General features: G+C 36.0%; 9 protein-coding genes across 11 annotated transcripts; 2 read left to right on the forward strand and 7 right to left on the reverse strand.

The window, feature by feature from the left end:
* Nucleotides 1–5,024: 5,024 nt before the first annotated feature.
* On the reverse strand, nucleotides 5,025–9,618 carry LOC101891694 (uncharacterized). Its single transcript, XM_005178343.4, has 5 exons — nucleotides 9,463–9,618; nucleotides 9,107–9,387; nucleotides 8,946–9,046; nucleotides 5,304–5,460; nucleotides 5,025–5,223 (listed from the first exon to the last, which is right to left on the reverse strand). Exons 2-5 carry the CDS (start codon nucleotides 9,228–9,230, stop codon nucleotides 5,141–5,143), a joined length of 465 nt encoding a protein of 154 aa, XP_005178400.1. The 5' UTR covers nucleotides 9,231–9,387; nucleotides 9,463–9,618; the 3' UTR covers nucleotides 5,025–5,140.
* A 9,189-nt stretch (nucleotides 9,619–18,807) lies between these two features.
* LOC101887836 (uncharacterized) lies at nucleotides 18,808–19,974 on the reverse strand. Its single transcript, XM_005178319.4, has 4 exons — nucleotides 19,713–19,974; nucleotides 19,270–19,406; nucleotides 19,044–19,203; nucleotides 18,808–18,977 (listed from the first exon to the last, which is right to left on the reverse strand). The coding sequence occupies exons 1-4, from the start codon at nucleotides 19,879–19,881 to the stop codon at nucleotides 18,859–18,861; spliced, it is 585 nt and encodes a 194-aa protein (XP_005178376.2). The 5' UTR covers nucleotides 19,882–19,974; the 3' UTR covers nucleotides 18,808–18,858.
* Nucleotides 19,975–32,014: 12,040 nt separating this feature from the next.
* LOC101887999 (uncharacterized) lies at nucleotides 32,015–51,945 on the forward strand. Its single transcript, XM_005178320.4, has 4 exons — nucleotides 32,015–32,954; nucleotides 38,059–38,138; nucleotides 38,221–38,389; nucleotides 51,440–51,945. The coding sequence occupies exons 1-4, from the start codon at nucleotides 32,696–32,698 to the stop codon at nucleotides 51,562–51,564; spliced, it is 633 nt and encodes a 210-aa protein (XP_005178377.1). The 5' UTR covers nucleotides 32,015–32,695; the 3' UTR covers nucleotides 51,565–51,945.
* Nucleotides 51,946–57,856: 5,911 nt separating this feature from the next.
* On the reverse strand, nucleotides 57,857–64,086 carry LOC131803390 (uncharacterized). Of its 2 annotated transcripts, XM_059124644.1 has the most exons (5): nucleotides 64,050–64,086; nucleotides 63,783–63,978; nucleotides 58,401–58,489; nucleotides 58,189–58,318; nucleotides 57,857–58,106 (listed from the first exon to the last, which is right to left on the reverse strand). In XM_059124644.1, exons 2-5 carry the CDS (start codon nucleotides 63,907–63,909, stop codon nucleotides 57,919–57,921), a joined length of 534 nt encoding a protein of 177 aa, XP_058980627.1. In that variant the 5' UTR covers nucleotides 63,910–63,978; nucleotides 64,050–64,086; the 3' UTR covers nucleotides 57,857–57,918. The 2 variants fall into 2 exon arrangements, with proteins under 2 accessions (XP_058980627.1, XP_058980622.1); XM_059124639.1 differs by lacking the exon at nucleotides 64,050–64,086 and having other exon boundaries at nucleotides 63,783–64,007.
* A 4,642-nt stretch (nucleotides 64,087–68,728) lies between these two features.
* LOC131803391 (uncharacterized) lies at nucleotides 68,729–69,730 on the forward strand. The gene is made up of 4 exons (XM_059124657.1): nucleotides 68,729–68,894; nucleotides 68,962–69,038; nucleotides 69,108–69,237; nucleotides 69,523–69,730. The coding sequence occupies exons 1-4, from the start codon at nucleotides 68,768–68,770 to the stop codon at nucleotides 69,687–69,689; spliced, it is 501 nt and encodes a 166-aa protein (XP_058980640.1). The 5' UTR covers nucleotides 68,729–68,767; the 3' UTR covers nucleotides 69,690–69,730.
* An 8,147-nt stretch (nucleotides 69,731–77,877) lies between these two features.
* Nucleotides 77,878–78,773, reverse strand: LOC101892036 (uncharacterized). Its single transcript, XM_005178345.4, has 4 exons — nucleotides 78,546–78,773; nucleotides 78,384–78,472; nucleotides 78,186–78,315; nucleotides 77,878–78,118 (listed from the first exon to the last, which is right to left on the reverse strand). Exons 1-4 carry the CDS (start codon nucleotides 78,670–78,672, stop codon nucleotides 77,931–77,933), a joined length of 534 nt encoding a protein of 177 aa, XP_005178402.1. The 5' UTR covers nucleotides 78,673–78,773; the 3' UTR covers nucleotides 77,878–77,930.
* Nucleotides 78,774–101,231: 22,458 nt separating this feature from the next.
* LOC105261493 (uncharacterized) lies at nucleotides 101,232–107,514 on the reverse strand. Its single transcript, XM_011292137.3, has 4 exons — nucleotides 107,247–107,514; nucleotides 107,080–107,174; nucleotides 101,768–101,888; nucleotides 101,232–101,697 (listed from the first exon to the last, which is right to left on the reverse strand). Exons 1-4 carry the CDS (start codon nucleotides 107,392–107,394, stop codon nucleotides 101,414–101,416), a joined length of 648 nt encoding a protein of 215 aa, XP_011290439.1. The 5' UTR covers nucleotides 107,395–107,514; the 3' UTR covers nucleotides 101,232–101,413.
* An 11,046-nt stretch (nucleotides 107,515–118,560) lies between these two features.
* On the reverse strand, nucleotides 118,561–122,913 carry LOC105261494 (uncharacterized). Of its 2 annotated transcripts, XM_011292139.3 has the most exons (4): nucleotides 122,604–122,910; nucleotides 122,419–122,525; nucleotides 119,270–119,390; nucleotides 118,561–119,211 (listed from the first exon to the last, which is right to left on the reverse strand). In XM_011292139.3, exons 1-4 carry the CDS (start codon nucleotides 122,638–122,640, stop codon nucleotides 118,964–118,966), a joined length of 513 nt encoding a protein of 170 aa, XP_011290441.1. In that variant the 5' UTR covers nucleotides 122,641–122,910; the 3' UTR covers nucleotides 118,561–118,963. The 2 variants fall into 2 exon arrangements, with proteins under 2 accessions (XP_011290441.1, XP_011290440.1); XM_011292138.3 differs by having other exon boundaries at nucleotides 122,419–122,913.
* A 6,837-nt stretch (nucleotides 122,914–129,750) lies between these two features.
* Nucleotides 129,751–135,861, reverse strand: LOC131803401 (uncharacterized). Its single transcript, XM_059124685.1, has 4 exons — nucleotides 135,568–135,861; nucleotides 135,331–135,413; nucleotides 130,139–130,259; nucleotides 129,751–130,082 (listed from the first exon to the last, which is right to left on the reverse strand). Exons 1-4 carry the CDS (start codon nucleotides 135,728–135,730, stop codon nucleotides 129,760–129,762), a joined length of 690 nt encoding a protein of 229 aa, XP_058980668.1. The 5' UTR covers nucleotides 135,731–135,861; the 3' UTR covers nucleotides 129,751–129,759.
* Nucleotides 135,862–144,179: the final 8,318 nt, after the last annotated feature.

Consider the following 144,179-nt stretch of genomic DNA (forward strand, 5'->3'; position numbering starts at 1 on the left):
ATATAAACACTGACTGGCTTCTAGAGATTTTACACCAAGGATTATAGCCAAACAGTCACACACACACACACAGAGACGCACTCACTCCCATACACATTTATGGTCGCATGGGAATTTTTGTGAGTTTTATTTTTTTGGCGACACACATACGCACACTCTCCCCCCACACACACACACACGGTTCACCCTGACGCGACGACAGTGATGCCATTAGCGAAGAGTGTTTTATTTTGTATTTGTTTTTCATCTCTGCGTGTATACTTCGCAACGGAATATTTATCCTTCTTAGGGAGTATGGCTTTCTGTCTTCAAGTTGTTTTTGTCACTTGTCTCGTCTCGGAGATGATTGAGAAGACGAAGACGAAGAGAAAAAGTGTGCCTGAATACCATGAATCACTAGACAATAAATATCCCTCGAATTTCAACTTGTCGACGATGACAAAGGACAACTGTTGCTTGAGCAAAATATCGACAGCATCATCAGTCCTGGATTTCTTTTTTCTTAATAAAGCTATTATGTACTCAGTGTTTGTTTATATGGTTTTGCCTACAATGACACTAAAATGGAACAATTTAAACAACAGTTTAGCCTTGGAATTAGTTTTTCATTCAAATCGTTTTGAGCTTTGGGCACCCACCGCAGACATAGCTGAAAAGGGGATGTAGGGAAAGAAAAGATAATAGCTTGCAAACGTGTGGATATAGGCGTCAACAAGTTTGCAAAAATTTATCATTCAATTACTAACAAGTCAAATTCTTGTTTCAGGCGACCCACTTGTAACTTAAACAAAGCAAATGTGAAAAAAAAAACAAGTAAAAAAGCAGCTATGTTCGGCCAGGTCGAACTTTTAATACCCTCCACCATTTGGAAGGAACTTGAAAATTTTCAAAAAAAACTTTTCAAACAAGAAACTACCACTTAAATGAAAACTGTTATATGGAGACTATATGAAAACGTGGACCTGCTTACGAAATTTTTTGTCATTCACAATCCCGGTGAATAATGTCGCTAAAATCATGAAAATACCATATACTCCTAATAATACGAAATTTGAAACGATTCCGGTATATAATGTTGCTGAAATCATCAAAATACCGAATATCGGGAGCTACCGCCATATGGGGGCTATACGAAGACGTGGACCTGCATACAAAAATGTTTGTCATAGGCTGTAGTACCCATGGGGGATATACGAAAACGTGGATCAACATGACCTATTTACGTATTTAATCTTCCTACTGGTAAACTATGCATGTAAGCAAAATTTTAGCCTTCTATCTCAATTCGTTCGAAAGATAGCGTGATTACAACAGACAGACGGACACCGTTAGATCGTCTTAGAATTTTACGCTGATCCAGAATATATATACTTTGTAGGGTCTATCATGAATATTTCGAGGAGTTACAAACGGAATGACAAAGTTCGACTTTTGTTTTTTATACCCTTCACCATTCTATGGAGGGTATATAGAATGGTGAAGGGTATAAAAAACAAAAGTAGAACGGGCCAAATATAAGACACCCTACATTTAGATTGGAAATTTATGTAATCACTCCAACCATGCAAACAATTGGAGCTATACGACACAAATAAACACTTAATAGGTAATGTAAAAACGCTCTACTACATTTTCAGCAGGGTCTTGCAGGGCTAGATAAACAGGCAATCGGGAAAGGAGCAGTACATCCACATCTGGGGTCGCCTGAGACGTTCTGATCCTTGTTCCGGACTGTTCGGTACTAGGAGAACTGGTACGATTCTCACATGTATCTACTTCTGCGTCCCTGGAACACTACTCGGGGTTATGGTACCTAGTCCGGATAATTATCGCAGCAACATAGGATTGTCTGGATATTTCGAAACCTGTCACAGTGGTTTTGGAAATGGGTGCTACAAGTGCACGAAAAGTACTAAAAAGTACTCTATTTGGTACAATTAGTCATTAGGTTAACAGATAGTGATTGAAATCTGAAATTTGGTATTGAGGTCCCTGTTAATGTGTAGCGTGGACATAGGGAGGTGGTTTCGGAAATCGTACTATATTTGTACGAAAAGTACTACATTGTACTCAATTTAGAATTGGGTAAAGAGACAGGAATGGAGTCCTCCAATTTAATATTGCGGTTTCTGTTGGTATCAGGAATTGAGATACAGGGGTAGTTTTGGAAATGTGTACTTTAATTGTACGAAATTGTACTAAATTTGGCATTGGCTACAGCAATAGAGCTGGAATCCCGAAACTTGATATTGAGTTCTCTTTTAGTATCTGATGTTGAGATATGGACATGGTTTTTGGAAATATGTACTATAATTGCACGATAAGTACTAAATGGTACTAAATCTGATATTGTGTGAAGGGATAGATGTGGAATCCTGAATGTCACTATGAATGTCACTGTTGGTGTCTGTGGTTGACAAAAGAAACTGGTTTTGGGATATGCGTACTATAATTGTACTAAATGGTACTAATATTGGTAATGGGGGAAATTAAAGAGCTGGAGTCCCGAAATTTGATATTGAGGTCTCTATTGGTATCTGGTGGTGGTTTTGCAAATTCATACCATAATTATTCGAAAAGTTCTGAATGGTACTAATTTCCCTGTTGGTGTCTAAGATGGAGAGATGTAGATTGTTTTTGATATGAGTATTAAATATTCCTAATTTGAGATTGGGTGAAGGGATAGAGCTGAAATTTTATATTGAGGTCACTGTTGGTTTCTTTGGATGAACATAAGGAGACATTGAAATTGTTTTGAACAGAAAAATTGGATGTGGGTCCATTGTGCAATGGTGTTACTTCTCCTCGGCAAACATAAAAAGAATAAGGAAAAACTTAAAAAATAAATAAAAATACGATGCTTGAAGGTTTGATTAATACATTTCATCAAACTGAACATATTATGCATTTTGGGTACAAAAAATCCGAACACGAACTGTTGGAACAAATCCAAAATTTTAAAGTGGACTTTTAGCGGACGAAGAAACGACCACTTGGTAGCTTTGAACTATTTTAATAACATTCCAAAATATAATATATAATTTTCCTTATCCGTTTGATAAGTAAAAAGTAGTTACTAAATCATTACTTCAAATTGAGAATTTTTGCTGAGTTGGTATATTTTTATACCCTACACCTTGAATAGGAGGTATATTAACTTTGACATCCCTAAATATTCAACGTATACCCCATAAAAATATATATATTCACGACACCATAAAATTCCATCCGTCTGTCTGTTGCAATCACGTAGAGCGTCAAAATTTGGCAGAACAATTTGTATTGTGTCTAGGATGGTTGGTATTGAAAATGAGGTATATATCGTTCCACGTTTTGGTATAGCCGCCATATAACGGTACCTCACGATATTCGGTATTTTTTATGATTTTCGCCACATTTTCCAAGGATTTGTCTAAAAATTGGTATATGTAGGTCATAATGGGTTCTAGTTCGGATGACGGAACATTGTATGTATAGGTCCATATTTTCGTATAGCCGCCATATAACGGTACCTTCCTATATTGGATATTTTCATGAATTTTGACACATTTTTCTACGGATTTGTCTGAAAATTGGTATTTGTAAGTCACAATGGATTCTAGCTCCGGTGGCGAAACATTGTGTGTATAGGACAACGTTTTTGTATAGCCCCCACATAATGGTACCTCCCGATATTCAGTATTTTGATGATTTTTGTCAAACTACCCCCAGTTACGGGGGACTCAATCACTTTATGTTTCTTTTTATACCCTTCACCATAGTATGGAGAGTATATTAAGTTTGTCATTCAGTTTGAAACTCCTCGAATTATACATTTTAGACCCCACAAGGTATATATATTCTTAATCAGCATAAAATTCTATGTCGATTTAGCGATGTCCGTCCGTCTGTCCATCTGTGAAAATCACTCTAGCTTCCGAACGATTAATAAAATTTTACTCAAATGTATATTATGTCTGCAGAACTTTTGGTATTGAAAATGGGCCATGTAGGTCCAAGTTTTGGTATAGTCCTCATATAACAGAACCTCCCGATATTCGGTATTTTGATGATTTTAGCGACATTATTCACTGGTATTGTTTCAAATTTAATATTTGAAGTTCGAAATGCATGCTACAGCCTATGACTGAAAATTGTCTGTGCAGGTCCACGTCTTCGTATAGCCCCCATATAACGGTACCTCCCGATATTCGGTACTTTGTTCATTTTTGCGACATTATTTACCGGAATGGTTTCAAATCTGGTATTTGATATTCGTAATGCATGCTACAGCCTATGACTGAAAATTGTCTGTGCAGGTCGACGTCTTCGTATAGCCCCCATATAACGGTACCTCCCGATATTCGGTATCTTGATGATTTTAGCTACATTATTCACCGATTTCTTTTAAGTTTCGCATTTGAGAATTGCCAAATTCGTTCGAAATGGTGGAGGGTATTCAAAGTTCGCCCGGCCGAACTTACAGATTTTTTACTTGTTATGTTTTTTTTTTTTTTTTTTTTGAAAAATTTAACTGAATTGACCAAACGTTCTAACTGGTATTTGTAGTTTAAAGTGGAACATGGTTGAATTTAGATACTTCTATATGTTTTTCGGCCCGGCCGAACTTAATGTTTTTTTTTTACTTGTTGTCTCAAACTTTGTATTTTTGGAGGGGGTACAAGGAGTATGTTTGGCTTTTGTATCCGTTTTCCAACAGAATACTTTTATCTTTGTTGTGAAATAAACGTTCGATCTTATATCTAAAAAATTATTTTTTTTCCTTAGAATAATAAAATGGCGCCCACCCTTTATTTGCAATAACCACATTCAAAATCTTCTTAGAGTATTATTCTGTAGCTTTTTAAAATGTTATTCCATTTCATAAAAGAAGTAAACAAAGTGTTGATTAAATGTTTTTAAACATCCAGTAAAAGAAGCTGATCAAAAGTTCAAAAGTTCAGCTGATCAAAAGTTCAAGTTCTGATATTTTTTTCAATTAGCGATGTCACTGCACAGCACATTTAATATAAACAATGAAAATATATCATTTCCAATCACTTTGTTATTGTTAAAATATTTATTGCTTAATACCAAATAAATAAAAAAATAATTATACAAATTAATAAGTCGATATGAACTGAAGTAAAGGTTGATGTTGTTATTTTAGTTCCGGATCATCCCAATTATATCGAATTTTCATATAGTACATAAAGACTGGATATGAAACAAAAACTATAGTGCCTGAAAGAAGTAAATTTTGTATATTTTTTTAATTTATTAAAATATTTTTTTTTTATAAAATTGCATTATTTTCAACTCACCTAATGTCAAACAGTTTCCGATGAACTTTAACAGCAATATAATGAAGGAATAACCCAATATCACATCTGCGATAATATCATAGACCAGTAAAAATGTCAATGCAAAGATGATGAAACCGGTTAAATAAACCCATGGAATCATTAGTTTGTGGCGTTTCTAAAAATTCAGAAGATATACTAAATATATTAAAATGGTACAATTGAATGTGTGAATTAAAAGTTGATCCAAAGTGCATGTGCATCGATGGACAGAAGAGGTCCCAGACCCGCCAAGCGATATACCGATCATCATATCTCGACAAGCTGAATTGAGGTATCTATGGACACACATAGATATATCGTCCGTCTGTTAAAAGTTAAGCAGGATGGTTGTGACAATACATCGATGTGGCAAAATATATTCGGGATTCTAACTATACCCTACAACACTATGTGTTGGGGGTATTATAAGTTTGATTGGGCCAAAAATTATGTAGCACTTTGAAATATTGGTTTCCCACATAGGAAAGTATATATGTATCTTCCTATCTAGCCGAGCTGAGTCGATCTAGCTATGTATATCCGTCCGTCCGCCTGTCTGTCGGTATGTCCATGTTAATTTGTAATCACGCTACAGGTCGCAATTAAGGCACGATCCTCACTAAAATTTACATGAAGGTGGGGTTATGGTCAGAATAGAAGTCAATTGCTTTTCGAGATGATCGCATAATATTTAGGTGTAGAAATGGACCAACAACTCTTCCTGATTTTGTAGTTGCTCTACAGTTCGCAACTATAGACCAACCGACGCGGAAGTTTGCATGGGGCTAGTGCTTACGGTTGGACAGAGTCCTTCTAATTGGGATGGTCATCGGGTTATCGGGTAATATTTAGTGGGTAAAATTTTCCATTAAACCGCGAATGTTTTTAATCCCGGCGAAATCACAAATAGGCGAAAACGTCAATTCTGACCGTTACGTAGATGCCGACAGTAAATATATCGGATATATATAGCGAAATATATACAATGTGTATACATGCAAAGCAAAGGGATGTTAGCTGAAATGCTTATATCTCAAGAATGGCTGGACCGATTTTGACAAATTTCAATACAATTTGCAGCAGTTATAAAGGTCGCAAATAGAAAGAAAAGGACACGAAATCCACATAAAGTTAGAGTTCGTAAATGGGCCATGTAGGTCCACGTTTTCATATAGCCCCCATATAACGGTACCTCCCGATATTCGGTATTTTGATGATTTTAGCGACATTATTCACGGGAATTGTTTCAAATTTGGTATTTGAAGTTCAAAATGGATACTACACCCTAAGACAGAAAATTGTCTGTGCAGGTCCACGTCTTTATATAGCCCCCATATAACGGTACCTCCCTATATTCGGTATTTTGATGATTTTAGCGACATTATTCCCCGGAATTGTTTTAAAATTGGTATTTGAAGTTCGTTATGGGAACTACAGTCTGTGACAGAAAATTGTCTGTGCGGGTTCAGGTCTTCGTATAGCCCCCATATAACGGTCCTCCCTATATTCGGTATTTTGATGATTTTAGCTACATTATTCACCGTTTATTTCAAGTTTCGAATTTGAATATGGTAATGGCTTATGACAAACAATGCCTATGTATGTCCACATCGTATAGACCCCAAAATAACGGCTATATTCGGTATTTTTAAAATTTTAACAGAATTTTTTAAGGATTTTATTTTTTGAAAATTTCCGAATTCGTTGCAAATGGTGGAGGGAATTAAAAGTTCGGCCCGGCCGAACTTACTGCTTTTTAACTTGTTTATGCTGATTTTATTTACGAATATTACCAAATATCGTAGACAAGCAAATCATATAGATGAGTCTAAATTTGAAGATACAGAGGGACCTCTTGCATTTGGAGATGATCGCAAAATATTTAGGGGTTCGAACAAACCAAAAACAGAAAAATGTTCCAGATCACACAATTGAAACCAATCGACACGGTATTTTGCCTGAGAAGAGAGTTAAGGACAGCAAAGAAGTCTAGCATTTTTGATGACCATTAGATTATACTCAGCTGTAGAATGGACCACAACAACTAACAACACGGCGGAGTGTGTAAATATTGGGCAAATAACCCTGGCCAAAAAGCTAAGGGTAATATCTGGAAAATGCTCTAGGACATAATTTCAGAAGCGAAATCTTGCAAAAAGGATTTGATCATACGGGGGCTTCAAACATACTATAGCTCTTGCCCCACGACTATAGCCGTTGCCCCACGACTATAGCCGTTGCTTTTTTATACCCTACACCACAAGGTGGTCAGGGTATTATGTCTTTGTTCTTTTGTTTGTAACAGGCAAAAGGAAACTAAATAGACCCATAGTTCCTTTTGATGATCTGCATAGAATCACATTCTGAGTCGATTTATGCATTTCCGTCCGTCCGTCTGTCAGTTTGTCCATGTATTTTTGTAAACAAAGTACGGGTAAAGAAAGTCTTAAAGTTGGGCGGGTCGACTTTATGATACCCCACACCACTTTGCTAATTTAGTAGAGCTCCACATAACCAAGTTTTTATGAACAATTAATTTGAAATCGGATAAAAAATATATGGGAGCTATATCCAAATCGGAACCGATCTCAACAAAATTTAGCAAATGTATTTCTGAGCTGTATTTGATATTTTTGTTACAAAAATAACAAATCGGATGAACAATAAATATGGGAGCTATAGCTATATCTGAACCGATTTTGATCAATTTATTTATTTTCTAATTTGGTTGTATATGCAAAATTCCATACTATTCGGACTGATATTACACGTTTGGTGCACAATAAATGGCAAATTGGACGAAGATATATATGGGAGCAATATTTAAATTTTGACCGATTATCTCCAATTTCAATAGGGTTCGTCCTTGGGCGAAACAAATGATTTGTGCAAAATTTCATCTGGACAGGACAATAAATGCAAACTGTACTTTGTTTACAAAAATACATGGACAGACGGACAGACAGACAGACGGACGGACATGCATAAATCGACTCAAAATGTGATTCTATGCACATCATCAAAAGGAACTATGGGTCTCGTTTCCTTTTGCTTGTTACAAACAAATGCACAAATGCACAAATACATAATACCCTGACCACCTTGTGGTGTAGGGTATAAATATTACGACAGGTAAAGTTGTACTCTACTATAGTTCCTTCGAGAGTTATGGTGTGCATCAGTCGGTCAGACAGACTGCCGAACATGGCTAGATCGACTCCAAATAACTATAACAGAATTTGAATCGAAAGATATGAGGTGTGAATCAGTTATTTCGATGAGGAACATTTTGGTCACATAAAATGATATAAACGAAATGAAACAATTAGGCAGAATAATTCATCCAGAATTATAAAATAATCCCCAAGTTAGGTTTGTGTTAAGAAAATATTGATACATGTATGTATTTTTGGCAATAGGATTTAAATGGCAATTCAAACCTTCAACAAATATATTATAATTAGCACCAATTAAATATTTACAGCCAATGGCTGTTTGTACATATTTGGTAAACCCGACCTATACTTCACCAACTGTCGAAAATTGTATCTTTTAAATTATTGTTATTCGCACTAACCAAATTATAACCAAGAAGAAAACATTGCCCATTTTACAACTTACCTCATAAATGCCTTTAGTCAGCAGTACCGACAATATGAACCACAATATCAAGTAGGTGAAAATTAATGCCAGCAACAATGCAGCATATCTTTGGGAGTCACCTTAAAAAAAAAACAACAAAATTCATCGGCTTATCACATAGTTATTCTCTTTATTCATACCCTTCGTTTCTGGTGTATCGTATATCAACCAAGACACCAATATTGCAATTGTTGACAAGACAGGCAGTATGACATTAAGCCATCCCACCAATAAACTCAGATTTCTGTGACTTGAGCAGGCCATATTTAATTTGCAATGGTTTATAGATTGCTTCTCTTCAATAATCTGCAAAATACTGGCACTTTGTATTTCAAAATAAATTTCCGATGCTTGGGGATTTTGTTATCAGAAAAGATTGTGAAATGCATCTGAGGCTCACAAAGGTTGACTTTAAGATTCCCTAGAAAAAAAGAATGAATATTATATTCATATGTGGAAAGTTTTCTCCCACAGGGTAATTATTTAGAGCACTCACACAAGCCAGTGTTTGTTTATGGCTTCTATTTGTTTTTAATATATTTTAGAAAAGCCTTTTATGTACTCGTATATAGTTCCATCAAGTCGCATAAACCAATTATGTTTTGACACAAAATAGACCGCTTCGTTATCAGGAAACTGCCATCCACAAATTATATTTATAAATGGGGCATGGCGACCGAATGTGCATTCTTAAATTTCGTATCAAAAATCAACAGTGAATTCATTGTTTTCGAAACGGACCGAATTGTTAGTGAAGGTATCAAATTCCAACTTGGAGCGTGAATACTAGACAAGCGTTTGCCAAACCCCCACAAGGGTTTGGCATTCTGAAGTCAAATGTTTTGACATTTTGCACTCATAGATAATCCCCGCCTAATCGTTCGCTATGTTTGAAAAAGACCTTTGAAATTTGAAAACAACTTTAATATTATTAATGGCGTTTTTGATATTGACAAGTTTTGGATTATCTAAAATTTCAAGACATTTCATACGATTTAGCTACATTATAATATAAAACAAGAAAAAGGGCTGTAAGTTCGGCCGGGACGAACTTTAAATACCATTCATCATTTGAACGAATTTGGCAATTTTCAAAATAATAAAATCTGTTAAAAATTATGTTCAAATCTTAACAAGTTAAAAAGCAGCAAGTTTGGCCGGGCCAAACTTTAAATACCCTCCACCATTTGGAATGAATTTGGAAATTTAAAATCCTTAAAAAATTCTGTTAAAATTTTAAAAATACCGAATATAGCATTATATCTATACGTCGTGGACATACATAGTCATTTTTTGTCATAAGCATTACCATATTCAAATTCGAAACTTAAAGTCAACGGGGAATAATGTAGCTAAAATCATCAAAATATCGTATATAAGGAGGTACTGTTATATCGGAGCTGTGCGAAGACCTGGACCAGCATAGACAATTTTCTGTCATAGGCTGTAGCATTCATTACGAACTTCAAATACGACATCTCAAACAATTTCGACATCTCGGTAAACTCGTTAAAATACCGAATATAGGGAGGTACTGATATATGGGGCTTATACGAAGACCTGGAGCTGCATAAACAATATTCTGTCATAGGCTGTAGTATCCATTACGAACTGTAAATACGTAATTTGAAACAATTCCGGTGAATAATGACGCCAAAACCATCAAAATACCGAATATTGGGAGGTACCGTTATATGAGAGTTATACGAAGACGTGGACCTACATGGCTCATTTTCTGTCTTAGGCTAAAGTATCCATTACGAACTTTAAATAGCAAATGTGAAACAATTCCGGTAAATAACGTCGCTAAAATAATCAAAATACCGAATATAGGGTGGTACCGTTAGATGAGGCTGTACGAAGTCGTGGACATACATGGCTCATTTTCTGTCTTAGGCTGAAGTATCCATTACGAACTTTAAATACCAAATGTGAAACAATTCCGGTAAATAATGTCGCTAAAATAATCAAAATACCGAATATACCGTTATATGGGGGCTATACGAAGTCGTGGACCTACATGGCTCATATTCCGTCTTAAACTGTAGTGTCTATTACGAACTTCAAATACCAAATTTGAAACAATTCTGGTGAAAAATGTCCATAAAATCATTAAAATGCCGAATTTCGGGAGATACCGTTATATGGGGGCAAATTTGAAACAATTCCGGTGAATAATGTCGCCAGGGGTACCGTAATATGTGGGCAATATGAATACATGGACCTACATGGCCCATTTACGAACTTAACCTGCCTACTGGAAAAATAACATGTAAAAAAGCAGTAACTTCGGCCGGGCCGAACTTTGAACACCCTCCACCATTTTTAAAGAATTAAAAAATTTTCAAAAAAATAAAATCCATTGAAAATTCTGTTAAAATCTTTAAAATACCTAATATCGGAAGGTGCCGATATATGGGTGAATATACGATATTGTGGACCTATATAATCAGATCTATGTCTGGGGGTAAAGTACTCACATGGAACTCCTTGTGTGGATTTTCAGATAATTCCATTATCTGAACCCCTTTCAGGGGTTAAAGTGCTCACAAAGAACTCCTTGTGTGGATTTTCAGACAATACCATTGGAAAATATAGCTAAAATCATCAAAATACCGAATATCGGGGGTACCGTTATATGGGGGCTATACGATATCGTTAACCTATATAGACAATTCTCTTTCAGGGGGTAAAATGCTCACAAGGGACTCCTTGTGTGGATTTTAAGACAATACCAGTGGAAAATATAGCTAAAATCATCAAAATACCGAATATCGGGGGTACCGTTATATGGGGGCTATACGATATCGTCGACCTATATAGATAATTCTCTTCCAAGGGATAAAGTACCCACAAGTGTACTTTATTTTCAGACAATTCCGTTGAAAAATGTGGGTAAAATCATCAACATACCGAATATTGGGGGGTACCGTTATATGGGGGCTATACAATATCGTGGACCGATATAACCCATCATCGACAAGATGGGCTATATCGGTCCACGATGGAAGCAGACAAAAGAGAGATCTGTGCAAAATTTTAGCTTCCTATCTTAATTCGTTTAGACTGTAGCGTGATTACAACAGACGGACAGACGGATGGACAGGGCTAAATCGTCTTAGAATTTTACGCTGATCAAGAATATATATGCTTTGTTGGTTCTAAAATGATTATTTCGATGAGTTACAAACGGAATGACAAAGTTTTTTGAATAATCATACGATTTTTAGAATGCGAATAATTTTTGCGATTTTCTCTGGTACATCAAATATTATGTCAACTTCAGATCTAGAGTGACGATGGCATATGCAGATACGAGTACTCTTATTCGGGCACAGGGGGAAGGTGAAATGAATTTCCGATTTTCTCTAAATATGTTCATATATAAAGACCGGATATGTTGGTCCCCTACTTCTGATAACTAACCTGCAAACGCCACTAATTTTATTTTATACAATACCCAGGATTCTTGAATCAATCAAACGCAATTTATATATTTTCAAAACATTATATGTAATGTTCGTATTTGGTCAAGGCTATATAGAGGCCATAAACAAGTTTGGTCTAAGCATCCGAAACTTTTTTGGGTCTTGATCAAATCCACTATCTAATCCACTTGGATGTTTCCACAAACCTAACCTATAAATAAAGTTTAAGAAAACATTCAAATTCGGAAAAAAGTTATAAATGTGTCAAAAATAAAAAGTTTTTGTAACCTCCACCATACATACATAGGATGCATAGGTATATTAAGTTCGTCATTGTGTTTGTAACTCATCGGAATAATAATTTGTCTTTTGTCTTTTGTCTGCAGGCAAGTCAAGTTCGAAGATGAGCTATATCGGTCAATGATATCGTATAGGCTCCATATAACGGAAACCCCTTCATATTCGGTATTTTGATAGTTTTAGCCACATTTTTCAATGGAATCGTCTGAAATTCTACACATGGAGTTATTTGTGAGTACTTCTTCTCCTAGAAGAGAATTGTATATATAGGTATACGATACTCGGTATTTTTATGATCACAGCCAAATTTGTCAATGGAATTGTCTTAAAATCAACACAAGGGGTTCCTTTGTGTACTTTACCCTTCAGAAGAGAAATGTCTAAATAGTCCATGTTTTAGTATAGAGCCCATATAACGGCACCCCCAGATATTCGGCATTTTCATGATTTTTGCGACATTATTCACCGGAATTGTTTCATATGAGTTAGGAACCGTTACTACAGCCTATGACACAAATTACTTATGCAGGAACATGTCTACTTATAGCCCCCATATAGCGAATTCATTTGAGCGCTTCACCTTCACTAAATGGTGGAGGGTGTATAAAGCTCGGCCCGGCCGAACTTATATGCTTTTTTACTTGTTTTTTTTTTTTAATTGGTGACATTTACTTATGATACATATATATTTCTTTTTTTCGGAGACTTACATTGAATTTTCATGTAGACTATATTTTTCTTGACAATTTCCCGAAAATTGTGAAGCATTAGCCCAATTTTTATTTAGATTGGAAATGTCTTAAATCAGTAAAATATATACACATAATTTTTATACCCTTAGCCATATGGCTAGAGAGGGTGTATATTAACTGATACGGCCAAAACGTGCCTCATCGAAATAACGGTTTTTGACCCTAGATCTTTTTTTGACCATGTCCGTTTCAGGACATTTGCAGTCGATCTAACGATGTCGTCCGTCTGGCGTACGATAACTCTCGTAGGGAGTATCCGATGTGATCCGAAATTGGTACATAGTAATAATATTATCAAACTTAGATCGAGTTCGAAGATGGGCAATATCGGTCCACTCTTCTGGTACCTCCCCCACAAAACAACATTTTAAATATTTATAAAGCCCATAAAACGCGAAATTAACATCCGATCCTACTCGGACTTGATACATCTCAATATTTCCATCAACACAAGATCTGTTATAAAGGTGGTAGAGATCGGGCCATTTCTATTTTTTCTTGCTTTATCTAAATATTTCTCTTAACCAGAAATGTAAATGTATGCATATGTAATATATCGGTATTTATGATTTCACATAAAAGTGCATATAAATTTTCGATTTTCTTCAAATTTGGCACATACCAATATTTTTATCTGCAGTAGATGAAGTAGATGAAATATGAAAATAGAATACTTCGGTCCGCTATATTTGGTGCCTCACGCATATTTCCACATGTTCCAAAATATTGGCTTATATCCCATATAAAGTATATGAAGTAGTCCAAATAAGCCAAAATCTGGCACGTTGTAATATTTATATAAGTCTTAGGTCAGATACGAATTGGCCAATTGCTTCGGAACCTCCCCAAAAAGGGTCAACAGTTTGAATAATCATAACTCAAATCTGTCGGAAAAACCGACTGATACTACTTTACATAGTATGGAGGGTATATTAAGTTCGTAATTTTGTTTGTAACTCATCGAAATAATCATTTTAAATCCAACAAAGTATATATATTCTTGATCAGCGTAAAATTCTAAGACGATTTAGTCCTGTCCGTCCGTCCGTCACACTACAGTCAAAACGAATTGAGATAGGAAGCTATAATTTTGCACAGATCTCTCTATTGTCTGCAGGCAGGTCAAGTTCGAAGATGAGCTATATCGGTCCACGATATCGTATAGCCCCCATATAACGGTAGCCCCCGATATTCGGTATTTTGATGATTTTAGTTACATTTTTCGACGGAATTGTCTGAAATTCCACACAAGGAGGTTCTTGCGAGTACTTTATCCCTTGGAAGATAATTATCCATATAGGTCCACGATATTGTATAGGCCCCATATAACGGTATTTTATTTTTTTCCACATTTTTTCACGGATTTGTCTAAAAATTGATATTTGTTGGTCATAATGAGTTCCAGCGATTTGGTATAACTGTAGTAGGTCCACGATTTGGTATAGCCCCCATATAATGGTACCTCCCGATATTCGGCATTTTAATGGTTTTTGCCACATTTCTTCTAATGTTTCCTTTACCCTAAGTTTTGCATAAACTTATAAGAAGTATGGCTTTAAACCTAAAATGTGTTTATAATGCGTATGAATTCTTGGTGTTTGGGTAATATTCAGGCTTTTGATGTATTCCAGGATTAGTAGAATTTTATCACAAATAATTTATTAGAATATTTTGACTTGCAATGATCCCGTTTAAGGGGAGTTTTTAACCATACTTTGGAGACAAACAAGATCAAGAAGGACTCTTAGGTGACTGGAATAATTTAAAGTAAAGTTTTTGATCAAAATATTACTTTAAAGTTTTGATCAAAATAATACTAACATGTTTATCTTTAATATTCCTGATACACCTAAAATGTTAGCCTTCCAAGAATCTGAATCCGAGAATTTAAAAAAAATAAAAACCAAACCCCACTTTGCGGTGTAAGCTTTAACTAGCAAAAAAAGCTGTAAGTTCGGCCGGGCCGAAATTTGAAAACCCTCCACCATTTGGAACGAATTTGGCAATATTCAAAAAAATAAAATCCGTTAAAAATTCTGTTAAAATCTAAAAAAAATACCAAAAGTAAACGTTATATTAGGGTCTATCCGACGACGTGGACCGGCATAGGTAACTTTTGTCATAAGCCATTACAATATTTAAATGCGAAACTTGAAAAAAATCGGTGAATAATGTAGCTAAAATCACCATTATATGGGGACTATACCAAAACGTATATGGGGGCTATACCAAAACGTGGACCTGCATAGACAATTTTCTGTCATAGGCTGTAGCATCGATTACGAACTTCAAATACCAAATTTGAAACAAATACCAAATATCGGGAGGTACCGTTATATGGGGGCTATACGAAGACATGGACCTGCACAGACAATTCTCGGTTATTAGCTGTAGTATCCACTACGAACATCCAATACCAATTTTGAAACTATTTCGGAGAATAATGTCGATAAAATCATTAAAATACCGAATATCGGGAGGTACCGTTATATGGGAGATATACAAAGACCTGGACCTGCACGGACTATTTTCTGTCTTAGGCTGTAGTATCCATTATGAACATCAAATACTAAATTTGAAACATTTTCAGTGAATAATGTCGCTTAAATCACCAAAATACCGAAAATAGGGAGGTACCATTATATGGGGGATATACCAAAACGTGATCCAATATGGCCCATTTTTCAAGACCAAAAGTCCTGCAGACATTATATATCTGAGTAAAATTTTATTAACCCACTTTATTTCGAGTGATTTCCACAGACGGACGGATATCGACATAGAAATATATGCTAATCAAGAATATTTGTTCTTTGTGGGGTCTAAAATATATATTTCCAGGTGTTACTAAGTCTTCTGATATTAGTTTTTGTGTTGCTCAGTGTTATTTAAGGTGATTTTGAGTTCGACCGTATTGAAGTTAACCAATTTCGTTACGAGATTCATTTATTTATTTATAATTTTTTTTTTATACCCTACACTATGTGTAACACCTCGAAATATTGGTTTCCCATATAGGAAAGTATATATGGATCTTCCTATCTCGCCGAGCTGAGTCGATCTAGCTATGTATGTCCGTCCGTCCGTCTGTCCGTCTGTCCGTCTGTCCATGTTAATTTGTAATCACTCTACAGGTCGCAATTATGGCCCGATCTTTACGAAATTTAGAATGTAGGTGTGGCTTGGACCAGAATAGAACCCTATTGCTTTTGGAGATGATCGCCAAATGTTTAGGGGTTGAAATGGACCAAATACTGAAAAAATGCCGGATTTTGCAGTAGCTATGCAGGTCGCAATTATTGACCAATCGACGCGGAATTTCGCATGTAGCTAGAGTTTAGGGCGTGGAAGAAGCCTACCAATTTGGGTGGTCATCGGATAATATTTAGCGGGTAAAATAAATAGACCATATATTTTGTGTTGAAAAAATTCAAATTTTTTCAATAAACCGCGAATATTTTAAATCCCGGCGAAATCACAAAGCCATGACAAGGATACTTCTGATCTTTACATTGATGTTAACATCCAACAAATCGGATATATAGCAAAATATGTGTGATATATATGTCTATCAAAGAAGATATGCTTGAAAGATCTCTTATATGTCGAGAACGACTGAACTGATTTCGACAGTTCTCATTAATTCAGAATGGCCTCTTGGCAGGAAAGAAAAAACGTCTAAAAAAATCGCATAAAAATATCTCTCTAAAGATGAAAATATTGATTTTGTAAAATTTTCTCATATTTTTTCAATTTTATCATATTTTTGGCATATTTTAATTTTGAATCAAACATTTGGTAATGTTTCTACAACTAACAAAACTAAGTAGTTAGGATATCAGGATATCATATACAGATCGCATTTATGGCCCGATCGTTACGAAATTTTGCATGGGGATAAGATGAGGGTCAGAATAGAAGCCTACTCTTTTTGGAGATGGTCGCCATATATTTAGGGGTTGAAATGGACCAAAAAACTGCAAAATTGTCGGCACTGCAAAATCGCCCGATCTTTACGCACATTTGAATGGGGGTTACCGCACATTGCAAAAGCCAAGCAGTTTCGGATGGCCATCCAAAAATATTTAATGTGTGGTATAGTTTGCCAACTTTTGTTGACAAAATACGAATATGTCCATTCCAGTGACTTTTTGGAGAATTCACAAATCCTCACGAACATTTTCAAAAGGGTGGGGTTGGGCTCAGAAGGGCTAGGGCATTGATTTCAAAGATGTAAGCAATATATTAGGGGTTGAAATGGACCAACAACTAAAAAGGACACGAAATCTCGCATAAAGTTAGAGTTTAGGACAGTGGGTAGAATGGACCACTAATTTTGTGTGAAAAAAATAGCAGCATTACTTACAGGCGATATCCGAAATACACAAAAGACGAACTTCCGGCTTTTTTATGCTGATTTCGTTGACGAATATAGCCAAATATCGTAGACAAGCAAATCATATAGATGAGTCTGAACTTGGAGATACAGACGGGCTTTTTGCTTTTGGAGATGATTGCAAAATACTTAGGGGTTCAAACTAACCAAAAACAGAAATGTTTTTCCGATCACACAATTGAAGCCAATCGACACCCCTGTGAAGAGAGTTAAGGACAGGGAAGAATTCCAGCATTTTGGATATCCATTGGATTATATTTAGCTATAAAATGGACCACAACAACTAACAGCCCGAAGGAGTGCATAAATATATTTGCCCAATATGTCCCTAGTCAAAATCCTAATTTCAAAAGCGAAATCTTCCAATATGGATTTGGACATAATGGGGCTTCTAACATATTGTAGTGTTGTAGGGTATCACATGGTCGGCCCCGCACGACTATAGCCTTTGCTTACTTGTTCTTTTTTGCTTTTGAAAAATTTTGCTTTTTAGGGTAACTTTTCTTTGAAAAAGTGTGTTTTACTGCTTATGTAACTTGTTTTTTTTAATAGGAGAAGGAAGTGCTTTCGAATACGTCTAAGGAAATATTTGAACTCTTAGATTTTCCGTAGAACCTGTAATAAAGTATCCGCCAAATACCTTGTTTTTGTGGTAAGCGTCGGCTTTGTTTCTATAGAAACCAAGTTTTGCCAATATCCTCTTTTTCATTTTCGCAGAGAAGTGGCCCAATTATGCCTCTGGACCAAATTTTCTTGGAAAACATTTTTGTTGTTGTTCGAACTTTGCACCAAACAGTGACTCGTTTTGGGTGCATCGGCTTTTCAATGTATGCATGCTGGTTTTTTGCAACAATTGTGCTTGTGTTCATACGATGCTTCTCTTCTTTCAAATAAGACAGGAGCTAAGATTTACCATTTACGACTTATATTTACGGCACTATTTGAAAAACGTTAGATTTTATTCCTTAAATTTAAAATCGTTGGATTTTATTTCCGACATCATTTTGCATTCATTCTTATATTTCAAAAGCATCATCAGCTGATCTCAGCAATGCATTATATCGCGTCACATCGAGACCTTTTCGTAGTTTTCTGAAGAACATATAGACTGGGTAATCGATGATCAGAAGGAAACCTATTTGGAAAATCAATCGGAAAATATTTCAATTCCAATCTTTTATTACAAATAGCGATTTCTTACCCAGAACGACCAGGGCATCGAGCATGTTTGTAATGGTGCCATCGTGGGTTACATTTCCCTCGAAAATATCTTCAGTACACGAGTAGACTGTCCAACATATCAAAGACAATAGAACAAATGTGTTCGATAGAAACCAGGGCACCATAAGACGAGCATTTTGCTTTTTTGAAGAAAAACAATCAAACACACACACAATTGAAATTGTTCTTTACTTCAGTTTTCTTACCACAGCAATTCCAATTAACATGAGCACTGATGCAACTAACATTACAACGCTAATTGTCAAAATGCCGATTGTTGTGGTCATATCCATTTCAGAGAGTAGACGTAGGAATTTCTCAATGTCTTTTTCAACAACATCACCTAAAAGTAAAAAATATTTAAAAAATATATTATTTGGATACAAACAGTCGAACACAGCTATAGCGAATTAAGGCGGTCATTACCAACATAACCTGAAAACTGATTCTCAATTCGATATGAAACAGAATGTTTAGAAAATTGAATTTTCATCAAGACAAAGTAGATATGAAATTTGCCAGAATTATGTCCCCGCGTACACTCCATTTTTACAAAAAATCATAAATGAAATGTATAAAATGATTTTATATTATCACATGTTCATATTAAACATTATTGGCTATAAACATGTCTTTTTTCAACACCAACCTATTATTCGGTACATTGACTTTCCTTCAACAACTTCATATTTTTGTACCTCTGGTCTGTCCTCGATTACCAATAGATGACGACTCAGCAAAATGCAGCTGACAACACTGACAATCAAATAAAGATATCCCACCAAAATGCTTAGTGTCCTCTGACTTAGACAGCCCATGTTGAATTCGATTTGTCGGCAAAAAGAAAAAAACTTTTATTTTTCTATTAAAAAAAATAAACCAAATAGAACAGAAAGCTTTCGATTACTTAAATAAACTAAAACCTCAACAAAGGAGAAGAAATTTTCCAAAATCCCACAGCAAATACTAATTATCAACAAACAAGCGATAAGCTTGCTCGGGCCGAATTAAATGTGCTCTCCACTACGTTTGTATAAATCTTTTCTATTTTTAATTATTAAATCTTATAAAAAAAAATGAAATTAATGTTTGTTGGTATTCTTACCACTCTAGAACGGCTGGACTGATTTTGACAGACCCTTGGCAGACCTTTAAGAAATCGCACTAAAAAGCGAAAAATATATATATTTGTTATATTTTGTGACATATTTTATACCCACCACCATACATAGTATGGAGAGCATATTAAGTTCTCCATTCCGTTTGTAACCCAGGGGTGCAGGGTGAGATGAAAAAACTGCAACAAAGTCAAAAGCCATCATTTTTACATTTTATTTTAATTTTATTGAATGAAAGCAAAAAATATCGGAAATAGCATCAAATTTTGGAATAAGATTAGATTTGTTCGAATTGGTCACATTTGGCACGAATTATGGCCTTCAAACGACCAATGAAACCGTCACACCCTGCCCGAATGTTGCTCTACGGTATTTTGGCCCATTCCCGGCGAAGCGCTTGCTTGAGGTGATCGACACTTTGGTATTTTTTAGTGCCAACTTTGCTTTCCAAAATACTCAAGACACAATAGTCCAACGGATTGGTATCCGGAGATATTGGTGGCCATTGTGCGCCTCATTTTGTAACCATTCTTAGGTGGCGAGTTCTAAGTGCGATCCTGTTAACCAGGGTCTGCGGCCAAAATGTTTGCGTCCCCAAGGCTTTAATACATACCCTCCAGAATATTCTCACGGTAATATTCGTCATTTATTCTGATGCCACGGTCGATTAATACGAGCGGAGAGCGACCATCGGCTGTTATGGCGGCCCTCACTATAACCATGGCCGGCGATTAAGTTCTGGTGGCCAACCGAAGGTGCACATTTTCAGCTGACTTTTTTGGCAAGTAAACACGATCATTTTGTTTGTTTACAAACTGCTGGACAACCAAATTCGGCAGTTCACCACTTTCGACCAAGCGAAGAAAATCTTTAGCTCTTTTGAGTCTATTTTCTTTCTGTTGTTTCGGTGTATGTTCTTGCACTTTTTGGAATTTCAATAGCTTTACCCCGAGCTTATTTTTCATTATTTGCCGAATGGAATATTGCGATCATGGTACAATGAAGAGAAGGTAGGCCAACTTTAAAAAAATTGGAAGAATAGAGGTCTACCTGTTTGGCTTGTAATGTCAGAATTAGTATCAAAACAATAAAAAATCTAACAACTTGTTGCATTTATTTTGAATAAATAATTGAAAACCGCGAAAACTGAATAAAAGGTCAACATTTCTTTTCAAAATCATGTTCTATATATCTCTAAAGGTTTATTTCGCTACAAAAACTGTAGATATTGTCGATGCATACGTCGAAATAAACATCTTGAAAACATCCGAATTTGAATATTTTCTGAACTATTTTTTTGATATTGAAAAGAAAACACATACATAAACAAATATAGTTGACATATTAAGCCAAGAAAATGAAAAAATTAAAATCATATGGGATCATAGCCCTACCTTGATATCATTGTACCATAATTGCGATATGTTCTGCTTACAAGCCATTTTTCGGCCACTGCGACGCGGTTTTCGATCAAGTCCCTTCTTTACTTTTCGAACCATTTCTGATGAAGTTGCTGTTTTTCCGTCCACTTCCTCGACGTCGGGCTACGCTACCAGTACCACGGTAACGAGCGATGGCACGAGAAACAAAAGATTTATTCAAATTTAAATGCTGCAGTGCTCTAACGATAGCCATTTGTGGTTCTCCAGCCAAATATAAAGAAATCACACTAACACGCTTGAATTCCATCACGAATAACTTTTTTTCTGGAAAATTTTCACGAAGATGCTTTTGTACGCTTGTAGATAATACAATGAGCTGTCACTGGAATAATTTTGTATATTCTTGATCAGCGTAAAATTCTAAGACCATTTAGTCCTGGCCGTTCGTCCGTCCGTCTGTTATAATCACGCTGGAGTCAAAGCGAATTAAGATAAGAAGCTACTGAGTACTTTACCCCTTGGAAGAGAATTGTCCACACATGTCCACGATATCGTATATCCCCTTAATAACCGTAATGGATACTACAGCCGATGACAAAAAATTACTTATGCAGAATCAAGTCTTCGTATAGGTCTCATATAACGAGTTTACTTTGAGCGGTTTTTTGGGACGAATTTTTTTGGAAATTTTGCTTCAAAATGATGGAGAGTATAACAAATGGTGGAGAGTATAACCTTACCACATAGTGGTAAGGGTATTATGTCTTTGTGCATTTGTTTGTAACATGGAAAAGGAAGCGAGATAGATCAATAGTTACTTTTGAGGATTTCCACAGAATCACTTTCTGAGTTGATTTATGCATGTCAGTCCGTCCATCTGTCCATGTATTCTTGTGAACAAAATGCAGGTCGCATTTATTATCCTATCCAGTTGAAATTTTGCACATATCATTTTATTGGCCCAAGGACGAACCCTATTGAAATTGGCGATAATCGGTAAAAATTTATATATAGCTCCCATATATATCTTCGTCCGATTTGCCTTTTATTGTGCACCAAACGTGTAATATCAGCCCGAATAGTATGGAATTTTGCACATACAACCAAATTAGGCCTGAGAATAAGTATGCCAAATTTGATCAAAATCGGTTCAGATATAGCTATAGCTCCCATATATATGTTTCATCCGATTTGTTATTTTTGTCCTCCGCAGCCATAATATGCACTCTGTAACAACAATATTTGGGAAAATATATCAAATATAGCTCAGAAATACCTTTGCTAAATTTTATCGATATAGGTTCAGATTTGGATGTAGCTCCCATATATAACTTCGTCCGATTTACCGTTTATTGTGCACCAAACGACTAATATTTGCCCAAATGGGATGAAATTTAGCACGTACGACCGAATTGAGTCCAGAAGCTAGTATGTCAAATTTGGTAAATATCGGTTAAGATATAGCTATAGCTCCCATACATATTGTTCATCCGATTTCTAGTATTTGTTACCCACAGAAGTAATATGCACTCCGTAACAACGATATTTCAGGAAATATATCATATACAGCTCAGAAATATATTTGCAAAATTTTTTCGAGATCGGTTCAGATTTGCATATAGCTTCCATATATATCTTTATCTGATTTTAAATTAATTTTGCACCAAATGGGCTACACAAGTCCGAATTTAAAAGATACAAATGCTTCTGCATATTTGGTTCTTTGAACTTTAAATTATAATTATAATCATAGCGTGTATGATTGAATTCTCCGATAAAAACGTTTAATTGTTACGTGGAGCTCTACTAAATTAGCAAAGTGGTGTAGGGTATCATAAAGTCGGCCCCGCCGACTTTAGGACTTTCTTTACTGGTTTTTACTTGTTAAACTTATTCTTTCTTGTAAGAAACAAAAAAAAAAACAAAATAAACCCAAGCTCCTATTGTTTATATGCATAGAATCTAATATTCTGAGTGGAATTCTGCATTCCACTCTGTCCGTACTTGAGACGAAATTTTACGCGGGACAAACTTGGTGCGTAGATATGTGATTAGGTTTGGTTTTTTAGAAATTCGTACAAAAAGGGTACAATTAGTACTAAAATGTACTAAAAATTTAATAATTTGTACGGAATGAGCTATTCTTCTGAAATTTGAAATGAGATTCACTGATGGAGTGCATGACAGATGTATCATAGGTGTTTTAGAAATTCGAATTTTAAGGTTAATAAAAGTTCCGAAATGGTACTTAATTTCCAAATATGGTATCATTTGGTATTATGTGAACGGTTAGAGCGAAAAGCTTAAAATTTTGGTGAGAATCAAGGTTGGAAAGTAAGTTTGAGGTATGAAGGTGGTTCTGGAAATATCCTCTAAGTGTGCCGACTATACTAAATCGTGCTTGATTTGGAACAATGTAGTTTAGGGTGATCGGATGAAGCTGGAATTTGGAATTTTGAAATTGAAATTTTGGCGTCCCTGTTGGTGGCTAGTTTTTGATAGAGAGGTGGTTTTGGAAATTTGTACTACAAGTGCACGAAAATCACTAAATAGAAATATACATTTTGGTATTGGTGATCATATAGTGCTTGAAATCTAAAATTTGGTATTTAGGTCCTTGTTCAGGTGTAGCTTGGAAATATGGAGGTGGTTTTGGAAATGTGAACTAACATTGTACAAAAAGTACTTGATAGAAGAGATAGAGATAATGTTTTCAAAATTTATATTTAGATTACTGATAACATCTGTGTTTAAGATTTGGTAGTGGTTTGGAAATACATCCCATATTAGTACGAGGTACTAGAATAGTGGTCAATCTGAACATATTGTACATTTTGGGTACTTTATATACAGGGTGAGATGAAAAACTGCAAGTAACTTCAGACTGCTGTCATTTCTAAGCTACTCGTCCGATAGCTGTTAAAATTATTCCAGTGACAGCTCATAATATTGTTTACAAGCGTACAAAAGCATTTTGAAGAGAATTTCCCGAAAAAAAGTTATTCGTGATGAAATTCAAGCGTGATAGTGTGATTTTCCCGTGTGATTTTCCCGCGTCGCAGTGGCTGAAAATGGCCCGTGAGCTGAACATATCGCAATACACAATTCTGCAAATATTGACAAATGAGCTCGGTGTAAAGCCATTGAAATTCCAAAAGGTGCAAGAACTTACACCGCAACAGAAAATAGACTCAAACAAGTAAGCAAAGGCTATAGTCGGGCGGAGCCGACCATGTGATACCCTACAACACTACAACATGTTAGAGGCCCTCTTATGTCCAAATCCATTTTGGAAGATTTCGCTTTTGAAATTATGTCACGGAGCACTGCCATTTTGACCAGTGACATTTGCCCTATATTTACGAACTCCGTTGTGCTCTTTGTTGTTGGGCCATTTTACAGCTAAATATAATCCAATGGTCATCCAAAATGCTAGACTTCTTCTCTACGATATTTGACTATATCAGCATAAAAAGCCAGAAGTTTGCCTTTTTGTGTATTTTGGATATCGCCTTTAAGTAATGTTGGTATTTTTCACACAAAAGTAGTGGTCCATTCTACCCACTGTCCTAAACTCTAACTAACTCTTTTTAAGAGCTGCAAAATCAGGAACATTATTAGTTGTTGGTCAATTTCAATCCCTAAATATATTGAGGACATCTTTGAAAACAATAGGTCTAGCCCTTCTGAGCCTAACCCTACCCTTGTGAACATTTTCGTGAGGATCGGACGATAATTGTAATCTGTATATAATAACACCAACCTGTGTTGTAAGGTAAAAAAATATTACAAAATATACACTTCAATTTATGAAGTGTATATGCGATAAAAAAATATGAAAAAAATAAAAAAATGTCACAAAATACTACAAAATCTATATTAACATCATTATTGGCATCTTTTTATGCGATTTTTTTACATTTTATCCTTTTATGCCAAGAGGGCATTCTGAATTGACAAAATTTTTCAAAATCGATCCAGCCATTCTTGAGATATAAGCATTCTAGCTGACATCCCCTTCTTTGTATATATGCATTCTATATATTTCGCTACATATATCCGATATATTTACTATCGGAATGTACGAAATGGTCAGAAATGTCCTGTTCGTCTATTTGTGATTTCGCCGGAATTAAAAATATTCGAGGTTTATGGAAAATTTTACTTTTATTTAACACAAATGTTATGGTCTATTTCACCCACTAAATATTACCCGATGGCCATCAAAATTGGAAAACTTCTGCCCAGACCTAAGCTCTAGCCCCATGCTAACTTCCGCTTCGATCGGACTATAATTGCGACCTGTAGAGCAACTGCAAAATCAGGATTTTTCAGTTTTTGGTCCATTTCAACCCCTAAATATTATGCGATCATCTCCAAAAGAAATAGGGTTCTAATCTGACCTTAACCCCACCGCCATTTTCAATTTCGTGAGGATCGGGCCATAATTGCGACCTGAAGAGTGATTACAAATTAACATGGACAGACGGACGGACGGACATACATAGCTAGATCGACTCAGCTCGGCGAGATAGGAAGATCCATATATACTTTCCTATGTGGGAAACCAATATTTCGAGGTGTTACATAATTTTTGGCCCAATCAAACTTATAATGCCCCCAACACATAGTGTTGTTGGGTATAAAAAGCTAAAGAGTTGCTTCGCGTGGCCGAAAGTGGTGAACTGTCGAATTTGGGTTTCTCTGATGAGAAAACATTCGTTGTCCAGCAGTTTGTAAACAAACAAAATGATCTTGTTTACTTGCCAAAGAGGTCAGCTGAAAATGTGCACCTTCGGTTAGCCACCAGAACGCAAGCGCCGGCCATGGTGATGGTGTGGGCCGCCATAACAGCCGATGGGCGCTCTCCGCTCGTATTAATAATAAATGCCGAATATTTTCGCCAAAATATTCTGGAGGGTATATTAAAGTCTTAAGCACGCAAGCATTTTGGCCGCAGACCTTGGACATTCCAACAGGACTCAACACCAACGCACTCAGAACGCGCCACCCAAGAATGGTTACAATATGAGGTTCCCCCCTTCATTTCCAGTGCACAATGGCCACCAAAATCTCCGGATACCAATCCGTTGGACTATTGTGTCTGGAGTCTTTTGGAAAGCATGGTTAGCACTAAAAAATAACAAAGTGTCGATCACCTCAAACAAGCGCTTCGCCGGGAATGGACCAAAATACCATAGATCAACATTCGGGCAGCGTGTGACGGTTTCCTTGACCGTTTGAAAATCATAATTCAAAAATTTTGTTGTTGCCAAATGGTCAGGCTTAATCCCTTTATTATTGTTTTTACAAAAAAAAAACTTTTGTTTATTAGTGGAGAACGATGGTAATGTTTACCAGGAATACCTAGGTTTCGGAAAGAGCCACCAATCCTCATCAGTTCTTTGATATAAAAAAATATTTTTTTCTTTTACTCTTAAATATTTTACAATTTTTAGGTAGCAAACATCGTCATTTAATGCTGCTTTCTATCGGATTTGTTTTCTACAAAATTAAAATTGATTTCTTGATATTGAAAATTTTACGCAAAACTCTGATTTTTCTCGAAGGACGGTAAAAAAACAAATTTTTTCCAATAAGATTGACTTGGCTTATTATACCTCCCGACTATATTGTAGGGTACACATTAATTCACCACTCTCTCTAACACCACCACACAAATATTTATTTCAATTTCATTTCATTAATCTTTCCAAAATTCTAGTTGAATTTCCAAAAAATCTTATCTGTAAACAAAAAAATCTTTGTTTCAAATTTTTAAATATTCTCATTTGAATGCTAGCACATCATATTATTTCATTCACATGTTCGTATCAATTCTCTTCGCAGTCGCTCATGAGTGGGTCTCGCACAAAAAAACAGACAGGCAAACAAAAGCAAATACACCTGAGCAGTTCAGTTTCGTAAAGTAAAGACATGAATATATTTATTTTATTGATATTTGCATTTGCTTAGCTGAGTGCACGAACGCAGCGATTTCGGCGAAAAATTTGTTCCGGATATTGAGAAGGTCATGGGTGCGAACAGTTTTTGTTTTTGATATTTAAAACTTGGTGAAAATGTAGATGAATCAAGACTGTAATCTAAGACCTCAACTATGTGAAAATAATAAGTCTTTGTGGAAAGCTTAGTTAATAGTTTTCTCTAGATGTCCAAACCAAGATTTTCCATTTGACGATCATAATAGAATTTTAGATGGGAGGGTAGACTTATAAGAAAACGAGCAAAGTTAAATAACAGCAAAACGAGTTAAAAGCTTCAAAATGTTTGAAATCGGGTACCTATAGATGAGGTCATAGCAAGATATGTACGGTCACTGACCTAACATTCGATAAGGTGACCTTTAACAAGACAGTATTTTAGACAGTATTTTTCAACGCAAATAAAATAGTAGTTTCCTAAAATTGGTAGAGTTTATTGATAGAATCCATAAATGTTCTACTGCCGATGATGTATTTGTGTTCGAAAGTATATGAATGGGTATTCGAAACTGTGATAAGTGGGTTAAATTGTTCTTTATATATTGTTCAGTCGCGAAATTGAATCGAAAACTACATAGCCCTATATAAAATGTACATACTTTTCCTGCTATTTGTATATTTTTATACCTTTTCTTGCTATTTTATACCTACCAAAAATTTTTGTCGGAAACCCCATAAAGTATATAAATTTGATATAAGCAACATACAACAATATCCGCCAGTTGAAATTGTGATAGAGGCCACAATCTAGAGTGGTGAAATAACTGACTGACTGATCTGGAATCAAAGTCCAGACGAAACGACAGAAGCGGCAATCTGAAAATTTTGCACGAGAACCTGTCTTGATACTTGGGCGTGCGAAAAGATTGATTTCCACAAATTCGCACTAAAAGGGTTCGAAAAGTACTGAAATGTACTAAAAATTTAATATTTTTTATTGGACAAACGGAAAGAGCTAGAATTCTGAAATGTTTGTGTAAGTATCACTGATGGAGTGCTGTTCAAAAGGTTTCGAATTTAGAGATTACGAAATGTTCTAACATAGTACTAAACTTGTGAACGAATAGAGCTAAAAACTTGAAATTTGATATAAGAGTCAAGGTTGGAATGCAAGTTTTATAAATGCTATTAAATTTGGTTTCGGGTGAACGAATGAAGCTGGAACTTTGAAATGATGCATTAGGGTGCCTGTTCATGGTAGGTTTGTAATAAAGAGATGGTTTTGGAAATGTGTATATATATGGTACAATTAGGTATTGGGTGAACAGATAGTGCTTCAAATCTGAAATTTGGTATTTTTTTGGGTGAGATGAAAAAACTGCAACCAACTTCAGACTGCTGTCATTTATAAGCTACACGTCCGACAGCTGTTAAAATTATTTCAGTGACAGCTCATTATATTGTTTATAAGCGTACAAAGCATTTTTTCCAGAAAAAAAAAGTTATTCGTGATGGAATACAAGTGTTATAGTGTGTTTTCTTTATATTTGACTGGAAAACCACAAGTGGCTATCGTTAGAGCACTCCAGCATTTAAATGTGAATAAATCTTTTGTGTCTCGTACTTTTTCTCGTTACCGTGACACTGGTAGCATAGCCCGACGACAAGGAAATGAACGGAAGAAAACAACAATATCAGCAGAAATGGTTCGAAAAGTATAGAAGCGACTTGATCTAAACCCGCGTCGAAGTGGCCTAAAAATGGCTTGTGAGCTGTATACATCGCAATATTCCATTCGTCAAATATTGAAAAATGAGCTCGGGGTAAAGTCATTGAAATTCCAAAATGTGTAAGAACTTACACCGCATTAGAATTAAAAAAAGACTCAAAGAGCTAAAGAGTTGCTTCGCTTGGCCGAAAGTGGTGAACTGTCGAATTTGTTTTTCTCCGATGAGAAAACATTTGTTATTCAGCAGTTTGTAAACAAACAAAATTATCGTATTTACTTGACAAAGAGGTCAGCAGAAAATGTACACCTTCCGTTGGCCACCAAAACTCAAGCACCGGCCATGGTGATGGTGTGGACCGCCATAACAGCCAATGGTCGCTCTCCGTTCGTATTAATCCACCGTGGCATCAGAATAAATTACCGCGAAAATATTCTGGAGGGTATATTAAAGACATGGACACGCAAGCATTTTGGCCGCAGACCTTGGACATTCTAACAGGACTCAGCACTCAGCACGTGTCACCCAAGAATGGTTACAAAATGAGCTTCCTCGCTTTATTTCCAGCGCACAGTGACCATTGTAAACGTGTAAAATTAGAATGGATGGAACTTGGCACATACAAGCAAATTGAGTCTATAAACAAGTATTTCAAATTTGATAAAAATCGGTTCAGATATAGCTATATCTCCCATACTTATTTTTGTATGCACTCCATAACAACGATATTCGAGGAAATATACCAAAAACAGCTCAGAAATACCTTTGCCATATTTTATCGAGATCGGTTCAGATTTGGATATAGCTCCCATACACAATTAACTTGGTGCACCAAATGGGTAATACAAGCCCCAATTGAAAAGGACCAAATGCATTGTCAAATTTAGTAGAAATCGATTCAGAGAAGGATATTCCTCTTATATATTAGTTCCTTTAGACTTTAAACTATAACTATAATCAAAGTTGGTATGATTTAATTATCACAAATTCCCCATAAAAATTTGTATTTGTTATATGAAGCTCTGCTGAATATGCAAAGTGGTGTAGGGTATCACCGACCGACATTAAGACTTTCTTTACTGGTCTTTTTAAATTTTGTAAGTTCCTTCCAAATGTTGATCAGTATTGAAGTTTTTTTTCCTTAAAATAAACATATTTTTCAGGCCACGGCATCAATAACCTAAAAGACCTCTTTAATGACTCAGCTGAGGGTTAATTTTCCGGATTTTTTCCAGAAGACACTGTATATTTAAATGCATTGATTAAAAGAAATTTAACTTTTAATGTTTTAAAAAAACATTTTGTTGCAAAATAGTTAGGTTTAATCCCATTATTATTGTTTTTATAAAAACAATGTTTTTATAAGGTTTATTGTTAAAAACAAGTAAAAAAAAACTAAGTTCGGCCGGGCCGAACTTTGAATACCCTCCCCCATTTGGGACCAATTAGGAACCGAATATCAGGGCTTACCGTTATATTGGAGCTATGCCAAAACGTGGACCTATACGTACAATGTTTCGCCACATGAGCTAGAACCCATTATGACCTACAAATACCAATTTTTAGACAAATTCGTGGAAAAATGTGGCAAAAATCATCAAAATACAGAATAACGGGAGGAACCGTTATATCCAACCCGTGGAACTATATAGATAATTCTCTTCCAGAAAATAAAGTACTCACAATTCCGTTGGAAAATGTGGCTAAAATCATCTAAATGTCGAATATCGGGGGGGTAACGTTATATGGGGACTATACGATATCGTAAACCGATATATCCCATCTTCGAACTTGATCTGCCTGCCGACAAAAGACAGATCTGTGCAAAATGTTAGCTTCTTATCTTTATTCGTTTTGACTGTAGCGTGATTACAACAGACGGACGGACAAAGAAATTTAGAAAATTGCCCTGATCAAGAATATATATATTTTAATGGGTCTAAAATTATTATTTCGATGAGTTACAAACGGAATGACGAACTGAATATATCCTCCATACTATGTATGGTGGAGGGTATAAAAAATTAAAAATAGAAGGAACTTCCCGGGACTATTTACGTTTTTTCCCGTATAAACTTTGAAAACGTCGATACACGTATCTAATATTTTTAGCTCTGCTTTCATTAACTGTTCCAATTTTTCTGTAATTTTTAAAAAGAAAATTGCATTTTGTGGCTATGTGTAATCATAAAAAACTAGCAAGTTTCGAAAGTTATCTCTAAAATATTCTAGGCAATTGCCACAATTATTTTTAGATCAGTAGGCCTAGATGGTCGAAATCCTGTAGAAAACAACAAAAAAGCATCGAATCCAAATATAAACTTCTTGCTACAATGACTAATCAAAAATGTTCTTCCATGTGTTTTACATCTGCCCCCAAAATATCACCACACGAATTTGAAAAAAATCCAATTAAATACAATTTCCGAATATGTCACTTTCAAGATTTTTCCGCAAAAAAAAAAACAAATGTTTCGAACTTATGGAGCTAATCCCGACATTCTAAGATAATTTCAACTCAATGACATTTGGGCCCAGCCGAAATACACCCCACCCTCCCCTTAAAAACCAAATAAAAGATAAAACAAAAAAATAATTATACCGAATTAATGACATATTGTCGTAGTCTGTAGCTTTTTTCGGGTTATTTGTTTGTTTGTTTATTTAGAGATTTCCTCAGCCCACAAGTGTGTGTGTGTGAGGGGGGTGGTTGGTAGGCGTCTGTGTTGACATAGTTCGCGGTCTTGTTTTCTTCGCATCGAAAGTGAAAATTTTTATCTTTTCAAGAGCCTACATCAAATTCTCGCGCCCTACAACGCGACATCAACTGAAACGAGACAAATTAAATTTGAGCATTTGTCGGAAAGATAATAATGTATCGCTTGTCGCAGCGGCGTTACTCAGTCGCTACCGACCCAACGCCCGCCCGTCCAACTCAAAATAAAATGAGTAATTAAATGAAAAAGATGCAAAAACTTAACAACAACAAAACAAACTATTTATGATATGCTGCTGACATCTTCAGCGGATGTCAGCACTGCCGTCGACGTCGCCACCGATGTTGTTGTAGCAGCAATGCTGCCGTTGCTGCTGCCATCATTGCTGCCGGCTAATCATTTGCAATCTGAGTTTGCTCTTCAGTCAATGTTTGCCAGTCGACATTTTCGCGTGACACCCAGAAAACTTAAAAAAGCATTGTTTTAACGCGTGCCGTCGTAGACCAGGAAAGAAACAGAAAACAAAAACAAAATAACGCAAACAAAATATTTATTTGTGTGTGAATAAAAATTTGCTAATTAAAAAATCGCCAAAAGAACGCCCGCACGTCACACCACCCCACTGTTCCACATAAATTTACATTTTCGGTTCGCTGCTTTAGTTAGCACTTCATTATATTTACACTGCAAACAAAAACTGTGGTGTCATCTTCATTTTGGCTTGTGTTTTTCTCTGCTTCGTGACAATGAGAAAAGTTTTCGGTTTACCTTTGAAAACTGCCGCCATTGTGGTCGGCTCCCTGTCGGTGTTGTTGTTTTTGTATGCCAGCATTCACACCACCTATAATTTGGTGCAATTTATGACACAGGAAAAAGTCACAAATTCGGTGTGGATCATTGACCCGGATACAGGTGAAATAAGTCATCGTACAGTGGCCGATACGAAACTAGATACAAACAGTCCCAAGGCCCAGTACACGGGATGGATAATGGATACAGATACAGGTGAGAAGTGAGAGAAAAGAGGGAGGTAGGCATTGAAGAACGGAGGGCGTAATTGATAACTACTTTTATAAGCATTGTAAGATTTTTAGAGAACCAAACATGTACTGTAAAAAATCGATAGGAAATTCGTAGAAATGAATCAGATTATAAGTGAAGAGATTAATTTCCTTTGAAAATTTGTCCTTCCTTCTGTCCATATATTTTTATAAGCATAGTACAGGTCACATGATGGTTCCGAAAACGATTTTCCTGGTGAAAACTCTCGATTTTTTCGATTTCTATGCGGGATTCATGCATATGCATTTCATACTTCTTTGTTAGAGAGGATGCATTGCTTCCTTTAAATAAACGGTTTAAAAAATTATCGCAAAGTTTAGGCAAAATGAGATATTTGAAATTTCTGTTGTCCGTCCAGAGACTCACATTACAATTTGATCTACAATATTTTTATACCTTCTACCATATTTGGAGGGTATATTAGTTTTGTCATTCCGTTTGTAACTCTTCGAAATTCTTATGTCAGACCCAAAAAAGTATACCTATTTTTCATCAGCATAAAATTCTAAGTCGGTTTAGCGATATTCGTCTGTTCTTCGTTCTGTCGGTCTGTCAGTCCATCTGTTGTAATCACGCCATCTTTCGAACAAATTGAGATAGAAGGCTAAAGTTTTGCACACATGTGTATGTTGTCAGAAGGTACGTTATGTCAGTTCATGTTTTCCTGTATATTCGGTATTTTGACGATTCACACAACACATTTTCTAACTTTCAAAATTCGGTACTTAAAGTTCCTAACGGCTCACATTTTCTTACAGCCCCTATACAACGGGACCTACCGAAATTCAGTATTTGGACGATTTAAACAAAATTTTCAAGCGGATTTGTTGAAAATTATTACCCATATAGGTTCACATTTTGTTATTCTTATTATATGTAGACCACCGCTCGTGTTTCAGTACTTCCCTATATTTGGTATTCTGCGGATTAAGGCCACATTTTTCAGGGGAATCATATGAAATTCGGTATGTAGAGTTTGTGATTTTTTCTTTATTCTGTAGATTGCTGAAATAGGCCCATTATTTCTTGTATCACTTATAAGGAGGTAACTTCGAATATTTGGTAATTTCAGCAGGTCTTTTCATACCTCACACCACATAGAGGTAGGGGTATTAGGGTTTTTGTGCATATGCTTGTAACATGGAGCAGGAAGCGAAGTAGACCCATGGTTTTTTTTGAGGTTTTTCATAGAAACATTTTTGAGTCCATTTATGCATGTAAGTCCGTATGTCCCACCGTCTGCCCATGTATTTTTGTGAACAAACTTCAAATTCAAATAAAGGTCGCATTTATTATCCGAGTGAGAAACTTTCTAAACAACGTTTGTTTGGTCCAAAGATGACCCCATTCGAAATTGGTGAGGATCAGTTCAAATTTAGATTTAGCTCCCACATACAGGGTGATATACAAAAACTGCAACAAAGTCAAACGCCATAATTTATACATTTTTTTAAATTTTATTGAATGAAAGCAAAAAATTTCGGAAATATCATCAAATTTTTGAATAAGTTTAGATTTGTTCGAATTGGTCACCTTTGGCTCGAATTATGGCATTCAAACGTCCAGTGAAACCGTCACATGCTGTCCGAATGTTGCTCTGCGGTATTTTGGCCCATTCCCGGCGAAGCACGTGCTTGAGGTGATCGACACTTTGATATTTTTTAGTGCCAACCGTGCTTTCCAAAATACTCCAGACACAATAGTCCAACGGATTGTTAACCGGAGATTTTGGTGGCCATTATTCGCTGGAAATAAAGCGAGGAACCACATTTTGTAACCATTCCTGGGTGGCGCGTGCTGAGTGCGTTGGTGTTGAGTCATGTTGGAATGTCCAAGGTCTGCGGCCAAAATGTTTGCGTGTCCAAGGATTTAATACACCCTCCAGAATATTTTCGCCATAATATTCGGCATTTATTCTGATGCCACGGTCGATTAATACGAGCGGAGAGCGACCATCGGCTGTTCTGGTGGCCAACCGAAGCTGTACATTTTCAGCTGACCTCTTTGGCAAGTAAAGACGATCATTTTGTTTGTTTACAAACTGCTGGACAACGAATGTTTTCTCACCGTGCGGTGCAAGTTCTTGCACTTTTAGGAATTTCAATGGTTTACCCCGAGCTCATTTTTCAATATTTGCCGAATGGAGTATTGCGATATGTTCAGCTCACGAGCCATTTTTCGGCCACTTCGATACAGGCTTCGATCAAGTTGCTTCTCTATGTTTCGAACCATTTCTGCTGATGTTGCTGTTTTCTTCCGTTCACTTCCTTGACGTCGGGCTACGCTAGCAGTATCACGGTAACGAACGATGGTACAATAATATTATTTCACATAATATTTATTCACATTTAAATGCTGGAGTGCTCTAACGATAGCCACTTGTGGTTTTCCAGCCAAATATAAAGAAATCACACTATCACGCTTGAATTCCATCACGAATAACTTTTTTTCTGGAAAATTCTCACCAAAATGCTTTTGTACGCTTGTAAACAATATAATGAGCTGTCACTGGAATAATTTTACCGGTTGTCGGACGAGTGGTTGGAAATGACAGCAGTCTGAAGGTAGTTGCAGTTTTTTCATCCCACCCTGTATTCAACCTATTTCGGGTTAATTGTGCACCAAATGATTAATATCAGTCCAAATGACTTGAATTTTGGCACATCCGACCGAAATCAGTCTAGAGGCAAGTACTTAAAATTGGGAGAAAATCGGTTCTGATATAGCTATAGCTCGCATATAATTAAAGTTTAATCATTTGGACTGATATTATTATATTATTATATTATTATATTATATATATATATATATATATATATATATATATATATATATATATATATATATATATATTTATCCGATTTGTGTTTTTTTGCACCAAATGGCTAATATCAGACCCAATGGTCTGAATTTTGGCACTTCCGACGGAATTCAGCCCAGAAGCAAATACTACAACTTTCAGTGAAAATCGGTTCAGATATAGCTATAGCTCCCATATACATGTTTCATCCGATTTGTGGTTAAAGACCTTAATATACACTCAACAACAATGATATTTGTTACCGAGCGTCATATACTGCTCGAAAATACCACTGCCAAATTTTATCGAGATCGGTTCAGATTTTTATATAGCTTCAACATACATCTTCATCCGATTTTACAGTTATTGCTTACCATATATGTAATACCAGCCCAAATTGAATAGATTTTTCAATATTCATATTGAATAGATTTTTTCCGGTATATATTTTGCTCCAACATATGTTTCTTAATATAATCCTTCATTCACCGGAAATGTTTAAAATTTGGTATTTGAAGTTCACAATGGATATTACAGCCTATGACAGAAAATTTCCTGCGCAGATCCACGTCTTAGCTTTTAGCTTTAGCTACATTATTCACCGATTTTTTTTTTCAAGTATCGCATTTGAATATTGCAATGGCTTATGATAAAAGTTGCCTATGCAGGTCAATGTCGTCGTTTAACAGAATTTTTAACAGAATTTTTAACGAATTTTATTTATTTATTTATTTATTTTTTTTTTGAAAATTACCAAATGCGTTCCAAATGGTGAAGGGTACTCAAAGTTCGGCCCAGCCGAACACACAGCTTTTTTACTCCTTTTAATCCCCTACACCACAAGGTGGTCAGGGTATTATGTCTTTGTGCATTTGTTTGTAACAGGCAGAAGGAAACCAGATAGACCCATAGTTCCTTTTGATGATCTGCATAGAATCACATTCTGAGTCGATTTATGTATGTCCGTCCGTCCGTCTGTCCATGTATTTTTGTAAACAAAGTACAGGTCGCATTTATTGCCCGATGCAGATGAAATTTTGCACAGATCATTTGTTTGTCTCAAGGACCAACTCTATTGAAATTGGAAATAATCGGTCAAAATTTAGATATAGCTCCCATATATATCTTCGTCCGATTTGCCTTGTATTGTGCACCAAACGTGTAATATCAGCCCGAATTGTATGGAATTTTGCATATTCACCCAAATTAGGACTGAAAATATGTATGCCAAATTTGATCGAAATCGGTTCAGATATAGCTATAGCTCCCATATATATTGTTCATTCGATTTGTTATTTTTGTCCACCGCCGCCGTAATATGCACTCTGCAACAACAATATTTGGGGAAATATATCAAATGCAGCTCAGCAATACATTTGCTAAATTTTATCGAGATCGGTTCAGATTTGGATATAGCTCCCATATATAACTTCGTCCGATTTACCTTTTATTGTGCACCAAACGTCTAATATTTGTCCAAATGGGATGTAATTTGGCACTTACGACCGAATTGAGTCTAGAAGCTAGTATGTCAAATTTGGTGAAGATCGGTTCAGATATAGCTATAGCTTCCATATATATTATTCATCCGATTTGTTATATTTGTTACCCACAACCGTAATATGCACTCCGTAACAACGATATTCAGGGAAATATATCAAATACAGCTCAGAAATATCTTTGCCAAATTTTATCGAGATCGGTTCAGATTTGGATATAGCTCCCATATATATCTTTATCCGATTTCAAATTAATTGTACACCAACTGGGCAATACAATTCCGAATTTAAAAGATACAAATGCTTCGGCATATTTAGTCCTTTGAACTTTAAGTTATAATTATAATCATAGCGTGTATGATTGAATTCTCCCATAAAAACTTTTAATTGTTATGTGGAGCTCTACTAAATTAGCAAAGTGGTGTAGGGTATCATAAAGTCGGCCCCGCCCGATTTTAAGACTTTCTTTACTGGTTTATTACCAAATTCGTTCCAAATGGTGGGAGACATTCAAAGTTCGGCCGATCTTAACGTTTTGTAACCTTTTTTATGCCATAACGCTTTAATTTGAAATTCGGTATCAATTTCTTAATATGTGTCCAACGTTTTCAAATAGCCTCTATTTAAAGGTACCGCCCAATGTAAGATATTATATGGTATATTGAAAAGCGTGATTATTTTGACTGTCCTTTTCGCCAGGAATAAGCAAAACATTTTCAAGAGTTTTAAATGTTTTCTATTATTTCAGCCCCATTTTATATTCTCTACGCCTGTCTGAGTTGGGCATCACTAATAGCATCAATATTTCTAATTGTTGGCGGAATGAGAGTAAGTATTTTTCCATAATACGTATTTTTTAATATTTTAAAAAAATAATAATTAAACTTTTATTTCATTTCGTATTTATTAGTATAACAACAAATTGCTACTGCCATGGCTTGTAATGGGTGTTGTCACACTGATTGCCCTAAGTCTGTGTCTAATCTACACCGTCTATTTGTTCATTATCTACAGTCTGAACGGTTGGTGCGTCGAGGCATCAATGATCATTGTGCTGGTTGCAACAATTCTAATATTGGGTAAGTGTGCCTTGAATAATAAAATATAAAAAAACATAATGAGTATATGTTCTCAGAAAATGGCATTAAGTTGAAAAAAAAAACTTATTTGATTTCAAAAAAATCGTGCAGACATTTTTATTAATAGAGTATTGCATTTGAAATAATGTGTACAGGGTGAGATAAAAAAACTGCAACAAGGTGAAACGCCATCATTTTTACATTTTTTTAAAATTTCATTGAATGAAAGCAAAAGATGCAGGAAATAGCATCAAATTTTAGAATAAATTTAGATTTGTTCGAATTGTTCAACTTTGGCACGAATTATGACCTTTAAACGCTTGCTTGAGGTGATCAAAACTTTGATATTTTTTAGTGCCAACCTTGCTTTCCGAACTACTCCAGACACAATAGTCCAACGGATTGGTATCCGGAGATTTTGGTGGCGCTGGAAATGAAGCGAGAAGAGTCCTGTTCAAGAGAATGTCCAAGGTCAGCGGCCAAAATGTTTGCGTGTCCAAGGCTTTAATACACCCTTCAGAATATCTTCACGATAATATTCGACATTTATACTGATGACACGGTCGATTAATAGGAGCGGAGAGCGACCATCGGCTGTTATGGCGGTAGCACCATCACCATGACCGGCGCTTGAGTGCTGGTGGCCAACCGAAGGTGGACATTTTCAGCTGACCTCTTTGGCAAGTAAACACGATCATTTTGTTTGTTTACAAATTGCTGGACAACGAATATTTTCTCATCGGAGAAAACCAAATTCGGCAGTTTACCACTCACGGCCCAGCGAAGCAACTCTTTAGCTCTTTTGTGTCTATGTTCTTTCTGTTGCGGTGTAAGTTCTTGCGCTGTTTGGAATTCCAATGGCTTTACCCTGCGCTCATTTTTCAATACTTGCCGAATGGAATATTGTGATATGTTCAGCTCACGGCAACTGCGACGCGGGTTTCGATCAAGTCGCTTCTTTACTTTTGACGTCGGGCTACGCTACCAATATCACGTTAGCGATAGCCACTTGTGGTTTTCAAGTTAAATATAAAGAAATCACACTATCAGGCTTGAATTGCATCATGAATAACTTTTTTTCTGAAAATTCTCACCAAAATGCTTTTGTACGCTTGTAACCAATATAATGAGCTGTCACTGGAATAATTATAAAAGCTGTCGGGCGAGTGGCTTAGAAATAACTGCAATCTGAAGTTGGCTGCAGTTTTTGCATCGCATCCTGTATATGGCTTTAGAGTAGTCACAATTTGGGAACTATACCCAACTCTGAATTGATTTTCAACAAATTTGATGGATGCTTTTGCATCTAGTACCAAATACCATTGCCGTATAGTGCATGATTATCTTAGAAAATATTAATTGGAGCAATATACATACCGAACCGAATTTCGCCAAATGGAAAAATTCGGTGGAATATGAAAAAATGTAATTTTTTAATTTAAATTTAAGTCCCTCATTCGTAATATGCCCTCCGCTACAATTATTTTTGGTTATTTGGAACAAGAGGTACAAAAGCCTCCGTCAAATTCGTTGAAAATCAATTCAGAGTTGGATATAGTTCCCGAATTGTGACTGCTCTAAAACCATGATACGCATTCAAATAAGGCTCATAGATGGTATGATCTTCTTCAAATAAACTCCCAATATAAATTCTTTTGTTACATGAGCTCTACTAAATATGCATAGACTTTTCCTTACTGGGTTTTAAGTTTTATTCTATGTTTCTGATTCAGATTGAAATTTTTATTACCCCATTTGAAAAGCTACAGAATCACCACTCATATTATCCACCGAAAATACCCGTTCACATTTTCCTTTCACCCAATACGAGTATTTCTCTGATTGAAAACTAATTTCCAAATTGTATTCCCTCAGTTGACAAACCTAATTGAGTGATTTGTTGGTTGGCTGATGAGTAAAGAATAGAACAAATAAATTTTGTTTGCACAAAAAAAAAATTCAATATGAGCAACACTTTCAATTCAGAACAAATGTGTCATCCATCAAATCTCCCCCAGATGTTCCGTTTTCAATTTTCTGCCACAACAATTATTTTTGGCAACAATTCAAATGAAACCAAAAAAAAAAAAAAAAAATAAAACTTGTGTTTGAGAAACTGTATACCAAACAAATAAATGCCACAATTGTCACAATAAAATAGGTTGATGACCATTAACAGACCTTGACACACAATTTCCATCACTTCGGAGCGATGACTGACTATATGAGCGATCATATTTGTCACATCAAATAAAAAAAGTTCCGTTTTAAATGATCAAAGCTATTAGGGGAGAGATAGTTTCTATGGCGTGTGGCCACAATCCGTTTATGCAATTAAGTAGTTAATATTTCAAATGGTTTGAATGCTCAGTTACATTAAAATATGGAAATGGATACTTTAGGCTAAAAGGTTAAAAAGTTCATTTTTTTTTTTTTTTTTTTGGAATTGAAAGCAAAAACAAAAAAAACAGTAAAGAAAGTCCTAAAGTCGGGCGGGGCCGACTTTATGATACCCTACACCACTTTGCTAATTTAGTTGAGCTCCACTTAATAATTAAAAGTTTTTATGGGAGAATTCAATCATACACCCTATGATTATAATTATAATTTAAAATTCAAAGGACTAAATATGCCGAAGCATTTCTATCTTTTAAATTCGGACTTGTATTGCCCATTTGGCGCACAATTAATTCGAAATCGGAAAAAATATATATGGGAGCTATATCCAAATCTGAACCGATCTCGATAAAATTTTGCAAAGATATTTCTGAGCTGTATTTGATATATTTCCCTGAATATCGTTGTTACGGAGTGCATATTACGGCTGTGGGTAACAAATACAACAAATCGGATGAACAATATATATGGGAGCTATAGCTATATCTGAACCGATCTTCACCATATTTGGCATACTACCTTCTAGACTCAATTCGGTCGTATGTGCAAAATTCCATCCCATTTGGGCAAATATTAGACGTTTGGTGCACAATAAAATGTAAATCGAACGAATTTGTATATGGGAGCTATATCCAAATTTGAACCGATCTCGATTAAATTTAGCAAAGTATTTCTATAGCTATATCTGAACCGATTTCGATCAAATTTGGCATACTTATTTTCAGGCCTAATTTGGTTGTATGTGTAAAATTTCATACTATTCGGACTGATATTACACGTTTGGTGCACAATAAAAGGCAAATTTGACGAAGATATATATGGGAGCTATATCTAAATTTTGACCTATTATCTCCAATTTCAATTGGGTTCGTCCTTGGGCCAAACAAATGTTGTTTGGAAAATTTCATCTCAATCGGATTATAAATGCGACCTGTATTTTGTTCACAAGAATACATGGACAGACGGACTGACATGCATAAATCGACTCAGAATGTGATTCTATGCAGATCATCAAAAGGAACTATGGGTCTATCTCGTTTCCTTTTGCTTGTTACAAACAAATGGACATAGACATAATACCCTGACCACCTTGTTGTGTAGGGTATAAACAGTAAAGAACGATCAAAAGTCGGACGTGCCGAATTTATGAAAGCCTACACCACTATACATATTTAGTAGAGCTACCCGTAAAAAATAAACGTTCATATAGGGAATTTATGTAAAGTATATGAAATATAATTATAATTTTATACGAATTGCAACTTGTATATGGTAATCCCACTCTGAATCGATTTTCATTACATTTTAGAGAGGCATTTGCGTCTCTCGACTTTGAGTTCTCCTACATTGAAACATATATATCGGACATGTAGCAAATATCTGAACCGACTGTCCCAAAAATCTCTCCATCCATTTAAAGTGATATTATAATTTTAGTGCACGTGAAATCGAATAAAGATATATATGAGAGCCATATCCAAATCTTAACTGATCTCGATAAGATTTGGTAAAGTTATTTAGAAGATTTATGTAATATTTTCCCAATATCATTGTTATGAAGCGAATAATAACAAAGGGGACAACAATACAGGGTGAGATGAAAAAATAGCAACCAACTTCAGACTGCTGTCATTTCTAAACCACTCGTCCGACAGCTATTAAAAATATTATTAATGATTATTGTCTACAAGCGTAAAAAAGAAATTTGGTGAGAATTTTCCAGAAAAAAGTTATTTGTGATGGAATTCAAGCGTGATAGTGTGATTTCTTTATATTTGGCTGGAAAACCAGAAGTGGCTATCATTAGAGCACTTCAGCATTTAAATGTGAATAAATCTTTTGTGTCTCGTACCATCGTTTGTTACCATGACACTGGTAGCGTAGTCCGACGTGAAGGAAGTGGACGGAAGAATACAGCAACATCAGCAGAATGGTTCGAAAAGTAAAGAAGCTACTTGATCGAAACCCGCGTCGCAGGTGCCCAAAAATGGCTCGTGAGCTGAACATATCACAATATTCCATTCGGCAAGTATTGAAGAATGAGCTCGGGGTAAAGCCATTGAAATTCAAAAAAGTGCAAGAACTTACACCGCAACAGAAAGAAAATAGACTCAAAAGAGCTAAAGAGTTGCTTTGCTTGGCAGAAAGTTGATAAACTGCCGAATTTGGTTTTCTCCGAAGAGAAAACATTCGTTGTCCAGCAGTTTGTAAATAAACAAAATGATCGTGTTTACTTGCCAAAGGGGTCAGCTGGAAATGTGCACCTTCAGTTGGCCACCAGAAGGGGCCGCCATAAAAGCCGATAGTCGCTCTCCGCTAGTATTAATCGACCGTGGCATCAGAATAAATTCCGACTATTGTCGCAAAAATATTCTGGATGGTGTATTAAAGCCTTGGGCACAAGAACCTTTTGGCGCCACTTAAGAATGGTTACAGAATAAGGTTCTTCGCTTCATTTCCAGCGCACAAAAATCTCCGGATACTAATCCGTTGGACTATTGTGTCTGGAGAATTTTGCAAAGCAAGGTTGGCACTAAAAAATACCAAAGTGTCGATCACCTCAAGCAAGCGCTTCGCCTGGAATGGGCCAAAATACCACAGAGCAACATTTGGGCAGTGTGTAACGATTTCATTGGCCGTTTAAAGGTCATAATTCGTGCCAAAGGTGACCAATTCGAACAAATCTAAACTTATTCTAAAATTTGATGCTATATTAATTAAAATAAAATGTAAAAATTATGGCTTTTGACTTTGTTGCAGTTTATCTCACTCTGTAGAAAATTTCTGACAATTCCGTGGAAAATACCGTTGAATACTGAATATAAGGTGGTACCGTTATATGGGTGATATACCACAATGTGAACCTTTGTAAACTATTGCAGGGTGGTTAGGAACCCGTAAATGCCTTCATTTACCAAATTCCGGACAATTTCGTTGAAAAACGTGCAGAAAGTCGTCGAAATGCTTAAAGTAAAAAGGTCCCCTTATATGGTGGCCATAAAACAATGTGGGCCACAATGTTTATACACAACGTGGACAATATGGTAAGGGAGTTAGAACACTTAACAATCTACAAATACTACGTTCCAAAAAATCTGTTGAAAAATCTTCAAATTCAATCTAAATTCAGACCCGAAACTCATGTATACCAAATTTCAGCACTCAATTTCGATTCCTTCGGAAAATACCATAGACTGATGGACAAGACTAAATCAGATTAGAATTTTACGCTAATAAATATACTTTGTTGGGTCTAACTTGATTTCTTCGATGAGTTGCAAACCATTCATGTTTTGGTGGAGGATATAATACCGTATTCACACTGAGTTGCTGGTAGAAATTGGCACTCTATTTTTCGGGTCAAACTGACTTAGTCGAATCCGCTAACATGACATATTTTCATTTTTACATATATAATAAATATTTTATTGCTCTAAGTAAAAACCCCTCAGTGTGCCTATTATTATACCCTACAACACTATGTGTTGGGGGTATTATAAGTTTGATTGGGCCAAAAATTATGTAACACCTAAAAATATTGGTTTCCCACATATACTTACATACTTATATATACTTATATACTTATATATGAATCTTTCTATCTCGCCGAGTCGATCCAGCTATGTATGTCCGTCCGTCCGTCTGTCTATGTTAATTTGTAACAAGTAAGCAAAGGCTACAGTCGAGCGGGGCCGACCGTTGAATACCCTACAACACTATAATAAACCATATAGTTTATATAGCCGAAATACTCGACAGAATTCCACTAGATATTGTGACAAATAATTAAAGAAAACCATCAGGTTTCGTTCTCTAATTTTCGAATAATAGCAACTTAAACTAATTTGCTCATTTCCAATTTATTGGTAGATGTTGCACGTAAATGATCTTCCTAGATCTGTAACCAATATTTCCCAAAGACCTATAATCTCTCAGAAGTGGCAAAAGATTAACATTTATTATTGGTTTTTGACTGAAACGCATCTATATGAGATACAGACATTCTTCAACGAAATAGTCAGAAGTGCGTCTTTCCTGTATTTGTGAATTCTCAAATTTTGTCTACAAAAGTTGTCAAACTATTTCACATATTGAATATTTCTGGATGGCCATCCGAAACTGCTTGGCTTTTGCAATGTGCGGTAACCCCCATTCAAATGTGCGTGAGGATCGGGCGATAATTACGACCTGCCGACAATTTTGCAGTTTTTTGGTCCATTTCAACCCCTAAATATATGGCGATCATCTCCAAAAAGAGTAGGCTTCTATTCTGACCCTCATCTTATCCCCATGCAAAATTTCGTAAGGATCGGACCATAAATGCGATCTGTATATGATATCCTGATATCCTAACTACTTAGTTTTGTTAGCTGTAGAAATATTACCAAATGTTTAATTCAAAATTAAAATATGCCAAAAATATGACAAAATTGAAAAAAAAAAAAAAAAATATTTATATATATATCTATATATATAAATGTAAGTTGTGTTAGTTACTACGCTTATAACTTAAGAACCGCTGGATTAATTTTAACGATTCACACAAATTCGGAGTTGTCTACTCTCCGAAAAGGATAATATCTAAAAAAATCGCGTAAAAATGTGATATATTAACATTTTCATTTTGACTTTTGAAATGTACAATAGTAATGTTTTATTTTGCATGATTTTTTTCCATTTTGACTTACTTTTTTCTAATGTACATTTGTAGTGTTTTTTTATATTTTATTTTTGAATTCGAATATTTATACCAATTTATTTAATTGACTTGATTTCTTGAGAACTGAAATTGATGGCGGGTTACATGGAAGTGTAGTAGCGAATTATGTGGTGGCGAAACGGAATAGATGATATCGAAATAATTTAACGCGGTCACACCAAAGTTAAAAGATAATTACTTTTTCTAAATCGCTGAAAAATCATGAAAAAGAGATCTCATTGCAAAAATCAAAAAAAACATTTTCAATGGAATCGAATTTTAAATTAATAGTACATTCTATTGACAAACTTTGTAAGGAAGGATCTTAAAACATTTGCTGTAAAAAATTAGCGAAAAAGTTGAAGACTTTTTCAATTTGTTATTCTTTTTTTTTGTCAATTTTTTTTCAAAATTTGTATTATCATTTTGAATTCAGTGGATTTTTTGTTAACAAAATAAAGAATAATTTTTCACTAAAAAAATTAAATAAGTGCGAAATAGGATGTTAACTGACATCTACCTTTCAACTCCAGGGCCTACATCGTGGGTTAGCTGAAAGATGCGAACACATTTAAACAAACAAAAATGACCGAAAAAGCTTAATGGGGCTCATTTCAAAGCGTGACAATGATCCGTCCAATGAGAGCTCAAAATGCAAAATTCTTTGGGAGAATAATAAGTAATATACCAATATTGAAATAAAAGGTGCAAAATAGTAGAGCGAATGGGACTTTTAGTAATAAAAGGTTTTATATCCTTCCAGAAATTCTTCCCAAACATTCAAAATACCTAAAATCACTTTTGCAGGTCTTTATATCGATCATAACTCATGGATAAGGGAACAACCCGATTTCATATTTATATAACCATCTATGATTTAAGCTATTTTTGGGGTCTTGGTCACATTTTTCATTTTTTAGCCCTTATTTGACATTTTTGTTTCTAAGGGGGTAGAGGACCTCTTCGCATAAAATTTGAAATTTTCAGAGTAGGGCCCATATTGGTCTTGACCACATTCATCAATTGATTTGGCTAAAAAATTGTATTTATGCTACCGTGGGGTCAGGAACCATCATACAGATAATTGCCACATAGGAATTTTTTAAGTAAAGTCCCCACATTGGAGTATCCCCAAGTCCACTTTCACATCTAATGTGTGGTCAGAAAAGAAAATTTTGTATTCTATTGAATTTTTAACCCCCAAGAGAATATTGGTTGGGAACGTAGATTTGGGATGTGCATCCATATGAAATAAATTGTGGAAACATGAAGAAATTACAAATATAAGAAAGTAGCACGGGACCGAATATTTGTTTAATCATCATTGAATTATCCTATGATGAAAATATGGACTTTAAGGGGTCTCCAACTTACAATTTAAATGGCAAATAAAATTAATTCCCATCTTATCATTCTGCCCTCAATTATGAGGTGGATAAAACTATTTTTACTTATTTAAATCACGCGAAATGCTATGACATGCTATATTGTTCTGCTATATTTTTGATTTGGCCTCTATTTGTCATCTTGGATTATAAGGGGTAGAAGAAAGTTTTCAATGTAGGTCGATGTTTCGGAGTAGTGCCCATATAAAGAAGGTACCTCCTAATTTAACCACATTTCAAAGAATTTGGCTAATAATGCGTATTAGGGGGGTGAAAATCTTACACTAAAATTTCAACATATCTACAAATTTTAGAATTTTTATCCATGTTATAATACCCTCTCAAGTCCACCTTTTGGCGGACAAACAGACTGACATGGTTAGGGGGACTTATGAGGACTCTAATGCACAATCTAAGTTGCTAATGGGTTTAAAAAAGTAATTAACTTTGGCTATTCTTAAATCATTCAGCCCTCAATTATGAGGTTACAAAATACAGTAAATTGCAAATTACTGCTCATTTGACTGGAAGATTTTGCTACGATTTTTACCATATTAAAAATTAATTTGATCCCTTATATGGCGATAAGATTGATATATACTTTTTAATAGATTTGTATAGCACATCCACACAGTTGAAGCCCACGGTTTAAATATTGAAGCCCACTGGTTAAAAATGGGTACAGGTATTTTAAAACACTTTAAATCGACCTGTACGTGAACACTTATATCAGTCATATCTGTGAATAATTATGCTTGGGAATATATGCATAATAGACCAAAACTACGGGCCGGCAACGCGGACCGGGCCAGCTTGTATATATATATATATATATATATATATATATATATATATATATATATATATATATATATATATATATATATATATATATATATATATATATATATATATATATATATATATATATATATATATATATATATATATATATATATATATATATATATATATATATAAATGAAAGTTGTGTTAGTTACTACGCTTATAACTTAAGAACCGCTGAACTGATTTTAATGATTCATACAAATTCGGAATTGTCTCTTATCCGAAAAGGATAATATCCAAAAAAATCGCGTAAAAATGTTATATGTTAACATTTTCATTTTGACTTTTGAAATGTACAATAGTAATGTTTTATTTTGCATGATTTGTTTTCATTTTGACTTACTTTTTTCTAATGTACATTTGTAGTGTTTTTTAAATTTTATTTTTGAATTCGAATATTGATGACTTGATTTCTTGAGAACTGAAATTGATGGCGGGTTACATCACGGAAAAAGAGATCTCATTGCAACAATTCTCAAAACGGGAAAATATCGAAAAAAAATTCCAATGGAATTGAATTTTAAAATAAAAGTACATTCTATTGACGAACTTTGTAAGGATCTTTAAACAGTTGCTGTAAAAAATCAGCGAACAAGTTGAAGATTTTTTCTATTTGTTATTCTTCTATTGTCAATTTTTTCAATTTGTAATACCATATTGAATTCAGGGGATTTTTTGTGAACAAAATAAAGAATTATTTTTCACTATATACAATTTTTCACCAACAAAATGAAATAAGTGCGAAATACGATGGTAACTGACATCTTCCTTTCAACTCCAGGGCCTACATCGTGCTTCAGCTGGAAGATGCGCAGACATTTAAACAAACAAAAATGACCGAAAAAGACTAATGGGGCTTATATCAAAGCGTGGCCCTACTTCTTTCATGTGACAATAATCCGTTCAATGAGAGCTCAAAATGCAAAAAAATTTGGGAGTATAATCAGTAAAATACCAAATATAAAGGGTGCAAAATAGTAGAGCAAATGGGATTCTTAGTAAGAAAAAGATTTCTATCCTTCTAAATATTTTTCCTGAACATTTAAGATACCTTAAATCGCTTTTGCAGGTCATGATATCGATCATAAATAACCATCGTATGATTTAAGCCATTTTTGGAGCCTTCGCCACTTTCTTCTATTTTTGGCCCTTTTTTGGCATCTTTGTTTCTAAGGGGGTAGAGAACCTCTACGCATAAAATTTTCGGAGTAGGGCCCATATTGGTCTTGACCATAAAAAATTGTATTTATGCTACCCTGGGGTAAGGAACCATCGTACAGATAATTGCCACATAGAAATTTATTCATGTAAAGTCTCCACATTGGAGTATCCCCAAGTGCACTTTCACATCTAATGTGTGGTCAGAAAAGAAAATTTTGTATTCTATTGAATTTGTAACCCCCAAGGGAATATTGGTTGGGAACGTAGATTTGGGATGTACATCTATATAAAATAAATTGTGAAAACATGAACTAATTACAAACATAAGAAAGTTGCTCGGGACCGAATATTTGTTGAATCGTCATTGAATTATACTATGATGAAAAATATGGACTTTATGGGGACTCCAATTTACAATTTAAATGACAAATAAAATTAGTTTCCATATTACGGTAATGGGTGTAAAATAGTAATTATATTTGACTATTCTGAAATTAGTCTGACCTCAATTATGAGGTGGATAAACCTATTTTTACTTATTTAAATCACGTGATTTTTTTTTCAGTTTGACATGCTATGTTGTTCTGCTATATTTTCGATTTGGCCTCTATTTGTCATCTTGGATTATAAGGGGTGAAGAAAGTTTTCAATGTAGGTCGATGTTTCGCAATTTACCATATTTCAAAGGATTTGGCTAAAAATGTATATTTGGGGGGGGGGGGGGAAATCTTACACAAAAATTTCAACATATCTACAAATTTTAGAATTTTCTCCATGTAATAGTACCCTCTCAAGTCCACCTTTTGGCGGACAAACAGGCCGACATGGTTAGGGGGACTTATGAGGACTCTAATGCACAATCTGAGGTGCTAATGGGTTTAAAAAAGTAATTAACTTTGGATATTCTTAAATCAATTAGCCCTCAATTATGAGATGTACAAAGTACAGTAAATTCCAAATTACTGCTCATTTGACTAAAAATTAAAAATCACTAAAAATCATATCTTTGAATAATTATGCTTTTACAAATATGAATAATAGACAAAAACTACGGGCCGGCAACGCGGACCGGGCCAGCTAGTATATATATATATATATATATATATATATTTTCAACACTAAAGATATGGTCTATTTTCCGCGTCGATTGGTCTATAATTGCGACCTGTATAGCTACTGCAAAATCCGAAATTTTTTCAGTATTTGGTCCATTTCATCCCCTAAACCTTTAGCGATCATCTCCAAAAGTTCTATTCTGGTCCAAGCCCCACCTACATTCTAAATTTCGTAAAGATCGGGCCATAATTGCGACCTGTAGAGTGATTACAAATTAACATGGACAGACGGACAGACGGATAGACGGACAGACGGACGGACGGACATACATAGCTAGATCGATTCAGCTCGGCGAGCTAGGAAGATCCATATATACTTTCCTATGTGGGAAACCAATATTTCGTGGTGTTACATAATTTTTGGCCCAATCAAACTTATAATACCCCAACACATAGTGTTGTAGGGTATAATCACTCTACAGGTCGCAATTATGGCCCGATCTTCACGAAATTTAGAATGAAGGTGGGGATAGGGCCAGAATAGAACCCTATTTCTTTTGGAGATGATCGCATAATATTTAGGGGTTGAAATGGACCAAAAACTGAAAAACTTCCTGATTTTGTAGCTGCTCTACGGATCGCAATTATAGACCAATCGACGCGGAAGTTAGCATGGTAATAGAGCTTAGACTTGGGCAGAAGCCTTCCAAGTTTGATGGTCATCGGGTAGTATTTAGTGGGTGAAATAGGCCACAACATTTGTGCTAATAAAAGTCACATTTTCCATTAAAGCGCGATTATTTTTAATCCCGGCAAAATCACAAATAAACGAACAGGTCAATTCTGACCGTTACGTAGATGCCGATAGTAAATATATATAGCGAAATATATACAATGTATATATACAAAGGAAGGGGATGTTAGTTAGAATGCTTATATCACAAGAATGGCTGTACCGATTTTGACAAATTTTGTCAATTCAGAATGCCCTCTTGTCATAAAAGTATTAAATCTAAAAATCGCAGAAAAATATGCCAATAATGATGTTAATATAGATTTTGTAGTATTTTGTGACATTTTTTTATTTTTTCATATTTTTTATCACATGCGATTTTTTTCAATAATTGAAGTAAACATTTTGTAATATTTTTTCACCTTACAACACAGGTTGGGATTATTATATACAGATTGCAATTATCGTCCGATCCTCACGAAAATTTTCAAAGGGTAGGGTTGGGCTCAGAAGTGCTAGGCCAATTTTTTTCAAAGATGTCCGCAATATATTTAGGGGTTGAAATGGACCAATTAAAAATGTGATTTTGCAGCCGTTATAAAGTTCACAAATAGAAACTAAAGGACACGAAATATCGTACAAAGTTAGAGTTTAGGACAGCGGGTAGATGGACCACTACCAGCACCAGCACGACTATAGCCTTTGCTTACTTGTATATACATAAATATTAATTTCTTTAATAACATTAATGAACATATTATTTTTTTACAGCTTTGAAAATCTACATATGGCGTGGCGTACAACTTTTCTACATGGAACTCATGGACGGCAACGAAAGGCGCAAAATGTTACCCACAACTGTTCCGTTGTACTCTCAAGATGAGTTTTTCTATTGAAGCAATTCGTTAAATCATACAAAGACTGGCCATATGGTTTTCTAGTTCCCCTTGAAGGTGTAATTTGAAGATATCCGATCCGATTTTCTCATTTAATCACCATATTGGAATGTCGAGTGGCAAACATTTAACGTTTGACGTTATTCAAATTATAAACTGTTTTATGTTTTATGAATTAGTATTAAAAAAAGTTTAGATTAATTAGTTTAGTGCAATAAAAATAAAGAGAAACATTTGAATATAAAAATTCATAATGACAACAAGAGACCCTCCACCGATGCCTTCCTTTATCATCATCAACAGCGGACGCCCACGAGATCGTGTCATTGTCAAAATATTTTAATAGCCAAGAGTGACAGCTATAAAGAAATATATGTGAAATAAATGGAAATGAATATATTCATGTTTCGCGTTTAATGTGCAGTTTGCAGATAATTATTTAAGTGTGCGTTTATTGGGGTGGATCGAATTAAGACGAATAATATGCAAGAAAATGCAGCACAACTGTAATTTATGAGACTCTCTACTTTATAAGGCAATGAGAAATGGAATGGAAGTCAATATGTCTGCTGAAATCAAGATACAGTCATATCAATTGACGTAGAACTTTAAAATTTGACGGAATTTTTTTTGTTGCGTCTAGAATGGTTGGTAAATAAAATTTCCATCGGTGCCACAAAAAAAACCAGTAAAACACTTTGCTAAATTAGTAGAGCTGCGCATATAAATTACAAGTTTTTATGGGAGAATTTAATCATACACGCTATGATTATAAATATAATTTAAAGTTCAAAGGACTAAATACGCCGAAGCATTTGTATATTTTAAATTCGGACTTGTATTGCCCATTTGGTGCACAATAAATTTGAGCTATTTCCAAATCGGAACCGATCTCGATAAAATTTGGGAAAGATATTTCTGAGCTGTATTTGATAAATTTCCCTGAATATCGTTGTTACGGAGTGCATATTACGGCTGTGGCTAACAAATATGACAAATCATGCCAAATTTCATCCAATTTGGGCAAATATTAGACGTTTGGTGCACAATCAAAGGTAAACGGACGAAGTTATATATGGGAGCTATACCCAAATCTGAACCGATCTCGATAAAATTTAGCAAATGTATTTCTGAGCTGCATTTGATATATTTCCCAAATATTGTTGTTACAGAGTGAATATTACGGCTGCGGAGGACAAAAATAGCAAATCGAATGAACAATATATATGGGAACTATAGCCATATCTGAACCGATTTCGATCAAGTTTGGCATACTTCTTATCAGGTCCAATCTGATCGTACGTGCAAAATTCCATACTAAGATATATATGGGAGCTATATTTAAATTTTGACCGATTATCTCCAATTTCAATAGGGTTCGTCCTTGGGCCAAACAAATGATTTGTGCAAAATTTAGGGCAATAAATGCGAACTGGAATCTGTTTACAAAAATACATGGACTGACGGACGGACGGACATGCATAAATCAACTCAGAATGTTATTCTATGCAGATCATCAAAAGGAACTATGGGTCTATCTCGTTTCCTTTTGCCTGTTACAAACAAATGCACCAAGACATAATACCCTGACCACCTTGTGGTTTAGGGTATAAACAGTAAGGAAAGGTCAAAAATCGAGCGGGCCGACTATATGATACCCTACACCATTATGCGTATTTAGTTCATCTCCCGCAACAAAAAAAGTTTATATTGCGAATTTATGTGAAGTAGATCATACCAACTATTAACCTTATTTGAAAGCGTACCATGCTTTAAGAGTAGTCACAATTTGGACAGTATATACGAGACTGAATAAATTTGTAACAAATTTAGCAGAGGCTTTTGTACCTCTAGTACCAAATAACATTCCTGTATAATGCATAATACTAATTCAATAAGAATTATATTAACAAATATTTAAGCCGATATTACATATATGGTGGACAAAACCCGTAAAATTACATCTTCATCCAATTTTACGGGTTTTGTCCACCATATATGTAATATCGGTGTTATATAAAAATCTGAACCGATCACTATATAACAGGCATTTTCAAGGAGTATGCGATGCCTACTATTTGGTAATAGGCATTCATTTTTGTGGAGTGCATATTACATCGGATAAACAAAGTAAAACGCCATAATTTATAATTCTTTTTTTAAATTTTATTGAATGAAAGCAAACAAGTAAAAAACATTAAGTTCGGCCGGGCCGAACTTTTAATACCCTCCACCTTAGGGTTATGTAAACAAAGAACCAATTATAACCCACAAATACCAATTTTTAGACATATTTGTGGGAAAATTTGGCAAAAACCATTAAAATACCGAATATCAGGAGGTACCTCTATAGAGGGCTATACAAAAGTGTGAACGTATACATACAATATTTCGCCAACGGAGCTAGAATTATGATTAACAAATACCAATTTTTAGACAAATCCATGAAAAAATCTGGCAAAAATCATCAAATACCGAATATTGGGAGGTACCGTTATATGGGGGTTATACCAAAGCGTGGACTTAAACATGCAATGTTTCGCCGCACGAACTAGGACCCATTATGACCTACAAATACCAGTTTCCAGACAAATCCGTGAAAAAGTATGGCAAAAATCACCAAAATACCGAATATCGGGATGTACCGTTATGTGGGGACTATACCAAAACGTGGACCGATATATCTCATTTTCAATACCAACCATCCTAGACACAATACAAATTGTTCTGCTTAATTTTGACAATCTACGTCAAATAATGGGGCTGTATCGTGATTTCAACTGACAGACAGACGGACATCGTTAATCGAATTAGAATATTTTACTGATTATGAATATATATACATTATGGGGTCTACGACGAATATTTAGGGATGTTACAAACCATCCTCCTTTCCAAGGTGGAGGGTATAAAAATGTCGGAAACAGCATCAAATTTTAGAATATGTTTAGACTTGTTCCAATTGATCACCTTAGGCATGAATTATGGCCTTCAAATGGCCAATGAAACCGTCACACGCTGCCCGAATGTTGCTCTGTGGTGTTTTGGCCCATTCTCGGCGAAGCGCTTGCTTGAGGTGATCGACACTTTGGTATTTTTTAGTGCCAACCTTGCTTTCAAAAACACTCCAGACATAAAAGTCCAACTGATTAGTATCCGGAGATTTTGGTGGCCATTGTGCGCTGAAAATGAAGCGAGGAACCTCATTTTGTAACAATTCTTGGGTGGCGCGTGCTGAGTCCTGTTGGAATATCCAAGGTCTGCGGCCAAAATGTTTGCATGCCCAAGGCTTTAATACACCCTCCAGAATATTTTTGCGATTATATTCGGCATTTATTCTGATGCCACGGTCGATTAATACGTGCGGAGAACGACTATCGGCTGTTATGGCGACCACACCAACACCATGGCCGGCGCTTGAGTTCTGGTGGCCAACCGAAGGTGCACATTTTCAGCTGACCTCTTTGGCAAGTAAATGCGATCATTTTATTTGTTTAAAAACTGCTGGACAACGAATGTTTTCTCCTCGGAGAAAACCAAATTCGGCACTTCACCACTTTCGGCCACGCGAAGCAACTCCTTAGCTCTTTTAAGTCTATTTCGTCCACATCCTTGACGTTGGGCTGCGCTACCAGTATCACGGTAACGAGCGATGGTACGAGACACAAAAGATGTGTTCACATTTAAATGCTAGTGTGCGCTAACGATAGCCACTTGTTGTTTTCCCACCAAATATAAAGAAATCACACTATCACACTTGAATTCGATCACGAATAACTTTTCTCTGGAAAATACTCACAAAAATGATTTTGTACACATTTAAACAATATAATGAGCTGTCACTGGAATAATTTTAGCAGCTGTCGGACGATTGACTTAGAAATGACAGCAGTCTTAAGTTGGTTGCAGTTTTTTCATCTCATCTTGTATATTGATTCCCTTCGGCTTAGGATATAATTGCTTTAACTATTTAAACATAGTTGGTATTTTTAACCCTCCACCGTAATATGGAGGGTACATTAACTTTGTCATTTCGTTTGTAACTCCTCGAAATACTTATGTCAGTCCCAACAAGCAACATATATATTCTTTATCAGCGTAAAGTTCTAAGTCGATTTAGCGATTTCCGTCTGTCTGTCCGTCTTTCGCAGGAATTGAGACACAAGGCTAAGATTTTGCACACATGTTTATTTTGCCAGTATGCAGGTTAAGTTCGTAAATGTGTCATGTAGGTCCACGTTTTCATATAGCCCCCATATAACGGTGCCTCCCGATATTCGGTATTTTTAAGATTTTAGCGACATTATTCACCGGAATTGTTTCAAAATTGGCATTTGAAATCCGTAAAGGATACTACAGCTTATGACAAAAAAAATTGTCTGTGCAGGTCCACGTCTTCGTATAACTCCTATATTTAAAAGTGTCTCCCAATACTTCGTATTTTGATGATTTTGGCGTCATTATTCACCGTAATTGTTTCAAATTACGTATATAGAGTTCGTGATGGGAAGAAAATCGTCATTGCAGGTCCATATATCAGTGCCTCCCTATGTTCGATATTTTGACGATTTTAAGTACAATGCTATCCGAAATTGTTTGAGTTGTCGTATTTGAAGTTCTTAATGAATGCTAAAGCCTGTGGCAGAAAATTATCTATGCAGGTCCAGGTCTTCGTATAGCTCTGATATAAAGATTTGGTGATTGATGACTTTAGCTATATTCACCGTTTACTTCGAGTTTCGAATTTGAATATGGTGATGGCTTACAACAAACAATGCCTATGAAGATCCACGTCGTATAGACTTCAATATAACGACTATATTTGGTATTTTTATACCCTCCACCAAAAAAAGTATGGAGGGTATATAAAGTTCGTCATTCCGTTTGTAACTCACCGAAATAATCATTTTAGACCCAACAAAGTATTTATATATTCTTGATCAGCGTAAAATTCTAAGACGATTTAGCCCTGTCCTGTCTGTCTGTTGTAATCACGCTACAGTCTAAACGAATTAAGATAGGAAGCTAAAATTTTGCACTGATCTCTCTTTTGTCTGCAGGCAGGTCAAGTTCGAAGATGGGCTATATCGGTCCACGATATCGTATAGCCCCCATATAACGGTACCCCACGGTATTCGGTATTTTGATGATGTTAGCCACATTTTTCAATGGAATTGTCTGAAATTCCACAAAAGGAGTCCCTTGTGGGCATTTTACCCCCTCAAAAAGAATTGTCTATATATGTCCACGATATCGTATATCTTAAAATCCACACAAGTAGTTCCTTGCGAGTACTTTACCCCCTGGGAGAGAATTGTCTATACAGGCCAAGATATCGTACATCCCCCATATTCGGTATTTTTATGATTTTACCCACATTTTTAATCGGAATTGTCTGAAAATCCACACAAGGAGTTCCTTGTGGGTACTTTATACCTCGGCAGAGAATGATCTTTATAGGTCCACGATATCGTATAGCCCTCATATAACGGTACCCCCGATATTCGGTATTTTGATGTTTTTAGCCATATTTTTCAACGGAATGGTCACAAGGGGTTCTTTGTGAGCACTTTACCCCCTGACAGAGAATTCTCTATATAGGTTAACGATAACGTATAGCTCCCATATAACGGTACCCCAATCGAATTGTCTGAAAATCCACATAAATTCGCAATTATATAGTTCGTTGTGAGCACTTTACCCCCGAAACGGAATTGTCTAGATAGGTCCACAATATCGTATATCCCCCATATAACGGTACTCCCCTATATTCGGTATTTGGATGATTTTAGCCACTTTTTCCAATGGAATTATCTGAAAATCCTTTATCCTCTTTATAGGTCCACAATATCGTATATCCCCCCATATATCGGTACCGTCCTATATTAGATATTTTAAAGATTTTAAAAGAATTTTTAATGAATTTTATTTTTTTTTTTTTTTAAATTTTCTAATTCGTTTCAAATGGTGGAGGGTATTCAAAGTTCGGCCCGGCCGAACGTACTGCTTTTTTACTTGTTAATATTTTAACAGAATTTTTAACGGATTTTATTTCTTAAAAATTTCCAAATTTGTTCCAAACGGTGGAGTGTTTTCAAAGTTCGGCCCGGTCGAACTTACTGCTTTTTAACTAGTTAATTCTCAAAAAATCCCCATAAAAAATAACTTTTTTTGCTTTGGTATATATGCACAGTGCTGTAGGGTATCATAAAGTCGGTACAGTCCGACTTTGTCCTTTCTTTAATGGTTTTCATTTATAACCTAACAAATTTGAAATTAAATTCCGAAGATATCAAATTCGTAATTATATGTATATTTTGAAAATCTCATAAATTTCGAAGTCATAATTCTCATTCAGATAACATTCGGAGTTCTAAAGTAACCCCGTTGATTTTCATTACCAGCCGTATCGTTTGTGGAGGCATAATTTCTTGGGGACGCTTGTTGTACCAACAATGGTGGATTAACTATCACTGCATAATCGTTTGCAGTTAAATTCTTCCACAGCTTATAAACAGGATACCACAGTAAGATCTGGAGAACTACAGAAAAAATTAATATAATATTAGTAAGAACAATAATAATAAAAATTAACGGAATAACTAGAAATGTCTTTCTTCTTACTTATATAGATAATTCTCGCACAAAATGGTGTCTTTGCCAATTTGAAACCGCCAAAGACAATGCTGAAAATGCTCATTGTTATGCCAACAATGGTGAAGAATATCCATCCAGCCATTAAATCGGGACGTCTCTAAAAACGGAATTCAATTAAAAGTAGTTTGTATGTATGACAAACAACATAATGTATAGCAAGGAATTAAAAGGTGGCTTACCTTCTGTGCACCAATTACCAAAAGTAGGGACAACAAAATCATCAAAATGACAAAGGACAATACAATGCTAGCGGCAATTATGTGATTCTCTAAAAGAGGCAAAAAAATATTTGTTATTAACAAGTAAAGAAAACTTCAGTCGATTCAACCAAAAGAATAGAAAAGAAAGGACCAAAGACGGGAGGAGCCGACTACAGGGTTGCCCATATTCGACGGACCCATCTGGCAACGCCATAACTTTTGACAGAGATGTCACATCGCTTTATGACATACCGCGTTTGAAGCGTCAGTCCAAGCAGATTTTTGCCATGAACCAATACACGCCACGCGAGCGCTCTGAAATAGTTGAAATTTACAAGAAGTCAATTGTGAAAACTCAACGTGCTTTTAAAACATTAAAAAATGTGAGAAGTGCGCCTTCTAAGAACACAATTAAGCGTTTATACGAAAAATGTTCGACTGGTAAGGCTCTTTCTAATCCGAAGAGGCCATATAAAAGTCGACCAAGGCGATCGGCCGAGAATATAGCTGCCGTACGAGCCAGTGTTGAGAGGTCCCCAAGAACATCCCAAAAACGCCGTTCTCAGCAGTTGGGCATGGCTCGGTCCACTTTACAACGAATTATTCGCATTGATTTGCATTTGTTCCCGTAAAAAATTGACGCAAAGAATGTTGCCTGCGGACAAGCCTCGTCGATTGGAATGGGCCCAAAGGTCCGTCGAATATGGGCAACCCTGTATATGATACCCTACTCCACTATGCATAGTTCGTTGAGCTCCCCGCAAGAAATAAACCAACATATTTAAGCTATATCTTAATCTTAGCCGTTTCCACTAAATTTGACCAAAATATTTCGACTTTGAGAATATTTCAACGAAAATTGGGTGAAACATAAATGTTAGAGCTGTAGCTATATATGACAAGATTTTCTCCTAATTAATTATGTATACGCTATTTTCGGCCGTATTTAATAAAATTTATCAATTTTTGGCTTATATTATATATCAGGTGAGCAATAAGTTTGAAATTAGACGGGTATATTTATTGGAGCTATATCCAAATATAAGCCGAACTGAACAAAATCAAACAGGGGTATTTCTAGACTGTATATAATATGAAGGGCATAATTCGGCTTCCATGCGTTGCGTTCCAACATAGATGTATCTGAGCCGATTTTCATCAAAATTTGATATATTTGCTTTAGGACTGAAATTGGTGGTCGAAATATACATGAGAGCTAAATCTAAATTCAAACCGCATTATTCGCAATCGAACAATAAATTTAGGATGTACTTTGTTTACAAAAATACATGAACATAAGGACGAACGAACGGATATACGGATGGACATGCATAAATCGACTTATGATGCGATTCTATGGGGATCGTCAAAAGGAACTACGGATCCATATCTTTTTTTTTAATGTTATTAAATAAAAGATAATAATGAAAGAGCATCAATTTTTAGAATAAGTTTAGATTTGTTGGAATCGGTCACCTTTGGCACGGCAAACGGCAAATGAAACCATCACACGCTGCCCGAATGTTGCTCTGCGGTATTCTGGCCCATTCCAGGCGAAGCGCTTGCTTGAGGTGATCGGCACTTTGGTATTTTTTAGTGCAAACTTTGCTTTCCAAAATACTCCTGAGTGCAAGGGTGCTGACTCCTCTTGCAATGTCCAAGCTTTGCGACCAAATTGTTTACGTGCCCAAGGCCTTAATACACCCTCCAAAATATTTTCGCTTCGGCATTTATTCTGGTGCCACGGTCGATTAATAGGAGCGGAGAGCGACCATCGGCTGTTATGGCGGCCAACCGAAGGTGCACATTTTAAGCTGACCTCTTTGGCAAGTAAACACGATCATTTTGTTTGTTCACAAACTGCCGGATAACGAATGTTTTCTCATCGGAGAAAACCAAATTCGCCTGCTCATCACTTTCGGCCAAGCGAGACAACTCTTTAGCTCATTTGAGTCTATTTTCTTTCTGTTGCGGTGTAAGTTCTTGCACTTTTTGGAATTTCAATGGCTTTGCCCCGTGCTTATTTTTCAATATTTGCTGAATGGAATGTTGCGCCACGCGGGTTTCGATTAAGTCGCTGCTTTACTTTTCGAACCATTTCTGCTGATGTTGCTGTTTTCTTACGTCCACTTCCTTGACGTCGGTCTACGCTACCAGTATCATGGTAACGAGCGATAGTAAGAGACACAAAAGATTTATTCACATTTAAATGCTGGGGTGCTCTAACGATAGCCACTTGTGGTTTTCCAGCCAAATATGAAGAAATCACACTATCACGCTTGAATTCTATCACGAATAACTTTTTTTTCTGGAAAATTCTCACCAAAATGCTTTTGTACGCTTGTAAACAATATAATCAGCTGTCGCTGGAATAATTTTAACAGCTGTCGAACGGTTGGCTTCGAAATGACAGCAGTCTGAATTTAGTTGTAGTTTTTTCATCTCACCGTGTAAATGTTTGATTTTCTTGAAATTTTGCCCATACCAATGTTTTATCTGTATTAGATGATGTATGAAAATGGAATACTATATCTATATACGAAGTATATATACTTCGGTCAACAAAATATGTATATTTAAATAATCAAACATTGGCTGAGGGTATACATCTGTCGGCAAAAACGAGTGATACTTTTTAACTTTGTTTTTTTTTGTTATTAACATTTTGCAATAGGTTTTACCTCCTCTGCCGTATCATTGTCTATACAATTCCATGTTTTTCAATTGCCCTCTAATAATGGTTCCTGAAGATATTCTGTGTTTTAACAAACAGGCCACATTTTCATCGGATTTATTCCAAATTCTGTATTTTTAGTTCAATATGGGTTCTACAACCGGTGTCAAAACATTGACCATATTGGTCCAAGGTTTCCATGCAATGGAACCCACCGATATTCGATATTTAGATGATCGTAGCACATTTTCCCACGCTGTGTTAAATTCGGTATTAAAGACTCACAATAGATAACAATCCTTGCAGTAGAAAATAGTTTATATAGGCTTCAGTTTCGGCATGGTCCCCCATATTATAATTTTATTGTATTTTAAAACTTGAACTAAATTCTTCAAACAATCTTTCCGGTGTTTAAAGTAGAAAGCGTTTTAATCCAAATACTTTTAATAATGATGGAGGGTATTGAAAGTTCGTTCGGCCCGAACTTAATATTTTTTTTTTCAATTATTATTATTCAACTGCTTTACCTCCTCATCTAAGTTTAACATAAATACAGACCCAGATTGAACTATACATACTTCATTCATTTTGTTTGGGATAATAGCAAATGTCCACTACTTTATCAGCAAAAGGTCCACCTCAAAACTTTACATACGAATCTAAACAGTTCGCGTTAGGCCTTGTAGCACTCAAAATGTAAAATTTTCCACATCCAATTTTTCTGTCCAAAAATATTTCAATGTGTCCATATGTAAACTTTAGAACCTAGAACCCTAGACATCAACAGGTGTCAGATATGTCCTTTCACACAATACTAAATTTAGTGATATTTAGTACGCATATCCAATAGTGGTCCAAAATAAGTACCATTTAGTACTTTAGTACAGATAATATCAGTAATCTAAATATCAAATTTCAGGTTTTAAGTTCTATTCCTTAATCCAATTAGTTAGTACTTTCCGTACAATTATAGTACATATAGCTATAGCTTCCATTTTTATGTTTCATCCGGTTTAGGATTTTAAGTCACTCACATGCGTAATATGCACTCCACAACAATGATATTTGATACCAGACATCAGATACTGCTCGAAAATACCTCTGCCAAATTTTATAGAGTTCGCTTAAGATTTGTATATACCTTCGATACACCTCTTCATCCGATTTTACGGTTATTGTCGACTATATGTTAAATATCAGCCCACATTGGATAGATTTTTTCATATTCAACCGAATTTTTCCATTTGATGAATCTCGGTCCGGAATTTCTATATGTATCGCGCGTATAGTCAGTAAGGAATTTTTGTCGTATCATGCCGTATGAAGGTATAAAAAGTTAGCATAGTTTAATCATATTCAGAAACTATTCCCAATGAGGCTTTAGTGTGCTACTTTTCTACAGAAATTTTCTCAATTAGTTTATTTGTTAGATTCCATCATTATTTCCGATGGCTATATTAAGCCGAGGAATATCTGTCACCTTACAGTAGAATACCCTCCGTCCCTTAATTTGGGTTACATGACATACATTGTCGACGGACTTCCGACGTCAAGGAAGTGGACGTAAGAAAACAGCAACATCAGCAGAAATGGTTCGAAAAATAAAGAAGCGACTTGATCGAAACCCGTGTCGCAGTGGCCGAAAAATGGCTCGTGAGTTGAAAATATCGCTATATTCCATTCGGCAAATATTGAAAAATGAGCTGGGGGTAAAGCCATTGAAATTCAAAAAAGCGCAAGAACTTACACCACAACAGAAAGAAAATAGACCCGAATGAGCTAAACATTTGCTTCGCTTGGCCGAAAGTGGTGAACTGCTGAATTTAGTTTTCTCCGATGAGAAAACATTCGTTGTCCACCAGTTTGTAAACAAACAAAATAATCGTGTTCACTTGCCAAAGAGGTCAGCTGAATATGTGCACCTTCGGTTGGCCACCAGAACTCAAGCGCTGGCTATGGTGATGGTGTGGGCCGCCTTAATTGCCGATGATCGCTCTCCGTTCGCATTAATCGACCGTGGCAACCAAAATAAATCCTGAATATTATCGCGAAAATATTCTGGAGGGTGTATTAAAGCCTTGGGCACGTAAACATTTTGGCCACAGACCTTGGACATTCTAACAGGACTCAGCACCATCCCACTTAGCACGCGCCTCCAAAGAATGACCACAATATTTTGGAAAGCAAGGTTGGCACAAAAAAAATACCAAAGTGTCGATCACTTCAAGCAAGCGCTTCGCCTGGAATGGGCCAAAATACCACAGAACAACATTCGGGCAGCATGTGACGGCTTCATGGGCCGTTTGAAGGCCATAACTCGTGCCAAAGGTGACAAATTCGAAAAAATGTAAACTTATTCTAAAATTTGATGCTATTTCCGACATTTTTTGCTCTCATTCAATAAAGTTAAAAAAATGTAAAAATTAAGGCGTTTGACTTTGTTGCATTTTTTTATTTCACACTGTATAGTTCCTTTAGCTTTAATTCACCTTTTGTTACTTCTATGTTTATATTCATCCACCGCAGAGCATTTTTTAGAAAGATTTCCCCCATGGCGTGGCGTTTTATCGCCCTTTTCTTGGATTTTTTACACAATTTTCGGATAAACTAATGCTTGATTTGTTTAGTCAGTTATTGGTTTTGTAAATAATAATAATTACAATTATCTCAAACTGTTACGTGCTCACCATTCATGTTGCCGGCATCATTGTGGCGTATCAATTGTACCAACAAATCTATTAATATTCCACTAACAGCGATGTGCAGGAGACAGCTCAGAACGCCAATTACAATGGCATATAAAGTCAGATCCATAGTTCGATGCGTTTCCGTACGTTTCGCTGGCAGTGACGACGAGTGAACCGATGAAATACCACAACTAAACTGTTGTTGTGACAACAAATCTAATTCGAATGAATTCAAACATTGGAATTACGAAATCAATGGGGAATTACCTCGGAGTGAAGAGTTGATAATTTATCCGCTCAGCAGAGATATCCACAGCAGAATGACTAAGAGTTTACATTTTATACCCTCCACCATACTATTAACATTAATTTTGTCATTCCATTTGTAACTCCTCGAAGTACTCATGTCAGACCCAACAAAGTATATATATTTTTGATCAGCGTAAAATTCTAAGACGATTTAGCCCTGTCCGTCCATCTGTCCGTCCGTCCGTCTGTCCGTCTGTTGTAATCACGCTACAGTCTAAACGAATTAAGATAGGAAGCTAAAATTTTGCACAGATCTCTCTTTTATCTGCAGGCAGGTCAAGCTATATCGGTCCACGATATCGTATAGCCCCCATATAACGGTACCCCCGATATTCGGTATTTTGATGATTTTAGCCACATTTTTCAATAGAATTGTCTGAAAATCCACACAAGTAGTTCCTTGTGGGTACTTTATACCTCGGCAGAGAATTATCTATATAGGTCCACAATATCGTATAGCCCCCATATAACGGTACCCCCACGGTATTCGGTATTTTGATGATTTTAGCCACATTTTTCAATGGAATTGTCTAAAATTCCACAAAAGGAGTCCCTTGTGGACATTTTACCCCCTCAAAAACAATTGTCTATATAGGTCCACGATATCGTATATCCCCCATATAACTGTACCCCCCGATATTCGGTATTTTGATGATGTTAGCCACATTTTTCAATAGAATTGTCTTAAAATCCACACAAGTAGTTCCTTGTGAGTACTTCACCCCCTGAGAGAGAATTGTCTATACAGGTCCACGATATCGTATGTCCCGATATTCGGTATTTTTATGATTTTACCCACATTTTTCATCGGAATTGTCTAAAAGTCCACACAAGGAGTTCCTTGTGGGGGTACTTTATACCTCGGCAGAGAATTATCTATATAGGTCCACGATATCGTATAGTCCTCATATAACGGTACCCCCGATATTCATTATTTTGATGTTTTTAGTCATATTTTTCAACGGACAGAGAATTCTCTATATAGGTTAACGATAACGTATAGCTCCCATATAACGAAACCCCGCGATATTCGGTATTTTGAAAATCCACACAAGGAGTTCCTTGTGAGTACTTTACACGCAGATTGTCTTTATAGGTCCACAATATCGTATCGGCACCTTCCTATATTAGACATTTGAAAGATTTTAAAAGAATTTTTAATGGATTTTATTTTTTTTTGAAAATTTTTTAATTTGTTCCAAATGGTGGAGGGTATTCAAAGTTCGGCCCGGCCGAACTTACTGCTTTTTTACTTGTTTTTTTTTTCAAATGTGTGGATGGTTTTAAAGCCCTAGTACTGAAAGGGGAAGTACATGTGCGCTGCTATTACTTATCAGCAAGAAAAAAAAAATTGCAAAAAGCCGATAGTACAGTAGAAATCGGACGATCAAATGGAGTATCAGAGCAATGGCAGTTGTGCATAAACCGATTGTAAATAAATCAAATTTTTTGTAATGAAACATTAAAAATTAATAAATTTTTAAGATGCACACCTTACCCATTAAGGAGAGAACAGAAGTGAGATGTTTAAATTAGGCATTTCTGTGAAAAAAAAAATCAGCAAAGTAGATCATTATTGAGTGCACGTCATGGTCTTAGAGCGGTTAAATTTGAAATCGGATAGAATTAACCAGAGAAACGATGTCCGTTTCTCTATCCATCTGTCTGTTGAAATCACGATAGAGTCCACATTTTTTAATCTGGAGCTTTGGAATTTGGTTCAAAGTTTTATACTATGTACAGGTTTATTGATAGACCCCATAAAACCGTACATCCAGATTTTGCGGTATTTTGAGGTTTCTGCCACAACTTCCAACCAATTTAGATGAAACTTGTTCTCACTGTTCTCTCCCTTCAAAAAATAGCAAGGTCCATTTATTTGTATGGCCCCCACTATAATGGTACCTCCCGTCTCCCGGTATTTCGAAGGTTTCTGCCACAATTTCCAACCTATTTAGATGATAAAACGGGTTTCGCTATTTGGGTTATTTTTTCATTTTAGTTAAAATGAATTTATATTCTAAATTTTACTCTGATAAACAAAGTGGTGGAGAGTATAAAAAGTATGACATTCGAACCTATGAAATTACTTCTTTTTATACCCTCCACCATTCTGTGGAGAGTATATTAGCTTTGTCATTCCATTTGTAACTCTTCGAAATATTCATAATAGACCCTACAAAGTACATATATCCTGGATCAGCGTAAAATTTAGCGATGTCCGTCTGTCTGTTCTAATCACGCTATCTTTCGAACGAATTGAGAAAGAAAGCTAAATTTTTGCATACACACACATAGTTTGCCAGTAGGCAGGTTTAGCTAATAAATGGGCCATGTCAGTCCACGTTTTCGTATAGCTCCCAAATAACGATACCTCCCGAAATTCGGTATTTTTATGATTTTAGCGACTTAATTCGACCGAATTGTTTCAAATTTCGTATTGGAAGATCTTAATGGGTACTACAACCGTTGGCAAAATTTCGTATGTAGGCCTATGTCTTCGTATAGCCCCCATATAGCTGGACCTCCCGATATTCTATATTTTAATTATTTTAGCGATATTATTCACTGGAATTGTTACAAATTTCGTATATAAATTTCGCAATGGGTACTACAGTCTATGACAAAAAATTTGTATGCAGGTTCACGTCTTCGTATAGCCCCCATATAGCGGTACCTCCCTATATTTGGTATTTTGATGATTTTAGACATTATTCATCGGAATTGTTTCAAATTACGTATTTAGAGTTCGTAATGGGAACTACAGTCTGTGACAGAAAATTGTCTGTGCAGTTCCAGAACTTCGTATGGGCCCCATATATCAGTACCTCCCTATATTCGGAATTTTGACGAGTTTAGGTACGATACCCACCGAAAATATTTGAGATAACGTATTTGAAGCTCGCAATGGCTGGTTCAGGTCTATGTCTGGTCCACAGCTCCGATATAACGGTACCTCCATATATACTATATTTTGATGATTTTAGCTACATTATTCACCGTTTATTTCAAGTTCCGAATTTGAATATGGTAATGGCTTATGACAAACAAGGCCTATATAGACCCCAATATAACAGAATTTTTTAAGGAGGATTTTATTAAGGATTTATTTTTTTTTTAAATTTCCAATGGTGGAGGGTATTCCTTTTCAACTTGTATGGTGGGTATATTAAGTCCGTTATTCCGTTTGTAACTCATCGAAATAATAATTTCAGACCCAAAAAAGTATTTATATTCTTGATCTGCTTAAACTTAAATGTTTCTGCTGGAATCACGCTAGAGTCAAGGCAAATTAAGAAAGGAAGATAAAATTTTGCACAGATTTGTCTTTTGCCTGCTTGTAGGTCAAATTCGAAGATAGACTATATCGGCCCACAATACCGTATATCCCCCATGTAATGGCACCTTCGGATATTCGGTATTTTAATGATTTTAGTCACATTTTTCAATGGAATTGTCTGAAAATCCACACAAGAAGTTCCTTCCGAGTTCATTACCCTCTTGAAGAGAATTGTCTATACTGTTTCACGATATCATAAATCCCCTATATAAGCGTTCGTCCCGATATTCGTTATTTAATGATATTAGCCACATTTTCCAACGGATTTGTGTGAAAATCCACACAAGGATTTTTTTGTAAGTACTTTATTCCCTAGAAGATAATTTTTTATACAGGTCCACGTTATCGTATAGCCCCCATATAACGGTACCCCCCCCCCCCCCCCTTTTCGGGATTTTGATGATTTCAGCTTCTGAGTACTTTACCCCCTAGAAGAGAATTGTCTATGATTCTCCCGCATTGTTTCAAATTTAGTATTTGAAGTTCGGAACCATCAATACAGCTTATGACAAAAATATTTATGCAGGTCAACGTCTACGAATAACCCCCATCTAAGCGGTATTTTTCTAATATTCGCGATTTAGTCGAATTTGGCTGTTTTACCCCCATGAAAGTTGTGGTCTATTTTATCCGCTAAATGATTAGGCTTCTGCCCAGCCCCATGCAAAATTCTTGCGATCATCTCCGTAAACAATAGGTTTCCATGCAAAATTTTGTTAGGATCGTTCCATAATTGCGACCTGTAGCGTGATTATAAATTTACATGGATAGACGGGTAGACGGACGGACATACATAGCTAGATCGCCTCAGCTCGGCGAGATGTGCAAGATCCATATACACATTGCTATATGCAGACTTGGACTAATATTTCGAGGTGTTACATAATTGTTGGCCGAATCAAACTTATAATAACTTCAATACATGTTGCTGTAGGGTATAAAAACACATTTTTAAGTTATTTTAGTAGGATTTCCTAAGAATCACATTTTTCTGCACTTCTTGTAGAAATTCCTGGCTTATGATAGGTGAATTAGCAATATACTTTGTAAAACGTCGATCAAATTCGTATCATACGCTCCTATTAGAATTAGAAATACGATTTACTTCACAACAAATTCCCTACATAAAGGTAGGGTATCAAACAGTCGGCCCAGTCCGACTTTTTTCCTTTCTATATCGGATTTTATATATATTTTTTATGCTGATTTAAATAACCCTCATTCTATATTTCGCTCAACCTCAAAATGGTGGTTTATTGAAACAAAGCACTTATTTTAAACTACGGCTGATTTGTAATGTTGTCTTGAGCGCATTCAGATATTTCATTCGACAACTATGGATCGCTGTCGTTTTGCTTTTGTCATTGGCATCATAAATGTAATTTATTATGCTGTGAGCACCATAGTTTTTACCGCGATGATAATCAAAACTGAACTTGACAAGAAACTAGTGGCTAGTTCTAGTAGGAAATATAATATTTCTGTGTTTATATCTCCGAAATAACGTTTCATTTTCTCCCTACTTTGTAGGTCCATACATATTGAGTTTGTGTTGCGGTCTGATTATGGTATCTGTATCGATACTGATGATAGTGGGGGCCGCTAAAGTAAGTAATCAAATGGTCGCATTTGGAAATGATTCACTTTCTCTTGAATTAATATTTTTCCCTTTTTAGTCACGACATTCTTTTATTGCTCCTTGGGTATTATTAACTGGTTTCGGTCTGGTCATTGGCACTTTTTATTTATTAATCTTCGGTTACACAGTTCCAATTTGGGAACTGTTTAACTACATCACATTTATTGGTTAGTATTGGATACATAACCCAGCAAAGATACTCATTACAAATCTTATTCTTAGTCCATAATTTTAACATGGAAATGTAAATCGAAATAAGGATTTATACCTTGGCCGCAAATAAGTCTAGAAGGAAGTTGTTATTGTTTGTGGTATCCAAAGAATAACTATAATTTGCCGGAATAACCAATTATTTCGTTGTAATAATGCGTTAGTAACCCGATTTGTAATGAATATTTTTGCTGCGAGACTATTGTGAATTTTTCCTCTTTCAAAAATTATTTCATTTTTAGCATCGCAATCCGTAAGCTGCTATTCAATTTATCTTTTCTGGAAAGATATAAAAAATGGAGTATACAACAATGACTTACATATCGCAGAGCTTTCGAATCCCCCGCCCTATGTTCATTCCTCGGCAACAATACGTACCAGCTATGAAATAAATGATCCTGTATTGTGAATCATCAGATAATAGTATACAATTATCAAAATCATTAAAAAACAAAAACATTTTAAGTGTTCCATGATAATGCTGAGGCAGACCCTTATAAAATATTTAAAAAACCAGTAAAGAAAGCTCAAAAGGCGGACGGGGCCGACTATATGCACCACTATGTATATTTAGTAGAGCTCTCGTAAAAGAAAGGTATATATTGGGCATTTCTGAGCTCTGGTACAAAATATGATTATGGCAGAGTGCATATTCCGAAAGTTGAAGATTTAAACACCAAATCGGATGAAACATGGAGCTAGAGCTATATCTGAACCGATTGTTACCAAGTTTTAAATGTTAACCTCTAGAATGAATTCGCTCGGAAGTGCAACTTTTCACTCACTTTGGGCTGAACAAGAAACCTAAAATCGGACGAAGATATATAGGGAAACTATAACCAAATCTGATCCGATCTTGATAAAATTTGAATCATGTATTGCTAGGCTGAATCTAATATCTGGTACCAAATATAATTTTTATAGGGTGTATATTACGAATGTAAGGGACTTAAATACCAAAATCGGATAAAACACATACACAAACAGCTATAGCTATATCTGAAGCGATTTTCACTAAATTTTAAGTAATAACTTCTTGAATGAAGACATATTACTCTTACGATATAAAACCACAAATTTTGGGTCTCATAGACCCTTATAAAAAGTGTTTACACAAATAAAAGAGCTGTAAGTTAGGCCGAGCCGAATTAATTATTAATTATAATTATATAATAATAACTATAATTATAATTATAATTATAATAAATTAAATAATTATAATTATAATAAATTATATAATTATAATTATAGCGTGTATGTTGAATTCTCCCATTAAAACGTTTAATTGATATGCGGAGCTCTACTAAATTAGCAAGGTGGTGTAGGTTATCATGAAGTCGGCCCCGCTCGACTTTAAGACTTTCTTCACTGGTTTGGAAAATTGCCAAAGTTCCAAATGGTGGAGGGTATTAAAAGTTCGGCCCGGCCGAACTTACAGCTTCTTAATTATAATTATATTATATATAATTATATTATTATTATTCGGCCGGTCCGAACTTTATATTATATTATTATAATATTTATAATTTAAAGTTCAAAGGACAATATGTATGCCATCGGATAAACAGTATGGGAGCTATAGCTATATCTGAACCGATCTTCACCACATTTGACATACTACATTTGACCAAATCCCATTTGGACAAATATTAAACGTTTGGTGCACAATAAAACGTAAATTTTTTAGGCTTAATTTGGTTGTATGTGCAAAATTGCATACTATTCGGACTGATATTACACGTTTGGTGCAAAAAAAAAGCAAATCGGGTGAAGATATATATGGGAGCTATATCTAATTTTATACCGATTATCTCTAATTTCAATAAGGTTCGTCCTTGGGCCAAACAAATAATTTGTGCAAAATTTCATCTGGATAGGGCAATAAATGCGAACTGTACTTTGTTTACAAAAATACATGGACAGACAGACGGACGTGCATAAATCGACTCAGAATGTGATTCTATGCAGATCATCAAAAGGATCTATGGGTCTATCTCGTTTCCTTTTGCCTGTTACAAACAAATGCACAAAGACAAAATACCTTGTTAAAATCTAATAGTACTGAATGTAGCCATTAAATTAGGGTCTATACGATGACATGGACCTGCATAGGCAACTTTTATCATAAGCCATTACAATATTCAAATGCGAAACTTGAAAAAAATCGGTGAATGTAGTGAAAATCATCAAAATACCGAATATAGCGAGGTAGTATTATAAATCCATGATCAATGAAAAAATGAACCGATTAATTCCACATTTACCTCAGACCTCTGGTTGATATAAATATTTAGCTACACCAAATTTAAAGAGATGCGTTAAGTATTAATTATTATTGTGATCCTTTGTTTTGAGGGAGGAACCATAATGGCTGAGCCAGCTCGTGCGTGAATTTTGAAGAGAATCTGATGTTTATTTCGCACTTTATGACCTTATTATTATTCAAAATTTTGACTCCCTTGGGGTGGAGGAAGGTATCTGAAGGAGTGGGCCGATAAATACCACCTTTACGCCAGAACTTGTGTGAAAAATTTGATGCTTATTTTGCGGCTTTTGAGAGATAATCGTATTCAAAATTTTGACCCGGTGTGGGGGAAGTACCGCAAGGATTAGTCCGAAACATTAAATCTTCGCACCTCATCTTGTGTTAATGCAAATATGAAGATATGCCGAGTTTAAAAGGAATCGAATGCTCATTTAGTGTTTTATGAGCTTCATACTTATTCAAAATGTTGTCCCTTTGTGGGGGAGGTACCAGAATAAGTAGTCCGACTCATCCCATTTTCTTACCACACCTAGAGTTTTAAGAAATATTGGGATATGCGAAATTTAAAGACAACTGGATTTATATTTCACATTTTATAAGAGTTCAGATTATTCAAAATTTTAACGAGAAAATTACTAAAATGAGTGAGCACAATACATATGTTATGTTTTCCAAAGTTTGAAGAAAATTATTTTCTTCTGTTCTATGAGGTAAATTATTTTCTGTGAAAACTTTGACTTTTTGTGGGGGAGGTATCGGAAGGAGTGGATCGATATTGCCCATCGAGCTATGTTCGATAACAATATTAATGGAAAAATTATGTTTCAAATCGGATACTCCCTTCGACAGTTGTTGTTAGCACTAGCAGACAGACGGACGTATACTCCTATATCGACTCCAAATGTCCTGAATGGGATTTGGTACAATGTGACCTAGTGTCTTACACCGTTATTTTAATGAGTAACGTTCTGTAGCCCTACACGATAAAACTTTGACAGATTCTTATAAAATATCCTTTTCAAATCCACATTAAAACTGTGATAATGTCTTCAATTAAAGCCATAACAGATGTATATAAATTATAGTAAACAAGTAAGCAAAGGCTATAGTCGTGCGGGGCCGACTATGTTATACCCTACAACACTATAGTATGTTAGAAGCTCTCTTGTGTCCAAATCCATATTGGAGGATTTCGCTTTTGAAATTAGGATTTTGATCGTGATCGTGATCGTGCTGTTAGTTGTTTTAGTCCATTTTAAAGCTAAATAAAATCAAATGGTCATAAAAAATGCTAGAATTCTTCCCTGTTCTTAACTCTCTTCACAGGGGTGTCGATTGGCTTTTATTGTGTAATCGGGAAATTTTTTCTGTTTTTGGTTCATTGAACCCCTCAATAATTTTCGATCACCTCCAAAAGCAAGAGGCCCCTTAGTATCTCCAAATTAGACTCATCTATATGATTCAACGAAATCAGCATAAAAAAGCCAGGAGTTCGCCTTTTGTGTATTTCGGTAGCGGTAGCGGTCCATTCTACCCGCTGTCGTAAACTCTAACTTTAGCGAGATTTCGTGTTATTTGGTTTATATTTTTGACCTTTATATCGCCTGCAAAATCAGGAACATTTGTAGTTGGTGGTCCATTTCAACCCCTGAAATATTGCGGACATCTTTAAAAACAATAGGCCTAGCCCTTGTGAAAATTTTCGTGAGGATAGGACGATAATTGCAATGTGTATATAATAACCCCAACCTGTGTTGTAAAGTGAACAAATATTACAAAATGTAAACTTTAATATTATAAATCAAATTGAAAAAATCGCATGCGATAAAAATATGAAAAAATAAAAAAATGTCACAAAATACTGCAAAATCTATATTAATATCTTTATTGGCATATTTTTCTGCGATTTTTTTAGATTTTATATTTTATGACAAGAGGGCATTCGGAATTGACAAAAATTTTCAAAATCGGTACAGCCATTCTTGAGATATAAGCATTCTAACTAACATCCCCTTCCTTTGTATATACACATTGTATATATTTCGCTATATATAACCGATATATTTACTATTGGTATATACGTAACGGTCAGAATTGACCTGTTCGTCTATTTGTGATTTCGCCGGAATTAAAAATATTCGCGGTTTAATAGAAAATTTGACTTTTCTTTAACACAAATGTTGTGGCCTATTTCACCCACTAAATATTACCCGATGACCAACAAAATTGGAAAGCTTCTGCCCAGCCCTAAGATCTAGCCGCATGCTAACTTCCGCTTTGATTGGTCTATAATTGCGACATGTAGAGCAACTGCAAAATCAGGATTTTTCAGTTTTTGGTCCATTTCAACCCCTAAATACTATGCGATTATCTCTAAACGAAATAGGGTTCTATTCTGATCCTAGCCCCACCTCCATTCTAAATATCGTGAAGATCGGGCAATAATTGCGACCTGTAGAGTGATTACAAATTAACATGGACAGACGGACAGACGGACATACATAGCTAGATCGACTCAGCTCGGCGAGATAGGAAGATCCATATATACTTTCCTATATGGGAAATCAATATTTCGAGGTGTTACATAATTGTTGGCCCAATCAAACTTATAATGTTGTAGGGTATAAAAATATATATATGCAAATTTCCGTGTCGATTGGTTGTCAATCGTGACCTGTAGACCGACTGCAAAATCAGAAAAATTATATTTTTTTTTTTGATCCATTTGAACCCCTTCGTGTACATCTTCAAAAACAATATGCTTTAATTCTGACTCAAACCATACGCCCATGAAAAATGTCTTGAGGATCGGACAATAATTTCAACCTGTATATTATACCCTGAACACATAATGTTGCGGGGTGTTGAACAACTTTAAAAAATTCACAATTCAAAATTGTAAGTCAAGTTTAAAAAATTGCGTGAGACATAAAATATGACAAAAATTTAAAAATGTAACAAAAATATTCACTCTTTAAATGTCATATTTTTACGCGGTTTTCTTAGATTGCATCCTTTTCTGACAAGAGACCATTCTGAGGTGATGAGAATTGTGAAAATCAGTCCAACGGAATGACTAAGAATTATTCCTTTTACATATTTATTGTACCCATTTTGCTATATATCCGATATCTTAGCTATCAGCATCACTATAATTGTGAGAAGTCATATTTTTGTGATTATATATAACGGTACCTCCCCATATTCGGTATTTTTACGATTTTAGCGACATTATTCACCGCAATTGTTTCAAATGTGGTATTTGAAGTTCATAATGGACACTACAGAATACGACGGAAAATTGTGTGCGCAGGTCCACGTCTTTGTATAGCCTCCATATAACAGTTTTCACTTAAGTGGTAGTTTCCGGATGCTTTTTAAAAAATTTCAAGTTCCTTCCAAATGGTGGAGGTTATAAAAAGTTTGGGCCGACCGAACATAGCTGTTTTTTATACCCTACACCACAAGGTGGTCAGGGTATTATGTCTTTGTGCATTTGTTTGTAACAGGCAAAAGGAAACAAGATAGACCCATAGTTCCTTTTGATGATCTGCATAGAATCACATTCTGAGTCGATTTATGCATGTCCGTCCGTCTGTCCGTCTGTCCATGTATTTTTGTAAACAAAGTACAGGCCGCATTTATTGTCCGATCCCGATGAAATTTTGCACAGATCATTTGTTTGGCCCAAGGACGGACCCTATTGAAATTGGAGATAATCGATCAAAAGTAAGATATAGCTCCCATATATATCTTCGTCCGATTTATTTTATTGTGCACCAAACGTGTAATATCAGCCCGAATTGTATGGAATTTTGCATATACACCCAAATTAGGCCTGAAAATAAGTATGCCAAATTTGATCGAAATCGGTTCAGATATAGCTGTAGCCCCCATATATATTGTTCATCCGATTTATTATTTGTGTCCTCCGCAGCCGTAATATGCACTCTGCAACAACAATATTTTGGGAAATATATCAAATACAGCTCAGAAATACATTTGCCAAATTTTATCGATATCGGTTCAGATTTGGATATAGCTCCCATATATAACGTCGTCCGATTCACCCTATATTGTGCACCAAACGTCTAATATTTGTCTAAATGGGATGGAATTTGGCACTTACGGCTGAATTGAGTCTAGAAGCTAGTATGTGAAATTTTGTGAAGATCGGTTCAGATATAGCTATAGCTTCCATATATATTGTTCATCCGATTTTGTATTTGTTACCCACAACCGTGATATGCACTCCGTAACAACGATATTCAGGGAAATATATCAATTACAGCTCGGAAATATCTTTGCCAAATTTTATCGAGATCGGTTCAGATTTGGATATAGCTCCCATATATATTTTTATTTTAAATTATTTGTGCACCAAATGGGCAACCCAAGTCCGAATTTAAAAGATACAAATACTTCGGCATAACTTTAAATTATAATTATAATCATAGCGCGTATGATTGAATTCTCCCATAAAAACTTTTAATTGTTATGCGGAGCTCTACTAAATTAGCAAAGTGGGGTAAGGTACCATAAAGTCGGCCCGCCCGACTTTAAGACTTTCTTTACTGGTTTTAATTTTTATTATACCCTACAACACTATGTGTTGGGGGTATTATAAGTTTTGATTGGGCCAAAAATTATGTAACACCTCGAAATATTGGTTTCCCACATAGGAAAGTATATATGGATCTTCCTAGCTCGCCGAGCTGAGTCGATCTAGCTATGTATGTCCGTCCGTCCGTCTGTCCATGTTAATTTGTAATCACTCTACAGGTCGTAATTATGGCCCGATCTTCACGAAATTTAGAATGTAGGTGGGGCTTGGACCAGAATAGAACCCTATTTCTTTTGGAGATGATCGCCAAATGTTTAGGGGTTGAAATGGACCAAATACTGGAAAAATTTCGGATTTTGCAGTAGATATACATGTCGCAATTATAGACCAATCGACGCGAAATTTCACGTGTAGATAGATTTTAGGGCGGGGAAGAAGCCTACTAATTTGGGTGGTCATCGGATAATATTTAGCGGGTAAAATAGACCATATCTTTTGTGTTGAAAAAAATCAAAACTTTTCATTAAACCGTGAATATTTTAAATCCCGGCGAAATCACAAAGCCATCTCAAGGTTACTTCTGACCTTTACATTGATATTATTATCCAACAAATCGGATATATAGCAAAATATGTGCGATATATATGTCTATCAAAGAAGATATGCTTGAAAGATCTCTTATATGTGGAGAACGGCTGAACTGATTTCGACAGTTCTCATTAATTCAGAATGGCCTCTTGGCAGGAAAGAAAAAACGTCTAAAAAAATCGCATAAAAATATCTCTCTAAAGATGAAACTATTGATTTTGTAAAATTGTCTCATATTTTTTCAATTTTGTCATATTTTCATTTTGAATTAAACATTTGGTAATATTTCTACAGCTAACAAAACTAAGTAGTTAGGATATGAGGATATCATATACAGATCTCATTTATGGCCCGATCCTTACGAAATTTTGCATGGGGATAAGATGAGGGTCAGAATAGAAGCCTACTCTTTTTGGAGATGATCGCCATATATTTAGGGGTTGAAATGGACCAAAAAACTGCAAAATTGTCGCCCATTGCAAAAGCCAAGCAGTTTCGGATGGCCATCCAAAAATATTCAATGTGTGAAGGAGTTTGCAACTTTTATAGACAAAATACGAAAATGTCCATTCCAGTGACTTTTTGGAGAATTCACAAATACAGGAAAGACACACTTCCGACTATTTCGTTAACGCTGATTTCGTTGAAGAATATAGTCAAATGTCTGTATCTCATATAGATGCGTTTCAGTCAAAAACCAATAATAAATGTTAATCTTTTGCAACTTCTGAGAGGTTATAGGTCTTTGGGAAATATTGGTTCCAGATCTAGGAAGACCATTTACGTGCAACATCTACCAATAAATTGGAAATGAGCAAATTAGTTTAAGTTGCTATTATTCGAAAAATAGAGAACGAAACCTGATGGTTTTCTTTTATTATTTGTCACAATATCTTGTGGAATTCTGTCGAGTATTTCGCCTATATAAACTGTATGGTTTATTATAGTGTTGTAGGGTATTCAACGGTCGGCCCCGCTCGACTGTAGCCTTTGCTTACTTGTTTTTTTTGTGTTGCACAGTTTTATGATTATAGCCCTAACTGGCACTACAATTTTAACTTTGGTAGCTCTTTACAAAATGTTCTTTAAGAATCAGATCTTCTCTATAACTTAACAATTACAGCTCTGACATGGTCTACCACAAATATTATTTCTCTCTGGTAATCTCCGAAAAATATTCTCTAAATTTCTTTAATCACTTATTTATTTGTTAGTTTTTAATATAAATGACTTCATTCCTTTTGCGGGGCCTCCACAACGCGCTCATTTTGATTCTCCTCAGTTGTTGGAGAAACTGGTGGCGGGGCGTAATAACCTGGTGGTGGCTGGTATTCCTGTTGTTCACGACTGAGTGGAAAACTGCCATTGCGCATATCGTGCCATAACTTGTAAATGGGATACCAAACTAAACAGGATAAAGCTAGATATTGAAAATAAACAATTTGTCTTTAGTGAGGGGAAAATATTCAGAAAACAATGGACCTCACCTATGTAAATTAAACTGGCCATTAGTTCCATTGTGGGTTGTCTTATGCCGGTTACAAAGAAATTTAAAATACTACAAATTATGCCAATTGCACCCAAAACAACCCAAGGACCGATAAGTTCAGGACGTCTCTGTAAAGGGTACATTTTCAACTTTAGAAATAAATCGAAAAAAAGATTAAAGTATTGCAAAATCTTACCTTTTTCACACCCACAAGCATTATCAGCGATATAAGGAACATGGCCAAATAGAAGACCAATGAGACACACATAAGAGCCAAAACTGTACCTACAAACACACACACACACCAAAGTAGTATTAAATATTTGCACTTTTCTAAATCGAATTCATCCTTTATTACCATAGCTGTTGACTTCCTTTTGATGTTCTATTAAAAACAACAAATCACCAATTGTTAGACCACCAACAGCTATGTAAGCAATACAACTGATTATGGCAATAATTATGGCAAACAATGAACGATCCATGCTAAGCGAAATTTTGCGCGCTTTTGTTTTTGTACTTTTCTCCACTGGCCAGCTTTAAACTGAACTGAGCGCCTGGACTGAAGTTTTATTGGCAAGAAGGTCGGTAAAATTGGCAAAAGCCTACAACACGATGCACAAGATAAACTTTAATTGGCCGCACAGAGAAAGAGAGAACGGGTGAGTCAACCTCAGAGATAGAATAATACTCAGAGAAAGAGTATAAGAAAATCATGTTAACAAAACCAAGCCGGCAAGCTTTTATCTTTTTTATTTTGTTTTGTTTGGTTGGATGCGCCAAATCCCAAAACAAACGAGAAGTAGATCTACAGAGCCAAGATATGTCGGACAGCATTCGGAACAGTACCAGTTGGATAAAGCTCGGAATTCTTTATCTTATACTTGAATATTTGAATTTGTCTTGAAATTATCGGTTTCAATTATCATTTAATTAGAATGTTGCCATGACAAATTTAGGAGCGTATGTTTGTCTGCATTCCGTTTGCATTATCAGAAAATATTCTTCACTCGCATCGTAATGCAAGGATTTTGATGTTTATAAACAACACTGCCTTTCTAGAAAAGAAATTGTTAATGACAAATTCTTTTTATACCCTCCACCATAGTATGGAGGGTATATTAAGTTTGTCATTCCGTTTGTAACACACCGAAATACACATTTTAGACCCCACAAAGTATAAGTATATTCTTGATCAACATAAAATTCTATGTCGATTTAGCGATGTCCGTTCGTCTGTATGTCTGTGGAAATCACTCTAGCTTCCGAACGAATTGAAGTAGATTGATAAAATTTTGCTCAAATGTATTTTATGTCTGCAGGACTTTTGGTATTGAAAATGGGTCCACGTTTTGGTATAGCCCCCCTATATAACGCTACCTCCCGATATTCGGTATTTTGATGATTTTAGCGACATTATTCACCGGAATAGTTTTAAATTTGGTATTTGAAGTTCGTAATGGATACTAAAGTCTAAGACGGAAAATTTTCTGTGTAGGTCCACGTCTTCGTAGAGCCTCCATATAACGGTACCTCCCGATATTCGGTATTTTGATAATTTTAGCGAATTTATTCACCGGAATTGTTTCAAATTTGCTATTTGAAGTTCATAATGGATACTACAGCCTAAGACAAAAAATTGTCTGTGCAGGTCCACGTCTTCGTAGAGTCCCCATATAACGGTACCTTCCGATATTCGGTATTTTAATGATTTTATGGACATTATAACCGATTTTATCTAAGTTTCGCATTTGAATATTGTAATGGCTTATGACAAATGTTACCTACGCAGGTTCATGTCGTCGTAAAGATCATAATGTAATAGCTACATTCGGTATTTTTAAGATTTTAACAGAATTTTTAACGGATTTTATTGTTGTTGAGAATTGCCAAATTGGTTCCAAATGGTGGAGGGTATTCAAAGTTCGGCCCGGTCGAACTTACAGCTTTTTTACTTGTTTTATGATGTCAACATGTATACTTTTTGAGGATATTCTCCAATTTATGTGTAGGAATTTAAACGAATGGTAAAAAAGAGAGTTGGAACTGGATTCTTGTTCCATGAAAATATGAAATTAACCACATATTTTATGTTATTTATATCCTACAACACTATGTGTTGGGCCAAAAATTATGTAACATCACGAGATATTGGTTTCCCACATAGGAAAGTATATATGGATCTTCCTATCTCGCAGAGGTGAGTCGATCTAGCTATGTATGTCCGTCCGTCTGTCTGTCCATGTTAATTTGTAATCACTCTACATGTCGCCTATAGCTTTGATCTATTAAAGATGATCGCATGATATTTAGGGGTTAAAATGGACCAAAAACTGACAAATTTCCTGATTTTGCAGTCTCTCTACAGATCGCAATTATAGACCAATCGACACGAAAGTTAGCATGGGGCTAGGGCTTAGGGTTGTGCAGAAGCCTTCCGGTTTGGATAGTAACGGGTAATATTTAGTGATTGAAATATACCATAACATAACGATGGTCGCTCTCCGCTCGTATTAATCGACCGTGGCATCAGAATAAATGCCGAATATTATCGCGTAAATATTCTGGAGGGTGTATTAAAACCTTGGGCACGCAAACACTTTGGCCACAGACCTTGGACATTCCAACAGGATTCGCACTCAGAATGCGCCACCCAAGAATAGCTACTAAATGATTTTCCTCGCTTCATTTCCAGCTCACAATGGCCTCCAAAATCTCCGAATACCAATCCGTTGGACTATTGTGTCCGGAGTAGTTTGGAAAACAAGGTTGGCACTAAAAAATACAAAAGTGTCGATCACCTCAAGTTAGCGCTTCGCCGAGAATGGGACAAAATACCGCAGAACAACATTCGGGCAGCGTGTGACGGTTTCATTTGCCGTTTGAAGGCCATAATTCGTGCCAAAGGTAAGCAATTCGAACAAATCAAAACTTATTCTAAAATTTGATGCTCTTTCCGACATTTTTTGCTTTCATTCAATAAAATTTGAAAAAAATGTTAAAATTATAGTGTTTGACTTTGTTGCATTTTTTTCAGGTCATTTGCACTGATATTGGCCATTTAGTACACAATTAACCCGAAATTGTCTGAAGATATATATGGGAACGATAACTAAATTTGAACCCATTCTCAGCAGTTTTTAGAAATTTTTGTTGTTTGGAAAATTTCGTCTCAATCGGATAATAAATGCAACCTGCATTTTGCTCGCAAGAATAAATGGACAGACGGACGGACTGACTGGCGTTCGTAAATCGACTCAGAAAGTGATTCTATGAAGATTCTCAAAAGTAACTATGGTGTCTATCTCTCTTCCTTCTCCAGGTTACAAACAAATGCACAAAGACATAATACCCTTACCACTATGTGGTGTAGGTTATAAATATACGCTCTATTGTATGGTGGAGGGTATAAATAAAGAAAACAATATATAGATAGGCAATAAGGCTAAAGCGACTGCTTGACCTGAACTGTGTAACAGGCGTGCAGAAAAGCATTCATACAAAACGTTTATTATATTGCTATACGTTGTTGTTGTTTGCTAACGCATTCCGTTGAAATAACAAACATCAGTCGTATCGTCGCTATCAGCAACCAATACATGTTCATTAGCTCTCACACACAAGTGCCCGAATTTGAGAGTAAATTGCAAAAATTATAAATTTAATATTACGAACGGTGAAAATCGATAGAGCGAGTGTTTCTCTCAAATCTGTCATGTCTTTGCATGAGAACTATTGCATATGCATTGGTTGCCATCCATTCACATCAATGCTTTCGCTATCCACATCCATATGTTCAGCTTTTTCAAAGTCCACTTCCATAGACTCTATATCTCTACGGTAGGTGTATGAGTCTCTCTCACCGTTGACATCCATACACATCCATTCATTGTCATCAACTTCCATGCTTTCTCTGTTTACATTCATGGATGTATTCTCCACACCATCAACTTCCATTGCCTCTATTTCTATACCGTAATTGTATGAGTCTCTCTCCTCATCGACATCCATACACATCAACTCATTATCATCAACCTCCATGGTGTTCACATTCACATTCATGGGTGCGCTCTCTCCACCCTCCAATTTCAGAGTCACTACATTGCCGTCTACCTCCCTACACTTCTCTCTACCGTTTTCCGTACCAACGATAATTATAATGACCGGCATATTCTTGGGTAAGCAAGCAAACGAATGGCAATGGAAATATCTTTCTGTATGAATGCTTTTCTGAGCACCTGCTACACAGTTCAGGCCAAGCAATCGCAAATCGCTTATGACTATATATTGCTTATTTTTTATTTTCAACAATACGTCCAGCCAGCATGCGAGGGCGAAAGTTCAGTCAGAATCGAGACACCAAGATTATTTCTATATATTGCTAATTTTTAATTTTCGCCAACCTGCTAGCCCCAAGCACAGCCAGTTCAGCCAAAACCGTCGCACTACGTTTTCCACTATATATTGCCATTTTTTAATTTTCGCCAACCATCAAGCCTGTGAGTGCGAGCACCAAGCACAATCCAATTCTATCTTACTACCTATTGCTTATTTTTACTTCATTGCAAAATTTCGATCGCATTGTGTTGGGCTGTGTCTTCGTTGGGCTAGCCATCACGGGCATGAGCATGAATCACAAAGTCGGATGACGTCATAGGTATTCAAGTTAATGAGGAAAGCTGAGATTCAGAATATTTTTTTTTTTGCTATAACTTTTGAACGGATAGAGATATTTCCATAATGTTTTCTTTATTTGACAGGAAACACAATTAGCTTTCCGCTGATTTAAAAATAATGCGAAGTAATTTGGCAGTTACAAAGGAATTCAAGGTCAAAGTTGAAGTTTTGTTTTTTTTATATTTTGCACCAAAATATAAGCTTTTGTTTCGTCTTCTTTTCATCTTCATTAAAAAACTGTAAGGAAAAGGTTGCGGGGTCGACAATATGATACCCAACTCCACTATGCATATTTAGTAGAGCTGCCGTAACAAAAGAATTCATTTGAAGCAGATCATCAACCACCACCTCTCAACATATGGCTTTAGAGCAGTTATAATTTGGTTTCCGACGGAACTGATATAGTGGGAGCATATCCAATTCTGAATCGAATTTCACTAATTTTGACATTAAGACATTTTAATCTTTTATAAAAATAACATTGATATAGAGTGAATTATATCAGTTCGAGAAGAGTTATATTCAAAACATGAAAGCAAAGGCTATAGCCGTGCGGGGCCGACCATGTTAAACCCTACAACACTACAATATGTTAGAAGCCCCGTTATTTCCAATTCCATTTTGGAAAATTTCGCTTTTGAAATTATGTCACGGAGCACTGCCTAGCTATTACCCCTAGCATTTTCACCAGGCACATTTGCCCAATATTTACGCACTCAGCCGTGATGTCAGCTGTTGTGGTCCATTTTACAGCTAAATATAATCCAATGGTCATCCATAATGCTAGAATTGTTCCCTGTCCTTAACTCTCTTCTCAGGCGTGTCGCTTGGCTTCAATTGTGTGATCTGGATTTTTTTCTGTTTTTGGTTCATTTGAACCCCCAAAAAGTTTGCGATCATCTCCAAAAACAAGAGGTCCCTCTGTATCTCCAAATTTAGACTCATCTATATGATTTGCTTGTCTACGATATTTGGCTATATTCTTCAACGAAATCAGAATAAACAAGTAAGCAAAGGCTACAGTCGAGCGGGGCCGACCGTTGAATACCCTATAAAACTAAAATAAACGATACAGTTTATATAGGCGAGATACTCGAAAGAATTCCGCAAGATATTGTGACAAATAATAAAAGAAAACCATCAGGTTTCGTTCTCTAATTTTCGAATAATAGCAACTTTAACTAATTTGCTCATTTCCAATTTATTGGTAGATGTTGCTCGTAAATGGTCTTCCTAGATCTGGAACCAATATTTCCCAAAGACCTATAATCTCTCAGAAGTGGCAAAAGTGGTTTTTGACTGAAACGCATCTATATGAGATACAGACATTTGACTATATTCTTCAACGAAATCAGCCTTAACGAAATAGTCAGAAGTGCGTCTTTCCTGTATTTGTGAATTCTCCAAAGAGTCACTGGAATGGACATTTTCGTATTTTGTCTACAAAAGTTGGCAAACTATTTCACATATTGAATATTTTTGGATGGCCATCCAAAACTGCTTGGTTTTTGCAATGTCCGGTAACCCCCATTCAAATGTGCGTGAGGATCGGGCGATAATCACGACCTGCTGGCAATTTTGCAGTTTTTGGTCCATTTCAACCCCTAAATATATGGCGATCTTCTCCAAAAAGAGTAGGCTTCTATTCTGACCCTCATCTTATCCCCATCGTAAGGATCGGGCCATAAATGCGATCTGTATATGATATCCTGAAATCCTAACTACTTAGTTTTGTTAGCTGTAGAAATATTACCAAATGTTTAATTCAAAATGAAAATATGCCAAAAATAGGACAAAATTGAAAAAATATGAGAAAATGTTACAAAATCAATATTTTCATCTTTAGAGAGATATTTTTATGCGATTTTTTAGACGTTTTTTCTTTCCTGCCAAGAGGCCAATCTGAATTAATGAGAACTGTCGAAATCAGTTCAACCGTTCTCGACATATATGAGATCTTTCAAGCATATCTTCTTTGATAGACATATATATCGCACATATTTTGCTACATATCCGATTTGATGGATGTTAACATCAATGTAAAGATCAGAAGTAACCTTGTCATGGCTTTGTGATTTCGCCGGGATTTAAAATATTCGCGGTTTAATAAATAATTTTGAATTTTTCAACACAAAAGATATGGTCGATTTTACCCGCTAAATATTATCCGATGACCACCCAAATTGGTAGGCTTCTTCCCCGCCCTAAACTCTAGCTACATGCGAAATTCCGCGTCGATTGATCTATAATTTCGACCTGTATAGCTACTGCAAAATCCGACATTTTTTCAGTATTTGGTCCATTTCAACCCCTAAATATTTGGCAATCATAGGCTTCCAAAAGAAATAGGCTTCTATTCTGACCCTAACCCCACCTTCGTGCAAAATTTCGTAAGGATCGGGCCATAATTGCGACCTGTAGAGTGATTACAAATTAACATGGACAGACGGACGGACATACATAGCTAGATCGACTCAGCTCGGCGAGCTAGGAAGATCCATATATACTTTCCTATATGGGAAACCAATATTTTGAGGTGTTACATAAATTCTGGCCCAATCAAACTTATAATACCCCCAACACATAGTGTTGTAGGGTATAAAAAGCTAGAAGTTCACCTTTTGTGTATTTTGGATATCGCCTGTAAGTAGGCAATATGAAAAAGTAGACCAACATAAACCACATTCTGCCACTAGAGGTATAATCCTTTACAAACTTTTAATATCAAATTAGGAACCAGCAAAATACCGAATATTGGGAGTAACCGTTATATGAGTGCTATATGAAAACATTGACCTACATACACAATTTGCTGCCTCCAGAGCACTACGGACAACAGTTACCAATTTTTAAAAAAATCCGTGAGAAATGTGACTAAAACCATCCATATGCGGCTAAAATAATTAAAATGCCGCCAATCAAGTCGCCGTTGTATGTCAACCATTCCAAACACAATACAAACTATTGGGATAAATTTCAAAGCGCTACGTCAAATAATGTGGACTGTATCTACAGACGGACGCACTTCGTTAAATTGACTTATGCTGATCATGAATAAATATAGTTTATGGAGTCACTTTATGAAGAAAACTGTATTCTCATTATATATCCAGAAAAATATTCCATCAAGAAGAAATATTCAAATTTAATTTTTAGTTTCTTAACAAACGAAATTTGAGTACTCTATATGAACTACAAAAAACATGATACAGCTCTTATATAAATATACTTATTACCAGGGTCTTTTCAATCAATTTAACTGAAAATTTGTATTTCGGTTTTTGAGAGTGGACCGATATATTCCACTTTCGCAGTAGCTCCAATAGGGATGTGAAAAATTTTATAAAAAATGCCATAGCTCTTCCCACTTTAGGAAGTTACTATTATTAAAAATTTTGACTTTTAGAGACCTTTATTGTCCCTTTTCGTACCTGACATAAATCTCACATTAATATTACAATATATCGTATTGGAACAATAAAGATTGAGATGAACAAACTGCAACCAACTTCAGCCTGCTGTCATTTCTAAGTCACTCATCCGACAGCTGTTAAAATTATTCCAGTGACAGCTCATTACACTGTTTACAAGCGTACAAAAGCATTTTGGTGAGAATTTTCCAGAAAAAAAAGTTATTTGTGATGGAATTCAAGCGTGATAATGTGATTTCTTTATATTTGGCTGGAAAACAACAAGTGGCTATCATTAGAGCACTCCAGCATTTAAATGTGAATAAATATTTTTTGTCTCGTACCATCGCTCGTTACCGTGGTATTGGTAGTGTAGCCCGACGTCAAGGAAGTGGACAGAAGAAAATAGCAACATCAGCAGAAATGGTTCGAAAAGTAAAGAAGAAAACCGCGTCGCAGTGGCCGAAAAATGGCTCGTGAGCTGAACATATCGCAATATTCCATTCGGCAAATATTGAAATAAAATATTGAGTTACACCGAGCTCAATATTTTATTTCAATATTTGCCGAATGCAAGAACTTATACCGCAACAGAAAGAAAATAGACTCAAAAGAGTTGCCTCGCTTGGCCGAAAGTGGTGAACTGATGAATTTGGTTTGCTCCGATGAGAAAACATTCCTTGTGCAGTTTGAAAACAAACAAAATGATCGTGTTTACTTGCCAAAGAGGTCAGCTGAAAATGTGCACCTTCGGTTGGCAACCAGAACTCAAGCGCCGGCCATGGTGATGGTATGGGCCGCCATAACAGCTGATGGTCGCCCTCCGCTCGTATTAATCGACCGTGGCATCAGAATAAATGCCGAATATTATCGCGAAAATATTCTGGAGAGTATATTAAAGCTTTGGACACGCAAACATTTTGGCCGCAGACCTTGGACATTCCAACAGGACTCAGCACCATCGCACTCAGCACGCGCCACACAAGAATGATTACGAAATAAGGTTGCTAGCTTCATTTCCAGCGCACAATGGCCACCAAAACCTCCGGATACCAATCCGTTGGACTATTGTGTCTGGAATATTTTGGAAAGCAAGGTTGGCACTAAAAAATACCAATGTGTCGATCACCTCAAACAAGCGCTTCGCCGGGGATGGACCAAAATACCGCAGAGCAACATTCGGGCAGGCTGTCACGGTTTCATTGGCCGTTTTAAGGCCATAATTCGTGCGAAAGGTGACCAATTGGAACAAATCTAAACTTATTCTAAAAAGCTGATGCCATTTCGGAAATTTTTTGCTTTCATTCATAACATAACATTTAAAAAAAGGAATTGAAAAATAATGGCATTTGACTTTGTTGCAGATTTTTATCTCTCCCTGTATTGGAACTTAAATACGAAAGTTGCAACAGCTACTGTGAATATTGTACCTAAAATCGTCAAAATACCGAATATATGGAGGTACCGATGTATGGGCACTATACGAAGATGTGGACCTGCTTAGGCAATTATCTGTCATATACTGTGATAGCCATTAGGAACATTAACTATGAAATTTGAAACGAATCCGGTGAATAATGTCTCTAAAATCTTTAAAATACCGTAAATGTGAAGGTACAGTTGTATGGTCGCTATACAAAAAATTGTACCTGCATAGACAATTTCAGTTTCTGAATTAACAATTCCAGTGAATACTATCCCTAAAATCATCAAAATATCGAATATCAGGGGGTACCGTTACCGAACTATGCATACAATTCTTTTTCAAGGGATAAAATGCTTAGAAGGATTTCCTTGTGTGTATTTTCAGACAATTCCATTGAAAAATGTGACTACAATCTTCAAAATACCGAATATCAGGAGGTACTGTTTTATGGGGGATATACGATATCGTGGACCGATATAGCCCATCTTCGAACTTGCCTGCCTGAAGACTTTTGCCCTCCTATCTTAATTCGGTTTGTTTCTAGTGTGATTACAACGGACGAAAAAAGAACGGACAGGGCTAGACTTTTACGCTGATCAAGAATAAATGCACTTTGTTAGGTCTAAAATTATTATTTCGATAGGTTACAAACGGAAGGACGAACTTAATATACCATCCATAATATGTATGGTGGTAAAAAAAAACAAAATCAATAAAATCTAAATTTGGCTCCTCCAAGTCATAAAGCATTCTCAGGTGCACTCTGCCTCCAGCTGTTATTACAAGTTTCCCAAATTAATGCTGATCAAAACAAAACAGATTGTATCCACAATTGGGCTATCCAATTGCATTTTTCGTGTTCGTATGTGGATTAATGTTTACTTTGAGGTTTTTGTTGTATTCATCGGCGTTGTTGGTCTGCATTTAATTGTTGAATTTTTGTTTATTTCTACCTGTAGCCGCCTGCCTTCCAAAATACATGGTATTTATTTCGTACAATAAAATATTTTTTTTTTCATTCGATGTTTGGAACCAGTTTTGATAGAAGTTGATACTAGAAGTACAGGTCACATACGTTTTTCATAAGATTCTAAAGAAAACACGAACTTCATTGGTGGAAAGTGGAGCAAATAAAATATTAGTTAGTTTGGAGAAATGCTGCTTTGGATACTTAAAATTATAATTCGATCGTATTGACATATGGAGATATAAGGTTTTAAATGTCTGAGATACATTTCAAAATGTTCGTGTCGAAATCGAACAAAATCTCACCATGGATTTATTTGCTTTAAAGAAAAATCATCTGATCTCTCTCTCACTCTCTCTCTGGGTAACGATGTAAATGACGCAATAAGGAATTACACTGCCATAAGCATATACTCTCTATCATACATAGTATGGAGGGTATATCAAGTTCGTTATTCTGTTTGTAACTCATCGAAATAATAAAATATAGCATATATATTCTTGATCAACGTAAAATTCTAAGACGATTTTGTCCTGTCCGTCCGTCCGCCTGTTGTAATCGCGCTAGAGTCAAAACGAATAAAGATAGAAAGCTAAAATTTTCACAGATCAGTCTTCCATCTGCAGGCAGGTCAAGTTCGAAGTTGGGCTATATCGGTCCATGATATCATATAGCCCCGATATTCGGTATTTTGATGATTGTAGCCAAATTTTTCAATAAATTTGTCTGAAAATCCGCACAAAAAGTTATTTCTATGCACTTTAGCCCCTGGAAGAGTATTGCCAACATAGGTTCATGTTATCGTAAATCCCCCATATAACAGTACCTCCCTATATTCGGTATTTTAATGATTTTAGCTACATATTTCAATGGAATTTAAAAATATCTATACTAGAAGTTCATTCTAAACACTTTTCCCCCCTGGAATGGGGTGTATATATAGGTCCACGAGATCGTATAGCCCTCATACAACGGTTCCTCCCAATATTCGATATTTTGATGATTTTAGGGACATTATTCTCTGGATTTGTTTCAAATTTCGTATTTAGAGTTTGTTATGAAAAGCACAGTCTATGACAGAAAACCTAGACCTATACAGGTCTTCGCATATGTCTTTGTATAGCCCCATATACCAGTAGCTCCCTATATTCGGTATTTTGACGATTTTATGTACAATATTCACTGGAATTGTTTCAAATTTGGTATTTGAAATTCCTAATGGGTACTACAGCCTATGACAGAAAATTGTCTGTGCAGGTTCACGTTTTGGTATAGCCCCGTTTAATAGTACCTCCCTATATTCCGTATTTTGATAATTTTAGCTATATTATTCACCGGATTTTTTTTCAAGTTTCGCACTTGAATATTGTAAAGGCTTATGACAAAAGTTGTCAATGCATTTCCACGACTTCGATAAGGCCCCAATATAACGGCTATATTCGGTATTGTTAAGATTTTTAACAGAATTTTTAATGGACTTTATTTTTTGGAAAATTTCCAAATTTGTTCCAAATGGTGGAGGGTATACAAAGTTCGGTCCGGCCGAACTTGTTTTTTGTCTGTATGTTCAAAAAAGTAAAAATGTTGCCTTTACTTTTTTAAAAAATAAAAAGGGCTCAGTTGTTTCATCCTTATTTAAGCTAATTTTATGATTTTGAAATCTATAGTTTATATCGAGATATTTTCACCTATGAAAACCGATCAATTGAAAATCGAAATAAATGTCTTGACAACATATGGGTCTACTCAAACCTCTTATGACGTTTCTGAAATCCAGTACCTCCATATCTCCCAGGACATACAGGGTTGCCCATATTCGACGGACCCATTTGGCAACGCCATAACTTTTGACAGAGATGTCACATCGTTTAATGACATACCGCGTTTGAAGCGTCAGTCCAAGCAGATTTTTACCATGAACCAATACACGCCACGCGAGCGCTCTGAAATAGTTGAAATTTACATTCAACAGAAGAAGTCAATTGTGAAAACTCAACGTGCTTTTAAAAAATGTGAGATGTGCGCCTTCTAAGAACACCATTAAGCGTTTATACGAAAAATTTTCGACTGGTAAGGCTCTTTCTAATCCGAAGAGGCCATATAAAAGTCGACCAAGGCGATCAGCCGAGAATATCGCTGCCGTACGAGCCAGTGTTGAGAGGTCCCCAAGAACATCCCAACAACGCCGTTCTCAGCAGTTGGGCATGGCTCGGTCCACTTTACAACGGATTATTCGCATTGATTTGCATTTGTTCCCGTACAAAATTCAATTGACGCAAAGAAGGTTGTCTGCGGACAAGCCTCGTCGATTGGAATGGGCCCAAAGGTCCGTCGAATATGGACAACCCTGTACTACAAATATATTTTTCCCTTTGAAAATATCTCATTCCCTCAAACTTGCCATTGTCAACAACAATTGCCATGTAAACGACCAAATTAAGTAATATAAATCTTAATTATAAGTTTTAAGGACTCATTGTAAAATGATTTCAACATAAGGACATTTTAACAGTCCTTGACCTTCAAATGCTGGAACAACTCATGGCAGCATAAACTATGAAACTTAATATCTACACACACACAATTACACATACAAATTAAGCACATGTTCTACATTCTTTTCCAAAAACAACAGCAAAAACATCAACCCCAACAACAAATCTTGGAAGTTAACTATAAACACTGATTACTTCCTACAAAATTCGACATGTTTTTGGCGCCTTGCGGCTATCTTCGTTTGTTGTCATTGGAGTTCCTTTTGGCTTTTCCGCACAGCTTCAGTTTAACTTTTCTTGATGATGGCATTTTAGTTGGTATTTGAACGTTGTCGGTGGCGGCATTAACACCACAGCCAGAGATATTTTGGAATAATTTCATAAACTTTTTGGTTGCCAAATAAAACAAAAATGGATGGAACAAATCAACATCCTGACAAGTTTAAAGTCTGGTGCAAATGGCTCGGTCATTATCACACACTTCTCTACGGCATTTGTTTATCCTATAATTTACGGCAATCTATTTTTCACACAAAATGTGCTTTTCCAATACGTGAGTGTTTGAAAAATTGAGTAAAATTGGTATTTCCCTAACTATGTATTTCCTTTTCCGCATGACAGCATACTATTGCTGCTATGGTATTATATTGGTGCTGTTGGTTATGGTCCTGGCGTCAGCGGCCATTCCAGATGGTATTAAAACGGTAAGTATGTGGTGGAATATTTTTCTTTATTTTTATTTAAAAAATTTATTCTCTTTTTCACTAACGCAGGGAAATTCGAAGGAGTTGCTTCCATGGATTATTCTCACTCCATTAATGACACTGATTTGTGTTGTTATCTATTTTCTGGTGAAAACACCCACAAAAATTGGAATGGTTATTTTAATAGGTAAATACAAGCTTATAAAACTTTTTGCTGATGCTAATTAGTTTGACCTTCCGAGGTCAGTCTATCACCACGAGGTCGGGACCATCGCAACTTTAAAAGCAGATTAAAAAATATTTTCTCAAAGACTACAGTGTACCTTAAAATTGCAACAATTTTAAAGAATTATAGTACTAGATTTCACAAAGAATATAAATCGCATATTTTTTTAAAGGACATTTTCAATGAATAAGACTTTTTAGGTTATTTTGTGGATAAAAGCTAAATCATGGATTTTGTTCAAAACTGAACCCTCAGAGCTATTGTGGTGGATTTTTATACCCCACAACACTGTGTGTTGAGGGTATTATAAGTTTGATTCGGCCAAAAATTATGTAACACCTCGAGATATTTCCCTCATCGGAAAGTACAGGGTAAGATAAAAAACTGCAACATAGTCAAACGCCACAATTTTTACATTTTTATACCCTCCACTATAGTATGGAGGGAATATTAAGTTTGTCATACCGTTTGTAACACCTCGAAATATACATTTTAGACCCTACAAAGTATATATATGCTAAATCAGTATAAAATTCTAAGTCGATTTAGCGATGTCCGTCCGTCTGTCGATCTGTGGAAATCACTCTAGCATTCCGAACGAATTGAAGTAGATTGATAAAATTTTACTCAAATGTATATTATGTCTGCAGGACTTTTGGTATTGAAAATGGGCCATGTAGGTCCACGTCTTCGTATAGCCCCCATATAACAGTACCTCCCGATATTCGGTATTTTGATAATTTTAGCGACATTATTCACCGGAATTGTTTCAAATTTGGTATTTGAACTTCGTAATGGATACTACAGCCTAAGACAGAAAATTGTATGTGCAGGTTTACAGAAATTGTAACGGATTTTTTTGTTTTTGAGAATTGCCAAATTCGTTCCAAGTGGTGGGGGTATTCAATGTTCGGACCGACCGAACAGCTTACAGCTTTTTTATTTTTTAATTTTATTGAATGAAAGCAAAAAATGTCGGAAATCCAATCAAATTTAAAAATAAGCTTAGATTTGTTCAAATTGGTCAACTTTGGCAAATATTATGGCCTTCGAACGGACAATGAAACCGTCACACGCTGCACGAATGTTGCTCTGCGGTGTTTTTGCCCATCCCCGGCGAAGCGCTTGCTTGAGGTGATCGATACTTTAGTATTTTTTTAGTGCCAACATTGCTTTTTAAAATACTCCAGACACAATAGTCCAACGGATTGATAACCGGAGATTTTGGTAACCATTCTTGGGTGGCGCGTGCTGAGTGAGATGGTGCTGAGTCCTGTTGGAATGTCCGAGGTCTGCAGCAAAATGTTTGCGTGCCCAAGGCTTTAATACACCCTCCAGAATATTTTCGCGATAATATTCGGCATTTATTCTGATGCCAAGGTCGATTAATACGAGCGGAGAGCTACCATCGGCCCACACCAACACCATGGCCGGTGCTTGAGTTTTGGTGGCCAAGCGAAGATGCACATTTGACCTCTTTGGCAAGTAAACACGATAATTTTGTTTGTTTACAAACTGCTGGACAACGAATGTTTTTGCATCGGAGAAAACCAAAATCGGCGGTGGAGACTACCACTTTCGGCCAAGCGATGCAACTCTTTAGCTTTTTTGAGTCTATTTTCTTTCTGTTGCGGTGTAAGTTCTTGCAGTTTTTGGAATTTCGTTTTCAATAGTTTTTGCAGTTTTTATACCCTACAACACTATGTGTTGGGGGTATTATAAGTTTGATTGGGCCAGAATTTATGTAACACCTCGAAATATTGGTTTCCCATATAGGAAAGTATATATGGATCTTCCTAGCTCGCCGAGCTGAGTCGATCTAGCTATGTATGTCCGTCCGTCCGTCTGTCCCTGTTAATTTGTAATCACTCTACAGGTCGCAATTATGGCCCGAATTTAGAATGGAGGTGGGGCTAGGGTCAGAATAGAACCCTATTTCTTTAGGAGATGATCGCATAATATTTAGGGGTCGAAATGGACCAAAAACTGAAAAAATGTCGGATTTTGCAGTAGCTATACAGGTCGTGATTATAGACCAATCGACGCGGAATATAGCTAGAGTTTAGGGCGGGGAAGAAGCCTACCAATTTGGGTGGTCATCGGATTATATTTAGCGGGTAAAATAGACCATATCTTTTGTATTGAAAAAATTCGAAATTTTTCATTAAACCGCGAATATTTTAAATCCCGGCGAAATCACAAAGCCATGACAAGCTTACTTCTGATCTTTACATTGATGTTAACATCCAACAAATCGGATATATAGCAAAATATGTGCGATATATATGTCTATCAAAGAAGATATGCTTGAAAGATCTCTTTTATGTCGAGAACGGCTGAACTGATTTCGACAGTTCTCATTAATTCAGAATGACCTCTTGGCAGAAAAGAAAAAACGTCTAAAAAAATCGCATAAAAATATCTCTCTAAAGATGAAAATATTGATTTTGTAAAATTGTCTCATATTTTTTCAATTTTGTCATATTTTTGGCATATTTTCATTTTGAATTAAACATTTGGTAATATTTCTACAGCTAACAAAACTAAGTAGTTAGGATATCAGGATATCATATACAGATCGCAGTTATGGCCCGATCCTTACGAAATTTTGCATGGGGATAAGATGAGGGTCAGAATAGATGCCTACTCTTTTTGAGATGATCGCCATATATTTAGGGGTTGAAATGGACCAAAAAACTGCCAAATCGCAGCAGGTCGTAATTATCGCCCGATCCTCAGGCACATTTGAATGGATTTTGTAGACAAAATACGAAAATGTCCATTACAGTGACTTCTTGGAGAATTCACAAATACAGGAAAGACGCACTTCTGACTATTTCGTTAACGCTGATTTCGTTGAAGAATATAGTCTAATGGCTGTATCTCATATAGATGCGTTTCAGTCAAAAACCAATAATAAATGTTAATCTTTTGCCACTTCTGAGAGATTATAGGTCTTTGGGAAATATTGGTTCCAGATCTAGGAAGGCCATTTACGTGAAACATCTACCAATAAATTGGAGATGAGCAAATTAATTTAAGATGCTATTATTCGAAAATTAGAGAACGAAACCTGATGGTTTTCTTTTATTATTTGTCACAATATCTTGTGCAATTCTTTCGAGTATCTCGCCTATATAAACTGTATCACTTATTATGGTGTTGTAGGGTACTCAACGGCCGGCGCCGCTCGACTGTAGCCTTTGCTTACTTGTTTTCAAATATTTTCTGTGCGACAATTATTAAAGTATTATTAACGTATGTATTTTTTTCAAAAACTATTTGATTGAGAGTTGTAGTTTTTTGAACCAATTTTTTCGGGAAATTTTTAAACAATGTTTTGTGTATTTTTTAAAGCTTTCTCTTAGAAACTTTCAGAGCTACAATCCTGGATATGTTATGGAATGTTTTCTCAATTTTTTATCAAAGCTACTATCGTGTATTTTATTCAAACATTCTGTTTTCCACCAACTCCCATTACAGTCTCCAATATTGCGGCCTGGTATCCAATTTTCAAATTGTATCGCCAAATAAAAGCTGAAAAGGAAGCCAAAGAGACGGCCGAGTTCCACATAGGAAATACCATTATTCATTACAGTGGGACAATAATGGATTTACATGCGGCCGAGGAAGCGGCTGTTGCAAGTGAAGAGCGACACCTTTCACACTCAGGGCATAAACATGTCTCATACAATACAATGGACAGCGTCCATCATCATCATGGATATGGGCACGACTTAAGTAGTAGCAAACATCTGGCACCAACCATGATACACACTGCAGCTCATCCAACATATCCTGTGACAGAAAGTGAAACGCATACCACCACATCCTTTTATTCCTCGGTTGCTAATGAAAATGACACAGTTGGGTTGCGAGACGGAACAGCGGAGAAACCAACCACCTCTAGGAATGCTGGACATGAGGTTTACAAAGTTAAAAAAATTAGCAAAATTGAAAGAGACTTAAAGGAATCGAAAAAGAAGGAACCAAAGGATAACTAAGAGACTTAAAAATGGTACAAAATTCACTCAAAATATGTTCAAATAAAATTTAACCACATAGAGACAATAAAATTATGTACGAAACTAAATAAAGCAAATTTATTAGAATCCAATGACTTGTTTTTAAAACACCTATACCAAATTTCAGAAAGTCGACCAAAATTACAAAATCAAAGAATTTGGGCCAGTATATACTACCAAAATTCATAAATACAGCCCCATGCACATTATATACTATTTTTATGAGATTTTTCATTTCCTTTTTAAATCTTGAAGTAATGGAATTGTTTATACGTCTTTTAAGTTTTCAACGTTCCCATTTGAATTTTTATGATACCACAAATTATACATTCGATTGTCTTGAAAAAAGTACTATTTCCGTTAACATATAAACAAAGTTTTTTGCACCAAAAGAAAGGAATTTAGTTAGTTAACAAGTAAAAAAAAACATTAAGTTCGGCCGGCCAAACTTTTAATACCATCCACCTTAGGGTAAAGGAAACATTAGAAGAAATGTGGCAAAAACCATTAAAATGCCGAATGTCGGGAGGTACCGTTATATGGGAGCTATACCAAAACGTGGATCTATAACTACAATGACTTGCCACACGAACTGGGACCCATTATGATCTACAACTACCAAATTTTCAGTGAAATTCGTCAAAAAATGTGTCAAAAATCATCAAATTACCGAATATCGGGAGGTACCGTCATATGGGGACTATACCAAAACGTGGACCTATACATACAATGTTTCGCCACACGAACTAGGACCCATTATGACTCCAAATATTATTTTTTAGACAAATCAGTGAAAAAATGTGGCAAAAACCATTAAAATACCGTATATCGGGAGGTACCGTTATATGGGGGCTATACCAAAACGTGGACCCATACATGCAATGTTTCGCCACCGGAGCTGGAACCCATTATGAACTACAAATACCAATTTTTAGACAAATCCGTTAAAAAAATGTGGCAAAAATAATCAAAATATCGAATATCGGGAGGTATCATTATATGGAGGCTATACCAAAACGTGGACCTATACATGCAATGTTTTGTCACACAATTTTCAGACAAATCCGTGAAAAAATGTGGCATTATTCATCAAAATACCGAATATCGGAAGGTACCGTTATATGGGGACTATACCAGAACGTGGACCGATATCTCTCATTTTCAATACCAACCATCCTAGACACAATACCAATTGCTCTGCTAAATTTTGGTGCTCTACCTCAAATAATGTGGGCTGTATCGTGATTTCAACAGACAGACAGACAGACAGACGGGCATCGTTAAATCGACTTAGAATTTTATGCTGATTATGAATATATATACTTTCTGGGGTCTACGACGAATATTTAAGGATGTTACAAACGGAATGACAAAGTTAATATACCATCCTTTCAAGGTGGAGGGTATAATAATGCTCATATTTCTTCGAAAATTTAACATTTTTAACACCACTTGTGTCGATTATGTACGTAATCACATCTTTTCTGTAAGTTCACCTAAAAGGGTACCTTTCGCCCAATCTAAGAACATTTCCAAAATTACAGTGGTACAACACCTCATATCATTGAATAGTTTTCGTACCACCATACTTTTATGAATTTTTTTTTTTCCTCAAAACTGCATTATATTGGCGGTACCCTTGTACCCGGTATCTGGTCATTATTATACCCTCCACAAGTATGGAGGGTATATTAAGTTCATTATTCCGTGAGAGATAACACATTTTTTTTATGGAATGGAATGGAAATAAAATGTCGGAAATAGCATCAAAATTTAGGATTGGTCACACGCTGCCCGAATGTTGCTCTACGGTATTTTGGTCCATTCCCGGCACAGCGCTTGATTGAGGTGATCGGCACTTTGGTGTTTTTTAGTGCCAACCTTGCTTTCCAAAATACTCCAGACACAATAGTCCAACGGAGATTTTGGAGGCATTGTGTGCTGGAAATAAAGCGAAGAACCTCATTTTGTAACCATTCTTGGGTGGCGCGTGCTAAGCGCGATGGTGCTGAGTTCTCTTACAATGTCCAAGGTTTGCGGCCAAAATGTTTGCGTGCCAAAGGCTTTAATACATCCTCCAGAATATTTTCGCTATAATATTCGGTATTTAGTCTGATGCCACGGTCGATTTATACGAGCGGAGAGCGACCATCGGCTGTTATGGCGGCCCACACCATCGGTATTTAGTCTGATGCCACGGTCGATTTATACGAGCGAAGAGCGACCATCGGCTGTTATGGCGGCCCACACCATCACCATGGCCGCCTCTTGAGTTCTGGTGGCCAACCGAAGGTGCACATTTTCAGCTGACCTCTTTGGCAAGTAAACACGATCATTTTGTTTGTTTACAAACTGCCGGACAAATTTAGCTCTTTTTAGTCTATTTTCTTTCTGTTGCGGTGTAAGTACTGCACTTTTCGGAATTTCAATGGCTTTACCCCGAGTTCATTTTTCAATATTTTCCGAATGGAATATTGCCATATGTTCAGCTCACAAGCCATTTTTCGGCCACTGCGACGCGGGCTTCAATCAAGTCGCTTCTTTAGTTGTCGAACCATTTGTGATGATGTTGCTGTTTTCTTCCGTCCACTTCCTTGACGTCGGACAACCCTACCAGTATCACGGTAACAAGCGATGGTACGAGACACAAAAGATTTATTCACATTTAAATGCTGGAGTGCACTAACGAAAGCCACTTGTGGTCTTCCAGCCAAATATAAAGAAATCACACTATCACGCTTGAATTGCATCACGAATAGCTTTTTTCTGGAAAATTCTCACCAAAATGCTTTTGTACGCTTGTAAACAATATAATGAGCTGTCACTGGAATAATTTTAACAGCTGTCGGACGAGTGGCTTAGAAATTACAGCAGTCTGAAGTTGGTTGCAGTTTTTTCATCTCACCCTGTATATATTCTTGTCCGTCGCTCTGTCTGTCGGTCTATGGAAATCGCTCTAGCTTCCCAACGAAATGAATGAATAATCTTAATAAAATATTTGTCAGATATTTTAGGTCCGCAAGATTTTTATACTCTCCACCTTGGAAGAGAGAGTATATTAACTGTGTCATTCCTTTTCCCTAACATCCCTAAAAATATTCATGGGTGACCCCATAAAGTATAAATATTCATAATCAGCATAACATTTTAAGTCGATTTAACGATTTCCGTCTGTCTGCCTGTCTGTTGAAATCACAATAAATCCCCCAGTATTTGGCGTAGGGTTTTAAAATTTGGCAGAACAATTAGTATTGTGCCTAGGATAGTTGGTATTGGAAATGAGATATATCGGTCCACGTTTTGGTATAGACCCCGTATAACGGTACCTCCCGATATTCGGTATTTTGATGATTTTCTCCACATTTTCTAGAGCTTTGTTTAAAAATTGGTATTTCTAGGTCATATTGGGTTCTAGCTCCGGTAGCGGAACATAGTATGTAGAGGCCCCCACATAAATTTAAATTTGTTAGATCATTTGAACCCCTAAATATACATACTCTGAAACAATAGACAAAAACAATACGACAAAAAAACAGTAAAGAAAGTCTTAAAGACGGGCGGGGCCGACTTTATTATACCCTACATCACTTTGCTAATTTAGTAGAGCTCCGCATAAAAATTAAAAGATTTTATGGGAGAATTCAATCATACACGCTATGAATATAATTATAATTTAAAGTTCAAAGGACTAAATATGCCGAAGCATTTGTATCTTTTAAATTCGGACTTGTATTGCCCATTTGGTGCAAAATTAATTTGAAATCCGATAAAAATATATATAGGAGCTATATCCAAGTCTGAACCGATCTCGATAAAATTTGGCAAAGGCATTTCTGAGCTGTTTTTGATATATTTCCCCAAATATTGTTGTTACGGAGGGAATATTACGGCTGTGGGTAACAAATACAACAAATCGGATGAACAATATATATGGGAGCTATAGCTATATCTGAACCGATTTCGATCAAATTTGGCATACTTATTTTCAGGCCTAATCTGGTTGTATGTGCAAAATTTCATACTATTCGGGCTAATATTACACGTTTGGTGCACAATAAAAGGCAAATCGGACGAAGATATATATGGGAGCTATATCTAAATTTTGACCGATTATCCCTAATTTCAATAGGGTTCGTTCGGGACAAACAAATGATTTGTGCAAAATTTCATCTGGATAGGGCAATAAATGCGAGCTGAACTTTGTTTACAAAAATACATGGACAGACGGAGAGACGGACAGACGGACGGACATGCATAAATCGACACAGAATGTGATTCTATGCAGATCATCAAAAGGAACTATGGGTCTATCTCGTTTCCTTTTGCCTGTTACAAACAAATGCACAAAGACATAATACCCTGACCAACTTGTGGTGTAGGATATAAATATGGCTTATTTTTACGCGATTTCTTTCCGAAATGGTAAGAATTGTCAAAATCAGTCCAGCGGTTCTTGAGTTATAAGCGGTCTAACTAACATCCCCTTTATATAATTTCTTATATATGCGATTTTCGTGTATTTGTGATTTCCCAGGAAATAAACATTTTCAGCGTTTCAAGGAAATGTTCGTTATTTTTTACATAAAAGTCATGGTCTATTTTACCCGCTAAATATTGGCCGATAACCACACAAAATATCAAAAGTTGGATTTAACTGCTTTTAGACGTGATCTGCTTTGTTTTCAAAATGTTTGCTATTATTTTGATTGGTACTGTACTCATCTCAATAATAACTCTGCTGGGTAATTTATGGAGTGACATGTCATTAAAAAGTGTTATAAATGAATACGGATACAAATATGAGTAAATGATTAATTAGCGTTTTATCTGCTTGAGATTTCAGCGGATGTCTGGTATGGAGATACTGAGATTTTGGCTTAATATTTATACCAGAAACAACCAAATACATTTACTTATATTAAACAGTAAAGCACAGTTATAATCAGCATTTCTATAATTTTTTAATTTCAAATTCTAGATTATTCAGAGAAGGTATTGGTTTAAAACTTAATAAAAACTGTTAATTGACAATTAATACGTCATATCAATGTTTAACTGTGCAGTAATTAAAAGAATAATAAAATAAAATTTTTTGTCAAAAAAATGGTAAAATAATTTTTATTAACAAAATAAGCTACACTAAACCGGTTTTATATATATTTCGTTAAACATTTGCTTAAACATGTATGTTTTGTTTGTTTCTAAATCACAAAAAAATCAGTCTTAGATGAGAAAGGCGGTGTTTGAACCCACCTGCCTGACACACAACACGTGTTGCGGTTAAACATTCATTCAATCACACCGATGCCCCCAACCACCCCAGTATGTCAACAAAACGTGGCGGTGGAGTTTCCATGTTCACAGCTTCCTCATACGAGGGAGGGGGTTTTTCATTTTGCATTGACTGCACGTGGACATTGATTTCGTGGTAATAGGGCAGGTTCGTCGACGAAGATCTACTGCGAATGTAACTTTGTTCCATATTACAGAGATGCGGTCGTTGTTCTTCACGTGATCGTCGTTCATCGTTAAATCTTTCGTAGAGCTTATATATGGGAAACCATGATAAACTTTGGCAGACTGATTAGGAAGAAAAGATGGGGAATTGTTAGAAAAATATGGAAAGTTTTGAAAGTATTGGTGTACTCACTTAAGACCAATGAACCCAAAATGAGTTGGATATTGTCCTCGGTCAGTGAAATCATGGCAATGTCCAAGATTACCAGAAATACTGTAGTCACCAGCCAGGGGCGTAGGTAGTCCGATTGACGCTGTAAATTATAGAGATTAATTAATGAATGGAAAGTTTTTTTTCTATAGAACATTTGGTAAAAGATTTCCTCATATGGAAGCCCCTTTGTATGGACTCTATAAATAAAAGTCCAGCGGAAGTGTTTCTAGAAAACTGAGGAAGGTGTTCTATCAATTAGAAGTCTGTAGTGTCTTGCACTCATTGAAGAGGTCATCCACAAACGGAAGTCCCAAAATGAATGAATGAGTTTCTGGCAGCTGTTGAATGTACCCATTCATTGAAGACCTGTGGAAAGTATGCTATCAATAGAAGAAATGTGGAATATCTCCTATCCACCGAAGTCCTGCAACAGGTCTTCAATTTTCAGATAATCTTTGAAAGGGTTTTCATGTGTGAAAAATTTTTTTTCTATTTACCTATGGAAGGTATTCCATGTGCAAAGTGACATTGAATCCATTCTATTTTAGTTTGTGAAAAAAAGACCTATGCTGTTTTTTTCTTGTGGAAGGTATTCTATCAATAAAATATGTGTGGAATATCTCCTATCAACAGCAGACCTGCTATAGGTTCATTTTTCAGAAAACTTGTGGAATGTATTCTATGCAAAGAAGTCCAGTGAAAATTTTCCATTTAATTAAGACCTGTGAAAGGTATTCCATCTGCAAAATGACAATGAAAAGTATTCTGCGTAGGTTTTTTTTAAAGGAAATTGTGGAATGAATTCCATAAATAAATGATCTTTTATAGGAAGGTCTTCTATAATCAATATATATTTTTCATAGTTCATATATCAATATACACAAACCTCCTATAAGTCTTCTATGAATAGAAAATATTATACAGGTCTTCTATTAAAAGAAGATGTCTCATTCTTGATAGACGACCTCCCACAACTTTATTAGAGGTTACTTATAGACAAAAGATTTTCCAAAATAAATATCACAAAATAAACCAGTAAAGAAAGTCTTAAAGTCGGGCGGGGTCGACTTTATGATACCCTACACCACTTTGCTAATTTAGTTGAGCTCCACATAACAATTAAAAGTTTTTATGGGAGAATTCAATCATACACGCTATGATTATAATTATAATTTAAAGTTCAAAGGATTAAAGATGCCGAAGTATTTGTGTCTTTTAAATTCGGACCTGTATATATGAAAATCGTCGGTACGGAGTGCATATGACAGCTGTGGGTAACAAATATAACAAATCGGATGAAGAGTATATATGGGAGCTATAGCTATATCTGAACCAATCTTCACCAAATTTGACATACTAGCTTCTAGACTCAATTCGGTCGTAAGTGCCAAATTCCATCCCATTTGTACAAATATTAGACGTTTGGTGCACAATAAAAAGTAAATCGGACGAAGTTATATATGGGAGCTATATCCAAATCTGAACCGATCTCGATAAAATTTAGAAAATGTATTTCTGAGCTGTATTTGATATATTTCTTAAAATATTGTTGTTACAGAGTGCATATTGCGGCTGCGAACGACAAAAATAACAAATCGGATGAACAATATATATATGGGAGCTATAGCTATATCTAAACCGATGTCGATAAAATTTGGCACACTTATTTTCAGGCCTAATCTGGTTGTATGTGCAAAATTCCATACCATTCGGCCTGATATTACACGTTTGGTGCACAATAAAAGGCAAATCGGACGAAGATATATATGGGAGCTATATCTAAATTTTGACCGATTATCTCCAATTTCGATAGGGTTCGTCCTTGTGCCAAACAAATGATTTGTGCAAAATTTCATCTGGATAGGACAATAAATGCGAACTGTACTTTGTTTACAAAAATACATGGACACACGGACAGACAGACAGACGGACAGACAGACGGACGGACATGCATAAGTCGACTCAGAATGTGATTCTATGCAGATCATCAAAAGGAACTATGGGTCTATCTCGTTTCCTTTTGCCTGTTACAAACAAATGCACAAAGACATAATACCCTGACCACCTTGTGGTGTAGGGTATAAAAAGTCAAATGTTGAACTTAATTGATCCCCTTTTCGAATGATCGTTATAGATCTGGAACCAATGTGTTCCAAAAAACATACAATCTCTAAAAAGCATGAGTATTTTAAGAACTGAAGGGCGAATGCAAAATCTAGAAAATTTTTAGGTTTTTGGGTCATTTTAAACCCAAAATATTTTGCGAACATCTTCAAAAACAAATAGACTTCCATTCTGACCCTAACCCTTTCCCAATGCAAAATTTAGTGAGGATTGACACCTAGCGAATTACAAATTAACATGGACAGACGGACGGGCTGACACACAAAGCTATATCGATTCAGGTCGACGAGATAAGAGGATCCATACATAGCATCCTATGTCTGGGGCCAATATAAATTTTTAGCCCAATCAAACTTATAATACCCCTTTTTTATAATTTCTATACCTTACACCACATAGTGGTAAGGGTATTATGTCTTTATGCATTTGTTTGTAACATGGAAAAGGAAGCGAGATAGACCCGAAGTTACTTTTGACGACCTTCATAGAATCACTTTCTGAGTCCGTCCATATATCCATGGATTTTTTTGTGAACAAAATGCATGCTAGGCACATCCGACCGAATTCGTACAAATTTGGTGTAAATAGGTTCATATATAGCTATAAATCCCATATATATGCTTGATCCGATTAGAGGTTTAATGTCCCACAATAATCTTTAGTGCCAGATATCAGATACAGCTCAGGAATAAGTGTTTAAAATTTTGTCGCGGTTTTTTTTTTGTGCACCAAATGGCTGATATCAGCCCAAATGGACTTAATTTTGTCACTTCCGACGGAATTCAGCCTAAAAGCAAGCGCTTCAGGTTTTTGTGGAAATCGATTCAGATATAGCTATAGCTCCCGTTTCATCCGATTCCGTGTTAAAGTACTTCACATGCGTAATATGCACTCCATAATAATGCCATATGATACCGGGCATCAGATATTGCTCGAAAATACCTCAGCCAAATTTTATCGAGATCGGTTCAGATTTTTATATCGATATACATCTTCATCCGATTTTACGGTTATTGGTCACCATATATGTAATATCAGCTCAAATTGAATAGATTTATTATTATTCAACCGAATTTTACCATGCGGTGAAAGTCGGTCCGGTATATATATTGCTCCAATAAATATTTTTATTCCCTCCCCTTGGGAAGGAGGGTATATTTAATTTGTCATTCCGTTTGTAACATCCCTAAATATTCGTCGTAGACCCCATAAAGTATATATATATATATATATATATATATATATATATATATATATATATATATATATATATATATATATATATATATATATATATATATATATATTCATAATCAGCATAAAATTTTAAGTCTGTCTGTCCGCCTGTCTGTCTCTGCGTCTGCCTGCCTGTTGAAATTACGATGCAGCCCACATTATTTGATGTAGAGCGTAAAACATTTTGCAGAACAATTTGTATTGTGTCTAGGATGGTTGGTATTGAAAATGAGATATATCGGTCGTATTTTGTTGATTTTTGCCACATTTTTTAACGGATTTGTCTAAAAATTGGTATTTGTTGGTCATAATGGATTATAGCTCCGGTGGCGAAACATTGCATGTATAGGTCCACGTTTTGGTATAGCCCCCATATAACGGTACCCTCGATATTCGGTATTTCGATGGGTTTTGCCACATTTTTTCACGGATTTGTCGGAAAATTGGTAGTTTTGGTTGTAATGGGTTCTGGCTGTGGTGGCGAAACATTTTATGTATAAGTCCACGTTTTGGTAGAGCTCCCATATAACGGTACTTCCAGATATTCGGTATTTTGATGATTTTGCCACATTTCTTCGCGGATTTGTCAAAAAATTGCTATTTGTTTGTTCTAATGGGTTCTAGCTCCGTTGTCGAAACATTGTATGTATAGGACCACGTTTTGGTATAGCTCCCATATAACGGTACCTCCAGATATTCCGTATTTTGATGATTTTTGCCACATTTCTTCGCGGATTTGTCTAGAAATCGGTATTTTTGTATCCTTATGGGTTCTAGTTCCGTTGCCGAAATATTGTTTTTGTATAGCCCCATATAGCGGTACCTCCCGATATTCGGTATTTTGATGATTTTGCCACATTTCTTCGCGGATTTGTCTAAAAATTGCTATTTGTTTGTTCTAATGAGTTCTAGCTCCGTTGTCGAAACATTGTATGTATAGGACCACGTTTTGGTAGAGCTCCCATATAACGGTACTTCCAGATATTCGGTATTTTGATGATTTTGCCACATTTCTTCGCGGATTTGTCTAAAAATTGCTATTTGTTTGTTCTAATGGGTTCTAGCTCCGTTGTCGAAACATTGTATGTATAGGACCACGTTTTGGTATAGCTCCCATATAACGGTACCTCCAGATATTCCGTATTTTGATGATTTTTGCCACATTTCTTCGCGGATTTGTCTAGAAATCGGTATTTTTGTATCCTTATGGGTTCTAGTTCCGTTGCCGAAATATTGTTTTTGTATAGCCCCATATAGCGGTACCTCCCGATATTCAATATTTTGATGATTTTGCAACATTTTCGCACGAATATGTCTAAAAATTGGTATTTGTGGGACACAATAGGTTCTAATGTATCCTTTACCCTAAGGTGGAGGGTATTAAAAGTTTGGCCCGGCAGAACTTAATGTTTTTTTACTTGTTTAATATAATCCCTATCGAAGTCATATCATGCACTACGCAGCAATGTTATTTGGATCATAGTTGATATGATCTACTTCACTTAAATTTCCAATATAAATTTTTTTGTTACGCCCGACTTTTGACCTTTCCTTACTGGCCTTTCTTTGAAGACGGGTATTGAAAGATCGGCCAGGAATCTCGAAACTCCCTCGTTTTGAGTCGTACACGCACCCTCTGTACCGACGCTACTCTTTACTTGGTAATAAGTAAAACTAGTACCTTACTTGACAATTTTTAATTTAAACCTAATGGTTATACAGAAAGTATGTTGTTTACCTTAACTTTTAATAAGTTATTCGACTCATACTATTGTGCGTAATAGTTATTTTTTGGGTCACCTCAAAAGAATAACTCCTTTTTGTGACCAAGGCATAAATACCTATTTCATGTGACATGGTCTTGTTCCTTTTGTAATGACTAATTTTGCGGAAATTTTTTTTCCCAAATCCATCAATCCGGAAATACTTACCATTGATAATCCCAGCGATAAAATAAATGCAAATATAAACATGGTTGTAATGATGATGAGTAACATGGTAGTAAATATTTTACACCCAGCTTCAACTGCAAATGGGGGGGGGGGGGGGAGAAATTACCACAAAATACACAAAAAGGAAAAAAATATTCTCAACTCACATCCCGGTCCACAAATCGGGCAACTAAATGAACTGTAGGTGATGTGGCATGCAAACACCAACAACAAGGCAAACAATAATATTTGCTTGTAGGCAATAAATTTCCCCAATTTTTCCAATAAGTCCTTTTCACTCTGCCTTCCGTCCATGTTGAGATCAAGTCGTTGCGTAAGGCAGCTATACACATGCGAAGGTTAAAAATCTGCCGCTTCGAATCAAGTCCGAAATAATACTGAACTCAGTCAAAATGAAATGAAATTAAAACAAACAAATTATAAAATTACAAAATTTGTCTCGCAGAACATCATCAGAATACAGTTTAGCATTTTTCCCCGTTGTCGTTGCTGTTGCTGTTGTAGAGAACGGGATTCAGAATCCAAAGAAATGATGAACGTTTAAATGAACTAACAATCAAATGACGCAAATCAAAGGCAATGCAGCCGATGATTTGAACTAGACGTTTTAATTCATTAATATTCAAAGTATTATTGGCATTATATATCATCTATGCACGTGCCTATATTTCAAATCTTTTTCAAAATGCGCATACACACATATATATATACGTACGTTGTATTGTTTTCAAACAATATTGGGGACTTTTAAAATATGAAAATATATAAATTATTATGGTTTTGAACTGTCACAGACTGTAGTATATTTTAGGAACTTCAAATACCAAATTTGAAACAATTCCGGTGAATAGTGTCGCTAAAATCATCAAAATACCGAATATCGGGAGGTACCGTTATATGGGGGCTATACGAAGACGTGGACCTACATGGCCCAATTTCTGTTTTATCCGGTAGTATCAGTGGGGTCTATACGAAGGACCTGGACCTGCATGCACAATTTTCTGGCATAGACCGTAGTTTTCATTACGAACTCTAAATACGAAATTTGAAACAACTCCGGTGAATAATGTCGCTAAAATCATCAATATACCGAATATTGGCAGGTACCGTTATATGGAGGCTAAACGATATCGTGGACCTATATACCGAATATTGGGAGGTACCGTTATATGGAGGCTAAACGATATCGTGGACCTATAGAGACAATACTCTTAGAGGAAGGAAGGAACTTTTTTTTGTGGATTTTCAGACAATTTCATTGAACTATTTAGCAACACTCAGCAAAATACAGAATGTCGGGGGATGGGGGTACCGTTTTATGGGGGCTATACGAATCAAACTTGACCTGCCCGTAGACAAATGACTGATCTGTGCAAAATTTTAGCTTCCCATCTTAATTCGTTTTGACTCTAGCGTGATTACAACAGACGGACGGGAAGGGCTAAATCGTTTACGCTGATCAATAATATACAGGGTTGTTCATATTCGACGGACCCATCTGGCAACGCCATAACTTTTGACAGAGATGTCACATCGCTTAATGACATACCGCGTTTGAAGCGTTAGTCCAAGCAGATTTTTGCCATGAGCCAATACACGCCACGCGAGCGCTCTGAAATAGTTGAAATTTACATTCAACAGAAGAAGTCAATTGTGAAAACTCAACGTGCTTTTAAAACATTAAAAAATGTGAGAAGTGAGCCTTCTTAGAACACCATTAAGCATTTATACGAAAAATTTTCGACTGGTAAGGCTCTTTCTAATCCGAAGAGGCCATATAAAAGTCGACCAAGGCGATCGGCCGAGAATATCGCTGCCGTACGAGCCAGTGTTGAGAAGTGCCCAAGAACATCCCAAAAACGCCGTTCTCAGCAGTTGGGCATGGCTCCACTTTACAACGGATTATTCGGATTGATTTGCATTTGTTCCTCTACAAAATTCAATTGACGCAAAGAATGTTGCCTGCAGACAAGCCTGGTCGATTGAAATGGGCCCAAAAAAAACATGGGTTCGTCGAATATGGGTAACCCTGTACAGGGTGAGATGAAAAAACTGCAACCAACTTCAGACTGCTGTCATTTCTAAGCCACTAGTCCCACAGCTGTTATGATTATTCCAGTGACAGCTCATTATATTGTTTACAAGCGTACAAAATCATTTTGGTGAGAATTTTCCAGAAAAAAGTTATTCGTGATGGAATTCAAGCGTGATAGTGTGATTTCTTTATATTTGGCTGGAAAACCACAAGTGGCTATCGTTAGAGCACTCCAGCATTTTAATGTAAATAAATCTTTTGTGTCTCGCACCATCGCCCGTTACCGTGATACTGGTAGGGCCGAACTGCCGAATTTGGTTTTCTCCGATGAGAAAACATTCGTTGTCTAGCTGTTTGTAAACAAACAAAATGGCCATGTTTACTTGCCAAAGAGGTCAGCTGAACGTGTGCACCTTCGTTTGGCCACCAGAACACAAGCGCCGGCCATGGTGATGGTTTGGGTCGCCATAACAGCCGATTATTGCTCTCCGCTCATTTTAATCGAACATGACATCAGGATAAATGCCGAATATTATCGCAAAAAAATTCTGGAGAGTTATTAAAGCCTTGGGCACGCAATAATTTTGGCCGCAGACCTTGGACATTCCAGCAGGACTTAGCACCATCTCTCTCAGCAGGCTCCACCCAAGAATGGTTACAAAATGAGGTTCCTCGTCTCATTTCCAGTGCACAATGGCCACCAAAATCTCCGGATACCAATCCGTTGGACTATTGTATCTGGAGTATTTTAGATCACCTCAAGAAAGCGCTTCGCCGGGAATGGGCCAAAATAGCACAGAACAACATTGGCCGTTTGAAGTCCATAATTCGTGCCAAAGGTTACCAATTCGAACAAATCTAAAATTATTTAAGTTCTGATGCTATTTCCGACATTTTTTGCTCTCATTTAATAAAATTTAAAAAAAAATGTAAAAATTATGGCATATGAATGTAAAATTATGGCATAAGGTTGTCAGGGTATTATGTCTTTGTGCATTTGTTTGTAAAGGGGAAAAAGGAAACGAGATAGACCATAGTTCCTTTCGATGATCTGCATAGAATCACATTCTGAGACGATTTATGCATGTCAGTCCTCCTGTCTGTCTGTCCATGTATTTTTGTACACAAAGTACAGTTCTCATTTATTATCCGATCCAGATGAAATTTTGCACAAATCATTTGTTTTCCCCAAGGACAAACCCTATTGAAATAATCGGTAAAAATTTAGATATAGCTCCCATATATATCTTCGTCCGATTTGCCTTTTATTGTGCATCAAGCGTGTAATATCAGCCCGAATAGTATGGAATTTTGCACATACAACCAACTTAGTCCTGAAAATAAGTATGATCGAAATCGGTTCAGATATAGCTATAGCTCCCATATATACTGTTCATCCGATTTGTTATAGTTGTTCCCACAGTCGTAATATGCACTCTGTAACACCGATGTTCAGGGAAATATATCAAACGTAGCTCAGAAATGTTTTTGCCAAATTTTATCGATATCGGTTCAGATTTGGATATAGCCCCCATATATATCTTTATCTGATTTCAAATTAATTGTGCACCAAATGGGCAATACAATTCCGAATTTAAAAGATACAAATGCTTCGGCATATTTATTCCCTTGAACTTTAAATTACAATTATAATCGTAGCGTGTATGATTAAATTCTCCCATAAAAACTTTTAATTGTTATGCGGAGCTCTACTAAATTAGCAAAGTGGTGTAAGGTATCATAAAGTTGGCCCCGCCCGATTTTAAGACTTTCTTTACTGATTTTATCGCAGCCTGTATATACTTTGTTATCTACAGTATTATTATTATTACAAATGGAATGACAAACTTAATATACCCTCCATACTATGTATATATGTGTATGTATATACCCATTCTCAAAACATAAATGGAATCATAATTTTTTCCTGTAATTCTCTACAGCCTCTAAAAACAATTTGAAATTTTTTAGTTATACCACTCTTAATCTCATTGCTGAACAAATTATGTAAGAACGTGTCACAAAATACTGCGGTTATTTTTACTACCAGTAGGTCATTAGAATGTCCGTGGATGTTACAGGTGTTCATAAAATGTTTGTTTTTTCAACTTTATTTGTACTGCAGTTTAAAATAACCGACAAAGAGCAGTACGATCTCGCACAGTCTCGTACATTAATAAAATCAATTTAATTTCGTACATCTTGATTGCATCGTGATTATATGCACGTATTTCCAATATACGAATCATTTATAAAGAGCGGCGATAAAGGAATCTTTGTAAAACAAATTGTTAGTTAATGCAGAGCGATAAAACAAATAACTTTAAGACTGCATATTTCGACATTCTTTCTTTCTTTCTTTATTCAATTCATACTTAATACTAAAGCCTCCAAGGCCAATTAATTGTATTAATAAGGTACTCAATACCAAGTAGAAAAATTCAAAATAACTTATAATTAACTATAACATTATTAAAAAACAAATTATAAAAGGCTCCCCAGCCAAAACTACAAAAAAACCAGTAAAGAAAGTCCCAAAGTCGGGCGGGGCCGATTTTATGATACCCTACACCACTTTGCTAATTTAGTTGAGCTCCACATAACAATTAAAAGTTTTTATAGGAGAATTCAATCATACACGCTATGATTATAATTATAATTTAAAGTTCAAAGGACTAAATATGCCGAAGCATTTGTATCTTTTAAATTCGGAATTGTATTGCCCATTTGGTGCACAATTAATTTGAAATCGGATAAAGATATATATGGGAGCTATATCCAACTCTGAACCGATCTCGATAAAATTTGGCAAAGATATTTCTGACCTGTATTTGATATATTTCCCTGAATATCGTTGTTACGGAGTGCATATTACGGTTGTGGGTAACAAATATAACAAATCGGATGAATAATATATATGGAAGCTATAGCTATATCTGAACCGATCTTCGCCAACTTTGACATACTAGCTTCTAGACTCAATTCGGTCGTAAGTGCCAAATTCCATCCCATTTGGACAAATATTAGACGTTTGGTGCACAATAAAATGTAAATCGGACGAAGTTATATATGGGAGCTATATCCAAATCTGAACCGATTTCCATAAAATTTAGCAAATGTATTTCTTAGCTGTATCTGATATATTTCCCCAAATATTGTTGTTACAGAGTGCATATTACGGCGGCGGTGGACAAAAATAACAAATCGGATGAACAATATATATGGGAGCTATAGCTATATCTGAACCGATTTCGATCGAATTTGGCATACATATTTTCAGGCCTAATTTGGGTGTATATGCAAAATTCCATACAATTCGGGCTGATATTACACGTTTGGTGCACAATAAAAAGCAAATCGGACGAAGATATATATGGGAGCTATATCTAAATTTTGACCGATTATCTCCAAATTCAATAGGGTTCGTCCTTGGGCCAAACAAAAGATCTTTGCAAAATTTCATCTGGATCGGGCAATAAATGCGACCTGTACTTTGTTTACAAAAATACATGGACAGACGGACAGACGGACGGACGGACATGCATAAATCGACTCAGAATGTGATTCTATGCAGATCATCAAAAGGAACTATGGGTCTATCTCGTTTCCTTTTGCCTGTTACAAACAAATGCACAAAGACATAATACCCTGACCACTATGTGGTGTAGGGTATAAAAAGAACAAAAGTAAAAAAAACCAGTAAAGAAAGTCCCAAAGTCGGGCGGGGCCGATTTTATGATACCCTACACCACTTTGCTAATTTAGTTGAGCTCCACATAACAATTAAAAGTTTTTATAGGAGAATTCAATCATACACGCTATGATTATAATTATAATTTAAAGTTCAAAGGACTAAATATGCCGAAGCATTTGTATCTTTTAAATTCGGAATTGTATTGCCCATTTGGTGCACAATTAATTTGAAATCGGATAAAGATATATATGGGAGCTATATCCAACTCTGAACCGATCTCGATAAAATTTGGCAAAGATATTTCTGACCTGTATTTGATATATTTCCCTGAATATCGTTGTTACGGAGTGCATATTACGGTTGTGGGTAACAAATATAACAAATCGGATGAATAATATATATGGAAGCTATAGCTATATCTGAACCGATCTTCGCCAACTTTGACATACTAGCTTCTAGACTCAATTCGGTCGTAAGTGCCAAATTCCATCCCATTTGGACAAATATTAGACGTTTGGTGCACAATAAAATGTAAATCGGACGAAGTTATATATGGGAGCTATATCCAAATCTGAACCGATTTCCATAAAATTTAGCAAATGTATTTCTTAGCTGTATCTGATATATTTCCCCAAATATTGTTGTTACAGAGTGCATATTACGGCGGCGGTGGACAAAAATAACAAATCGGATGAACAATATATATGGGAGCTATAGCTATATCTGAACCGATTTCGATCGAATTTGGCATACATATTTTCAGGCCTAATTTGGGTGTATATGCAAAATTCCATACAATTCGGGCTGATATTACACGTTTGGTGCACAATAAAAAGCAAATCGGACGAAGATATATATGGGAGCTATATCTAAATTTTGACCGATTATCTCCAAATTCAATAGGGTTCGTCCTTGGGCCAAACAAAAGATCTTTGCAAAATTTCATCTGGATCGGGCAATAAATGCGACCTGTACTTTGTTTACAAAAATACATGGACAGACGGACAGACGGACGGACGGACGGACGGACGGACGGACAGACGGACGGACAGACGGACGGACGGACATGCATAAATCGACTCAGAATGTGATTCTATGCAGATCATCAAAAGGAACTATGGGTCTATCTCGTTTCCTTTTGCCTGTTACAAACAAATGCACAAAGACATAATACCCTGACCACTATGTGGTGTAGGGTATAAAAAGAACAAAAGTAAAAAAAACCAGTAAAGAAAGTCCCAAAGTCGGGCGGGGCCGATTTTATGATACCCTACACCACTTTGCTAATTTAGTTGAGCTCCACATAACAATTAAAAGTTTTTATAGGAGAATTCAATCATACACGCTATGATTATAATTATAATTTAAAGTTCAAAGGACTAAATATGCCGAAGCATTTGTATCTTTTAAATTCGGAATTGTATTGCCCATTTGGTGCACAATTAATTTGAAATCGGATAAAGATATATATGGGAGCTATATCCAACTCTGAACCGATCTCGATAAAATTTGGCAAAGATATTTCTGACCTGTATTTGATATATTTCCCTGAATATCGTTGTTACGGAGTGCATATTACGGTTGTGGGTAACAAATATAACAAATCGGATGAATAATATATATGGAAGCTATAGCTATATCTGAACCGATCTTCGCCAACTTTGACATACTAGCTTCTAGACTCAATTCGGTCGTAAGTGCCAAATTCCATCCCATTTGGACAAATATTAGACGTTTGGTGCACAATAAAATGTAAATCGGACGAAGTTATATATGGGAGCTATATCCAAATCTGAACCGATTTCCATAAAATTTAGCAAATGTATTTCTTAGCTGTATCTGATATATTTCCCCAAATATTGTTGTTACAGAGTGCATATTACGGCGGCGGTGGACAAAAATAACAAATCGGATGAACAATATATATGGGAGCTATAGCTATATCTGAACCGATTTCGATCGAATTTGGCATACATATTTTCAGGCCTAATTTGGGTGTATATGCAAAATTCCATACAATTCGGGCTGATATTACACGTTTGGTGCACAATAAAAAGCAAATCGGACGAAGATATATATGGGAGCTATATCTAAATTTTGACCGATTATCTCCAAATTCAATAGGGTTCGTCCTTGGGCCAAACAAAAGATCTTTCATCTGGATCGGGCAATAAATGCGACCTGTACTTTGTTTACAAAAATACATGGACAGACGGACAGACGGACGGACGGACGGACGGACGGACAGACGGACGGACGGACATGCATAAATCGACTCAGAATGTGATTCTATGCAGATCATCAAAAGGAACTATGGGTCTATCTCGTTTCCTTTTGCCTGTTACAAACAAATGCACAAAGACATAATACCCTGACCACTATGTGGTGTAGGGTATAATGAGTCAATAGAGGCAAAATAACCAACAACAAGCAATTAAATTTTTTTAAGAAAGGTGAACAATAAAGGCGACGATAAAAATAATTTAAAAATTATTATTTAATAATTAAAAAAGAGTAAAATGAAGAAAATAAAAGCTCAAAACAACGAAAATAAAACTAATTGGTATATATACCGGGATGCAGGACATGTTTCAACACTTTCAAACGAAAGGCATTATTTGAATGGGAAAAAATTCTAAGCTCAATAGGTAGATAATTCCACAAGCGTGCAATACGTACAATAAAAGACTTTTCAAATGTTAAGTTATTTATTCTGGGTATTAATATCTGAGTACTCCTAGTTGACCTGGAAAAACTGAACATGTTAGCCAGAAACCTAGGAACACCACCTCTGATAGTTTTGTAAAAATAATGCAATAACTTAACAGATAAAAATTGCTCAAAAGAAACTCCCAGGAAATCTATAACAAAATTTGAGATATGATCACGTTTCTTCAAGCCATACATAAATCTTACGACAGCATTAACTACACGCTTAACTCTTCAAGAACAATTTATTCTGATACTTCAAAAACACAATTTTTTTTAGAATCCTTTCAAAAGGTATACATTTTTAGAAGTTATCCTACCCTTTACCAAAGTATGAAGGGTATATTAAGTTTGTCATTCCGTTTGTAGTACCTCAAAATATCCATTGTACAAAGAATATATATTTTTGATCAGCATCAAATTTGATGTCGATTTCCCCATTTCCGTCTGTCTGTCTCCACCATTCTATGGAGGATATATTAACTTCGTCATTCCGTTTGTAACTCCTCGAAATATTTATGATAGACCCTACAATATTCTGGATCAGCGTAAAATTATAAGACGATTTAGCGATGTCCGCCTGTCTATCTGTTGTAATCACGCTATTTTTCGAACGAATTGAGATAGAAGGCTAAAATTTTGCAGACATGTGTAATTTGCGTAAGCATGTTCCTAAATGGGCCAAGTCGGTCCACGTCTTCGTATAACCCCCATATACCGGTACCCCCCTTTATTCGATATTTTGATGATTTTAGCTACATTATTCACGCTAATTGTGGTATGTAATGGGAGCATATGCATAAAATTTTGTATGCAGGTCCACGTCTTCATATATCCTCCATATGACGGTACGTCCCGATATTCGGTATTTCGATGATTTTAGCGATATTATTAACCGGAATTGTTTCAAATTTGGTACTTGAAGTTCGTAATGGATACTACAGCCTAAGACAGAAAATTATTTGCGCAGGTCCAGGTCTTCGTATAGCCCCCATATAACGGTTCCTCCCGATATTCGTATTCCATGTTTGTAATGGGTACTGCAATATATGCCTAAAACTTTCGCATACAGTTTCACGTCTTTGTATAGCCCCCATATAACAGTACCCCCCTTTATTCGGATTTTTGATAATTTAAGTAACATTATTCACCGGAATTGTTTCAAATTTTGAATTTGAAGATCTTAATGGGTACTACAGCCTATGACAAAAATTACTTATGCAGGTCCACCTCTTCCTATAGCCCCATATAAAAGTTATCATTCAAACGGTATGTTTCGGAATTTTTTGAAAATGTTCAAGTTTCTTCCAAATGGTGTATCTGCACATAATGCATTTAGTTTCTGCTATGATTAACAATTTTTATACTCTCCACAATACTATGAAGGGTATGAGGGTATATAACTTTTTCATTCCGTCACTTCGTCATATAGCTGTACCCCCCGATATTCGATATTCTGATGATTTTAGCTACATAATTCACCCTAATTGTTTCAAATTTCGTATTCGAAGTTTGTAATGGGTACTACAGCCTATGCCTGAAAATTTCGTATGCAGTCTTCGTATAGCCCCATATAATGATTATCATTTAAACGGTTTTTTCGGTTTTTTCCAAATGGTGCATCTGCACATAATGCATTTAGTTTCTGCTGTGATTAACATTTTTATACCCTCCATAGTATGGAGGGTATGAGAGTATATTAACTTCGTCATTCCGTTCGCACGAATTGAGATAAAAGCCTAAAATTTTGCACACATGCGTATTTTGTCAGTCAGATGAAGTTCGAAAATAAATGTCATGTTGGTCCACGTTTTCATGTAGGCCCCATAACGGTACCTCCCTATATTCGGTATTTTGACGATTTTAGCGATTGGTTATTTATATGATTTTAACAGTATTTTTCATAAAATTTTATTTATTTATTCTTTTATTTTTCCTTCCACACGGTGAGGGGTATTCAAAGTTTGGCCTGGCCGAACTTACTACTGTTATATATCTATTATATCTGCTATACTGCCAAATTCAAGGAATTTTAGTCCGAAAATTTATAAAATTGAGGAAGAGGGGAGAAATTGCTCGTTCTACTTAGGTTACTTTGTAATGCCAACTTTCAAAATGTCGATACACCTGTCTTCTATTTTTAGTTCTACTTTCATACTTTAGATAAAGCCAAAGAACAATGATGACTGCGGTTTTCTGGATTTTCAAGGTTTAACAGCATTTCCAAGGTATATTTGGAAATTTCTGGTTATTAATATTTTACTGCTCATTGTAAAAGGTTTTTTATACCCTCCACCATAGTATGGAGTGTATATTAAGTTTGTCATTCCGTTTGTAACACCTCGAAATATAAATTTTAGACCACAAAATGTATATATATTCTTCATCAGCATAAAATTCTATGTCGATTTAGCAATGTCCGTCCGTCATCCGTCTGTCCGTCTGGGAAAATCACTCTATCTTCCGAACAAAATTAAGTATGTTGATAAAAATTCACTCAAATGTGTATTATGTCTGCAGGACTTTTGGTATTGAAAATGGGCCATGTAACTAACGGAACTATTTCAAATTTGGTATTTGAATTTCGTAAGGAATACTACACAGAAAATTATGTGTACAGGTCCAGGTCGTCGTATATACTCCAATATATTGATGATGTTAGCTACATTTTTCAACGATTTTTTTAAGTTTCCAATTAAATATTGTACTGGCTTATGACAAAAGTAACCTATGCAGGTCCATGTCGTCGTATTGACTCTAATATAACCGCTACATTCGGTATTTTTAAGATTTTGACAAAAGCGGATTTTATTTGTTTTTGAGAATTGCCCAATTCGTTCCAAATGGTGGAGGGTATTCAAAGTTCGGCCCAGCCGAACTTACAGCTTTTTTACTTGTTATTTTATTTGGTATTCTGTTATGGTGGTGGGTATGTTTTCCCTCATGTAATTTATTCCTCTTCAAAAATACTTGTTAAAATAATACGCACATTTTATATTTCAATTTTTATTGAATCGAGGAATTGGTAATTTGGCACTCAGTAATGTTTTTTATTATTTCAAAGTTTTGTTTATAATTCAATCCAAAAATATATTTACAAATGTCAATGATAATGACATAAAATAACATCATCGATCTACACTTTTTTCTGTTCCAAATTAATAAATGAAATATTTATCAAACGAAATAACACAACACCCTTTACCACCTAACAAGACAATGTTTTACGGTGATAGCGATGTCGTTGCTGTTGGTGTTTGGGTGACAGGGGTCTAATGAACTCTTAATAAGGCGTTAATTCAAGTGGCCTTCGGCAGCAGTAAAACACGATTTGTGACCGCAGCGCTGGCTATTTTAGAAATTAGATGAAATTTTAGCAACAACAAAATTTCAATTGATTGCATTCTCCCAAAACCGGTTCGGTATCAAATGTCCAGTGAATCGATGGGTTTCATCTTCATGGTTATCACTTCATCGTACGAGGGTGGTTCCATGGTGTTCATTTGTAGGGGATCACGCACTACTTCACTGTAGAGGGGCAGTGAAGCGGAGGGTGGTAGATGGTATAACGGTCTAGATTCCTCAGCTGGATACTGTTGCATTTCAATGTCTTGCTCTGTACGAAATCGTTGGTACAGCTTGAGTGAGGGATACCAAGACAGAATAACCAGAACTATAAAGAGAGGATTAATATTGGAGATCAGGATATAATGTTTTTACTATCTACTTACATAGCACTAGTCCTCCCATAATGGTAAGAAAAATGTTTCCATAAATGATCAAATAAATGATGATGACAACAACCGTTACGGTGGACATTATGAGCCAGGGCAGGATATATTTTGATTGGCGCTGCAAAGGGGAGCGAGAATCGTATTAGAAATCTTTAGAATATGTGACGTATATGTATGGGAGCTATATCCAAATATAAAGCGATTTCAAAATAATTTGAAAAATAAATTTATGGACCAAATTCCATCACTCATTCCAAGTTTCATTGGAAACTGATTCCACAAATACCTTAAGTTGGAAGAAAAAATATATAGGAGCTATATCCAAATCTGAACCGATTTCAATATAATTACGCCAGTTTACTTCTGTACCTATACATATGAGCATACAAACTCTCAAGTTCCAAGTGGAATTCAAAAAAAAATTATATAGCCTACGTTATTTTTAGGCGATACAGTATATTTGGAAAAATGTTCAGGAAAATCTGGTTAGCGGTTTTTGGGTGTATAAATTACAAACAATCAAATGTACAAACAGAAGAATATAGGTTCAAAAATATATATTTGTTAATGATATTCTGGAAATGCTCGAATTTTAAAAAATTGGGATTATACGATCAAGATTCGACTAAAATAAAGTCTGTCAAATTGGGACCAAATCGCTTCAAATATATCTATAGCGTCCATATATAAATTTCATTCGATTTAACCTTTAAGGTTCCAAATTAAATTATATAGATTTTGCATATTAGTTCCATCTCATATCAAATGTTAACTGTTCTTTCATATTAATACCCTCCACCATATATAGTATGGAGGATGTATTGAGTTTGTAACTTATTGGAATAATCAAAAATTATAAGTCGATTTATCCAAACGCAACGTGACTGAAAGCTAAGAAATTGCCAACGGTTGACCTTTCCCTCCAGGCAGGTTAAATTCGAGGATTAGCTATATCGTTTGCATGTAGTTCCAATATAAATGTACATCCTCTCATTTGGTATTTTTATGATTTTTGCCACAGTCTCTAGCAGAAAGCTTAAAATTCGGCAATTGAAATTTATAATGGGATTTCCTTTGATGTGTTTGCTGTGGCAGAACAGTGTCCATAAAAGTCCATGTCCATATAAGTCCATGTCTAGGTCCATGCTTGCCACAGAATTGTACCTTCCCACATTCGGTATTTGGACTTCGTAATGATAGAACTTACTACTGTGGCAGAACATTGTCCATATAAGGCCATGCTTTTGTATACCCCCATATTATTACACCTTCCGATATTCATTATTTTGACGATTTTAGTCATTGTTTCTAACGGAATAACTTAAAATTCGGTATTTGGAGCTCCTAGTGGATGCTATTTCCTATGACAGAAAATTGTCCACTTTTTCTATAGCCCCCATATATTGGCACATTCCCATATTCGGTATTTAGATGATTTTAGCCACATTTTCCAAAGGAATGGTCTGAAAATCCACACATGGAGTTTACTTACTTACCTCCTGGAAGAGAGTCTACATTGGTCCACGTTTTAGTATAGCACCCCTATAACTGTATCTCAAGATATTCGGTATATTCATGATTTTAGCGACATTATTCACCTAAATGCACTTTATATACGAATACTCCTTATTTTTTTACCCTCAACCTTGGAAAGGAGGCATTCGTTTGTAACAACTTCTGAACAGCATAATTGATGATAAGCATGACATTCTAAGTCAATTTAACGATGTCCATTCGTCTGTCTGTGCGTCCGCCCATTTGCCTGTCTGTCCGTCTGTTGAAATCACGATACAGGCCACATTATTAAAATTTGGCAAAGTCGTTTGTATTGTGTCTAGAATGGCTGGTATTGAAAATAAAATATATCGGTCCACGTTTTTGGTGTACATACAACGGTAGATCCCGAAATTCGATATTTTAATGGTTTTAGCCAAATTTTTTCACCAAATTATCTAAAAATTGGTATTTGTAGTTCGTTATGAGTTCTAGCTTCGATGGCGGAACATTGTGTATATAGGTCCATGTTTTCGCATTGCCCCCATATAAGGGTACCTCCCAATATTCGGTATTTTGATGGTTTTGGCCAAATTTTTTCACCAAATTATCTAAAAATGGTATTTGCTCTTTGCAATGAATTCCAGCTTCGGTGACAGAACACTTTTTCGTACACCCCCGATATAACGGTACCTCCCGATATTTGGTATTTTGATTATTTTTGCCACCTTTTTCAAAAGGATTTGTCTAAAAAATGGTATTTGCAATTCGTAATGGGTTCTATCTCCAGTGGCGGAACATAGTTCATGTAGGTCTACGTTTTAATAGTCTAATATAACGGTACCTCCGGAATTCGGTATTTTGATTATTTTGCCACATTCTTTAACGGATTTGTCTAAAAATTGGTATTTGTAGTTCATAATGGGTTCGGACCGAACATACTATGCCTTGGTCCACGTTTAACGGTTCCTTTGGATATTCGGTATTTTGACGATTTAAGCCACATTTTCTAGTACATTTGTGTGAAATTTGGCATTTGTACTTTATAATGGGTCCAGACATTGTCCATATCGGTCAGCGGGTTCCATACAACGGTTAGGTATTTGATATTGGATATATAGACCTATATTCGGTAGTTTGATATTCGTATTCGCATTTTTCTAAGAAATAATGTCAAATTTGGTATTTAAGACTCGCAATTGAATACAATCGTTGTAGTGTACAATTGTCTATGAGGCTCCCGTTTTGGTATGACCCCCATATAACGCCTCCAACCACTATATTGTTTTTTGAAAACTCCAAGTGCATTCTTCTACCAATCTTACTGGAGTTTGTAGTTTAAAGTGGAACACGATTGAATCCAGGTACTTTTGCATAAAAATATTTTCTTTACCCAATGGTGGAGGGTATTAGAGGAACTTAATGTCTTTTTACTTGTTGGTTATATTTCTGGATGTTTCTTATGTTCACATATTTTTTTTTTTTAACAAATTCCCATAGGCTTAGTTTGCTTTACTTTAAAATTTACTTAATTTTTTACTTTTACTGCATTTTTACACAAACATTTAATTGCTCACACTCACAAAAACAATGTTTTTTTTGGCATTTACAGTGACATTGGTTGTTACAATTAGTCAGTCCGTCTTACCTACCAATGAAATACCCACGGCCAGTGTAATGGCCAGAGCCAACATTATCAACGTTAGGACCACAGTCCCCAGACAGACATTAGACTGGGCATCGCTGGGCAGTGCGCAGGCTGACATTCGGAATGTATAACAGATGTACATTAGTAGGATCGTAAAAAGATACACCTGGGTATAGCCAATCATTTTACCCATTCTATCCAGAACGTCATCTCGGAGGGGCAGCATTTTATTTTGGTTTTGTTTGGGCCTTTTTTATTCTCTATTCTTCTTCTTCTACTTCTTGTTTTGGACACCAAGTCAAAGTGCTGGACAGCCGGTCAAATTGCACAGCAAAGTGTGTGTTGTTGAGCCAATGAAAGAGGAAACTGAACTAAAAGTAGAAGACGAAATCACAAAAGCTACAAGACAAGCCAAAAGAATAGCGCAGCAGCTGGGCGAAATTGCTGCTAAACGCTTACTTCCAATCGTAAATAAAACCAGAACAACAACAGCAGCAGCAACAGAGACAAAACTTGTAGCTCTGTGAAATTCGTGAAATGCATGAATTAAAACCAGAATTTGAATTTTAAAGCAGCCGCTTTAGTAGAAGCTGACGAAAGAGCAGCTGAAAAGAGATGCCAACAAAAATAAACAAAAATATTTTAGCATCGAAAATCAAACAAAGAAGAAGACACAAATCGCAACAAATGAAGCGGAACGAAAACGACAATGGCAATGGCTATGGCGCGGGAGAATCATATGAGATAGGGTTATGTCGAACGAGCGAACGACAACTGCTGATGCGCAACCGGCAAAAAAGTCAATTGGAAGCTATTAACAATGGATTATGGCTATGCTTCCGTCATATTGGGTCGGTAACAGTCTTTTCTCGTTTGTAACAACAAAGAATTATCGGCCAATTAACATGTCTTTAAGAAAACCAACAACAAGAGATAAATAAAAGACATTTTGTTGTGAAATGGTTTAAATCGACGTTATTATCTTTGCACGTAAACCATTAAAATCGTCATAAGATAATAAAAACCAGTAAAGAAAATCTTAAAGTCGGGCGGACGGACTTTATGATACCCTACACCACTTTGCATATTTAGTAGAGCTTCACATAGCAATTAAAATTTTTGGTGGGATAATTAAATCATACAAGCTATGATTGTAATTATAATTTAAGTTCAAAGGACTAACTGTGCCGAAGAATTTATATATTTTCAATTGAGGCTTGTATTGCCCATTTGGTGCACAATTAACTTAAAATCGGATAAAGATTTATATAGGAGCTATATCCAAATCTGAACCGATCTCGATAAAATTTGGCATATATATGTTTCTGAGCTGTATTTGATATATTTCCCTGAATATCGTTCTCACGGAGTACATATTACGGCTGTGGGGAACAAATATAACAAATCGGATGAAAATATATATGGGAGCTATAGCTATATCTGAACCGATCTTCACGACATTTGACGTACTAGCTTCTAGACTAAATTCGGTCATAAGTGCCAAATTCCATCCCATTTGGTCTAATAAGGAAATCGGACGAAGTTATATATAGGAGCTATAACCAAATCTGTCCGATCTCTATAAAATGTAGCAAAGTTATTTCTGAGCTGTATTTCATATGTTTCCCAGATATTGTTGTTACAGAGTTCATATTACGGCTGCGGAGGACAAAACTAAAAAAATCGGTTGAACAATATATATGGGAGCTGTAGCTGTATCTGAACCGATTTCGATCAAATTTGGCATACTTTCTTCGGGCTTAATTTGATTGTATGTGCAAAATTTCATACTATTTGGGCTGATATTACACGTTTGGTGCACAAAAAAGGCAAATCGAACGAATATATATATGGGAGCTATATCTATCTTCAATTTCAATAGGGTTCGTCCTTGGGCCAAACAAATGACTTGTGCAAAATTTCATCTCAATCGAATAATATGCATAAATCGAATGCACTTTTAAGTCCCCTTTTCACCTATCCAATTTTTTTTCCAACAAAATCTTAATGAGTTGTGTAATTTACAAAAAGCACACATTTCATTTAATATTTCTAAAAAGAGGACTTTTTGTACAATTTTTATAATTTTGGTAAAACGAACAAAACAAATAACAATTAAAAAAAATAAATAAGTATAATAATTGATCGAGTCAGAGTTTTTTGTCTGCAGGCAGGTGAAGTTCGTAGATGGACTATATCGGTCCACTATATAGTATAGCCCCCCGATATTCAGTGTATTAATTATTGTTACAAAAGTTTCACTGGAATTGTCTGAAAATCCACACAAAAAGTTCCTTCCGAGTAGTATCGCACTATCGTATACCCCCAACGTATACCTCCAGATAATCGGAATTTCGATAATTTTAGACACATTTTTTAATGGAGTTATCTGAAGAGATCCTTCTGAGTACTTTACCGCCTGCAAGAGAGTTGTCTACATTGGTCCACGTTTTAGTATAACACCCATATAACGCTATCCCCAGATATTCGGTATATTCATGATTTTAGTGACATTAATCACCGGAATTGTTGCAAAAGTCGTATTTGAAGCTCGTAACCGGTATTACAGCCTATGACAAAAAATTAACTCAGAAGGACCACGTCTTCGTATAGCCCCCATATAACGGTTTTCACTAGATGAGTATTTTTTTCAACGAATTTTTTTAAATAAAAACCATTAAAGAAAATCTTAAAGTCGGTCGGGGCCGACTTTATGATACCCTACACCACTTTGCTAATTTAGTAGAGCTGCGCATAAACAAATAAAAGTTTTTTATGGGAGAATTCAATCATACACGCTATGATTATAATTTAAAGTTCAAAGGAAAGGAGAAGCACTCGTATATTTTAAATTCGGACTTGTTTTGCCCATTTGGTGCAAAATTAATTTGAAATCGGATAAAAATATATATGGAAGCTATATCCAAGTCGGAACCGATCTCGATAAAATTTGGCAAAGATATTTGATATATTTCCTTGAATATCTTTGTTACGAAGTGGATATTACGGCTGTGGGTAACAAATATGACAAATCGGATGAACAGTATATATGGGAGCTATAGCTATATCTGAACCGATCTTCACCAAATTTGACATATTAGCTTCAATACTCAATTCGGTCGTAAGTGCCAAATTTCATCCAATTTGGGCAAATATTAGAAGTTTGGTGTACAATAAAAAAAAGGTAAATATATGGGAGCTATATCCAAATCTGAACCGATCTCGATAAAATTTAGTAAATGTATTTCTGAGATGTATTTGATATATTTTCCCAAATATTGTTGTTACAGAGTGCATATGCGGAGGAAAAAATAACAAATCTGATGAACAATATATATGTGAGCTATAGCTATATCTGAACCGATTTCGATAAAATTTGGCATACTTATTTTCAGGCCCAATTTGTTGTATGTGCAAAATTCCATACTATTTGGACTGATTTTACACGTTTGGTGCACAATAAAAGGCAAATCGGACGAAGATATATATGGGAGCTATATCTAAATAATTACCGATTATCTCCAATTTCAATAGGGTTCGCCCTTAGGTCAAACAAATGATTTGTGCAAAATTTCATTTGGATAGGACAATAAATGCGAACTGTACTTTGATACAAAAATACATGGACAGACGAACAGACGGAGACCCAGAATGTAATTCTATGCAGATCATCAAAAGGAACTATGGATCTATCTCGTTTCCTTTTGCCTGTTACAAACAAATGCACAAAGACATAATACCCTGACCACATTGTGGTATAGGGTATAATGACCACCTTGTGGTGTAGGGTGTAATAAAAATTTCGACTCGGCCGAACTTAGCTGCTTTTTCCTTTTTTCTTTTTTTGAGTATATTGTTAAATGAAAATCTTTTAAAAATATTGAAATCGGGGGTGGGGTTCTATGGGAGTTATATAAAGTTGTGGATCCATATTAACATTATTTTGGAAGGACATCAGGGCCTCAATTCTTGTGTACCCATTAAGAACACTAAATGTCAAATTAAAATCCATTTTAATAAAAAGTGTACCTTAAATCTTCAAATTTCGGAGGTTACAGTTATATGGAGACAGTGCCTAAACGTGGACCAATCTCCACAATTGCATAATTATACCCTGCACCACATTGTTGTCAGGGTATTATGTATTTGTGCATTAGTTTGTAACATAGAGAAGAAAGTGAAATAGACCCACAGTCCCTTTTAATGATCTGTGTAGAAACGCATTCTGAGTCGATTTATGCATGTACATCCGTGTATTTTTGTAAATAAGGTACGGGTCGCATTTATTGTCCGATCGAGATCCAATTTTACACAGATCGTTAGTTTGGCCCTATTGAAATTGGAGAAAATCGTGAATAAATCTTTTGTATCTCGTACCATCGCTCGTTACCGTGATGCTGGTGGTGTAGCCCGACGTCAAGCAAGTGGACGGAAGAAAACAGCAACATCAGCAGAAATGGTTCGAAATGTATAAAAAACGACTTGGTCGAAACCCGCGTCGCAGTGGCCGAAAAATGGCTCGTGAGCTGAATATATCGCGAGTTGAAAGAGTTGATCCCCTTGGCCGAAAGTGGTGAACTGCCGAATTTGGTTGTCTCCGATGAGAAAACATTCGTTGTCCAGCAGTTTGTACAAAATGATCATGTTTACTTGCCAAAGAGGTCAGCTGAAAATGTGCACTTTCGGTTGGGCACCAGAACTCAAGTGCCCACGCAAAAATTTTGGCCGCAAACTTTGGACATTCCAACAGGACTCAGCACCATCGCATTCAGCACGTGCCACCCAAGAATGATTACAAAATGAGGTTCCTCGCTTCATTTCCAGCGCACAATGGCCACAAAAATATCCGGATGCCAATTTGTTGGACTATTGTGTCTAGAGTATTTTGGAAAGGTTGGCACTAAAAAATACCAAAGTGTCAATCACCTCAAGCAAGCGCTTCGCCGGGAATGGGCCAAAATACCGCAGAGCAACATTCAGACAGCTTGTGACGGCTTCATTGGCCGTTTTAAGCCCATAATTCGTGCCAAAGGTGACCAATTCGAACAAATCTAAACTTATTCTAAAATTTGATGCTATTTCCGAAATGTTTTGCTTTCATTCAATAATATTAAAACAAGTAAAATAGTATCAGTCGGTTTTGCCGACAGATGTATACCCTCAGCCTTGAGTTACGAACGTGACAGGTTTGGACTATATCGACTACTTCTTGTACTTTATATGAGGTATGTGCACCTTTTCGGAAAATGGAAATATGCGTCAGGTAACAGATACAGCGGACCGAAGTATTCCATTTTCACACTTCATCTAATACAGATAAAATACATCATCCTAGTTTGAATAGAATCGGATGATAATTTTGCGTTTTATGAACTTCACCGATACTCATAATTTTGACCTTTTGTGGGGGAGGTACCAGAAGGAGTGGACCGATATATCCCATCTTCACACCAGATCTTGAGTTAGTAGAAATAATGGGACGTGTGTAATATGAAGAGAACTGGATGTTTATTTCGGATTCTTTGGAATGGAATCGTGTTCAAGTGTTTTAAGAGCGTGATGAATATTCAAAATTTCGACCTTTTGTGGGGGAGGTACTTGATGGAGTGGACCTATGTTATTCATTTTTGCACCTGACCTAGAACTGATGTAAATATCAGGATTTGCAAAGTTGGAACAAAATCGGATTATCGATTCTCTTTCTGTGCAGAAAATATTTTTTTTATATATTTTATTTTTTTGAAAATCTTGATAATTTGTGTGGGAGGTACCAGAAGGAGTGGACCGATATATTCCATCTTAACACCAGACCTTGGGTTAATATAAATATTAAGATGTGTGAAATTTGAAGACAATCGGACTCTTACATCACATTTTATGAGAGTTGTAATTATTTAAAATTTCGACCCTTTGTGGGGGAGGTACCAGAAGGAGTGGACCGATATTGTCAATTTTTACACTTGACCTAGCACTTAAGCAAATATTGAGATTTGCAAAGTTTGAGCAAAATCGGATTATCGTTTCTCTTTCTGTGCAAAAAATATATATTTGTTAAAATTTCGACCATATGTGGGGGAGGTACCAGAAGGAATTTACCGATATATTCCATCTTAACATCAGACCTTGGGCTAACATAAATATTGGCATGTGCGAAATTTGAAGACAATCGGACTCTTACATCACATATTATGAGAGTTGTAATTATTCAAAATTTTGACCATTTGTGGGGGAGGTACTTGATGGAGTGGACCGATATTGTCCATTTTCACACTTGACCTAACACTGACGCAAATATTAAGATTTGCAAAGTTGGGGCAAAATCGGTTTATCGCTTCTCTTTCTGTGCAAAAAATAAATTTTTTGAAAATTTCGACCTTTTGTGGGGGAGGTACCAGAAGGAGTGGACCGATATTGCCCATCTCCGAACTCGATCTAAGTTTGACAAAAATATTACGATGTATCAAGTTTGGACCAAATCGGATACTCCCTTCAAGAGTTATCGTGCGCACCAGCCAGCCAGACAGACAGACAGACAGACAGACAGACGGACGGACGGACGGACGGACATCGCCAGATCGACTCCAAATGTTCTGAAACGGATTTGGTCCAAAGAGACCTAGGGTCTAAAACCGTTATTTCGACTAGGCACGTTTTGACCGTATCAAATGATATATACCCTCTGTAGCCATATGGCTGAGGGTATAAAAATGTAAAAATATGGCGTTTGACTTTGTTGTAGTTTTTTATCTCACCCTGTATATATTTTATTTATTTATTTTATGCTAAGTAAATTTTCATTTTTTAAATATTTCATTTAATAATACACATATGCCATAATGGAAAACAAAATCGACCACGTGGGCACCACGAGCACCCAGCATAGGCATACGAATTCCATCTTTGAGGTCTTCAATCGACACTGAGTCGGCGACGCACATCTTGTTTTTCACTTGACCCCAAAGGATGAAGTCACAAGGTCTCAAATCACAAGATCTCAGTGGCCAATTGTAATCACCTCTTAAAAATATAACACGGTCCATAGCACCGTCATGTTGAAAGTAGACGTTGTCCAAATCCCGATCCTTTTCAAATTCCGTTTGTCCTATTTTCATCATCGCACACATACACATATATTTACCACCTATTAAGGAAAATAACACCTAAAGAAGTCATCAACAAAATTCATTACTTTATCTACAAAGCCTACTATACTCCTACTCTTGAAATCTTTCGGAAAGAAGTCTTAACTCCTAATTCATCCCTCCAAATTAGAATTCCTCGAAATTCAATTGTGTCGATTTATCCCTACGCATATGCAATAAAATGAATATTCTCATTTCCTATTCTAAACATATTCTTTATTTGACATTTTCGGATATAAACCAATTCGCCAACCCGGTGCCGGTGTACCGGATATATATGCAAAGTTGGGATCGACCGGTAAACTTGCGTCGTAGGCAGCACTATCCGGCCGACGATCCAACGATCGATAATATTGAACAACTTCATTGGGATATAGAGTGGATGGTGGCGTCGTTAGTTGTGCCGCCCTATTCAGAGTGTGCGTTTCGTCCAAGGCATCTGAGAGACGTTGTTCCTCTCTCGTTTTCTCTTTGTTATATTTTCCATATAATTTATAGAGAGGATACCAGGAAAGGAGAAGGGGACCTATTGAGAAAGAAATATTAGTTGAATTTATTAAGTTTGAATATAGATTGACTTACATATCACCAAAGAACTAAATATACCCAATATGATATTTGGGAATACCGCAAGATAGGTAATGTCACCTATTATCACAACAATTGACATTATCAGCCATGGTAACATAAATGCTGCTTGACGCTGAAAGGAAGGAAAGAAGGAAGAATATATTTAGATGCTACGAAACAAATGTATATATAAAACAAGTTAAAAAGCAGTAAGTTTCGAACTTTGAATACCCTCCACCATGTGAAACAAATTTGTAAAAACAAGTAAAAAACATTAAGTTCGACCGGGACGACCTTTCAATATCCTCCACCTTAGGTTAAAGAATACATTTTTATATAAAAGTATCCAGTGAAACATTTGCATAATGCAGTTAAATTTAACAAGAAAAAAAAAACATAGAGTGAGTGAGGCCGTTATATGGGGCCATTCCAAAGCGGTAACCTCTATAGACAATTTTATACTTCAAGGATTGGAAAATACCAAATTTGAAACAATTGTGTGGGTAAATGTGACTGGAATAATGAAAATACCAAACATCGGTGGGTATAGTTAAATGTGCGCTTTAGGAAAACATGGAACTAAATATTCAATGTTCTGCCACCGGGCTAGAACCCATTATGAACTGCGAATACCAATTGTTATTAAAATATCGAATATCAAGGGTACCGTTATATTGGGATTTACCAAAACGCGGACCTATACATACACTGTTTCGCCTCCAGAGCTAGAATCCATTATGACACACAAACACCAATTTTTAGACAAATCCATGAAAAAATATGGCAAAAGTCATCAAAATACCGAATATCGGGAGGTACCGTTACATGGGGTCTATACCAAAGCATGGACCTATACATACAATGATTCGCCACCAGAGCAAAAACCCATCATGACCAACAAATTCCAATTTTTAGACAAATCTGCGAAAAAAAAATGTGGCAAAAATCATCAAAATACCGAATATCGGGAGGTACCCTTGTATAGGGGTTATACCAAAACGGGGACCTATACATACAATTTTTCGTCACACGAGCTAAAACCCGTTATGACTTACATATACCAATTTTTCAAAGTCTACGTCAAATAATGTGGGCTGTATCGTTATTTAAATAGACAGACAGACGGACATCGTTCAATCGACTTAGAATTTTATGCTGATTATGAATATTGTACCTTATGGAGTCTACGATGAATATTTAGGGATGTTACAAACGGAATGACAGAGTTAATGTCCAAGGTGGAGGGTATAAAAATAAAAAATAGAAACCGTAAAAATTTTGTTAAAATCTTAAGAATACCGAATATAGGGAGTTCCGTTATTTTGGGTCCATACGAAGTTGTGGACCTGCAAACGCAATTTTCTGCCACAGTCTGTAGTACCCATTACAAGGAGCAGATGGGAAATTTGAAACTATTCCGGAGAATAATGTTGCTAAAATCATCAAAAAACCGAATATAGGGAGGTCCCATTATATAGGGGCTATACGATGGCTTGGACTTGCATATGCAATTTCAAACAATTCGGGTGAATAATGTCACTAAAATCATCAAAATGCCGGATACCTCCGTATGTCCGGTATTTTTATGATTTTAGTAATATGGAGCCTATACAAAGACATGGACCTGCCGACCATTTGATACCCAACAACACTACAATTTGCGATAAAATGTCTTCAAATCTGAAACTCTTTTAACGAGAATGCCGAATGCCCCTAAGAAATATGTATTTTTCACACAAAAATGTGGACCATTTCAACAGCTAAATATTCTTCGATGACCATCTAAAATGCTAGGCTTTAGCGCTGTCCTAAACTTTAACCTGACAAAAAATCCAATGGCCCTTTGTTGAGAACTGTAGGGCGACTGCAAAATGTCGACTACTCTCAGCCACATGGCTAGACAGGGTATATATCATTTGATACAACAACAAGTAAAAGAAACATTAAGTTCGGCCGGGACGAACTTTTAATACCCTCCACCTTAGGGTAATAGAAACACTAGAACCAATTATGACCCACAAATACCAATTTTTTCGTGAGAAAATTTGGCAAAAATCATCAAAATACCGAATATCGGGAGGTACCGCTATATAGGGCTATACAAAAGGGTGGACCTATACATACAATATTTCGCCAACGGAGCTAGAACTCATTATAACCAACAAATTCCAATTTTTAGACAAATCCGTGATTAAATGTGACAAAAACAATCAAAAAAACCGAATATCGGAAGATACCGTTATATTGAGGCTATACCAAAGCGGGGACCTATACATACAATGTTTCGGCGCACGAACTAGGACCCATTATGTCCTACAAATACCAATTTTCAGACAAATCCTTGAAAAAATGTGAAAAAAATAAAATAAAATACGGAGGTACCGTTATATGGGGGCTATACCAAAGCGTGGACATATACATGCAAAGTTTCGCCACCGGTACTAGACTTATATAGAGTTCGGAGATGCGCAATATCGGTCCACTCATTCAGATAAATCCACCAAAAGGGTCGAGATTTTCAAAAAAAAATATTTTGCTGCACCGAAAGAGAAAGGATATACCGAGTTTGCGTCAACTTTGCAAATTCTAATATTTATGTCACTGTTAGGTCAGGTGTGAAAATGGACAATATCGGACCACTCCATGAAGGGTCAAATTTTTGAATAATTATAACTTTTAGAGAATGTGATGCAGGAGTCCGATTGTCTTCAGAATACACACATCACAATATTTTTATTAACCCAAGGGCTGGTGTGAAGATGTAATATATCGGCTCACTCCTTCTGGTGCCTCCACCACAAAGGTTTAAACATTTGGATATGCAAGCTCATAAACGGAAAATTGATACTCAATTCTATTCAGACTTGGCACATCTCAATATTTCTATCAACACAATATCAGTTATAAAGATGGTATTCTTTTGGTACCTCCCCCACATAGGATCAAAGTTTTGAATAATCAAAACGATCATAAAATCCTAAATAAGCAGCCGGTTCTCTTCATATTTCACACATTCCATTACTTCTACTAACACAATATTTGCTGTGAAGATGGAATATATCAGTCCACTCCTTCCGATACCTCCCCTACAAAGGTTCAACATTTTGAATATCCATGTAGCTCATTAAACGCGAAATTAATATCCGATTCCATTAAGACTTGGTACAACTCAATATTTCCCTTAAAATTGAGATCTGTTATAAAGATGGAATATATCGGACGATTTCTTTTTTACCTCCCCTACATAGGGTTCAATATTTTAAAAAACAAAAAGCTAAAAGAATGCGAAATAAGCATCCATCTCCCTTCAAAGTTCACACACAAGAATGTTCGATTTTCTTGTAATTTTGCCCATATCTTTTTTTATACCCAACACCACAAGGTGGTCAGGGTATTGTGTCTTTGTGCATTTGTTTGTAACAGGCAAAAGGAAACAAGATAGACCCATAGTTCCTTTTGATAATCTGCATAGAATTACTTTCTGAGTTGATTTATGCATGTTAGTCCGTCCGTCCGTCTGTCCATGTATTCTTGTGAACAAAATGCAGGTCGCATTTATTATCCGATTGAGATGAAATTTTCCAAACAACATTTGTTTGGCCCAAGGACGAACCCTATTGAAATTGGAGATAATCGGTCAAAATTTAGATATATCTCCCATATATATCTTCGTCCGATTTGTCTTTTATTGTGCACCAAGCGTGTAATATAAGCCCGAATAGTATGGAATTTTGCACGTACGATCAGATTGGACCTCAAAATAAGGCAAAATTTGATCGAAATCGGTTCAGATATAGCTATAGCTCCCATATATATTGTTCATCCGATTTGTTATTTTTGTCCTCCGCGGCCGTAATATGCACTCTGTAACAACAATATTTGGGGAAATATATCAAATGCAGTTCAGAAATACCTTTGGTAAATTTTATCGAGATCGGTTCAGATTTGGATATAGCTCCCATATATAACTTCGTCCGATTTACCATTTATTGTGCACCAAACGTCTAATATTTGTCCAAATGGGATGGAATTTGGCACATACGACCGAATTAAGTCTAGAAGGTTGTATACCAAATTTGGTGAAGATCGGTTCAGATATAGCTATAGCTCCCATATATATTGTTCATCCGATTTGTTGTATTTGTTACCCACAGCCGTATTTTTTTTTAATCAGATTTAATCAAAACTTTTAGCCGCCAGGAGTTTATAACTATTATAAACACATGATAGGGTTGGTGAGAAGGATGACGTCAAATACAAATTTTACTAAAAATTACCAAGGGAAAGAAATTTCAATTTCTATTATAAATAAGGAAAAACTTTGTGTAACAAATACGGAAATATCTCTCTTCATTCATGGATTTTTCCTTGTTTCGAGTAAATACATAAAAGTGAACATAAAACTTCGTTTTAGGCAGAAAGTGGCACATTTTTAAGTCTCGGAATGAACAGTCAATATCTAGGTTAAATAGTTTATAAGAAAATTACATTCGAAATACATATTGCAAGTGGACATTTTTTGTTTACATATGTTACTGTTAATTTTATGTATTTCCAATCTGAGTCAATTCTAAGTCTCTGGACAAAAGAAATGTGCAAAAATATCATCAATTTTGGAACACAAAAAAAACATTTTATCATCGTCGAATTCAGCACTCCTTTCGAATTCAACAAATCTATCGTATAGGAAACTCCATCCCTAACTTTTTTTTTCCCCAAACAGAAAGGGTTCCGATATTTTGAGCAATATTTTGCAAGATTTTTTATTGAGCTCAGATACTTGTATAGAGCTTTGGATTATTTCAAGAATCACAGGTAAAAAAGTGGGTCATGTCAGTCTACTTTATGCACTTATGTAAGTGTACACCCCGAAATTCGAGTTTTTTTTTCTCTTCAAGTTTTTAAGATTTTGCTGCAATTGTTTTTGTTGTTGTACAATGTTATTAAAATTAATAAAAATAAAACTTTTTTTTATCTAAGCGCGTACAAGGACGTTAAACACATATTGTGAAGTTGAAAATAGGTCGTTTGAGTTGTTTCTAGTTTTCACACCTTTGTCATCATCACAATCTAGAAAACACCCCAAAACAAAGACATGAATCATGCATGACATAAATGTTCTCCATTTTTTGGCTCTTCTTCTTTTGCTTTGCTTTCAAAATCATTAACACTTTCAATTGACACAGACACTTAACACCACCTACCATTGTTATGGCCACGGCCAATATAAATGACAACAGAAACATGGCCAACATCACACAAAACACTCCCAGGCAAACATAGGCGGCTGCATTTCGAGAACGAAACGAGAAACGTTAAGAAGAAGATCAGCTGGATTCCGCATAGAAAGGATTTTTATTTTTTGTTTCTGAGTTTTTGAAAATCAAAAACCAGCTCATGATTCAATCGCTCACTCACTCACACGCTCAGTCTGAACTTACAACTGTCGAAGGGGCAGGTGTCAACGTTGAAAGCAAAGTGACCCGAACAGATTAGCAGAATGGTGAAGGTGATAATTTGCATATAACCGATAATGTTGCCAATAATATGGAGGATACTCGAGCGTCGCGATGCGGAAGACGAAGAAGACGACGATTTTGCCATTGCCGCGCCAAATTAACGAACAAAAACAAATAAATAAATAAAGCTGAAAGGAACACAGCGCTGTGTCTTATAACGCGCCGAAAACCGAATTGATACTAAAGAAAAATTGGCGAAAATTGTATAAAATGGAAATCCACAAAAATATATGCTCCAAAAGAATTTTGATAGTAAGACACAAACAGCAACAACAACAGCGCAGTAAGACAATAACAACAACAAAAATGGCAACATTATAAAAATGGGAATTTGGTGTGCGAGACATAGTGTCAGCAGCTATGTGGTGCGCCAAAAAGGCGCCCTTTTGGCGGACGCACATCAAATAGTTTTTGTCTGTGTTTCCAAAATGGAAGCGGACGGGGACGGGTGGGAGGAGACGGCGCGGGAGGTGCTTTATGGTATTCCTCTGTCATCAACATATTCCATGCCAAACAACCATCCAACCATGCAGTCAGCCAGCCCGCCAGCTAGCATTTGTAGCTTCCTACCAGCGTTCAACACAAATCACAGCAAAATAAAACCCGCCGCCAACCTTACACTTATGGCAATCATTCCAATATGGAAAACTATTTGAGGCAATTATGGAAAGTGTTGGCCATAATTTGTAGACCGAAACACCACACGAATTCCTATTTTCAAGTTCATACAAACTGTTGATTTACAAATGGCCGAATTTTACCGCTAATTATTTTTTTCTTTGACTTTTGAAAATTTTGTTTATTTTATCATTGTTTTCGATATCGAACAGTGCCAAAGTAAGGTGAATCGAATTGGTTTTATGTGCTTGTTAGCACCTCCCCCAAATTGGGTAATCTCACTCCATGTAACATAGGAAAAAAATGTTGTAAACAAAAACATTCGCTTGTTTACCTGGAATCGACAAGTGCCTTATCACCATCCACACCACTTACATCTGTGTAGTAGTGGTGCCCAATAAGTTATTCTGGGCAAAGATTTTCTAAAGCATCGGAAAGTTTATGGTGCAAGGTCAATGGACACCCAAATGCCTTACATGAGATTGAGATTCATTGCCAACATTATGGTGCCGAATTTATGCAGGCAGAGAGAGAAGGGGGGAAATTAAAATGAAAAGAATCTAGCAAAAAATGGATTTCTTTTTACAAAACATAACCCTAACACCGAACTTTTGATACCCTCTACCATTGGTTAAAAAAAAAACATTTTTATATAAAAGCATCTGAATAGAAACGTGGTTCACTTTAATCTAAAAATACCACTAAGACCGTTTGGAAAATGCTGTTAACTTTTAAATAAACCATGAAGTGGATGAGTCCCCTATGTGGGGCTATACGAAAACTTAGACCTATGCATACTATGCTCCACCTAAGTTTCCACAAATCCGTGGAAAATGTGGCAAAAATCATCATAATACCGATATCGGGAGGTACCATTATGTGGGGGCTATACAGGGCGAGATAAAAAAAAATTCAAAAAAGTCAAACCCAATAATTTTTAAAATTTTTTGAATTAAAGCAAACAAGTAAAAAACATTAAGTTCGAATATCGGGAGGTACCGTTATAAGGGGGCTATACCAAAACGTGGACCTATAATTCAATGTTTTGCCACACGCTCAGGGACCCATTATGATCCACAAATACCAATTTTTAGACAAATCAGTGAAAATATGTGGCAAAAACCATAAAAATACCGAATATCGGAAGGTACCGTTATATGGGGGCTATATCAAATCATGGACCCATATATGCAATGTTTCGCCACCGGAGCTGGAAACCATTATGACCCACATATACCAATTTTTAGACAAATCCGTGAAAAAATGTGGTAAAAAAATAAAATACCGAATATCGGGAGGTACCTTTATATGGGGGCTATACCACAACGTGGACCTATACATGCAATGTTTTGCCACACGCTCAGAGACCCGTTATGACCTACAAATACCAATTTTCAGACAAATCCGTGAAAAAATGTGGCATTAATCATCAAAATACCGAATATCGGAAGGTACCGTTATATGGGGACTATACCAGAACGTGGACCGATATATATCATTTTCAATACCAACCATCCTAGACACAATGCAAATAGCTCTGCTAAATTTTGGCGCTCTAATGTGGGCTGTATCGTGATTTCAACAGACAGACAGACAGGCAGACAGACAGACGGACATCGTTAAATCAACTTAGAATTTTATGCTGATTATGAATATATATACTTTATGGGTTCTAAGACGAATATTTAAGGATGTTACAAACGGAATGACAAAGTTAATATACCCTCCTTTCCAAGGTGGAGGGTATAAAAATGACGGAAATAGCATCAAACTTTAGAATAAATTTAGATTTGTTTGAATTGGTAACCTTTGGCACGAAAAATGGCCTTCAAACGGCCAATGAAACCGTCACACGCAGCCCGAATGTTGCTCTGCGGTATTTTGACCAATTCCCTGCGAAGTGCTTGCTTTAGTTGATCGACACTTTGGTATTTTTTAGTGCAAACCTTGCTTTCCAAAATACTCCAGACACAATAGTCCAACGGATTGGTATCCGAAGATTTTGGTGGCCATTGTGCGCTGGAAATGAAGTGAGGTACCTCATTTTGTAACCATTCTTGGGTGGCACGTGTTGAGTCCTGTTGAAATATCCAAGGTCTGCGGCCATTATGTTTACGTGCCCAAGGCTTTAATACGGCATTTATTCTGATGCCACGGTCGAATTATACGAGCGGAGAGCGAATATCGGCTATTATGGCGGCCCACACCATAACCATGACCGGCGTTTGAGTTCTGGTGGCCAACCAAGGCGCAAAATTTCGGCTGACCTCTTTGGCAAGTAAACACGACCATTTTGTTTGTTTGCAAACTGCTAGACGACGTTTTTTTTTCTCATCGGAGAAAACCAAATTCGACAGTTCACCACTTTCGGCCAAGCGAAGCAACTCTTTAGCTCTTTTGAGTTTATTTTCGTTCTGTCACGGTGTAAGATCTTGCACTTTTTTTAATTTCAATGACTTTACCCCGAGCTCATTTTGCAATATTTGCCGAATGAAATATTGCGATATGTTTAGCTCACCAGCCATTTTTTGACCACTGCGACGAGGGTTTCGATCAAGTCGCTTCTTTACTTTTCGAACCATTTCTGCTGATGTTGCTGTTTTCTTCCGTCGACTTCCTTGACGTCGGGATACGCTACCTGTATCACGGTAACGAGCGATGGTACGAGACACTAAAAATTTATTCACATTTAAATACTGGATTGCTCTAACGATAGCCACTTGTGGTTTTCCAGCCAAATAAAAAGATATCTCACTATCACGCTTGAATTCCATCACGGATAATTTTTTTTCTGGATAATTCTCACCAAAATGCTTTTGTACGCTTGTAAACAATATAATGAGCTATCACTGGAATAATTTTAACAGCTGTCGGACGAGTGGCTTAGAAATGATAGTGGTCCGAAGTTGGTTGCAGTTTTTTCATCTCACCCTATATACGATACAAAAGTGAGTGCTCTACTTAAAGAACACCAGAAATTAATTTGTAACACCTGGAAATATAAATTTTAGACCCTAGCAAGTGTATATACAAGTATACTGTTTTATGTTCCGTCCGTCTGTGGAAATCGCTCTAGCTTCCGAACGCATACACCCATATTACTGTACCGACAGATTTAAGGTATTTCGGGTGTTTTAGCCACAATATTAACACGATTTTTTTGTAAATTGGCAGCTTGTGCTCCTATTATATAAGAACTGTCTTGCATAGAATTGTCAATATAGGTCTATGTTTTGATATGGTTCCAATTTAACTGGACCTCCATATATTCGGTATTTTGATGTTTTGTGTCACATTCCGGAATATTGTCACATTATATCCTACAACACTATGTTTTGAGGATATTATAAGTTTGATTGGGCCAAAAATGATGTAACAACGCGAAATAATGGCCCAAGATATAGGAAACTGTATGTAGATCTTCCTATCACATCGGACTGAGTCGATATAGCTATGTATATCCATTCGTCTATCAATGTTAAATTGTAATTAGTATGAAGGTGGGGTTAAGGTTAGAAGCCTATTTTTGGGGGGAGATGGTCGCAATATATTCAGGGGTTGAAATGGACCAAAAAATAAACATTTCTTGATTTTGCAGTTGCTCTAAAGGTAACAATTAAAGACCAGTCGACTCGCAAATTTGATTGGACCGGCATTTTGGGCTGTGCATAAATGCAGGTCGCATTTATTATCCGATTGATATTATAATATCAGCCCGAATAGTATGGAATTTTGCACATACAACCAAATTAGGCCTGAAAATAAGTATGCCAAATTTTATAGAAATCGTCTAATATTTGCCCAAATGGGATGGAAATATATCAAATACAGCTCAGAAATATCTTTGCCAAATTTTATCGAGATCAGTTCCGATTTGGATATAGCTCCCATATATATGTTTATCCAATTTCAAATTAATTGTGCACCAAATGGGCAATACAAGTCCGAATTTAAAAGATACATACGGCATATTTAGTCCTTTGAATTTTAAATTATAATTATAATCATAGCGTGTATGATTGAATTGTCCCATAAAAACTTTTAATTGTTATGCGGAGCTCAACTAAATTAACAAAGTGGTGTAAGGTATCATAAAATCGGCCCCGTCCAACTTTAGGACTTTCTTTACTGGTATGTATTTGGGATATTGCCTGTAAGTTTTTTCATCGTTTCGGTAGAATGGAAATGTTGGTATTTGTTCACCAAAAGTAGTGGTGTCCTAAACTCTGGGAGATTTCGTGTCCTTTGGTTTCTATTTGTAACCTTTATAACGGCTGCAAAATCTGGAACATTTTTAGTTGTTGGTCTATTTTAACCCTAAATATATTGCGAACATCTTTAAAAACAATAGGCCTAGCCCTTATGAGCCTAACCCTACCCTTATAAAAAAATCGTAAGGATCGGACGATAATACAATCTGCAAATAAAAACCCCACCTGTGTTGTAAGGTGAAAAAATATTACAAAATGTACACTTCAATATTATAAGTCAAATTGTAAAAATCGCATGCGATAAAAAATATAAAAAAAGAAAATATCACAAAATACTACAAAATCTATATTAACATCATTATAGGCTCTTTTATGCGAATTTTTTAAATTTTATACTTTTATATCAAGAGATGAACTTTGAATACCCTATGGAGGGTACAGATGAACTTTTAGGCCCAGGTGCCCTGTAAGGATGCCCAACACGTTGCCCAACATCTATGAGCATTGTTTGCTCTTTCTTGGATGTGGCCCCTCCAATTAAGTTTTCTATCTAGAATCACACCCAGATATTTGACCATATCGGATGTATTGATTGTCTTGTTCAGGAAGATCGGTTCAACGATATGGCTCAGTTTTCTTTCCCAACTATATAGACATATCTCAGTTTTTTCCGGGTTAACGTTGAGACCTCTCGGTCTGGCCCAGTTGTATGCAAGTTTCAGAGCCGACTCGGACCTTCTGCACAACGCATTCATTGGTTAAAGTCCTTAGAAGACTGTTAATGGTGGTAACCCACAGTAGGGGTGATAATATCCCTCCCTGTGGAGTTCCTTGACCAACTTTGTCCCTTATGTTAACGTCATATACCCCGCAGTTTATCCATATATTACTTAGCATATGGTTTATCCAATCCGTTAGGGCCCGGTCGACCTGAAAATTATCTAAGGATTGGATGAGTGTATCTGTGCTGACGTTGTTGAACGCACCTTCGATGTCAATGCATACTGCTAGTGTATACATCTTCTCGGTGTGGTGTACAACCTCATGTAATGCGGTTTCCACTGAACGTCCTTTAACGTATGCATGCTGTTTGTATTTAAGCATATCGTTTGCAATTCTGCTCTTAATCATGGTGTCGATTGTACGTTCCATGGTTTTTAGTAAGAACGATGTTAGACTTATCGGTCGATAAGACTTGGGTATTGCGTAGCTTGCCTTCCCAGGTTTGGGTATAAAAACTACTCTCGATTCCTGTCAGGCTTTAGGGGCATATGCAAACTTTAGGCACGCGTTGAAAATTTCGGCTATGTTGGACGAAATAAGGACCACTTCCTTTTGGAGCAGAGCCGGGAAGACCATATCTGGTCCTGCTGCCTTAAACGGTTTGAAACTTCTGATGGCTTCCTTTACCATCAATTCATCAATTTTATATGCTTCCTCAGTCGCTATACTTCTATCTTCCGATATATCCAAGTGTGTCGTGATGCTCGGCGGGAAGCGTGCACTCATCAGAAGCCCTAAGGTCTCTTCTATTGTTTCCATCTTATTAACCATATCATCCACCATTGTCTCGGGTTTTTGAAAGAAACTTTTTTATTTTTGAAACATCATTCACGCTATCAACCTCTTCGCAGAAAAGCTTCCATTTTTCGAAACTTTCTATTCATACCCTACAACACTAAGTGTTGGGGGTATTATAAGTTTGATTGGGCCAAAAATTATGTAACACCACGAAATATTGGTTTCCCACATAGGAAAGTATATATGGATCTTCCTATCTCGTCGAGCTGAGTCAATTTAGCTATGTATGTCCGTCCGTCCGTCTGTCTGTCCGTCTGTCCGTGTTAATTTGTAATCACTCTACAGGTCGCAATTATGGCCCGATCTTCACTAAATTTAGAATGGAGGTGGGCCTAGGGTCAGAATAGAACCCTATTTCTTTTGGAGATGGTCGCATAATATTTAGGGGTTGAAATGGACCAAAAACTGAAAAAATCCTGATTTTGCAGTTCCTCTACAGCTTGCAATTATAGACCAATCAAAGCGGAAGTTAGCATGGGGCTAGAGCATAGGGCTGGGCAGAAGCCTTCCAATTTTGATGGTCATCGGGTAATATTTAGTGGGTGAAATAGGCCACAACATTTGTGTTAAATAAAAGTCAAATTTTCCATTAAACCGCGAATATTTTTAATCCCGGCGAAATAACAAATAGACGAACAGGTCAATTCTGACCGTTCGTAGATGCCGATAGTAAAAATATCGGATATATATAGCGAAATATATACAATGTATATATACAAAGGAAGGGGATGTTAGCTAGAATGCTTATATCTCAAGAATGCCTGGCCTGATTTTGACAAAATTTGTCAATTCAGATTTCCCTCTTGGCGTAAAAGAATAATATCTAAGAAAATCGCATAAAAAGAAGTCAATAATGACGTTAATATAGATTTTGTAATATTTTGTGACATATTTTTATTTTTTCATATTTTTTATCGCATGTGATTTTTTCAATTTGATTTATAATATTTTGTAATAGTTTTTCACCTTACAACACAGGTTGGATTTATTATATAAGGAAATTTTTCGCCCGATCCTCACGAAAAATTTCTCAAGGGTAGGGTTGGGCTCAGAAGGGCTAGGTCTATTGTTTTCAAAGATGTCCGCAATATATTAGGGGTTGAAATGAACCAACAACTAACAATTTTTCTGAATTTGCAGCCGTTATAAATGTCACAAATAGAAACCAGAGGCGAGAGGAAATCTCGCCTAAAGTTAGAGTTTAGAACAGCGGGTACAATAAACTACTAGTTTTGTGTGAAAAAATACCAGTATTACTTACAGGCGATATCCGAAATACACAAAAGGCGAACTTCTGGCTTTTTTATGCTGAATTCGTTGACGAATTTAGCCAAATATCGTAGACAAGCAAATCATATAGATGAGTTTTAATTTGGAGATAAAAAGGAGATGCTTTTGGAGATGATCGCAAAATATTTAGGGGTTCAAATGAACCAAAAACAGAAAAAAATCCTGATCACACAATTGAAGACAATCGACACGCCTGAGAAGAGATTTAAGGACAGCGAAGAATTCTAGCATTTTTGATGACCATTGGATTATATTTAGGTTTAAAGTGAACCACACAACTAAAAGCACGACGGAGTGCATAAATATTAGGCAAATCTCCCTGGTGACATAATTTCAAAAGCTAAATCTTCCAAAATGGATTTGGACATAAGGGGGCTGCTAAGATATTGTAGTGTTGTAGGGTATCACATGGTCGGCTCCGCACCACTATAGCCTTTGCCTACTTGTTTTTTTTTTTTTTTTTTTGACACGAAATATCAAAATTTGTGCACATTAAAACAAATTTGGTGGAAACCATCACCAATTTTGAGGAATTTAACTAAGTGTTTTACAATTTAGCAACTACTTTAAAAGTTTTCGATTGGTATACTAATTTGTAAACTAAAATAAAATTTTGACAGAAAGTATGCCACTTTGAGTTAAGAGAAAAACATATAATCTATTTTCACTGCTAGATAGTCCTTTTAATTCTGTGAAGACCATATGATGGAAATCCGGACAAGAACACATATCAAAAATTTGATTTTAATATACACACATCTCGAAATTCTAATGTTTCTCTATCTTCATTTTCACAACCGTATCTGCATACGTCAGTAAAGCCAATTAGGCTAT

Source organism: Musca domestica, unplaced genomic scaffold, assembly GCF_030504385.1.
Source record: "Musca domestica strain aabys unplaced genomic scaffold, Musca_domestica.polishedcontigs.V.1.1 10, whole genome shotgun sequence".
Lineage (NCBI taxonomy): Eukaryota > Metazoa > Arthropoda > Insecta > Diptera > Muscidae > Musca > Musca domestica.

Bases quoted from the DNA above. Each gene is read 5' to 3' on its own strand.
- LOC101887836 (XM_005178319.4), bottom strand. From the start codon at position 19,881: ATGGGCTGTCTAAGTCAGAGGACACTAAGCATTTTGGTGGGATATCTT. The intron at 19,407-19,712 runs GTTGGTGTTGAA...TTTTACTTTTAG, and splicing joins GTCAATGTACCGAATAATAG to GTGATGTTGTTGAAAAAGAC. The intron at 18,978-19,043 runs GTAAGAAATCGC...TTTTCCAAATAG, and splicing joins CGATGCCCTGGTCGTTCTGG to GTTTCCTTCTGATCATCGAT.
- LOC101887999 (XM_005178320.4), top strand. From the start codon at position 32,696: ATGAGAAAAGTTTTCGGTTTACCTTTGAAAACTGCCGCCATTGTGGTC. The intron at 32,955-38,058 runs GTGAGAAGTGAG...CTATTATTTCAG, and splicing joins GATAATGGATACAGATACAG to CCCCATTTTATATTCTCTAC. The intron at 38,139-38,220 runs GTAAGTATTTTT...CGTATTTATTAG, and splicing joins TAATTGTTGGCGGAATGAGA to TATAACAACAAATTGCTACT.
- LOC131803391 (XM_059124657.1), top strand. From the start codon at position 68,768: ATGGATCGCTGTCGTTTTGCTTTTGTCATTGGCATCATAAATGTAATT. The intron at 69,039-69,107 runs GTAAGTAATCAA...TTCCCTTTTTAG, and splicing joins TGATAGTGGGGGCCGCTAAA to TCACGACATTCTTTTATTGC. The intron at 69,238-69,522 runs GTTAGTATTGGA...TTTCATTTTTAG, and splicing joins TAACTACATCACATTTATTG to CATCGCAATCCGTAAGCTGC.
- LOC105261494 (XM_011292138.3), bottom strand. From the start codon at position 122,640: ATGCTGCCCCTCCGAGATGACGTTCTGGATAGAATGGGTAAAATGATT. The intron at 119,391-122,418 runs GTAGGTAAGACG...TCCCCTTTGCAG, and splicing joins TGGCCGTGGGTATTTCATTG to CGCCAATCAAAATATATCCT. The intron at 119,212-119,269 runs GTAAGTAGATAG...CTCTCTTTATAG, and splicing joins TATGGGAGGACTAGTGCTAT to TTCTGGTTATTCTGTCTTGG.
- LOC131803390 (XM_059124644.1), bottom strand. From the start codon at position 63,909: ATGGATCTGACTTTATATGCCATTGTAATTGGCGTTCTGAGCTGTCTC. The intron at 58,319-58,400 runs GTAAGCCACCTT...TTCCGTTTTTAG, and splicing joins TGGTAATTGGTGCACAGAAG to AGACGTCCCGATTTAATGGC. The intron at 58,107-58,188 runs GTAAGAAGAAAG...TTTTTTCTGTAG, and splicing joins TGCGAGAATTATCTATATAA to TTCTCCAGATCTTACTGTGG.
- LOC101891694 (XM_005178343.4), bottom strand. From the start codon at position 9,230: ATGGCCTGCTCAAGTCACAGAAATCTGAGTTTATTGGTGGGATGGCTT. The intron at 9,047-9,106 runs GTATGAATAAAG...TTTTTTTTTAAG, and splicing joins CGATACACCAGAAACGAAGG to GTGACTCCCAAAGATATGCT. The intron at 5,461-8,945 runs GTAAGTTGTAAA...CTGAATTTTTAG, and splicing joins TGACTAAAGGCATTTATGAG to AAACGCCACAAACTAATGAT.
- LOC101892036 (XM_005178345.4), bottom strand. From the start codon at position 78,672: ATGGATCGTTCATTGTTTGCCATAATTATTGCCATAATCAGTTGTATT. The intron at 78,473-78,545 runs GTAATAAAGGAT...GTGTGTTTGTAG, and splicing joins AAAGGAAGTCAACAGCTATG to GTACAGTTTTGGCTCTTATG. The intron at 78,316-78,383 runs GTAAGATTTTGC...TACCCTTTACAG, and splicing joins TGCTTGTGGGTGTGAAAAAG to AGACGTCCTGAACTTATCGG.
- LOC131803401 (XM_059124685.1), bottom strand. From the start codon at position 135,730: ATGGCAAAATCGTCGTCTTCTTCGTCTTCCGCATCGCGACGCTCGAGT. The intron at 135,414-135,567 runs GTAAGTTCAGAC...CTCGAAATGCAG, and splicing joins CACCTGCCCCTTCGACAGTT to CCGCCTATGTTTGCCTGGGA. The intron at 130,083-130,138 runs GTAAGTCAATCT...CTTTCTCAATAG, and splicing joins ATTTAGTTCTTTGGTGATAT to GTCCCCTTCTCCTTTCCTGG.
- LOC105261493 (XM_011292137.3), bottom strand. From the start codon at position 107,394: ATGGACGGAAGGCAGAGTGAAAAGGACTTATTGGAAAAATTGGGGAAA. The intron at 107,175-107,246 runs GTGAGTTGAGAA...CCCCATTTGCAG, and splicing joins CCCGATTTGTGGACCGGGAT to TTGAAGCTGGGTGTAAAATA. The intron at 101,698-101,767 runs GTGAGTACACCA...CTTCCTAATCAG, and splicing joins TTTGGGTTCATTGGTCTTAA to TCTGCCAAAGTTTATCATGG.